The 142894-nt window shown below is 41.2% G+C and overlaps 7 protein-coding genes across 16 annotated transcripts in view; 5 read left to right on the forward strand and 2 right to left on the reverse strand.

Moving 5' to 3' along the window:
- Positions 1 to 24593: 24593 nt before the first annotated feature.
- Positions 24594 to 53593, forward strand: cmss1 (cms1 ribosomal small subunit homolog). 3 transcript variants are annotated; one of them, XM_029530370.1, is made up of 10 exons: positions 24594 to 24676; positions 50918 to 51054; positions 51650 to 51721; positions 51797 to 51929; positions 52014 to 52073; positions 52159 to 52261; positions 52338 to 52398; positions 52486 to 52573; positions 52662 to 52750; positions 53292 to 53593. In XM_029530370.1, the coding sequence occupies exons 1-10, from the start codon at positions 24637 to 24639 to the stop codon at positions 53373 to 53375; spliced, it is 867 nt and encodes a 288-aa protein (XP_029386230.1). In that variant the 5' UTR covers positions 24594 to 24636; the 3' UTR covers positions 53376 to 53593. The 3 variants fall into 3 exon arrangements, with proteins under 3 accessions (XP_029386230.1, XP_029386231.1, XP_029386232.1); XM_029530371.1 differs by having other exon boundaries at positions 51800 to 51929; XM_029530372.1 differs by having other exon boundaries at positions 51656 to 51730; positions 51800 to 51929.
- A 208-nt stretch (positions 53594 to 53801) lies between these two features.
- tmem30c (transmembrane protein 30C) lies at positions 53802 to 56386 on the forward strand. The gene is made up of 8 exons (XM_029530238.1): positions 53802 to 53901; positions 54079 to 54325; positions 54547 to 54663; positions 54909 to 55016; positions 55384 to 55474; positions 55555 to 55701; positions 55784 to 55996; positions 56151 to 56386. The coding sequence occupies exons 2-8, from the start codon at positions 54128 to 54130 to the stop codon at positions 56336 to 56338; spliced, it is 1062 nt and encodes a 353-aa protein (XP_029386098.1). The 5' UTR covers positions 53802 to 53901; positions 54079 to 54127; the 3' UTR covers positions 56339 to 56386.
- An 859-nt stretch (positions 56387 to 57245) lies between these two features.
- Positions 57246 to 72544, reverse strand: dcbld2 (discoidin, CUB and LCCL domain containing 2). 2 transcript variants are annotated; one of them, XM_029530236.1, is made up of 15 exons: positions 72197 to 72544; positions 69966 to 70190; positions 69191 to 69328; positions 65524 to 65575; positions 65366 to 65438; positions 63031 to 63164; positions 62817 to 62857; positions 62407 to 62619; positions 61748 to 61872; positions 61025 to 61209; positions 60830 to 60981; positions 60651 to 60744; positions 60517 to 60566; positions 60304 to 60438; positions 57246 to 59219 (listed from the first exon to the last, which is right to left on the reverse strand). In XM_029530236.1, exons 1-15 carry the CDS (start codon positions 72297 to 72299, stop codon positions 58801 to 58803), a joined length of 2139 nt encoding a protein of 712 aa, XP_029386096.1. In that variant the 5' UTR covers positions 72300 to 72544; the 3' UTR covers positions 57246 to 58800. The 2 variants fall into 2 exon arrangements, with proteins under 2 accessions (XP_029386096.1, XP_029386097.1); XM_029530237.1 differs by having other exon boundaries at positions 60830 to 60985; positions 61062 to 61209; positions 72197 to 72543.
- Positions 72545 to 96882: 24338 nt separating this feature from the next.
- Positions 96883 to 99296, forward strand: col8a1a (collagen, type VIII, alpha 1a). Its single transcript, XM_029530785.1, has 2 exons — positions 96883 to 97177; positions 97351 to 99296. Exons 1-2 carry the CDS (start codon positions 96883 to 96885, stop codon positions 99294 to 99296), a joined length of 2241 nt encoding a protein of 746 aa, XP_029386645.1.
- A 3152-nt stretch (positions 99297 to 102448) lies between these two features.
- On the forward strand, positions 102449 to 103113 carry jagn1a (jagunal homolog 1a). Its single transcript, XM_029531015.1, has 2 exons — positions 102449 to 102537; positions 102651 to 103113. Exons 1-2 carry the CDS (start codon positions 102449 to 102451, stop codon positions 103111 to 103113), a joined length of 552 nt encoding a protein of 183 aa, XP_029386875.1.
- A 637-nt stretch (positions 103114 to 103750) lies between these two features.
- Positions 103751 to 117556, forward strand: tfg (trafficking from ER to golgi regulator). Of its 2 annotated transcripts, none has more exons than XM_029529804.1 (8): positions 103751 to 103874; positions 105810 to 106023; positions 106279 to 106362; positions 108972 to 109118; positions 109878 to 110045; positions 111102 to 111248; positions 116141 to 116233; positions 116323 to 117556. In XM_029529804.1, exons 2-8 carry the CDS (start codon positions 105840 to 105842, stop codon positions 116745 to 116747), a joined length of 1248 nt encoding a protein of 415 aa, XP_029385664.1. In that variant the 5' UTR covers positions 103751 to 103874; positions 105810 to 105839; the 3' UTR covers positions 116748 to 117556. The 2 variants fall into 2 exon arrangements, with proteins under 2 accessions (XP_029385664.1, XP_029385665.1); XM_029529805.1 differs by having other exon boundaries at positions 103775 to 103874; positions 105785 to 106023.
- An 854-nt stretch (positions 117557 to 118410) lies between these two features.
- abi3bpa (ABI family, member 3 (NESH) binding protein a) overlaps positions 118411 to 142894 on the reverse strand; it is a 27098-nt gene continuing 2614 nt past the window's right edge. The window contains exons 2-23 of one of the 6 annotated variants that reach the window (XM_029529799.1): positions 137646 to 137825; positions 137454 to 137522; positions 137240 to 137372; positions 136549 to 136739; positions 135382 to 135416; positions 134604 to 134652; positions 133764 to 133829; positions 133482 to 133559; positions 128644 to 131886; positions 128171 to 128248; positions 127549 to 127734; positions 126762 to 126830; positions 124664 to 124726; positions 123285 to 123407; positions 122919 to 123008; positions 122586 to 122795; positions 122036 to 122141; positions 121291 to 121370; positions 120906 to 120935; positions 120655 to 120813; positions 120219 to 120341; positions 118411 to 119560 (exon numbers count right to left, since the gene is read on the reverse strand). In XM_029529799.1, coding sequence (XP_029385659.1) covers positions 119445 to 119560; positions 120219 to 120341; positions 120655 to 120813; positions 120906 to 120935; positions 121291 to 121370; positions 122036 to 122141; positions 122586 to 122795; positions 122919 to 123008; positions 123285 to 123407; positions 124664 to 124726; positions 126762 to 126830; positions 127549 to 127734; positions 128171 to 128248; positions 128644 to 131886; positions 133482 to 133559; positions 133764 to 133829; positions 134604 to 134652; positions 135382 to 135416; positions 136549 to 136739; positions 137240 to 137372; positions 137454 to 137522; positions 137646 to 137825 — 5477 coding nt within the window. In that variant the 3' untranslated portion in view covers positions 118411 to 119444. Of the gene's footprint in view, positions 119561 to 120218; positions 120342 to 120654; positions 120814 to 120905; positions 120936 to 121290; positions 121371 to 122035; positions 122142 to 122585; positions 122796 to 122918; positions 123009 to 123284; positions 123408 to 124663; positions 124727 to 126761; positions 126831 to 127548; positions 127735 to 128170; positions 128249 to 128643; positions 131887 to 133481; positions 133560 to 133763; positions 133830 to 134603; positions 134656 to 135381; positions 135417 to 136548; positions 136740 to 137239; positions 137373 to 137453; positions 137523 to 137645; positions 137826 to 142894 lie in introns of all 6 variants that reach the window. The other 5 variants (XM_029529801.1, XM_029529800.1, XM_029529798.1 and 2 more) reach the window with 5 other exon arrangements.

A 142894-nucleotide genomic window follows, 5' to 3' on the forward strand; every position in this document is an offset into this window, starting at 1 on the left:
TTTTGACAACAGCAGGCAAGCAGGGTATATCTGATGGAAGTAATTGAAAGTAATTGATTGAAAATGTTACCAAGGCCCTCTGCTCGCCAATCTCATAATACCGTCAAAAAAAAAAAAAAAGGGTAGCGTTATAGGCCAGGAAGGGGTTCAATGAATCACCACCACAGAGAGCAAGGATCTTTGTTTTCTTGTTTTGTTTAGAACTCAACCCATTTCATCATCCATCCCACTCATTTAATCTTTCCAACTGCCCAGATTATATTTAAGGGAAGTGGAGTAAAAATCCATATCGGACATAATATAATCTTAATGAATATGCATGTAATCGGCCATGGAAAATGGCCCATGGCAGTAGAACTCACAGTTATCACAGTTGAAGTTTTTTGAGGGCGAAATAGTCTGTCAGCAACATTCAGTTTTGATGATTCACCATTGAGTCCTGCATTAAATGTGTGTGTGTGTGAGCGGCATACCTTTCCTCACATGGCTGACACGGGGATTGCCCTACTTGAGGAGAGTTGATCTTTATGAGCTCTGCATGATAAGACACGGAGACATTAAGGTGACGGGTGTTCAAAGCCGTCCTTCTCATGGTCATTGTGCGGAAGAGAAATGTTAAAAGATGACAGCAGAGAGAGCAAGCAGAATATAATCATCCGTTACCTCAACATGGCCTCCATCCAGCAGAATGGCTCCACGGCCTCCACGGACATCCATGGTCTGTCTGAAATGACAGCACAAGAGGCCATGACTGACTTTGATTTGTTATAGGGCTCATTGCCTGTACAGGCTCAGCTCATATAAAGAGAGTGCAGAGAATTCACCAGTGAACATGCCACTTAGATATGTTCCAGTAATTTGGATTTGTGGGCACAAATTTGCATCCAAGTTTTGAAAGTGATGTACCTGAATGCCACCAAAGTTTGAAGCTGTAAAAAAAAAAAGCTGAAAATGATTCAATTGTAATTGAATTCTTTCAGTGGTTTGGTTACACAGAAGCAAAACAGTTATGGGAATAACAGTTTACAGATAAAAAGCAAAGCACTGCATTAAAAACAAGTATGAACTCTCATTCTGAAAATGATTGGACAGTCCAATTACAAAGCAAGTCCAGTCAAAGGTAATGGTACTTTAATCTGTACGGCAGGTGAAGAAAGGTGTTATAGATTTCCACATTTTTAGTCGATGCAACTTTAATGTGGAGGAAATATCTACTTACTTTAATTCTAAACCGAGCACATTTTCTCCAAGCTGCCATTAGGTGCTGGACAAGGAGCATGCAGTCATCATTTTCACCAAAAGCATGCTTGCTTTCTCTGCCTCCTGCAGCCTGAAACAGATGTTGAGTAGACCAAAACAGTAAAGATGACTCTTGAAACCAGAATAATGAGCTAAAGGTGGCTGAAATGCTCCAAGGAGCAGAGGGGTGGTGGCACATGTGTCAGTTTCTCACGACCAAAGACCCCAAAATATTCCTCATACAAACTTCTACTAACCTCTATTCCAGCTCTGTAACAAATAAAACCGGTATCGGCAGCACGGATATGTCTGTTTCCACCTAAGACATGAAGGTGTAAACACAACTAAACCAGTACTCTACCAAGAAAAGGTGAGCGAACATGACAATCTCAGGTTGAATGAATGAAACAACGTGGGAAGTGTGATTTTCCTGATAAAGACGTATTCAGCTAAACCCGGACATCGATGAGTGATGAGTGTGTTTCCTGCTCATGCCATTATAAACTTGATTTTTGCGAAATGAAACACACCTCAGCTCTCTCAAACAGCTGAAGGTGAGAACGGGAAACCTTCATGTTTTATTGTTGAGCTCAGGTCTTCATCAAATCTTAAAGTGGCTGAAAATCTTGCAGCAGGATCAAAAAAAAAAAAAAAAGGTGAACGCAGCGTGGTGGATGTTGGTAACCTTGTACCTGGAGGGAAGGAGTCATAGGAAGGCTGGTTTCTGCCTCAGGGTGGACACCTGTGGTTGAAAGGTCTGAGCTCTGATGAAAAAGTGGAGTTCAACAGATACACGTTTGATACATCGTGTTCAATGATGTTACACTGAACTTGGCTTTCTCATTTAAGCCTCATATTATAAAAATATGAGTCTGTCGTTCTGAATATATCGAATATATATGTGTGGAACAACGTCCCCACTGCTCCTGTCTTGCCGGTTTCCATTTCAGTCATGACTTGGTTTGATTTCATCCATGAACTTTGTAACTCTTTCACTCGAAATACGTCGCCGCACTTCATCCTCAGCTCCTGTCGCAATTACTGGGGCCATTAGAAAGTGGCCAAAAACAAAACACAAGTAGTGGAAATAACCTGCTGCACAAATGATCTATGGGCTTGTTTGTTCCTTAAAGGAAGGCCAACTCTTCCTGCAATAACGCCTTTCCAGAGCTGGAAAACTTTGATGAGCCTCATTGCTTGTGAGTTGCGATCTGTGCGTATCTCAATTAGTCCAACAACAACACAACCGTTCAAGTTTCTGTGACAACTGCTCAGTTTTATTTTCCCCTTTTGTAAAGTATCAATGTTTGAATCCTGTATAACTGCTGACAATCAAGGTAGATCCATGAATTGTCAAGAAAATAAACTATTAATTGCCGAACTGAATTAAGTTTTAATTCCACTCTGTGCTGAGTGAATAATTTGGGCTCCGAATCTTGACACACCAGGTGCTGCAAGCTGTCATCAGCAACACGGAGTCACGATGCAACTTGGGGTTCAGTCTCTCGACAGACACTGGCATTAGTGCTGCAGTGAGTGGGCGACCTGCTCTGTCTCCTGAGCCAGCGCTCTGTGGTTTTGTTTTTTCGCTCCCAAACACCAGTGATAATGTGCATCATGTTCAGTGTGGTTTGGTTGGCCACCACCTTTTTGTTCTCCGTGTCCAGGGTCACTGTGGCCACAAGGAGTCCCACGAGTGCGTCGGCTGGCAATGAACCATAAACCTTTGCTTTGGCCCTGTCTCACTGTGGTCACTCTCCGGGCCTCACAGCTACAGGCCTGGCTGATCTCAGCTTGTGTTCCTTCTCTCCTCTGTGACTAAGTCTCTTCCACCCAAAGTTAATTTTTAATGACACACTTTGTTATGTGGGTCCGTAGGGGGCCCTTAGTGACTGTGCTTTAATAAAGAGAGTCTCACTGCCTGCTCCCTGCGGAATATGCTTCATTAAAACCGGTGACAGAAAAAAAAAAGGTCTTTGAAGTCCCAGATTTGAGTCTATCCAAACTTTATATTTCTCTGTCCATCTGTCTGTCTGGTGTTTTATGAGTTTATTTTCATTTTTATGTCAAGGTGCAATAAACAAACAAGATATTCGGAAGGACAGATGAAGTGACCCCCTATGGACCACTTCACAACCATAGCGCAGTCAGTGAGAGATTGTGTTGCAAAGGGAAAGCTTTGGGGCTGTAGAGACGGTGCAAGTGAACCATCAGTCTTCAACAGTAATTGTTCATCGCCACCCTCATAATCTCCTCATCCCAAAACCCAGACGTGCACGAAAAAGGATAGCATTTTTGAAGCTGAGCACCTTGGTTGAATTGCAGAGATGAAAATACAATAAATTATTTAGCAATATGAACTGCAAAAATGTATGTAATTAAACTTCTCAACCTCTCAACTACTTGAAATTATCTGCATACACTAAAGAGGCTGCGATATTTGTCACAAGAAAACATTGGATAGTCTATATAGGAGAGCTTGTCTAAGTGAATGATTTCAGACAGAGGCTGCCATGGAAACAAGTAGGCTTCATATTGGCCAGTGGAGGTGACGCATTCTTGCTTTTTTAAATGAAGTGGAAGGGAAAAGTGAAACTGAAAGACAAACTAGCCTCAATATCTCAGCCACAGCCAACCAGTATGATTGTGTTTATCTGTGTAAATCCTTACTTGACACTCATTTCATGCTAATTAGTCTAATCTACTATTAAACCACCAGGGCTGAGCGGAGTTGGTTAATGTAATCTGTAGATAAAATGAGGCTCGTCAGCTACGTAGCTCACAATATTAGGTACAGGTTACACTACCTGTTTTCATGATGAAGAGAATTGTTTGAGCGGAGCTACTGGTAATTGTTCTCTGTTGCTATGAAGACTTGTGCTTGTGTTTCCTGCCCGAACAAACACCTGGCTGTTGGCTTGTTGCTATAATAATCAAGGGTAAAAAAAAAAAATCAATGCAGCTGTGCCATGGTTGTATTTAGCCAGTATATTAATGAAAATCTTACACAAGCTACAACTGCCTTTAATTGCTGAAATTGATTAGACAGTTTATCAGATGTGCCTTCCTCTTCTTCCATCTGTGAAAAGATGTAATTTTCTTTTCCCACACTTCTCTATCAGGAAAAATAATTACAGTACAGAGTGATGAAAAAACGAAATGAATGCTATCAGTAAGCTGGAAGAGAAAAGGTCATTATTCAAGGATGTGATTGGTCTAACTGGGGTAGCCTACGCGGGACTAGTCATTGGTGGTAAGGTGGCAATAACAGCATGTTAGAGCAACGTGCATGATTCTTCACTTTAACTAAGCCCTTTGGTAGAATCTGTATAACTTCATTTAAATCTCCCCACATGACCAACAACATAATTACACTATAATCATTATTGGTAGCAATTATAGGGCCATTCCATATTGCAGATTTTATTTGGAGAGAAAATTAGGGGATAAAATCTAAGAAAAAAAAAAATATTATTCTAATTTCTGTAGAAATGAATGCAGGATACAATATTTGCAAAAATATTATTTGCGTGTCATGAATGTACACTTTTTGTGCCCAAAGGAAATGGAAAAAAAAAAAAAAAAAAATCATGCTTTTGGTTTTTCCTCGTACAACCAGATCACATAAACACACAATTCCACTGGTAGGAAGCTGCTGGACATCAAAAGGGAAAATATGAAATATGCAAATTCAAGACAACACAAGGAGCAAACGATCTCGCTCTACATGCTTACACTACTGTCATGCTTCAAGAAAGGAAGAATTCACTGCATCTTACAGAAGCTGATAGTTTTTATCTATTTCATAAGAGACAAGATTATAAGTAAGTAATGATTTTATGACTAAAGGAAGCACGTAAAAGGCACGCAGGCTGCGCTGTGTGTACTTTTCATTTATTCCATGTGATTTTGCACTGCCTCCTCACAGGAGGAGAAGAGCTGATTGCAGTCTTCTCCCTGTCTTTTTCAATAAGCCCAGCACTGTCGCCTCCTCTTTCAGTCAAACTCATGTGTGGAGTGACTGTCAACCAGCCAGGGCCCATTCACTCCAGCGCACACACCAAATCCACTGCAACTCCCTGTGCTCTGTCTGCATCACAGCTCCTCCACAGCTCTCTCTCAGATCACAGTCACATTCTGCAGCTTTGAGCTGGAATTTAGCTCACCTCCAGCCTCTACCCGCTTCCCCTTTCCACTTCCCCATGCATCACCACTCTCCTCCCAATCTTACAACCCCCCTTCCTCCCTCCAGCGCCACTTGGGGCTACATGATAACACACTTTGGAGGGAGCCGCTTTCCCCCAGAGCAGCCCAAACTGTGAGCATATTCATTCCATCATAACAGCACTGTAGCAAAACTGCTGTCACGCCGAGTTTGCCATGCTAATGTGGCTCTAGGCGCAGCTACCCTGCCCTTAAAATACTGTGATGGAGGTGTGTGGAGTGTTTTGAGCGTGCTGAGGGGGGAGGAGTTTTTGTTCGGATAGGTTAAGTCGCACAATGCTGGGGTTCTGGGCCGTGGGAGTGAATGTATGGAGGATGGGATGGAGAGCGGCCGTGAGGAAAGTTCACATCGAGGGAACAGCTGCTCTCGTAGCTAAAAGCAGTCGAATTCCCAGTATGGCAAACAGCGCTTGATGCATGGCAAAGTGTGGAACCACTGGGTGTAGCTCCTCCTCTTCTCCCTCCTCCAGCCTTTGAGGTGAGAGAAGGGGCTTCAAAGGCTTTGACTGACACCTGGTATTGCTTTGAACTATGTCCTTGAACTGTTATATGAAAAGACAGACACTCCCTTTAATCACCCACTTACTTATTAAACACCACGTATCAAGACGTATGTACTGAGATAGCAGCAGCATCTCTTTGCCTCGGTCTCAGCTGATCCTAGCCTAGAAGATGCACACACCCAGTATTTTTTTTTTTTTTTTTTTTTTAATCACCGCTGCCGCTACACTGATGATCTGATGGTGTGACCAAGTCCTACCTTCCTCCAAATGAACAATTAGCTCCTACTGGCAACGTGATGCATTTGTCTACAAATCATTGCAACACCAAAGAGGGCAATTTGCCAACTGACATTTCAGCAGTTTTCCAAGTTATGTGCTCTCGTTTACTCTGAAGCATATGTGGGATGCATGAATCAGATCCCTCCTGCTCAGTTTGCCTCACCTTTGATGTTTCGTAACACTCAGTGTCTCCTCTGCATGTTCCGAAGAAATGGAAGCAGCTTTGTTTCTTCTATATGCAGCTCAGTGATGTATCACTTTATAATCTGCACGTGTTCTTAATCTAATTTGTATTTTACAGGTGAAGAAGATTATTGTTATTAGTATCTTATTTTTCAGGAATAGTGGAGGATTGTGGGTGGAGTTTTTCTTGGCTGGACCCAGTTATTTACTGCACCCATAGGCAAGAAATAATCTACATTTGTAAAAGCCGCATGAAATTTTTCACTTTGGTATTTCAGTGTCTCAAACATAAGCAATATCACGCGTTCATAATTGAGATTCAGAGCTGCTGGTAAGAGAAACTCTGAAAAAGACAAACTATTCATCTTATCTCAAACGGGGCTAAAATGCTCTACAACCAGTCCTTACACAAATCCTATTTCAGCTACTGTTTTATTCAGTCTGTTGATCGGTCCTTTGTTCCTAATGTAGTTCTCATTTCAACCCTCTGATCCCTCCATTCCATTTCGCGTCCTTTTCTTTTTTGTTGTTAATCTCAACCAATCAGTTAATTTTCTTCTTTCTGAACTGTACCCCCATCAATCACATAACTCTGTCCAAAATGTTTTAGTCAGGACAGACTAATAGAAAAGAGTGCTTTGAATGTAATTAAATGAAATTATATAGCAGTGGGTACAAGAGAAAAATATGTGAAGAGCCTTTTGGGGGCAATTAGATCCCATTGGGAAATCATATTTTACAGAAGTACTCTTGCCTTGACCTTCTAAGAAGTGTGAACGAAAGAAAGAAGAATGATGGATGACTATTTAGATGGAGATGGATTTTTGACGACCTCACTAGAAGTACCTTTTGGACTGTTGCTACTTATATCACCAGCAGGGACTGTACACAGGCTCAGCATCAACCCATCTTCAGTTTCACCTGCATCAACATCAACTTTTCTGCATCATCGCTCACCCTGTGAGACTTCTGAGTCAGTCAGAGAGTCTCTTTACTGCAAATAATTCAATTTTAATCTTCAGTTGCTCTGCTCCAGTTGCGCAACAGTAGTGCAACAGTATAAAGACTGTGCTCTTACATTTTCCAGTCTGAGATTCCGAGGTCATTGTGTCCGCGTACTCTTTCTGTTTGCACTTGGAGACAATGAGGTTCCTCCTAACGCGCCATTTTAGTGTTTGCGTGATGCACAAGTAAAACCAGAAGCAGGTCAGGAGTGAAATCAACCATCAGGTTGTTGGTGTGATGGAAAATAGATGATTGTTAATTCATGTTGCTGATGAATAAGTGATTGCCTCCAGCGTTGGGGGCCAGGCTTAGAGGCATGGGGCATATGGGGAACGAGGAGGGGCACAGATGCTCCTCAGGGCCAGAGGGCTCATAGGCAAACTTAAGAGGGACAGAGAAAATGGAGAGAGAGGGAGAGAGAGACACTCTGCTCCCACTGTGCAGAACTAACCCTCTAACTTAGCTCCTGAACCCAACGAGCGAGGTGCCAGTTCACAGCAGCGGCCCGGACAGACCCTGCTTTAAGGGATTTGCCTCTGAGAACGGGTCCTGTCCTACTCTGACCTCCAACAAAAGCAAACAAGTCAAAGAGGAAAACTTATGCACCCATGTAAGTGGAAAGACTGACCACATGGGCGTGAAACTGAGATATCTCCGCAAATGTACTGTCAGGACGACACAAATACTGCTATCAGGACTTCCATCTATCACTTTAAAATGTGTTACATTTTAGTGTTACACACAAGCCACAGACATGCACACACACGCTCACACACAAATATACACATTCTGCAGAGCTACCCCTGGAGCACTGAGAGGATCTCGGCTCCATCTACTGGTGGCATTATGAATAAGCTGCTAGACTTTGGCTGAGGGGAAATAAACACCAACTCAGTTCCCTGAAATCATTTTCTCTACAGTCTTTGCCAAGTCTCTCTCTTTCCATTTACACCTCCTTCAAGCCAAGAAACTGATCTGACATGGTTAGTCACAGTTTGCCAGTGCAGCACTATGGTATCTTTTTTCATCCACAAGACCTATTATATCACAGGAGGATGAAGGTAGTCTTAAATTAGATTAGATCCAAAATCTGATATCAAATATTGCACACAGTAAAGTGTGTTTATCAAAGATGATTAAAAACACAAAATCGCTGGCCCTATTTACATTTTCTGACAAAAGTTTCCTATATTGTGGAGCTATGAGGTGCTGATCACGTCCATATATATATATATATATATTTGTATCGGGCGAGTAGTTCAGCCTGTGCCAGCCTTTGTGCCTGGTTAGCTCCAGGCAGACATGATGCTTAGATTTGTGACCAAACTTTTCAGTCTTGCTTTCATTTGACAAGAGACTGTGGTGTTTTGTTTTTTTTTTTTTGGTTTGTTGTTTTTTGTAACCTCCAAGCAGCCTTTATGTTTCTTTCGATGAGGAGACGCTTCCATCTGGCTACTGTGCCATAAAGTCTAAATCAGCGGAGTGTGGCAGTGATGCTGTCTCTCTGACCGCTCATTTCTTGCTCACCTCTCATACTGAAGCCCAGATGGCTCTGGTTGGTTGTCTCATTGTTCCTGACTTGTTGGATTGAAGAAAAATGGAGGCCACTGCGCTCCTGGGAACATTCGACGGAGCACTTTTTTTTTTTTTTTGCAGCTATCCCCAGATCGGTGCACTGAGCTCTGCAGGCAGTTTGTCCTACCTACATCTAAGTCAGGTAAATGTATTTTGTATTTTTACAACTTTATTATTTATTTAAAATATAACACACCCTCTACAACAATCTTTACACATGGGTCTGCACTTCCGTGCAAATACATCATTGAAATCTGACAAAACACAAAATGCATGTGGACAATGGTTTACTGTAATACTGAGGTAGATGGACGTTGCACTGAGAGTGCCTCAGGGTAGAAATACCCTTCAATCTCCTCGGATCAAAAGCTTCACCCAAAAACCAGGATATTTGTTCAGGACAGAGCCGCTTTTGCCTCGCTCAGCATAAACCACTACCACTTTTGGTCTGTTTTGGAAGTCATCTATGGACACACTTCTGCTCCCACTTTCTAACCCACAGTTCAACACTCAGCCTAAAAATTTAATACTGATAACAGTTATTTCATCCATCAAGGTTGGCTGTGCAACTCTTATAATAAGACCTAACAAATATTGGTCTCTATTTATTCATGAAGCTCTAAACAGGAACATGTTATCATTCATCACTGAAAATCTTAAAGTTGTACCAAACAAAACCTCTTTTTTTTTCTTTTTTCTTTTTTTTTTAAGCACAATTTCAAACTGAACACAGTTTTAGTAGTCGGTCATTTCAAACCATGATCACAAACTACTCCAGTCTTTCAAATGTCTTCCTACTCATCCAATCACATCCTTAATCCCACCGGGCCATCACTTCTCTTTTATCCCTGGCTGTACTTTTTATTACTTTTTCAGCAGCACTTATTATGGGATCGATAACTTTCATACACTTTATCTATATTCTCATCAATTTGACTGTCATCTAATCCAAGTTTAAGTATCTTTAAAAGCACAGCGCTGCACTTTATCACTCACCTTTCCTCCCCCCCCCCCCCCCCCCCTTTTTTTCCCAATTCATTAACCATCTATTCCGCAAATGTTGTTTCCTGACATACTGACCCACTGAGGATATCAGCTAAATGTTTTGATTCTCCTGTTAAATCAAAGACAGACTCTTGCACTGACACAATGGCTGCTTTTCAGTGTTCACATCTTCATGGCTTTACATATTACTAGTTTCTTGTGATCGTGACCTTCTGGCAAAATATATTTTTAATTGCATACGTGGATAATAAAAGTAAAGCATGGTGAGCCTCTTCAACTGTTCGCATTTCCACTGCTATTTTCCAATTGTTCTCCTTTGCCTGATTCTGAGTATATTCTGGTTTATTTAATGAAAGTTGCACACCCGCCTGCTGTGTGTTTGTCATATCTTACTACTTTATGTTCATGTGTAATAAAATCTAACTCTGGCTTCAGCAGAATAACATCCCGTTTTTCTCTTGCAATCCTCTGAAAATTAAAAATACCACCATCACTGCAGACCTGGTTTGACACAATTGCTCGGCATTTGTAATAAGATCATCTCTAATTTCTTTGCATGTCAGATTTGTCGTTCCAAGATGGATGGTTCCTGCTTTCACTATCATCTGGATTCGCTCTGTTTTGTGTTTCAGTTTTCACATCCCATTTATCACTCTGGCTCTGAAGATTGGTTGCTTTTTCAGCATCTATCTATATCATGCTGGCTTCCATTGTTCTCATCAGATTTCTTATTTTTCAGATTTTTCTTTGTATTTATCCCAGGTTTGTGTGTATGTGTGTATTTTAACCAGTTTCCAAGCCGTATTCTTTGTACTGGAGCCTGCCTCTCCATAATCACAACCACAATGTGCACCACTACTGTGTCCCCCACAGCTGCAGTATTTCAGATTGGACCTTCTCCACAATTTCCTGTACAAATGCTCTCTGCTATATCTGGAATATCTTTTCTTTTGTTTACAAACCATTGCTACATGTCCAAATTTCTGACAGTAACAGCATCTTAGCGGTTCTGGCATATACTGTCTCTCTAACTGGGTAGCTCTTGAATCCAACATATATGATCTCTGCCATGACTGTGCTGTCAAAATGAACTGTCTAGCTCACACCTTGTCATCCCTGATAAAAGAACAACAACAATTCATCAAAGTTTCCGATGATTTTGTCCAAACAATCGCCTTCCTTTCCTGATCAACTGCCCCGGTGTGGCTGTGTGGTGGTGTAGCTGGTGCGCATACCAATGTCACCTCTGCCAGCCGAGTCTCTTTCAACCCCTGTTGATAAGATTCTCTGCCACTCCCCTGTGAAAAAGGAGTGGCGGAGAAATTAGTGTCAGTGAAGATGACTTCAGTTTGACAGTGAAATACAAATGAATCGATGGGCCGTGTGGGGCGGGGAGCATATGAGGACTTTTGGAGTCCGTTTGGACTCGGAAGAAGCAGCTGTCATTGTGCCATCATCCTGATGACCAGCACTGGACAATAACAATTGTCTTTACTAATCCAATTATTAAAACCATAGCTAAGAAGAGCTTGGCTATGGCATACAGATATACAGGTATACAGCAGACTTCCTCATCAAATCCCCATATGGCTCCTTTTGATGGAGTAGGCATGACTGGGAAAAGATTTGGATCCACGGATCCACAATGTCCCTTTCAGGGAGCCATCAACTGCGCCCACCATGGTACTGCCCATCAGGGCTGATGCCAGCATTTCTGGGACTGCAGCCAGACCCCAGACTTCGGCTGATGTGGTCTCTGGAAAGCCAGCTCTTACCTTTGGGAAGATAAGCTTTGAGGCTTGGTTAAGGGCTCAACAACATCTTAACATGCCATCTCCCGTCATCCCTGTCAAAGTCGAATTTTGTTTGAGGAAACCGAATGCTGGTGATCCGCAAAGAACTATCACACGGGGAGATGGGGCAAAGTCTCCAACTAATGGGCGTTACCATCATGGAGCTCTTTCTCTCCACACTGTAGCTTGCCGACATGGGAAACACTCGTGTCCATTTAATGCACATCAACAATCACAAGACAATACACGTAACGCTTACAAAGAACAATAGATGCATCAATGTTTGAAAGGACCCTCAGATTTAGGATGTGCTCTGTCTCCATTCTTAGTGGCACAAATTACACTTTTAAACAAAGGATTACAGCCCCCCTCCCCCAAGACAAGAGTTTAATGCACCATTTCTTTTGTCATAAAACTTTCTCTTCAGGATCCCCTTCTGTTTGAAACAAAGATACATTATTAAGAGTAAAAGCTGAATTCTGGACAGAAAAGGGCCTCTGCAAAATAGAAGAGACAAGAGAGAGCATCTGCCTCTGCTGCAGCATCAGCAGGCGTATTATCCATACTGGTTCTGTATCAGAGACGGGGAGAGGACAGCAGCTCAGAGGTTAATGATAATAGTTCTTGGGGAAATTTGTCTGTGAAGGTAAGAAAACAACAGTTTTCATAAGTGTGGAAAATGATCACCCATAAAATACATTGTGAGAATGAGCGTAAACTGTGATATCCTGCTGCGTTTCTAAAATTAAAGCACATAATAACGCAAATAATTCAGCTGCAGACAGATCATCAGGACTTTCTACAACATTATAGTCAGTATTTGCGTCATGAGAGACAAAGGGGAACCATTATACCAGTCTCTTAAAAAAAAGAATGGTTTGACTGTATGTAATAACTGCTTGCCGCTGTCATGTGTCCAAATGTGCGTTGGCATTACTGTGTACCATTCTTCCTTGTCTCACTCTCTGATCAGAGACATTTAGGTTGTGTTTGATCTAAATTTTTTTGTTTGTTTGTTTGTTTGTCTGAAATCCAAGCCTTATTTCTTACAGTGTTGACGACATGTGTCTACTGGCAGCATTTCCGACCAACAGATCTAGCCTTGGCACAATTCGTAAGTCACTTCACGGAATCTATCTGTGGACCAGGTGGCAGGTTGAATCCAAGCCTAAAATACAGGAAGTACTCTGATTCCAACTCCTGGAAAGTTATATGTGGATTGTAAAATTTGTCTGGCTGCCATGTCCTGAACACAAACACTTGTGGATCCCTTCGGGCCTGCCTCTGTGTCTGCCCATACTTCACTCATTCTTGCATCCTCCAATGCTTGTTTCAACTCTAATCCTCCCACAGATTTTTCGCCCCTCGCTCTGCTCCTCTTGTCTTTCCAAATTGTGGCTAACTAGCTGATTCAGTACTCCGTGAGACTGTTCAGTCTGATTAAACATGCTCAGTTCACCTTTTGAAAAGCTCACAAAAAAGTCAGATGGGAGCACTCTGGGATATAAATAGTAATGCATAAAAGCCACCAATAAATGCTGCCTAGACATGTTGCAGCCAGTACATTCATCTAATGATTGCAGCATCATTTGTGCCCATAGATTTTATACAGCGATATAAAGCTGTATGATCAAATAGCTGCCACCTCTTATAGAATTAACAGCACAATGGAGCAGAAAAGGCAACGTCATGTAAACAAAAACCTCTGCAGTGGTTACCACTGATAAGCACACACAAAAGACCACGTTGCTAGGCACCTGTCTGATTGCAGCACTGTGAATCTGGTGCACAGCAAAGGCCTCGGCAATCTGGTCTAAATCTGCTCGTATCAAAGCAAACTGTAACCAGCCAACTCGGCCTCACTGTAATTCTTCGGGCAACACGGCAAAAAAGCGCACAGAGGCAAAGAGGGATCGAAAAAAAAAAAACAAAAAACCTTCTTGTTGGTCCATGGAGAAGTTGTGATCTGAAGTTGAACTTTAACTCTTTGGTTCCACTGTTCTGTCATTTAATATTGAAACCTTTAAATTTAAACAAATGTAACAGTAAAAAGGAAGTCAAGATAAGCACGTGAAGTTGTGGTAGAGTTATGTCAAATGACTAAATATGAATTTCTTTATTAATATTTTGCAATTCCGTATCTTTAAACATTACTGACAGAAATTCTAATCAACTGACATTACCTAGTTTCCCAACAAAAAGAAATAATTGTATAATGACAGAAAATTTATTTGGAAGTAAAAAATACTTCAGTGTTAGTAACATTGTAATTTAAAACAGGTGCACACAATCATAATCCTATTATAGATAACTATTCATAAGGGTTAGGGTTAGCAATTACAGTGAATTGTGTAGTCAGTTATAGTTGATTAATGCGTGTAAACGCTAACCTCTCTATAACCAAACTGTGCAAATTTTTTTATGTAAAACAGGCTAGCAGAAAAATTGGCAGTGTGCCTCTGAATAAGCAGTAAGTAAACGGTGGTGTCGGTGGGGTCAGTTCGGTCATTAACATCATTAAGCCCACACCAGAAGTACTGTCTTGGACATGAAGCTCTTCAGATGGTGTGTGAGGTTCAATAAAGTCATTTCTGACTTGTAGAAGGTTAATATTGTAAATGCACATCTGACAAAATGATCTTTCATTGCCACAGTCACCGGGGGGAGGCTTGAAGCTGGAATCTCAATTATTTTGACTGCTTTATGTAGATGTAGCACTATTTCTGGTTGGATTCTGCTGGCAGTGTGCTTTTCTTATTCTTATCACCACCGACAGCAGAAAAGCAGAATAATAAAATCTATTGTGTAAAACTCTCCTCCCAAAAGCAAGAGCTTGTGGGACATTTTCCCGAGATTAACTTTTTAGTTGACATGGAAAAAAACACTGCGTGACACTTAACATTTGAATGCAGAGGTGTCAGATAACATTCCTGGGCTATTTACACAGGTAAGGCGGGGACTAGATAACTGCTCCTCTGAATGAACATGGAAGGACAAGGACTGTGCACGTGTGTCCACCCATCTTCCTAAAATTACAGACAAATACATGAATTTGTTATCAATGGAAACAGCTGCTCAAGAGCTGATTGTAAAATGGTAATCGGATGCGAGGTCCTGCAGAGAATGGTGACAAGACAAATCTCCCTCTTAGGGGCATCTGCTTGGAAATCACAACCTTGTCCTCTCCCAATCCGTATCGCTACCTGGATCAGAAAATGTGTATAAAGGATTCCCTCCCATCACCAGCTGTCCTACAGACAGCTTTATGGAACAATGCATGCAGCGACTCAATGGTCCTCTTTATTCTACATGAGCTCAGGGCAACAACACAACAGGACCTAATAATGTTGTTCGTGTCAGTACTTTGTTTTTGTCTGAGAAGTTCATTTGTGTGCCCATGAGTCAGTGTTTTCCATGTCTGATGAGGAGAACATTATGCGCTGGTTAGGCAAAGCTTTCCCTGGTAAAAAAAAAAAAAAAAAAAATCACACTACACACTTACAGAGGGAGGCAGTGAAGGGATGATGGCTTCTCCAAGGATGAGATCCAGCCTAATTTTCACCACACTAACTGCGCCTGCAAGACAATTATACGAATCTTCAGTATGCGTCTGCGGTCTCATGGAAAAATGTGTGCTCAGACAGTGAAACAAAACCAAAAAAGAGAGGAGACGTGGAGAAAGATGTTATTCAATGCTACTTGTCTGTTTGATATCCACAGTGACTTTCCGTTCCCGACTGAGAAACGCCCAAATTATTCTTTTCGTCTTTTATTCATGACCTGCGGGACATCCTGACTTAGCCTTTTACCGCTTTGCTCCTTGTCAAACTCGATCCCCCAACTGCTCTCTCTGCTGCATGCCTGCAAACTCCTCATTCTTTAATTTCTCATCTTATCCTCCCCATGTGAGGTATCTCATTAGGGTTATGCATCCATGAGTCATGATGACTTATTTACATAGACTATGTATGCAGTATTGGTTGAGAGGTAAAGGAGGCAGCCCTGGAATGTATACTCTGAACAATTACTGCCAATTATGTCAGTAATTGTTCAACCATTGATGGAACTAATATACATTTTGCTGTTTATGACTACTAAATGGATTCATGTTGATACATTAGAGAAGGTTAATTCATTTAAAATGTACAAACTGCATCTTAGAATATATTAAAGTTACCAATTTAGCATTGAACTTACATTTCTATAAATCTAATTAGTCAGTGATGATAAAACATCTTTATCTTCTACTGCTGCTTATCTGTTTCTGGGTCAAGGGGGTGATGGAGCCAATCTCAGCTCACTCTGGGCGAGGGCGGGGTCACCCTGGACAGGTCGCCAGTCCATCACAGGGCCAACACACAGAGACACAGAGAGACCAACAACCACTCACAGCCAGTCAGACAGCTTAGAGTCACCAATGAACCTAAACATAACGTCTTTGGACGGTGGGAGGAAACACACACAGGCAAGGGGAGGACATGCAAACTCCACACAGGAAGGCCCCAGGCCAGGAACCGAACCCACAACCTTCTTGCTGTGGGGGAAGAGCGCTAACCACGATGCTGCCGTGCTGCCCGATGGCAAAACATGGGTTTAAAATATTCAATTTTTTGAGGTTTTTCCAAGCTGATTAAGCAAATGAAATTCTCAGCTCTACCATGTTGACAAATTCTGTCAAGTATTTCACATTTGCATGGATTAATTAGGGTGACGCAGCAATGGTTCGATTTATTTTGTATACAACAGCAATATTCGATTAGTTTATCTATTAATCTGCTGATTTTGAAACCGTGTTGTTGTCATCGAGTCTCCAGGCTAGTGAGGTGAAAGGTATTAAGCAGGTATTGAGCCGCAGCTTCTGGAGTAATAAATCATTTTGAAGCACAACAGTTACTGCAGGGTGGATGGTTTATCTTGAGGGTGAATATCTTTTGGCTGTGTGCCTACAGACACAAAAAGGTTATCAAGTGAACAGGTTCAATATTTAATATCTACATTTTTTTGCTCACAGACAGTTGCGTGAACATTATAATCTATTTTGTTTGTCCATCCCCTTAAGGTCTTGTAATCCAATAACCAACTATGTGGTGAACAGTACGATTTAGAAAAGGCTATATTTTTTTTTTTTTCCAAAATATAACTGCAGAAATTATTTAATAGAGTTGCTTCGTGATATTTTTGTTAACTCTCTAAACTCCTGCAGGGTGTTGTCATACTTAAATATAAAACTTATTCAAACTTTAATTGGCCTTTACACAGAAGCTTTTTTCTAACTAAAGCAAATACAAGCTCTAATCCTGTTTTTAATCATATTTAAAGGAACCAAAATTAAGCAATTATCGAACTAGAAATTGGAGCCAGTGGATTCCTTAGTCACCTAGAGATAAATATTTCAAATCTGTCGATACTGCGTATGTCGCCGTGATGACTGTTCAGAGGTGACCGGAGTGGTAAACAGAGTCTGTGTTTCAGTCTACCTCTGCTCGAAGAATGAGAAGAACGGCTGCAAGAGCTTTTACACTCAGGAACTTGTGCGTACACATGCACAAACACACATGCACATTCTTCTTCCTGCGTGGTGTATTTTTATCCATGACAATCTGTTTATTGAAAAATGTTCTTCTAATGTGTGTATAGAGTGCACTCAGTTGTCACAGTGTCTCTTGTTTATAGTCAGAGCATTTAGTGATGGCACATTATCTCTTAAATGAAAAATCTGCTGTGCAGAAATGACGCGACATGTTTTATATACATTCTAGTAGAAAATATTGTATTTTTTTCAGTGAACAAAACAATAATGATTTTTATGCATTTCATCTTGCATACAGAAATTCTAAGCTGTTAAATCACTTTTTCCCAGGATGGTATACCATCATGTGCTGGTGGCGATCAAATTTTCAAATGATCAAAAGTGATTTTCAACATAGTTGAAGTTACATATAAATCATTTTGTTGATGACAGTGAAACATTCAACTGTTCTGGAGCCTTCAATCATATCATATGATCTTGATGAGCAGATCACGTTTGGCCTTACTCAGTGGCAGAAAAAGTATCACAACCGTTCAATGCATCAATATAAAAATACGAAATATTGCTACAAAAGGTTGCAGTCCAAAGTAAACAAAGAAAAGTGTAAAAGTTTATGCAAGAGCTTCCCATCTTATGTCTTGAACCTTCTCCAAAGGGTTAAACAAAAATCTGCCGTGTCGTAAGATGATTAATGAGAGAAGAAAGACAAAAAGACAAAAAACAAAAGAAAAGTATTGCAACATAAATTTTGTATTGCAAGTGTTACATCACCTGGCTTCTTTGGACCTTGAAAAGTTAAAGTTTAAATGTAACTGAAGTTTAGAGGGGAAATTTCTCTTTACTGGAACAACAGCATAAAATGATTTCTAGCCACAATTTTAAGTTTGGTGGTACATTGTTTTTCATCAGTGTATCAAATTTCTAAAATATTGAAAGACTGGTGTAAAATCTCTATTTTGAATTGTAATTTAAACCTTTCCAGTAAAGGAAATTCAATAAAAAGGTATATTTTTCGTTCATTAAAGGCAAAACAAACCAATTGAATATTTAATTAGGGAAGGTTGCGTTAAAACCATATTCATTTTGATTACCCCTGAATTTATTAATTCTGTAGAAATACCATCAGGCTTCCATTAACAGAAACAGGAGGCCTCCTGCTGCAACGCAGGTAAACAGTCTCACAACAAAGAACATAAATTCAGAGGTCTGTAACAATGCAGAGAATCAAATAAGCGTAAATGTCAACTCTCTACTGTTGACCAACAATCGATGAAGGCAGACATTTGAGGCATTTGGTCTTTTCAGGCTCTTTTCAAGGTTTAATTCAATAATATTCACACTGAGTTCCTGAGCAATTGTTATTGATGGCTACTAAGAGCCTGACAATGAGCCTTCCTAAACTGTTTCTGCAGATTTGTTGTTTTCAAAGTGCATCAAGTAGCACTGTGTCTTTAGGGTTGTTTTTACATCTGGGCACCCAACTTTACTCAATACTTTGTCAGTGAAGGTGAGATTGCTACTTTGCGTATCAAGCTCTGTTGAGACAGGATATTTTGGCCACTTCCACTCTTCCACTTCAATTAATCTGAATCTTAATTACAGTTGTACAAAAAATTATTACAAATTGAAAAACTTTCAATTAAAAAAAAAAAAAAAAAAACCTCAAAGACTGAACAAATGCTATAACCCAGTTTGCAGAATGATTTTTAATATGAAACTGGAATTAGGAAAATGAAGATTATGAGGTTTTGTTTTGTTGTTCATCATTTCTATTCTTTTGCAGCAGATAATTCTGCTGTTTATCTCTTTGTATTTAAAGCAGGGTTAGCAAATAAACTTTTTATCAACATGTGAGATCCAAATAAGACGAAGTTGGACTTTACATGAGCTGTATCCGCCACTTTTTACAGTCTTTATTCTTCAATGCCTCATCTCATTTGACCAACAACACAGGTGTTCTTTCATTTTTCAACTGCCCTGGCCTTTTTCTATCAGGTCACATAACATCTCACAGGCAGTAATGTCCCAGATGACAGGTGCATTACCCAGAGGTCCCCTCTCACCTTGTTTTGTGCCTCAGTGTCCCCACTGTGATGTATGTGTTGAGGCAAAAATATGTATGTGGCTAAGATCCCAGCTGCGCGGACGGCCCTCAGCCCTTTAGCACGGTGACTTCTGCAACTAACAACAATCACCCTCTTCACATACCAATAATTAGAGGGTACACATCATCATGTCACTCTGCCCACACTGCAGAGTCTCTGCCGCAGCGTCAGCAGGCTGTGTCCAGACATTCAGGGGCCTCACACATGGGAGCTGATATTCTGTTCCATCTGCTGGAAACTAAAGGTGTGAATAAGATGACACATTTGGCATTAAAATGGATGATCTCTTAAGAACAAAGGTCAAATTTGATATCAACTGTACTGAACTGCAGAAAGTTTGGACAAGTTGCTTTTCATTGCCAATAAAGACAGATGCTTTAATACCCCGAATTTGCAAATATGCTTCAGCACTCTGGGATCACTCACGTCAGCTCGCTTAATGCTTGTAAATGGGGGTTGGAACAGTTGGAGGTTGTGCCCTCAGTAAAAAGTCTGGAAATCTAGACTATAGAAGAACAGCTAATTTAATAAATAAATGCTAAATTTCTCTCAATTAAGAAAAAAAAAAAACTAAAACCTTTTGAAGGCTCATTAGAAAATAATTCTGGGTAAATTTAGACTTAAAAGGAGCTTTTGTGAGGTGAATGGAGTTTGATGTTTGAAAAGGTGTAAAACTTGAAAACTTACTAAAACTTTCGTAAAAACATTAACTCTATGCCGGCGTGTAAATAGGGGATTCAGTTGCACTCCTCTCCAGCACACTGCGGTGCAGTCTGACCCATTTGGTTAGACAGTTTATGAGAGTGACAGTAAAGGAGACTAATGCCACAGTTATCTCTGCTCTAATATAACGTCTGTCTCACCTTTGCCCCCCCGAACGCAGCTCCAGGATGGCATTCACTTGTTAATCCCATCGTTCGCCACAAATGCATGAAGCTATGACTGAGAACTGACGTTCGCCGACAGAGCTTTTCCTTCATAAAGAAATTAAGTATGACACAAGAGCCGACAGCACATTGTGCAGATTTACATATGTTGAACATTTGTGTTTCTTCATCATTCAGTATTATTCATGATAAATATGTATTTGTACTGTCTTCTACAGATACCTCAAAAAGACACAAAAAGCTATGAAAACAAACAAACATGACAGAAACCAAACAGCAATAAAAGAATATTTGCATTTGTGTTTAGAATGCAGCACATCTCCATGTAGGTCAGGATCAGCCAGATGCTCATGAATACAGTTGTAACTTGGACACTTGCACGGGAAGTTATGCATGGTGAAGTTTTGGAAAGCTCAAGGTCACTTCCTGTTTACTTGTGCTTGGTCCCATCCTGGCTGTCAAGCCACTGGCTCCCTTGCTGACCTCTCTGTTCTGCCTGTGGCATACTAACATGACAGCTATTGTATTTCATTTTATATTCATTTGAATCATCATTTTGTTCTTCAACTCTCTTGGATGTTGTTGTTAACCTCATACTTAACTCTCTTTGTATACTGATCACTAATCAGATGAGGGTGAAAGCACAAACAGTCACTAAAATAATAAAATCATTCAATCCCCAATAACCAATCATTTAATCTTATGGACTACAAAACAACAGTCTACCGACTCAGGTTTCCTCTTTGGCCCCTCAAACGACTCTAATTTGAGGGCTGCTTTGGGGAAAATCACATCAAATTAAGACAAAGGGAAATATGTTTTTTCAACGCCGCAGCTAAAACGAAAAAGACGAATACAAAAGAGAAAAGGTGGAGAAGAGAAGGTTTTCTTTCGTCACGGTCGAAATGCCAAGCACGGCAAGAGGTGGGAAATAGATGTCTTTGTGGATGTGTAGTAATTAGCACGGATATTTTTCAAGTCCATAATTAGTCTGTGTCCATTCTCACTTGCCTGTCCTCCCTTTCTTTCTTCATGTTCAGCAGAAGAAAAAAAAAAAAAAAAAACTAAACAACACCCAGTAAAAGAGAGGATGGGAAACAAAAAAAACAACTTCTTTTGATCATTAAAATGAGACAGTGGAGGAACAGCTGCTTACAACAAAATAAACACATTAACATCAATGATCCACAGTGTGCAATCACAGAGGCCTGAAAAGACAGCTGTCCGCCTGTAATTACAATGATTTCACTCTTTTTCAGCGTTCTCACAAGTTTCTGAACTTTTATTGTCATTGCTTAGAGCTTTTTGCATCCTGGGCCTAGGAGCAGTTTGCTCAGTGTAATAACCTGTCCCATGTTCAGGTGTAATGTCAGTGGAAAATAATTTAACGTTTTGGGAAAATCACTTTCTCGAATGTTTATGTGAGATGGTCAATAACATTCACATAGCTGATTTAGCACCACAGGCAGCTGCCAGTTAGTTTATCTTAATATGAGGACTAGAAATAATGGTGGAAACAGTCACTCTGACCGTGGCCAGAGGCAATAAAATCCACCAAGCAAGACACTGAAAGCTCAGTTATAGACTGGCTTTATCTTCTTGTTTGACCAAAAATGAAAGTGTAAAAACAACAACTTGAGAATTTACAAAGGGCTGTGTGTGTTGACTTCCTATTGTTGAGCAGAAAGGAAGTTGTGTATAGCATTATATTAATTGGATTGAGAGGGCTATTACCAAATATGAACATTTGCCAAATCATGGATATACTCTTCTAAATTATACCTGAAGTTTAAATTACACAATAATTAGTTGGGTCAGTTGGGTTTAAGTAAAGTCGGCTATGTATTAACTATATTTAATCAGCAAAGGCACACATGCGCAATTTTCTACCAATAACACTCAAAGGTTTGGCATAATTTCTGACGTATCTCTCTGACTTCTCATTTACACCAAAGGTTGCCTTGCCTAAGAATTTTTTTTTTTTGAAGAATTATTATATTGTGAACCATACTGTACACTTTTCTGTTTCGAAATACACTCTCTCCTCCATACAAGTTGGCTGGTAAGCAGAAAAAGCTGATTTAACAACAACAAGGTTTCCCTGGGGTCTCGAGGCAAACAACTGTGCTTTTCCATAGCATATTGTTCCTGGTCCAAATGCAGCCAAATGATGAACAGAAAAAAAATGACAAATGAGAAAGCGCCCGGTGTTTTGCAGAAATAATGCTTAATTACATTCAATGCTGCCATTTCGAGTCCATTGTCCTGTTTGAATGTTGGCAGGCCTCAGCACAATGTGTTGACTGCATCTTTCCTTTCTCATTCTTGATTTGTTTTTCTTTCCCCATTTTAGGGTTACACAGCTTAACCACTCTGAACTCTTTATAATTTCCTCAGTAATCAGTCTGTTCCTTTTTTTGTGGCAAAGCTTTAATCAAACATCTCACAGCCTCCGCCAACCAGAAATGTGTTATTCTGACTAAAACACAAAAAAGCATGCAATTACTCCCAGCGGACCTGTCCCTCCTCTCCGCTACAGCTGCAGTAAAGAGGGCACCACTCCAAACACATCCTCCTCCTTTCTCTCCTCTTCCCTTTCTTCTGCGTGTTGGAAAATAAGACCACCCAATCCAACCATCATGCCAGAGCACTTAAAGAAGTGATTTTTATGCTACAGGAACACTCGGTAGGACAGTAGGTTCCTCTCTTGTTCTTCAGTTCAAAACACCGCCTTCTGATACAGCATGAGGATTTTTCCTATAATTGCATTTTCTATTTGTAGAAAGGTTAAGATTTGTGGCTCATGAACTGAATCTTTCTTAAGGAGGTTTTCTGTTGGAAATATAATTAAATGCCAGAGAGAATAAAAGTAACATAAGCAAAGTGATGTTCCTTCATTTCCTTTTCATTTGCAGAAAATCTGTTTAGCAGAGTATTTTGTGCAGAGAAGAGAGAGAGAGAGAGCGCTGTATGCATGAAAAACTAATTATCTTGTAAACTGGGTTGTCATGTTTATTGCTCTGCCATCACTGCACCCCATTCAGTAGACATGAGCTATTAACTGGATAACCCTGACCACCTAAAGTGCATCTACAACACACCGTTTGAAAAACTGCTCTAAGGCAACTATGATAGTCCCTCACTTAAATTGCTCTCTCTTCTAAAACATGTTTCCATTTCTTCAAACATCAAAATGTAGTAAGGCTTTCAACAAGCTTAGACAGTAAAATAACAAAGATGGAAATCCCCCAGCCTGCAAAATGTGTAAAATTTATATTTTCTTCTATTCACTCACTGACTTGAAGACAACATTACATGAAGGCAGGCAAAATAATTTAGTGTAGATCATTGCTCTCAGTGGAAGACATGGAGCACTAAGCAATGGCAATCTCTGCCCATCTGCTGGATGTTTTACATTGGGTAAATATAAGTTTATTTTCTGTAACTCTGCACTCTTATTTGTGTACTTCTCACTTTTCACAATCATGTGGCTCTACCTCAGGCGCATAAACAAAATTATTAACTATTTTCTGTTAGATGCGTATTTTTTTCCATAGCATATTTTGAAAGAGCTGCCTTGGCACACAGCTTTCTTTTTGCTATAATAAGAGTGTTGAGCTTTTTTCCCAGGCAATCATACAGCAACTTTTGTATTGCAAGTCCAAAAGGAAGTTATTTTGGTTGTTTTTCTCACGGTGAGGACTATAAAAATATTTGCAGCATGAGAAGCATGTGTGCATGTCAGAGTCACAGCCACACCCTTTGCCTTAATTTACTTGGGAGGCAGACTTTTTTTAAGCATCCTGGGGAATTTGGCACAGTTTTTTTGTAGATTTAGACTGACCCAGTGTGTCCATGCTCCTCTGTAATCTCAGAGTTGCCCCATGATGTTGAGATCAGGACTCCATTCAGGCCCAGCTGTTCTTCAGTCTGATGGATCATGTGACCCTGCATACAGAATCTAAATTATTTGGGACAAAACTTTATTTTAATGCCATCTAGCCATTAAAAAAAAAAATCGAGCGAGATGCTTTGAATGTAATCACGAAAAAAAAAAGACGCAAACGTAAAATTGTGTTAACACACACACACACAAACATACGCACTAACGTTTACCATTTTATACAGTTAATGTGATACCATAGTCTCCTCATTTATTTTTATCTATTTATTTATTTATTTGGGGGGGGGGTATCTGGGTAATGTTTTCATTCACACGCCTTGTTTTAAACATGCTGCTCCTGAACGCACCGCCGCCATGCTCGCTCAGCGGCAGATTTAGATTGGACAAACAGCCGGCTCGAGAAAATGGGAGACGACTTGGGCGACGAGTGGTGGCAGCAGGATGGTAATTCATTCATTCGTTGTTAATTAGCTCCCATCACCTTTTAATATTTAAGTGTTTCTGACACTCGTTGTCCGGGAGGTTTGTGCTTTGCTCCCCGAAAAGCGCGTTTTTAACGTTAGCTTTGGGCTAGCTGGCGCTAGCTTAGCAGTGAGCTAAAGTTTGTTAGCCGGCGAGTTTCTGCACATTTTACTTTAAAATAACTTTCAAAGGGGGGGGGGGGGCGTGGAAACACAAAACAGCAGTACGTGTGTGAATGGCTTACCTGCGGCTCCATGCCGGGGGAAGTTGGCGTTTGTGGCACATGTTGTCATGAACACACGTGTGTTTGTGTGTGAGGGGGCGGAGTGACGTCATTGTTAACCTTTTCTCTGACACCTCCAGTGCAGGACTGGACTCTTCCACATCAGAGCTCTCTGCATTTATCCCCCCATACCCGTCTGTCAACGCAGAAAGCCCCCCCCACACCCTGTATGTCTCCATTTTGTCATGTAAACCAATAGAGGGCACTCATGTGCTGTCAGGACGACTGATCCGATTCTGTTGTCCAGCAAAGTTTGAACAAGTGTATTTATCACCAGGTATTGAAGTTTCTTTTACTTTGACCTCCTCCCATCAGGGAAAGTAGACAAAAGCCCTCTGTATAATGTAGTAAAGTTCAGTACCACACACTGCATTTTCCAACACATTACCGTCTACACTTGTGATTCATTTGGTAGAAAAATTCAATGTTACCACTCTCATGAGGTTGCATATATTTTATTCGTCCAAGGCTTTATTATTGTTCATTCATTTTTTCTTGCTGCAGCTTCCCGCTTCTACATTCTCTACATAAAAGTTCTTCCATATACTCAGTTTTGTTTCTTGTTTTTTTGCAATGAAAGCATTTAAATTGGAACATCAGAGAGTAAGCATGGTGTGGTTTTAGTTGCGTATTGGGCATTCTCAGGTCATTTTTCTGTTTTTCTGTCCTGAGTTGAGATTTACACTGCTTCGTATCCTTCAGTCCTGGGAATCCTTGTTGAATGAGGCTTCTGCAGCGACCCCAGAGGAATCTGATTAGAGAAAAGAGGCATAACTATCTGTCAGGCTTAGTTCAACAGATGTTCACCTCTGGCGATTTATTTTTATTTTCCTTCGTCGAAGGGGTTTGCTGTTTGTGTAAAGCTGTGGTAGCGCTGCACAAAATACATGGCTTACTTTTTAGAACCTGGTACAGCATACTTTAGCCATTGGATAGCGTTGTAAGCCATGGTCATGTGGATTTACATTGATGATATCATGGTCCATCTTGGCAGGAGGGCTGGTTTGTTGTTTTTGCTCCCTGCATTGGGCTTTCTAGCCTTATGTAGCCATGGCTTTTTGGGATTAATGCTGGAAAAAAAAAATCTGAATAATCATGATTATTACTATCTACTATCAATTCTTAGAATCAATCAAATCAGTTTGCATCATATCAGTACTCCATTTTGGGCTGCAGAAGGTATTATTTGTCTACTTTGTGTAAATTGAGTTGCACAAGCCTGTTTTGACTCCAATATTGAATCTAAAGATCACACTTAAAAGCACATCATGCATTGATCTGAGTTCTGTTTGTGTTTGTTGCATAGCTAAAATTTGTGAGGCCCTGCAAGTTGAGTACAATGTGTGTGCCAACAGGAGAGCTAACGCTAGCTAACAGCTGTCTGCAGTAATCAGGCTGATGTCTCATCAGCACAAACAGTGCAGATGACTTACTGAGGAGACTCTTACTTTCTCCCCTGTCTGTGATTATTAAAGTTGATTTGCTGTACTCCATTGAAACATCTGCTACTGACAGTCCACACATTGCTTCCTGGGAAAGCATTTGTTTTTCAAAATTTCCTTAATGTGGGGTTAGGGTTGGTGGGTTTATTTTTTCATACTTGCGCAACTGAATGTAGAGGCCAAAAGAATGTTCATTTGTGATGAATATGTGTCATTTAGTCATCTTGCATTTGCCAAGGAAAATAAATCCCTGGTCCACAATTTTATGATGAGGAAAATGTGTTTACAATTTAGTCTGTAATGCGTATTTTTTATAATATTATTAATGAAACGCCAGCGTTGTTCACTTGATAAGAAAAAATTTCCTGGTAGCAGCTCTTGGTGCAAAAGAATAATCAAAAAAGAAAATATCTGATTTGCAACTTATGGGACATCGGTTTTGATATCTTGTGGCCACAGATGACCAGCTAGTGTAAACTTATAGTTAGTTGTGGAACCTGAATACATTATAAAATTATACTATGATAATATGAATCAATACCTTGATTGTTGTATATCATTTGAATGTTTTGACTGCAACATTTGAGACTCAGGCTTATATCCGATTACTTATATCAACCCATTTTCTTTTCCTATCAGGTGATTTGTGTGATTTGTGTTTCTTTTTCTGGGTTGGCCTCTTTAACCTCACTGACAACCCATCTTTGCCTCGCATTTGTATCACAGAAATGCTTGACAGAAATGGCTTTGAGGCTGACTGAATATTGACAAGACGGAAAAGGAGAGCTGAAGTCGGTTAGGTAGAGCATGGGATTGGGTTTGAAGTTTCAAGAATGAAGCAGATATTTGTGAGAAGCAGTATGCCGTTCATGGTGATTGGTCTTGCGGCTCAATGCTCACACGGATGAGAGATTCTCATGAGGGCCTCATTCAGGCTTGGGCCTGGGCCAAAGAGTAATCAAATGCATCCTCTGCCTTTCACCTTGCCAACTGATGATGTCAGGGTGTTTAATGTTTCTCTGTTTTTCATATTTCATCATATACCTGCTATGTTGTCTTTCTCAGCCTCTCCTACCATAGCAGACATTATGATATCCCCAAATACTGTCTGCTGGTTTGTTATTCAGATGGCAACACACCAGTTTTGGCAGTGAGATAGATTTTCTTTTGTAAAACTATTTACGAGTCAAATGTTTGTGGGCATGTATTTTTGACACACTAAGTAACTGTATATTTTGTTGTGCTGACCTTTTAAAAAGTTGATATGATGGTTACTGTTTTTTTTGTTTTGTTTTTTTTTTTCTGAGGGGGGGCGAGGGTGGCTTAAATATATGAATGCCCTCATACTTGTCCTAATTTTATTTAAACAATGGACTTACATAAATGAAGATGCATTCATTTTAATATATATGTTTTTGTTATCTTAGATGGTGGACACAGAGACTACATTTTCACATATAGAATTTGTTCTTCGTGTTGCTCATGAGTGTGCTCACCTTCAGGGATGGTCACATTCTTGTTTCAGCTATAATTTGTTCAATCTATTAATTTTCCATTACCTTTGGCAGCTGTGTCAATCTTACCTTTTAATATTCTGGATTCTGGACTGCATGACTCACAGAGCAGTTTTAAGAAGTGAAGGTTGGGCAGAATGTTTTCCAACAAGTCATGTATATGGTTTAAGACTGAGGTATATTTTACAGGATCATTTTAAATGAAATGTTCATAAAGCTAACAAATCAGCCCAAACATTTGTGGCTTTACCTCCTATAAAATTATGCATCAACAATTTGTATTCTTTATATCTGCATTGAGAAGTATGGTAGGGAGGAGGTGCTGGGCCCACAGTGGATGTATAAGTGACTAAGAGAGTACATTACCTTGAAGGTTTGCTTAAATATTAGGGAAAAATCTGATGTTAAAGTTGAAAATGGATATAATGTTTTCTTGACTCACAAGATTTTTGGCTGTGCATTCACCATCAAACCGAAGGAGTTCGCTAAGTGGACTGTGGCAGCATAACACCACGAGACTGCATTTGATTTGGGTTATTCACACACACAGAGTGTGAATTTGTGGGACAGTAGACCACTACATTTGTGTATCAATAATCTTCCTTAATTCAAACACTTTTCTAGCAACTATAGCTTGATACCATGATATTATAAAAACAAAAGTAATAGCAGGACATTTGATCTTTTAATGAACAGAAAAATGAACAAAAATGAAACAGAAAGGCATGAAAATCATAACACATGTGGTTGTGGTGATATCTCACTTAGCTGTTGAACAGGCCCTAGACATACACAAAGGACTGTTAAGGTCATTGAGTCTATGTACACACTCATTAGACTGGGTTTAACAAATGCTCTTGTAGAACAATATAAAGCATTTAAATGGTCATCGTTGCCAAATATAACAAATTCTGTCTAGTCCAGGACTCCCACTGGAAACTGTGTGTTCAGAATATACATATTTAGCCACCTAATCACAAAGGCCACTTACTGTAATATTTGAGGAGTGTGAGGCTGGAGAGGTAGCGGGGGATATAGTAATGCTACTTGTTATCTTGCCAGCGCCTTTGACATGACAGCCATTGGCGAGTACTTGAGTCCTTTGCTCGTGTCGAAGATAGTACGGTCCTACGGGCTGTGGGAGGCTGTTAGTCAGACCATTCAGAGACTGGATATACGGGCTCCCCAGATGGATATGGATCTTATTATCATCCGTGGTGATGACACTGGGACTTGTGTCTGTATTATTGGACTTCTGATGCTGCCAGCTGTTCTGCCACTCTGGTGTCTTGCTGAAGACCGCCTGGTTTGAAGCCTCAGTTGGCTCTGGAGAGCAGGTCCTGACTGTTACTATCTGAATGGGGGAGCTGCTGTGGTCAGGTGTGACAGAGCGTGATGAATTGGGGCTTAACAGCCGAGTGATGGTTGTGCCCTGAAGTGGGGAGATGGTGTGATCGGGGCTCGAAGGGGGGGTCTTTGTGTTAACTGCTGGCAGACCTGAATTTTGAATGATGGTAATTCTCTGCTTGGGTGAGGCTGAGGTTGTTGGAATAACAGCTGTGCTGGTGTAGGATGTCCCTGTGTCTCCAGTGGGGCTGCTAATTTCGAGTGTGGCTGTGTTGAGTATATGATGTGGCGTTACCTTGATGTGCAAGGGCTGCCCTGGTGTGTGTGTTAGCATCATCACTTCTCCATTAACCGTTTGGTGCATATCTATGCCATTGGCTGGGTGGCTGCTGTACTGGCTTACGTTGTTGTTTGCACTGTTCAAACTGTTAAGGTTGTTGACAAGAGAGCTTCTTCTGTTTATCACTTGGGCATTGTGGTTTGGGTCCTTGTCATCATTTTCTTCATCGAATTTTTCACTGGGCTCACTGTAGTCGGTGGGCAGGCCGTCTGCTGGCTCAGTTTGAACCTCTTTTGTGGTGTGAAGGGGCTCTGGAAAGAGTTTTCTGTTAGCACCAGGTGTCTGATTCTTGATTCGTCTGTATCTGTCTAGCTCACTACTCAGCTCTTTCATCTCTCTGGCCAGCTCTCTGTTCCTCGCTTCTTGTTGTTTGAGTTTATTCTGCAGCGAGGAGTGATCAGTCTGCACTCTGCAGATGGACTCGTCCGTCACCATCAGCTTCTGGAGCTTCTCCTTTAGGATATCAACTTCTCTGGACAACAGTCTGGACTTAACTTGCTCCTTCTGGAGACGGCAAAGGAGAAGGTGTTCCTGGTTGACCTCCTGCTTCTCAGCCTGTTCATACCTGGAAAGCTCTCTCTTTGCCACCTCTAGCTCTTCTGTCAGAGCCTGGGCCCTCCTCTGTTCATCTTTGAACCTTTTCTCCAGGGACTCAAAGTCCTCTTCCACCTTAAACAGTTCTCCCTCCAAGACCTCCTTGTCCCGGAGTCTCTTTCTCAGCCTGTCTAGTTCCTGTGTCAGGTCTTTGACCTTGTTGTCCTCTGTTTGGCAGTGATGGTTTGTGTTGTTTTGAACAGAGCAGTGTGAGTGCTTCTCCTCTTTTTCTTTCCTATTTTCCAAGATCTGCAACCTTTTCTTCATGATGGTTATTTTATTCTGCAGCTCGATGTTCCTCCCCTCCTCCATTTGTAGTCTCTGTTGGACTTCATCTTTTTCTTCCGCTATGCTTTTAAATCTTTCCTCTAAATCCGCTTGAGACCTCAGTGCCTGCTGCCTCTCCTCCCTCAGTCTTTCAGTCATTGTTGCCAAATTGGTTTGCTCATTTCTTTTGCCCTCTTTCCTGTTGAGTTTTTCCTCAGCCTGCCGCAGCCTCTCTGCCATGGTTTTTCTTTCCTCCACCAAAGCTACGGTCAGTGACCTGAGCTTGGCTAGGTCCTGTTTAATTGTCATTTCACTCTTTTCCATTTGGCCTTCAACAGCCTCTAGCTCTCTCACCCTGGTTTTCATAGTGTCAAGCTCAGCCGACAGCATCTTGCTCACCTCTTTCTCTCTTTCTAAGCTGCACTTCAGAGTGCTGCAGTCCTGTTTGCTCAGAAGTAAAGCTTCCTCTATCCGGTCCAATTCACTGATTCTTTTACTAAGGTTATCCACCTCAGCCTTCACGCTGCGGCAGTAGCTGATCTCTCTCGCTAATCTGCGGTCCAGGTCTCGACACTGGTCCCCGATGCGTATCAGCTCTTCATCTTTCCCTTCCATTTCCACCACCCTTCTCCTCAGTACCTCCACCTCTGACAGCAGACTTGGTGCTGTCATGTTGTTCTGGCTTTGGTTGAGGATGGAAACTTGGTTTTGGTGCTCCACCTCCAGATGCAGAGATTTGAGCTCCTCCTTTTTTGCCCTGGCATAAGCAGCCCCGACGTCCTGCTTGATGTGGTCAGTGATGGCGGTCAGTTGTTCAACACGACGCCTCTGTTCTTCCAGCAGCTCAGTCAGACTCTGTTGCTCATTTACAAGAAGCAGTGCAAAAGCCTTCAGTTTGGTCAGCTCCCCTTTTAGAACAGATACTTCTCTTTCATTTATCTTCTCTTTTATTTCCTGGTATTCTCTTTCCTTTATAATCAGAAGCTTGAGTCTGTAAAGAAAAACAAATGACGTTGATGTCAAACATCTTGTGGCCTGGTTTTATTGCGTAATTTACTCCTTTTCAGCCTCTAAGGACTCTTTGAAGTGTTTATGCTTAACCTTTTGGTTGCAAGTTTTAAACGCAAATAACTTGAAGTAATCTATTTCCAGCATAAACATTTATTTTCATTTGCAGAGGAATTTTAATGATAATGCCCTACCCAGTTAAATTTAGCAAAGGGAAAAGATGCTTTCTTTTCCCTTTTGTAGATATATCTGTGTACACACAATCATTTGTTTCTCTGGCTACCTGTTAACCCTAACACATGTAGAGTACTCCATGTATTTTCATGTTCTCTCTAGTCAGGGTTCTGTAGGTTGTGTTGACTAGAATGGCAGATGGTCCCTTGGCAGGGAGTGTTTGTTAATTAAGAAGTTCCTCTACTCTTGAGTACCCTCAACATCGCATCCAATCACCCTCCCTCCGCGCGCCTCAGATGCTTCCCCGTTTCCAGCTACGAGTCAAGAATCCCCCTCGTGTTCCATAAGTAATTACAGATTGGCAACATTTACCAAGTGCTGTCACTCCTCACGTTCCCACAGACACGTACCAGCACTGTACAAATGCAGTTCATCGTATTATTGCAAGAGAGGGACACTTGAGCGTGATCTCTCTCCTGTGGATTTTTTTTCCCTATTGAAATAATATTTTTTAGTTTCTCACAAGTGATACATAGTGAGTGTATTCACAGTACTGACCTGATGTCTTGGAGATGCATATTTATATGTTAATGCTTCTTGCATGATTACATTTTTTCCCCTAAAGTGAGATATTCACATGTGCTTCAGGTTTTTAAATTAACAATGAGAAATTTAAAATTTGGGGCATGTAGTTTTTTACACTAAAATACAGTTTTAGTGTAATTACAAAGGTTTGATGTTCTGAATGTACTGGAGAAGTCTGGAAAATTATAGTCTATTGCTGCAATGTATAGATGAATAGCCTGCACTACATAACCTCAATGTTTTTATATATAATCCTGTTGTTTCTTTTAGAAAGCAAGCACTGCAAAGAGTTGCCAATCAAAGGCCGTAGATTTTCAGTTTTTAAGTCCTTAGAGAAATTTAGATTAATGCCCTTTAAATATAGAGCTACCTTTTCGAAATGTCTTTTTGGGTTTCCAAAAGACATTACAAGACAGTCCATCAATGCAGAATTACCCAGTAGTTTTTAATTTAATCCATAAAGGCTCATCTTGCAGTCACAAAGCAAAGTTTCCATAGTGACATATATTTCTAAATGCACATTTTTCTTTCTGATGTTCCTACCTTTGCTGTGCTGTTGGCCTCCTGTTCTTTAAAATCCTCAGAGAATAAATTGTCTCTACTCTTTCACTTCTGTCTTTCCCGGAGATCCCAGTGATGTGGACATTCCATCCGGAAAACCAAACATTATGAGAAGTGCTCTGCACACGGAGTCTCACTTGCAGTCAGTGGCGCCCATTACATCATCAGCAAGTCCTTATATGGGACGGTACAGCTATACTTTGTGTGTGTGTGTGTGTGTGTGTGTGTGTGTGTGTGTGTACTGGAGTCCAGCCCATTCCAGATGAGGTCATCGTGTAGCCATGCCAAAGAGGCTAATGGGAAGGACAGAGTGTGTGTGTATGCACACACAAAGAAAACTAAAGCTTCACATCACAGTTCAAACTTGAAAGGCCAACACTCTCAGTTTGTAGGATTAGCCTGAGCAAACACGTTAACTTTGCTTCATAAGCACCAGGCCTAACTTAGACTGCCCTGCACATCTTGAAGCATGCAAACTTGGGGTGTGAGAGAGTGTGTGTGCGTGCGTGTGTGCGTGTGAGAGATGTTCTCAGATGTTTTTGTAAGACATGTTTTGTGAGTCGTAGCTGCTTTGCCTGGGGCCTGATAACCTGACTGGGGGATGACATCATCAGTTCAGTGGTCCTCAATTACATCCATATGTCTCTTTCACTCTCGCTCTTACTGTCACCCCTTCTCGATCTTGTTCTCTTCATGTCATTTTGTTTCTCACCCTACCTTTTCACTTCAAAACATAGATTTATGGATTTTTTTTCTCTTGCTAGTGACTTTTCTTGTGGCACCATCAATTTCTTTAGTATCCCTGTGCTCCTCTGTGGTATTACTCAGATAAATCTATGTGTTCAGTGGAGCAAGCAGAGATGACAGACGCTCTTATTATTCTTACTGATTGTCTTGTGTGTCACAACAAGAATGACAAAAGTTATAATGGAAAAATAAATGATATTTTGGTTTGTTAGACGAAAGTAATACCATTGCTGCAGTACAAAACTCACAGACAGGTCTGCATATTTCCCCTCGGGGATCACTTACTAGCACCGTGGCTCATAGGTCCAGCTTTAACTGTGAAATATGCGGCTGGTGGTATTTCTTTCTGTCAAGCAATCCCATCTAGCCCTCAATTAAAAGGAGAACTGTTTCCCCTGTGTCCTGTTGTCACTGCACAAGAATTTGTAAAGCAGCTTACAAGACACACTGAAACTTAACTTTTTAGAAATTTATGTTCACAAGCACAGACATTGCTGTTAGAAAACATTTCATTTAAATGTTTTTAAGCTTTGTAATGACGTTCATTTAATTTTGAATAATCTTCTTAGTTATGGTAGGGCTCTTAAAAGTTCTGTGGAAAGTTATATTTTGTTGATATTCTCATTCAACCTTTACAGGCCGTAAGTTATGTTGCTATTGAATTTTATTGCGTTATAGCACCTCAGTTCCATCGCATCACTAAACAAAACTTCTAGTTAAAACTGAAGCTGTCTCAAACAATAATAGGGGCTACTTTAGGATAGTCTGTGATATTGGCATTGGAAAAAAAAGTGATTCAAGCATTGTTAGTCCACATTGTTTTATTTATAGAGCGAAAGACAATGTTCATACACCTTTAACTTTCAGAAATTGGTCTTGCCACTTTTTACCCAAACCACTAGCAAATTGAATATCAACAATGGGTTCCAGCATGCGAGAGTGTGGGAAATAAATGAAGTTGCATGATTATTCTGACTTGATCCTAAAGACTCTACTTTTTAGGGAAAAGTCTCAGTAAAATAAGATGTTCTGCTTGTTTGGGATGTGAGAGAAAATTCCTCCTCATTCCTTGTAATTCCTATCTATGGGACCAACTCCCAAACCAGAGTTCATGAAGTCCTTTAGAGGAGGGGCTGGCATCTGAACCATTTGTCCTCAATTACAAGCAACATCAAATTCCTCGAGGCATTTCCAAGAAAACCCTCAAACATTGCCGATATGTAATATTCCCCTTTATGTGAAAGGAGCAATCTTCCCTCTTGTTGTCGTGGCTCTTATTTTCAACCAAGGGTATAATTTAGAGATACTGCCCTTTTTTGTTTGTTCTTTTCCTTTTTTCTTTTTTTTTTAAGCTGCTACTCAGGACAAGTCCTCTAGTTGTATAAGACAGTGCAGCTACCCAACAGCTTGTAGTCACCACTGTTCTGAGGTGATGCACTGCCAAACTCCTATGGTAAATTAAAGGAGATCTTCCTCTGACAACTTTTTGGCTGAACGGGCAGATGGTAGATACGTTTGAGAGTAAGGGATGGCCAGAACAGCTGTAGGTTTCCACTACTGCAAAGCCAAGTTTACCTCGTCCTTTTTCATTGAGCAAAGTCTACAAAATCTTTTCTCGTACAATGGTTATCCAAGCCAGAGAGGGTTTTTTTTGCGTCTTAGCCATGATCTCTCAACCAATACCCAATCAGTTGCCATGAATTGCTATACATTCACAGTCAGCAGAGCATGAATGTGAATTATGTTGGTGATTAAGATCCCCTTAATTTTTTGTTTAGTCCCTCTATGAGGTTAGTGTTTGTGGTTTTAAGGGAAATATCTGGAGGACTATTTCATGGTTTGCCACTAAATTTGTTACAGATATTCATCTCCTCCTTTACTTTAAATTTAGCATTTTCATCAGGTTAGAATTGAAATGTCTCCAATAATACAGTAGACCAGATACCCGCAGCTCTAATGACATTCCTACCGGCTGCTTTAGTGATGATTACCAATGTTGTGTAAACATTGAATGTGTTTAGAATAAGTGTTTTATCATTGTCACAGTGTCACATACTGACTTTAGCAATCACTGTAGATGTACAGCCAGACAGAATTGTTAGCATGGTTATCTTAGTCATTTGAAGATCATGTATATTCCTTTCCTACATCTGTAGCACTGATTGATGATGCACTTTGGAAAGGGCCACATCAGTTGGGAAGTGAAGACATGATGGGATTAAAAGTGGTTTGTGGGTGTAGCCTAAGAGTCTGTGAAGTGTGTGATTTAAGAGCTCAAAAGGACAAATGAAAGCATGGATGTCTTTTGTAGGTTGAACATGTGTGTGTGGTTAATGCTAAGATGCTGTCAGATCAATGACAGACCATAGGAAACACATGCAGGTATAGAGCATGTTCGGAAAGCTGAGGTCGGAGCAATCAGATTGCTGCATTGTTATGTGCAGATGTAATCATCCTCTGACACGCAACAGGGATCATATTATGGCATAAAATGATTATATGCCGTGACTGGAATTCACAGAACACTTCACAGCTTAAACGGGTCATCTGCTCTGCACATGACACCTTGTGGAGTATCTTTTTCAGGGAAATGTGTTGATTTTAAGTGGCTCTCTTGACTCGGAGCATACGCTTTGAAAAGTAGCGGTGAGGGAGGTTGAAAGATAGTTGAAGAGGATTTGGAGTAGGAGTGGAAATTCTTTCAGTTAAATATTTAGGCTACTGCAGAGCAAGATGTAAGAAAGAGAGGATGGCAAGGGGGATGAAAGGGACAGGCGTATCACCATGTGCAGGGTGTTGTTTACCCTGTGGATAAATGCAAGCATTGACTCAGCTTAAACCTATTTTCACCAAGCTCAAGGAAGGGCAGTTGGGAATGCAATGAAGGGAAATATGAAATATTTTTCATCTGTGTCTCAGAGCAAATATAAATATGTAATGCAAAGGGAGACTGAGATTGATTTCGCGTGTGCAGTGAGGAGCCGACCAGTTTACTCTGTGATGAAGTTAACACTATTTGTTGGCCAAATACTGGACTTTACGTGGCTGTTGATTTTATTTGAACATACATTTTGTACAATGTCATCAGGGGTCATTTACAAATTTTCCTTTTTTTTAAGACCGTTTTAGTAACTTTTTTTTAAAAAAAAAAAACAGCAACTTTCTGGACAAATGTTTGCTACGTTCCAAGAAAGTTGCCAGTGCTGCTCTGTAAGTGAAACGCAAACCCCTTTCTGTTTCTCTGTTCAGAGAGTGGCATGGAGGAGAAACAGCAGTTTGTTACCCACATGAAAGCCAAACACAGTCATTAACTTTTGTTTGTGATTTTTGTCAGAAGCCTTCAGGGTTACAGAATCAGGATTTTGGCAGTGCAGTCGAACAACTGTGGGAATAGTTTGGATGTAAATGCAGTTTAACATATACTCTTAACTGGGCAGACTTCACTCATCTTTTCCATTTTCTGACAAGCACAGAAAAGTGTGTAAATGAGAACAGCGGTAATGGGAATTCAGCTGTGCTAAATAAATATCCATCCATTATCTACTTTACATTGCCTGAGGGCAGGGTACACCCTGGACAGGTCGCCAGTCTATCACAGGGCCAACATACAGAAGCAAACAACCATCCATTCTCATGCCTGCTAGCAATGTAGAGTCACTTATTAACATAAACCTGGATGCTTGTCGAAAAAGTTAAAGGTCTGAAATCAGCTCACACGAGGCAAAATGTGAAAATTATATGAAACTTTGAAGGTAGTTGTTTTCCTCTAGTTTCAACTACACCCTCAATTTTGCTCATTGACCACAGTTCAGACATTACAGAGCTAGGTTAGTTTAAAGCATAAAAGTTTAAAATATTTTAATTATTCTCAAGATTTTTAACCCTAACCCTAACCCAGAATATTTGGTCAATGGTTAGGCCTTTAAAATGCTCAGAGAGAGAATAGCTTAAATTGGCTGATCATAAACATGAAGACATCAGTTTACTGCCGTATAAGGAAGTGAAAAGCAGTAAATCCCTTAAACTTGATATGAATAATTTCTTGGCAATAAATAAAAAAGACTTACTAATAATCAAAAAGGCTGTTTTCTTCCAATCAACTAATAAATGACTTGACTAATTGCTTAAATTAAGTGTTTCAGCCCTGTTACATTTTACTGCATGAAATACAGTCAAGCGTGATATTTGGGAAACGTGTTCTGAAAGGGAATTCATGAAGGAGGCCAGGCAGGGAAATGGAAATCCTTTGTGTTTTAACAGTCAGGAATGTTTGAGCCACACAAGTTTCACACGGCACCACAGACATGCTGTCTACTCATGTATTAATCATCATTAGGCCAAGATGAACCACTGAGCCTTCATGTGTGCATGTTTAGGGTTTTCACGTTGTATTTGAATAGACAGAACTCTAGTAAACTTAATCACTCTGCTGGCGTAACTATTTTTGGTCTTTAATTGTGTGTGTGCGCCTGCGGTGGATCAGTAAAGCGTTTTCACTTTGGCACACAGATGCAGACAACTAGTCTCCTCCCAAGGCTGCAAGCCCAGTATGGGTCCAGTCTGTGTACCGCTAGATTACAGAGTGGACTGATGGTACATGAGCCAAGACAGCCCAGGACTTCAGCGCAGCAGCCCTGTTGTGGGCCTCAAATTGCATAGGAGAACCAGGGGCCACCTTCATGTTAGACCTAGCTATACCCACAGGCCACATCTAAATGTGCTCTCTATTTGGGAACCACCAGCAAACCCTCAGCCCATTTACTTAGTTTAGAAGAAAGCTTCAGTCTTTGCTGTGTGGTATTGTTGAAGGGTGCCAATTTAGACCGTACATGTAATTCCATGTGAGTACATGTTTCTGTGTTTACAAGGGAGAGTGAACAGAGCCAGGGTGGCCACAAGGTCTAACCAAGTCCAGGATGTAATGGACTGTGTCTGAGTGGAGTAAGTTTAAGAGTCTTGAGGTCACATACACTGTCTCATAGAAATGCCGCAGCCGACAGTGCCTATGCTTATCACTCAGCCATGAAGAGCATTACCGACAAACATAGTACGAAAGAATCTAAGCCTGCACAAGTGTACGTCACAGCGCTCAGATTGGGCTTGTTGCAGTGCTGAAATACTTTAATCCCAAAGCCTCTCCTGCACTAGCCATAAATCCCCATCTCTTTTACATGGGGAAGGATTTTGAAAGACATAAGCGGGCATTTCCACAAGCCTAGTTTCAAATTAGGCTAGAAATTTAGCACTGACTATAAAAAAATCTGTTTGTTTTTTTTTTCTTTTGGATAGATAATAATCTCTAGAACTGGTTCACCAACCTTTCTCTGTCCTGCTCCTGTAGCGTAATAAGGCAATTGCTCCTGTGCGCAAAAGCCTTGTGGCTCCTCTCTTGATCTTCAAGCCTGAGTAGAATGCCACTGTGAAAATGGGACACCTTTACAAGCTGTTCCAGCATCATTTTGGATGAACGCCTTTGGGCTTCTACCACATCGTTAAGCTGAGGGGAAAAAGGGAAACAATTCAGTGGAGTGTGAAGAAGATGGCAGGGTACCTCGACCAGGGGAAGTTTTACTCAGAGTGAGGACAAAGTGTCATCGTAGTCTGAAAATCTGGCAAGTGAAGCTGACAGTACCAATACAATACTGATACATGGTGCAAAAAGCAAAAACAAGAGAAATTGGACATTTGCCCCACAGTGGCACAGCTTGTTGACGATATACAACAAGTTTAACCTAAATAATGGGGTTTAAATGTCAGATTTTAAATATGAAAATCAATCCAAAATCAGACACATTAAGGTTTATGGATTAAGCTGTACACCATTATCTTTTGAGCTGCCAATGTGTAAACTGCAGCTGGAGATCAGTTTTCATTTAAATGTTTCATTCATTATGATCACCAAACTGAGGTTTGGAAATTAGTAGAAAATAAGAAAATGTTGCATCAGTTCACCAATGCATTAACAACGCAAAAGAATAGATCTAAGACATGTTAACACCTGTAGTCTAATACAACAAATGTGTGCAATGATGCAAGAGTATTAGATGCTCTCTTCATCAGACAGTAATGCATTCATCTCATTAAATTTGATCTTCTCTCCATATGGTGTCTGACACGCAACAGGGATGTCTTTTTTTTTTTTTTGGTTTAGGTACCTTAGCAATTGGTTTTTCATACACATCCTGCAGGTGGTCCTGCTGGGCCTGGAGGGAGTCTCTCTGGAGCGCTCGAAGCACCGTCTTTGGTCTTCTGAAACCGTAGTGGGCCCCCAGTAGAGCCAAGTTTGTAGATTCTGATTTCATCACAGTGATTACCTCATCTCTGGCCTAGCATGCATGACAAACATTGCATTGTGAATATTAAGGTAAAGCTGTTTCAATCACAATGTCAATTTATGCTTTTTAAGATTCACATGAGTGTTTGGGGAAAAATTCATCCTACTTGTAGTTCTCCCTCCAGGATACTGAGCAGAAACAGCAGGTCGTCATGGGACAGTTTATCTCTTGTGTACCTGTCCCTCCAACTCTCCCTCTTATTTTGCATGGTGTCCCAGCAGGTGGTATTTTTAGGGTTCTGGTCGAGGTGCAGGAAAGCCTCTGTGTTTCAGTTCTCTGGAGCACCTTTATTCCAAGGAAATGACAGGAGATGATATTAGAACCTCAGGTCAAACAAGGTCATGTATCATGTCCTTACAATACAAATGGTTATGTGGCTTTAATAAGCAATGGTTGATGCAGATTATGTAAACCTTCCTGGCGTAATCCAAAATCAGAAGGCCTCTTGGCAAAACACTTGGTGTTACTGAAAGAGATAAGTCTGCGCCTGGCATTACTTTGTATGAGGCTTATGTCATCTCACAGTCTTAGCGCAGTTACAGCAATCACTGTCAGGTTGGCAGACAAAAGGACCAAAGGTTGCCAAAAAGTAGGATGTTGATTACTGACCGCATAAGGTCTAAATACAAATGGGTGGGGGGGGTGGGGGGTGTGGCAAATCACATCAGCTGGACAGTGTTAGCTAACCAGCTCTCTCTGACTTAATGTTTGCATCCCAGATTTAGAGAAGGGCAGCAAGCGGGTTCTTATTAGTGAAAGATGATGTCATCTCTTTTCTTCAGTGCTGCTTTTCAAGTCCAAACACTCATGGAAGCCAGGAACCACCTCTTATTCCCTGGTTGTTCAAGTTCCTTTGGATAAATTACTGAACATCCTTGTGTTTTCTTGTCTTGTGAAAATTAAGTAAAGCAATGAGATAATTATTTTTAAACATCCAGAGGTTTTGTTTTTACTGAAATGATTTTTAGATTGTGATTAAGGTCTCTGACTTTTTACTGCTTCTTGTTAGAAATCCTGTATCTCAACAGGAAAGCAGAGACCTTGTGTATCTCTCATGATCATTGAGGCCTGAGAACAGCCTTGAAACTCTGTAAACAAGGCGAACACTGGTACATCAAGGATAAACATTGTGCAAGAAAAACAGACCAAACAGACAGTGAGCCCTTTAGCTGATTGTAGCCAGTAACATCTTAGGGATATTGAATCCTTCTGAGAGAGAGAGAGAGTGTTGGTTTACTTACTGGAAAGCGTCTGTGTCGAAGTATTTTTTTTTTCTTGGCTTGTGTGTGTAAAGAAAGAGTGTGATGTTCTCAAACGCTCTCCATTCCTCTATATACGCTTACATTATCAATCAGGAAGACAGATGACGCTGTCTTGGCTGCCCTTGCGTTCCTTTGACCCACTTGTTTGCAGCAACAGGAACGAATGATAGAAGCTCTCAACACAATTGTGAAAGAGTTTTCATTAGGTCCCTTTTAAACTTTCAAACTTTCTGTAAGCAGGACTTGTATTTTTAAACTGAGTACCCACAACACACCAGGCACACTTTTACACTACATAAACTGAAGCTGTTGCACTGTGTTTATGTTCTTTGTCAACAGGCCCAGATTCCAAGAAAGGAAATGTTTGAGCATTATCAGTCAGCTGGAGTAGGTTTAGCCCAAGGTTAATACGGATCAAAATGAAGACATGTAGGAGAGATGTAAGTTGGTGATATCTGGCGTATATTTGCGGTAGTAGCCTGGGGTCTCTCTTCCTTGGCCACAGATGTGTATACATTTCTTTACTCTACCCGTTTGACAGTGCTGTTAATGTGAGCAGTGGAGCCAGGACACGCGCCGCCGTTTCTTTGCCCTTAGCCTTCAGTTGACTAATGTTGATGGGGTCTGACTCCCCCGAAACACACAACACACACACACACACACACACACACACACACAGCTGACATGACTCAGACTGTTCTGTCTTTGGTGTGCTTAAATTGTCTAGACAAACACATGCAAATGCATACTGATGTCTAAGCCCACTCCCACACAATGCCAAGCATGTGAAAATACCTTTTTAAATTCTGGCTCTGAGCCAGTCATTCTTATAGTGTTTGCCAGGGTTGTCCCACAGAGGATGGTCAGCTGGCTGGCTGGAACACATGTTGTAGGTCTCCTCTGTTTGTTTACCTAAACGCCACCCAGGGCAGTGTCCCTTTTTCTTGCGTGTCCACAGAAAAGGGCACTGGCTGTTCTCCAAGTAAACTTTGAAATAATTGGGTCTCTTTCCCAAACCAATACCTCTACACATACAGACAGGCGAGATTCAATTAGAATTCAACAGTAAAGTTAAAAATGGTAGAGGGAGATGTTACAGCTGTTTCTGCACACTGTCAAACTGGTTCTGTGATCAGTTGAGCTTTGTAACCTGTATATGCAGTTTTTATTAGCCATGTCTGTAAACTTTTCAGATTGTCTTGCTTGATGGTCTAAAGAAATACACTGGACCTCATGAGGCTCCCTATATGAGATTTTATTGCTTTAAGTTTACTGTAGAGGGTATACTCTTTTTTTCTGAATTAATATATATATATTTTTTTTTTTTTTTAGTTCGATGATTTATTTTATTTAGTCAATTAAAGGTACATTGTTGCTAACTATAGAAGAGGACTTTTTCAATAAATTTTCTTCAGCATCAATAACTGATCTCAAGAGTCACATAAGTGATGTGTCTGGCAAACTTACTTGTCACTCGTAAGTGCTTTTGCTGTTTGATACTTCAAGAAAAAGAGTACGATTCACCTTCAGCTATTCTAAAAATGTCTCTTTTAATGCCATGTAATCTGTTCTGAATTAAGGCTTCTAGGAGAGTGTTTTTAGGTAGTGAGTGACATCCAGGCTTTGCAATCACAGTGAACAACCAGTCATAATCCTTCTTGAACAGTCAGAACAGGCTTGGCCCCTGCTAGCTGCTGATCACTACCTGAAGGTGAGAATTTAACTGCAGAACTAAAAGCAATGTCCGGTTAATTTGATGAAAAGAGTGGAATCTAGTCTATTAGTATCACACATGCACAAGTGTGAAAACAGGTGACATGATTAGGTTCTTGTCAGTGGTTTCATGCTGTTGCGCTGAAAGATGGTTTGTGTTACTAACACAAAATAAGAGCAGACAATGACTACTAGCTGTTTGTTTTTTTTTTTTTTTCTTTCTTTTTTCTTTTAGATTTAGTTCAGTATCACTGTTTACTGCCTCAGCAGCAACCAAACATCCTCTCTTCTCAAGTTGTATTATTTATTAGTTATTTATTGAAACGGTTAAACTGATCATATCTCTGCCATTAACTTAATTGGAAAATCAGGTGATGCATGTTTTAAGGAGCTGATCTGAGAGACCTAAGTTCAGGGAGCCATATAGGAGGCACAGAGGAGAGTAGGGGCAAAGGATTATTGCTAATCTTTGACTGAGTTCAATGGTTTCAGAAAAAAATGCTCTCTCTTTTTTTTTTTTTTTTTTTTACCCTGAACACTGCAACCACACAACCTGGCTCCTGGCCCCCAGGTAATTTATGTTAGAGCCCCCCTAGCACAGCTATTTATTCCCAGCTGGCAGGTCATATCTACTTTATATCCACCTGTCACGGGAGGCTGGCTCCGTCTGTGCCCTGGAGTCATCTCCAGCCTCCAGTTTCCGGGGTCAAGTTGGCACAGCACTCTGTAATTCACATTCTGTATGGCTGATGTATGTATTGGCAGGAGCACAGTACTGCAGGCATGATTGCTAAGCGCATTCTAACAGAGAAATTATACACTTAGCAAGCCAGCCAGAGAGAGCGGGAATGTTGACCTGCCTATAAATTTTATTTTATTTTTTTTGTCACCAGCAATGCCGCTGTTGTACTTTATGATTATGAGCGCGGTCAAACTGCACATTGCTAAGGGATTGATGACTTTACCATAAAAAGAGGGAACGTTAGATGAAACAACCGCCTTCATTCCAAGTGTTATAATCACTATCCCTAATGACTCCCTGTTCTCCGCTTCAACTGTTAGACAATTGAATTTTCATGGCTTGGGATTTTACCCTAGTTTAGACTAGCTCCTCAACTTGGCTTGGTTTTGGCTCAGCCCTTTTACTTTTTTGAGGCAGTAGAAATCATATTGCTCCAGTCCAACTTTTCTCCCCTAAAATAAACTGTTTAGTTTAACCATTATTATTGAATTCTCAAAAGATATGTTGGATATATTTAATTCCACATGCCTTGTCTTGGACTTTAAACTGCTCTTTTCCCCTTAAATCTCTTTGCTTTTCATTATTGTGGTGTGTTTTTTTTTTTTGATGAATGAGTTTGGTTTCCATTACCCTTTTTATTGCCAATGATAAGTTTCAAGCATCTTAAGTGACAGTGCTCCTGCCATCTGTGCTGCTGGAAGTGCCCAAGGCTTTCAGGACTGCTGAATGTTGGGTTTAGGGTTGATGAAAGAGTGGAAATGTTTTCTTATGATATGAACCTTTGATTCCACTTGGAATTAAATATTTTCCCAGTCGTATGATCTGTTAGGCAACAGCACACATTGGTGCCATCACATGCCGCAACACAACTGTGAGGCCGTAAGTTTGTCTTTGAAGTCTAGATAATGGCGTTGTTGGATGGACTGGATCGGGCGTCGGCAACCTTCAAGATGAAAAGAGCCTTTTGGGTGTGGCTCCCCCCAAATAAAACCCACCTGGAGCCACAAAGCCCACCTTAGTTTACAGGGGGCTGAGATATTTTGATCAACAAAATATTTAAAAAACCTTTTTATTTTGATGTTAAAAGATCACCTAAATCTCTAGAATCATAACTATTACACTGAAAAAGATAACTAAATAGAATAAAATTTGTTTGAATTAAAAGGCTATTATTTATTCACATTATTTTCTCAAAGCCCCAGGGAGCCAGAGCAGAGGGATGAAAGAGCTGCGGGTTGTCGACCCCTGGATTAGATAGTAAAATGAGATGGCAAGTGCAAGCTAAAAGGTTTTATTAGGATGAGGTAAGACTGCTGTGCTGTGGTTTTATATAACTGACATTAATTAAAACTAAAATAATTAAATTTTAATCATGACTGAGCTGAAATTAGCCTTAACATTTTAATTACTGTTTTCTTTTCATTTATTTTCCAAATTAATGTAGTCGGTTATTTGTGTTGTATGGCCTTCTCTTCTAAATGGATCCAAAGGTAACCATAGTTATGGAAGGCAAAACAACAACCAACAAAGTAGTCTGTGATGTAATGAAATATGGTTTACATTGTTGTGCTCTGACGTAAACTGTGTCCTTGAGGGGTTATTTCTGTTCACCAGGACTCTGTGGCAGGAGATGCCTTGCTGAGTAATGAAGATGTGAAATTCTGCCATTTGCTGTTGATTTTGTGTGCGCTGGTGTCTGTGGATGCACTCACACTTTTCACATAAACACATCAGGCACTAGATTCCATGTGTATTGCATCAGTCTTGTTTTGATGATTGATAGAGAAAGAAAGAGGAGAGTAGTTTCACTAATATTATCCATGTGATAATTAACACTGGGGGATTTAGAAAAGAGCATGGGATAGAGGGATAGATGAAAGTTAAGGGTTGGGTCTTTACATGAAAAGGAAAACATGCAGGAGACAGAGCCGTAATGCCAAAATGGTGCCATAACCTAATCATTTAAGCTAAATTTTGGCAGCCCTAATTAGTATTGCACTACAAAAATATCTACATTACTAAGTTATGACATGCCAACAAGGTGAGAAAAAAGGTTTCCTTGTTTTGTCTTTGTTCAAGCTTAAAAGCTTTGAGATCTGTTAGTAACCTTGTTAGTGCCTCCTGTGCAACATCATCAGGAGTTTCTATCACACATGAACGTCAATGTGCCTCTGTGTAAACTGGATGATCATACCACACAGATCAGTCAAAAGACCAAAAAATTAACTGAGATGAGGAAACATTTCTTTTTTTTTATAAAAAATTTTTGATGATAACATGCAGTTGTTACTAACATTAATAATTCTCTAAAGGAGATGAATACAGCTAAAGTTCTTCACGTTTTTTTTTTTTTTTTTTTTTTTTAAATTATTATTATTTTATTTTATTTTTTATTTTTTTTTTTATGTCCAGCAATGCACAGCTGTGAGAATCATCATAGGGACAAAATAGAAATATAGAGAATAAACTATTTGTGGCCATAGAGGATTTTCAATTGTATAATAAATGGGAAGATAGTGCACAGAAAATGAAACTGAGTGAAGAACTGAGCTGCAACATGAGCTGCAGCATTTGAACTCATTGATTCCTGAGGGACGCAGGTACTGTATGTAAGGAATTACTTTTTGGGGGGGCTCTCCCAGGTCTATGCCTGAAATAAGAGATTTAACCTTGGCTATATTTCTCAAATGTTAAAAACATGAAGAAACATGACCAACTTTCTTTACCTGGGGGGAAAGAACACAAATCTTGTTCAGGAATTACATTGCCATCTCACCTGAGGTCTTAACATGATCTCCTAGTTCTTGTGAGACTAAATTCCTTGGAGAATGATATTAGAGGTCAGGTCATAGATAATTTCATAAACCAGACACACAGTGGAGGATCACCTGAGACATGACAATGCTCACACATTTTGGATATGCATGCACAGATTCAAAGTCTCGTTAACATTCAGCCAAGGCTTTCAGTCATGCAAAACAATTAATGGGAGAATTCAAATAGGGGCTGTCCTTGAATCAGTCTTGGTTCAACTAAGATGAACTAGAAGTTTCTGGCTTACAACCAGGATGCTGTAAAACACCTGCTGTTTGAAGGTAATAAATGTCAGATTTTGTTTCATAAAGGTACTAATTAGTATCTGTAGCGTTTTCCATCCATTGTTTCGGAGCAATTAAAAGTATTTGGATTTAGCATTCAGATTTAATGAGTTAAAAGGGATTGAGTCTCACGGTGTGTCCTGGTTTGTGTATCCAAAATATGATTGTCTCCAGCAGGTCATCAGTGATGGTCACACTGTATCTTACTGTGAATCCAATACTCCTCCTGCTGGTGATAGTCAGTCCGTGCATTTTGTAATGTCTAAACTATGAGCAGTATTGCCCGAAGGTGAAATATCCTAACCAAGACTAACAAGAGCAAGAAGGGCCAAAAGCCAACTACCAAAAGTAAAAAAGTTAGGGCAGTGGTCTGTATCAGTGAGTGCTGTAAGCCAGCTGGATTTGTAGCCAGACACTGATACTCTGCACCCCCTTTCCTCCGGTCATTCCACTTTAGCCCACTTGTTAATTTTGTGCATGCAGCCTAAGGTCCCCATTGATTTAACAATAACACATGCTCAAATTGTGGTTTAAAAGGAGCTGCAGGCCTCCAAAGCCAGTAACTGCTACACCCACTCACTTACCCACCCAGACTCTCCCCAGGATCAGCCAATAGTTCGTGTCATCAGATGACTTATTGATTGTGCAAACAAGCAAACAGCATATTGTTTTGTTATAGAAACACCAACATAACACTGCATATAGCAGGAGGATAAAGGATGTAGTTATTTTTTCTGATTCCACTGTACATCCCAAAATGACATCTAGAATCAGATTAACAGTCTCAACTGCTGTGTTGATTTAAAACTTTCCTGAGGTCACAGTCAACAACGCTTTTAGCAGATATGTGGGCAAGTTGCCAGTTTACATGAGCGAGCGCATCAACCCTAAAAACGAAGTCTCTAATTGGGGTGTCTTTTGTTTGAAACTGAAAACATTCATCCGTTTCCTGGCATCAGTCGCAAAACCCTCATTACATCCAGTCTCCACTATTGACCATCCATTTAAAAGCAATCACCTCTATTGATCAGCCATTTCGGATGAGCAGACAGCTCCAATTTTCTGCATTTGATCCCCTTCCACAGATTTTGAGTTTCATTGATCTCTGGATATCTGAGCTGTAAGACCACTGCCTTTTCCTCCGCCAGCCTCCCCCATCTGCATCAACTGTCGGATGGACGTTATGTAGGATAAAGGTCAAGGGGCGCTGAAGAGACTGACTGTCTTGTGGCTATTCTATAAACCATGTGGAGGTATTGATCTGGTGTTGTGTGGGTTAACTTAGAAAACAGGCTGCTGCAGATACACAAATGACACTATTTGTATAATGTGGTACCTGTAGACACGTGCGCAGTGGCCTTTACCGTACACCAAGCTCATTGTCTAATCTAATAACCCGTAACACTTAACCAAACGTTTGTCACCTGTCACCTGTCATATGTAAGATACGTTGGGATATTTTACTCCATCAGTGATGCACTGACCCCTCAGATCCACAAGCCCGTAAACACTTCAAATCTAATTTATTTATATTGTGTTGAGTTGTATCAAGGCACTTTACGTAGAGCAGGTCTCGACCAAACTGTTTATTGTGTTATTGCTATCAATCAAACGTAGACACATCATCCTTGGCTCCATCACTAAACATCAGATATTCAATCTCTGTGTTTCTCACTGCGCATTTTTGAGCCTTTAATAAGTCAGGTGCTAATTACAAACAGATTGCTTATGCAGATTGCTGCAATTTACATAAATAATGCCCCCAAGCCTCTGTAAATGTAGGGCTTCCTTAATAAACATTGTTTTGACAGCTCTGACAATGATGAAGGAAATTACAGGTAATTATTTGTCCATTACTCGTGATCTGAGTGACCCCATTGTAACTGTTCTTTTATCCAGGTTTAAGTGAACCACACCCCCCTAAAGTAAATACATTCTTACAATAAAATGATCAGATAGAAATTATGTGTCAGATAAACCTGGAATATTTCTTTTGGTGTTGGAGACAACACATCAGTGGCCAGTCACATTTTTTTCCAGCACAAACAACCGTTGTGCTACCTTAACGTACTTAGTGATATTAATTTAGTAGACATCTTCATTACTTCTTGTGTGGATGTTTTGTTTTTTTTTGTATTGATCTATTTAAAATATTTGCTTCCACTCTGTGACATTGTTTAGAGCAGCTATAAATTAACATAACAATCAATGTTAAGGCTGTGTGGTATCGAATGTTGGGGGGGGAGCATTCTGATTCTGTACACCCTTTGAACCTTTGTCTGTCTAAAGTGTTGGCACATCTATGTGAACATATGTCCTTTCAATGTTCAAGTGTATTGGCAGACTGAATGAATTATCCAGATGGTTGACTCCACCCCAAAAAAAAAAAAAAGAAGAACATGAAATTGGCAACTTGTCACCATCAGAGTGATGCTGAGAGGTTCCTTGACCACTGCGTTGGGGCTTTTGTGCCACGTGTGACCCTGGAAATGTGTTTTGAAGCCTAATGTCAGAGTGGTTGCCCTGTCAGCACCTTCTGAAGGTCCTCCGAAGGTTTTGGTATTTCACAGCTTATTGAACACAGAACAGCAGAGGCAGGTGATTCCATTTTTCTGTTGTCAATTCAAGCACATACACATTATGACTGTGGATGAGGCAGTCCACATTGAAGGATCTTTATCCCTTTGTACTTATATACTTAAATACATAAAGATCAGTACCAGGCCATTTTAAAGCTACAGTTTTGTTTTGTTTTAGGAAATACATCCAAAGACAGATTCAGGTGGCCAATACTGGTACTTAGAAGTATCTTACCAGGTTTGGGTGGTGGGCTGCTGGATTCCTCTTTTATTACAGTCCAAACATGAAATCTTCCTCTCCTGTAATTTGTCTTCCTTTTGTCCTCTACTCCTTGATCCTTGACACCAGTTTATCTTTACTCCCCTCCTAAAAGTCCATAATAATAAAAAAAAAAAAAAAAAGAAGAAGAGAGAAAGGAACAGGAAGCAGAGGAAAGAGAGAGAGAGAGAGAGAGAGAGAGAGGGGGGATGGTTGGCTTGGCCCATCAATTTTGAGGCTGGTCTTCCGGCAGAGGAGGTGTACGCCTGGACAGATGGCTGGAACAAATAAGAGAGAAGGTCTTTCAGTGAAGGATGAAGCTGAAAAGGGGAGTGGTCATGAAGTGATTGAGCAGAAAAGACTTCTGAGTGAGAATGAATCGACTCAGATCCGACCCATCCATCTGTCTCAATGTCTTCTCTCTTGTAGGGTTCTTGAGTCTAATGGCTTGGATGAAGAAAGAAAGGTTTGATGATGAAAAACGAATGAAATGAGGAACCAGAGCAAAAAATCTGAGATCAGATGGAAATTTTCAAATGTTGTTGATCACTGACAGAGTTCATAGCTAAACAGACGGACTGCTGCATTAATGTATGGATTGAAGCATGGGAAACTACATCTAAGACAGCTGATATTGGTAATTAATATTGACATGTATCTACAGTTATCCCGATGTTGGGGCAGCTAATAACAAATATCTTAATTACTTGTTATTTTCTCAGTTAATTGACTAATATTATTTTCTATAAATGAAAAGAAATCTGTAAAAAACTGTCCCACAGTCTAAGATTGGAAAACTCACAGGAAGAACTATAAATTAAAAGTACCAACAATTTGAAAGTGCATATCCAGAACTCCAATAAAAACTGCAGATTTATTGAGCTGTTTCTGGCATCTGGTTTTAAAGATAAAATATTTTGGACAACCATGCTTATATACTAAAGAGTCTGAGCATGACATCATAGCATTAGGAGAGGCACACAGTGAGAAGTGGTAGCAACAGAGAGGCTAAATATAACCAGATGCTTTGTTCGAGGTCTGCTGCATTGTTGTCGTCTCAAGTAGCGTTTGTGTATTTCTGCTGTTCTGTGGTGACTAAAATGTGTACTGGAGACACAGACACATAATGTACACATGTCTAACCTCTGTTGCAGCAGTGAAATGGGGGAAACTGATTCTCACGCCAGAAGTTTATACTTTAGGTTGAGTGTCTGTTCCCAAGATGGCATGATGTTCGTTGGAAAATCTGATTGTTAGGTCATGCTAAATTATTATCTTTTGCCCTTGCACTCAACCTAGTTGCAACTTAGCCCCATAAGTCCCAATAGATAATTGGCATTTATTTCTTTTCTTTTCTTTTTTTTTTTTTTCAGATGCATCCGAGTCAGAGAAGGAAGACCAAGAGAAACAACCAACAGAAAAACCAAATGCAAAGACGAAATCAGAGAGGAAGAGGAAGGCGATAACAGAGAGAACAGTTAAAACCAAGAAGAAGAAAAAGAGTTTGCAGGTATTTTAAAGCTGTGCCATTTTTTGATGTGCCTGTTTATCCTGTAGGTTTCTTTAGTTTATTTACAGCATATCAGCTTCACAACAACACTTGTATCATCTGCCAAGACGATACAGTTAAAAAAAGAAAGTCATAAAATTGCTTTCAGAATAGTTTTCCCAACACTGGTCACAACAGATGATTGACAAAGTAAGACGTTAATTTACTTCGAGTTTGAAACCTTTTGCTTCTAATATATTTCATATCAATTGGTAAAAGGTTCTGCTATGTACTCAAATCTGTCAACGTATTTCTTAAAAATCACAACACATAGCTAGGTCAGACACATTTCAGAAAATGCATCAAATTAAGATCAAACATGAGAAACAGTAAAAGCTCATGCAGGACTTCCGTTTTTGTAGTGAATTATTTGTTGTGACATTTTGATTTCACCTGTTGTGTAATACAATTCATTGTAGAGTGGAGTTGAAATGCGTCTAATTTCTCATACAGAAATAGAATTTTTACCTCTGACGCAGGAATGCTCCAAACACTGATTTACATGTCTAATATAGAAATGCTTTGCCTGAATGGTGTGTTCTGCCTGTACTGACAGACGGAGTGCGTCGTTCCCAAAAAGAAAGAGACGGAGGATGAACAGTCAGCTAAACCCAAAAAACGGAGGAAGGTGAGCGAGGTGACACCCAAAGAGAGACAGGAAATATTGTCTGTGAATGTTACATCCATATATATTGTTTTCCAGAAGAAGACGATTACAGATGTCTTGGCCACCTCGGAGCCAAAACCAGGCTGCCCGGCTGACCTGCAGAACCTGATCACGCAGTATTTCTCAGACAAACGCTCTGTGATCGAGCAGGAGGAGCTAAAATTGCAGGGTGAGTCACGGCCCGTCCTCTTTCACCTGGAAGTTCAATCAAAATCTGCTGATTTGTTGATTTACCAAGGTCGGCATCTTCCAGATTCCTGTTTCCTGTCCAGTAATGACCTGACACACAGCCTGTCTTCTTATCTGAAGCAGGGTGAGTAATGTCTCGAGTCGTAGTTCGGATGAATCTTATCACCTGTTACTCCTGAACACCTGTTTCTTTTTCCTGTTGCCCTCAGTTTGTCCCAAGTGGGTAAAGATTCACAAGCAGCATACAGGAAAGAGCTCAGTGGTTCTGCTCATCGTCTGTAGCTCAGCTCTCCGTGCCATCGAGCTCATCAAGTAAGGGACGCAGCTCGAATGTTTGTTTTCTGCATTAAAAATTTCAATCAGGCTCAATTTTTTTTTCTCTTCCCAGGCAATTGACCACTTTCAAGGGCGAAGCCAAAGCAGTAAAGCTATTTGCAAAACACATCAAGGTACGGTGGAGGGCAGTTTATCATTATGATGCAAGTGGATTATATGGAATGTAGTAGTTTGACCAGAACAGTCCTGTTTGTGTGCAGATAGAGGAGCAGGTGAAGCTGCTCCAGAAAAGCATCACCCACATCGGAGTGGGGACCCCGGGCAGGATTAGTGCTCTGATTGAGAAAGGTGCAACCTCACATCTTTTAAAGTTGAATAGATCTGTTGGAATTATGGCTTTGTATTGTTTTTTTCTTTTTCTTTTCTTTCTCTCTAGACGGTTTGAGTTTGCAGGGGCTGAGATACGTAGTTCTGGACTGGAACTGGAGGGACAAGAAGCTCAGAAGGATGGTAGACATTCCTGAGGTGAGCTACTGCCCCCTGCTGGACTGAAAAGATCATTGGTTTTGGCCAAACACGCCACATCAAGATATTTAAAGTTCTTCTGCATTTCATTAATGTTACTCTATAGAAATGATTTTTCTGATTGATTTCAAGTTAACCTTCCTCTAGCTCCAGCTTCTGAATCATGAAGACCTGATCATACATGATCTATCTTTGGCTTGTGTATCGTCAGTTAAACAAAATGAATAACAGGAAGACGTAGCCCAGACTGACATTATTATGACTGACATCTTACTGATTGAATGGGTAATTGAGAATGAAATGCTGATTAGTTATGTTATATTCAGGCAAGATTCCGTAGCATTGTAACTACTTTGGATGCTGTTTTGCAGAAACTTGAACCTTCCAGGGAACCACTGTGCAAAATTAATATTCATATACGCTGAAGATTTCAATTACTGAAAATAAGTGTTGTTTAACAAGATAATTGAACCTTATTTACCAACTATTATTTGCAGCAGAGTGCTTTATATTCTTGGGGATCTCTGTCTGTCTCTTTCAGATCAAACTGGACTTCATGAAGTTGCTGGAGAGTGGCATCCTGAATGGGTGCAAAGAAGACAGCGTCAAAATTGGACTTTTTTAGAGTGTATGTCGTAAACTAGCTGATAAAACAAGTGACAACGTGGCGTTTACGCCGACGTCCTGACAGCATGAGTGGCCTCATCCTGTTTTCCCCTTTTGTGTCGGAGTGAAACTTGTGCTGTGTTTTTACTATTTTCAGAGACTGTGCTGAATGTGCTTTGCTGTTTGTTGACTGTTATTGTCCAGCACAATGTCTCGCTGTGATGGATTGAATAAATGGTCTCCGAATGAAACTGCCTTCTTCTGGTTGTTCACTCTTGACCTTGGGAAGCCCCTCCTACTGACAATGTGTGAGATCATGTGTTTACTTGCCCACTAGGAAGCCCCATTTATCATAATATCCTTTGATAAAACGTTTTAAAGCAGCACAAAAGTGCCCAAGAAGCCAGCAACTCATCTGCAAACTAAAATGAAGACGTGAGAAAGAGTCCACTGTCTCATTTGGATGTAAACGAACGGAGGTCTGTGAGTTTGTGGGGAGAGACAAAGCATCATCACGATAACAAAAACGAAAACATAAAGAGGTTGTAAGTAAGAGATTGTGGTTAATAAGTAACAGGCCACAGCGGTGTTCCCTGCCCTGCAAAGCCTGCTGGGAAAATTTCTTGGCAAGCAGAATTACGTGTGTGTGTGTGTGTGCGCAGCCAGATATTGCTGAAATAAAGAACAGGAAGAGAAGATAAGACTGCCTTTTTCTTTTTCAGTCTCGTTGCTCTTCCGCTTTGCAGCAGTCACCAACCGAAGGTCCCTCTCATGGGCAGAGAGAAGGACAAGTCTGGGCCTTTAGCCCGGAGGCCAGACAACTCGGCGTTCAAACAACAGAGGCTACCTGCCTGGTCTCCCATGCTGACAGCTCACACTGTGCTGCCTTTCTTCTACTTGATGTCTCTGATATGTATGCTGCTGGGAGTGTGGCTGCTTCTTACAGTACAGAGAACACAGGAAATAAAGGTGAGCGCTTTTGTGCTTTCTTCTTTTGGTGGTTTTTCTCTTTATTTTTGTATTAAAGTGCACGTATGTATGTAAGAGAAACAGAGAGAGGAAGAGACTGAAGGCCCTTGGGTGCAATAAAAAAAGGGAGTGACAAAGAGAGGAAAGGTGCAGCGTTGAGTAATGAATGAGGTAAACAGGAACAATTTGCCCACGTTCACAATCGACTTCTGTCTGTTCAGCTGGACTACACTGAGGCCGGGACGTGTGACAAATGTTTTGAGAAGCGCAAAAACGTCAGCAACGCAGGAGAGGAATGCAGTTGCACAGTGATATTTTCCATCGAGAAAGCTTTCAAGGTAAACAGATGTTTTTGGCTTTGAGAAATATACCCCGTCTTACTCATGATCCATTGACAAGCTTTATCCAGAGCTTTACTCCACTTCATCAGGCCCTCAGATTTACTCAGCTGCTGAAGTGTGTGAATGAATGCTATCAAAAAGCCTGCAAACAGACCTTCAGTTAAAATTGTCTTTTCAGACTTCCACATCAACCTACACTCAGTATAGTAATGACAAAAGTTAATAAGAATCTGCTGTTCCAGGGGGACGTCTTCTTCTACTACGGCCTGAAAAACTTTCATCAGAACCTCCGCAGATACATGGACTCCAGAGATGATGGACAGATGGTTGGCAGGAAGGCAAACCTGAAGGTAGAGCCACAGTATCGTGTGTGAAGTCCCCAACATTGTTCTTCATATAATTTTCTTCAGCTTTAATTTAAATATTTCTTCAATGCAGTCTTGAAGGCTCTACTCGAAACCTAAATGTGCACAATTATAAATAAAAACTAGAGGCGAAGGGGACATTTTTTCATTTTATATCAGAATGTGTTGCACATTCAGATTTTATTCTAATTTTTGTGATGAGATGTGTTTTCATGTTGCAGAAGTTGAGCTAACTTCATCTCATCATATACTGTTTATGTGTTACAATGTTTTACACTGAAAACCTGAATCTAAAAAGCAACTGCAGCTTTTGTTTTGCATAGTTTCTTCATGAACTTCCGTCCTTCTACAGAATCCCAGTTCGTACTGCGAACCTTTTGACAGAGACCAGAATGGACTCCCCATCGCTCCCTGTGGTGCCGTGGCCAACAGCATCTTCAATGGTGAAGGCCTCTGCTCACGCATCCGTTTCAGTCCTGCTCACCGCTTCACCACTTCACCGCTAACTCTTCTGTTTTCTCAGACTCCTTCAAACTGACCTATTATGGATCCAGCGGCGATCCATTTCCGGTTCCTCTGCTACGGAGAGGCATCACTTGGTACACCGACAAAAACATCAAGTTCCGCAACCCCAGCCTGGGCAACATGACACTGGCTCAAGTGTTTGACGGTGAATAGAGAGCCAACTCTGGTCCACCACGGTCGTCCAGTATTTCACATATCCTTCACCATCTGATCTGATTACTCCTCAGGCACAGCAAAGCCGCTGTACTGGAAGATGCCGGTGTACGAGCTCGATCACTTCAACCCGACCAACAACGGCTTCATCAACGATGACCTCATCATATGGATGAGAGAGGCAGCCTTCCCCAACTTCAAGAAGCTGCACGGGGTTTTACACCAAGCCAGTGAGCCCTTCACTGAGGGGCTCCCAGCAGGCAACTATGGCATCGAGATAAACTACAGTATCCTTTCACTGCTGTCAGGACGGCTTCCTGTGAGAACTTCAGCGTAACCTAAAGTGTGTTATTCCAGCCCCTTTGTCTTAGGGACTGTTTTTAAACTACTGCGCTTCTTTTTGTGAGCACCTATTTTGGACCTTGACCTTTGCCTCTCCAGACTTCCCTGTGCAATATTTTCGAGGCAGGAAGGAGGTGGTGCTGACCACGCTGACCTGGTTTGGAGGTCAGAATCACTTCCTGCCCATTGCTTACCTCGTAACCAGCAGCCTGACCCTCCTGATATCTATCACTCTCACGGTGGTCTGGTATAAATTTGGAAAGGATGGTAAGAACATGGAGGAATAAGAGTGGGAAAAGGCACAGCGGGCTGCTGAGGAGTGAAATGGAGAAGAAGTGCTGCTTTTCAAAACAACAAATCCTCGATGGCAGTAGCTCGGATGTGAGTAAACGAAGGATGAATGGTTTACAAAAACGTTAATCTGGTACAAACTGTGAAGGAATCAGCAGCAAGTCAATGAAGAATTTAGCACTTGTCAGAATTTAGTTTGACATCTGGAAAAGACTTTCCCAATCAACTAAATGATCCGTGTACGATGGCTCAGGTTGTGATGATGTTGTTCAAAACAATCACTGGGCATATTTTAACTTTGACATTTTCATTTTTAAATACACACCATTTTGTTCAAGTACTTTCAATATTTATTAAGATAACAATACTATGTTCATTATGTTGATTTCATTAATAACTCGTAAGGTCCAGTTTTTAGTGTTGAGGCTGTATTTCATGTGGCATGAATGCAAAATGGAAAAACCATTTAAGAGATGTGATGTGGACACTGTGATGTTAATCCTTTATACTGAACAGTGTGAAGGTTAACCTGTGCAGCTAATATTGCGTCTGTTGTCAGTGTATGATGGCCGTTAAGTGCTTAAAGAACTTTTATTAAATACTGCAGTCGTGTAGGCAGCTTTGAGCTGAATGCATAATTAGCTGGATTTAATGTTCAGGATTAGCATGTTAGCATAGCATTTGCTAATTAGTGCTGAGCACAAAATGCCACTGAAGCTGATAGAAAAGTTAAAGTAAATGTTCAACTGTGGCAGAACAATGCTTTTATAAACCAAGCAATGATGCGAGATTGTTTATGTAGTGTATGTTGTGGATCAAGGGGGAGAAAAAACATTGAGTTGTTGTGTAATTGTGAGGTTTGTTTTAAGGATGGCAGAAAAACGTAATTAAAAACGATTTCTTCTAAAAACTCTTTATTTCTCTATATACAATCAGTGAGAGCCACATAAACTCGAATCCCTCTGTGACCAGGGAGCACCAAAACTCTGTACATCGATCACCTCTGTTATGGAGCGTAATCAAAGCTCAACTGGTGGCACAGCTGTGTGAACAACTCCTGCCCTGGAGGAGTAAAGTCATAAAGCAGCTCGTTCTACACTCCCAGCACGTTGTGTTTGGTCAGGTCGGTACCACAGGTGGACGGGCGAGGAGTGCGGCCTACTGGTGCTACAGACGGTGACTGAACACAGCTGTGAGCCACGACGTCACCAGCCCATAAAACTAAAACACACAGGACTGGAATATGGATTCATCTCAGCACACATACAGCTGTCGATGCACATAGTTACAAAGAGGGAACACGTCACACCCAAAATGCAATAGGACAGATCAAACACCCATTTCAAGACAAGACAGTCACCACGATGCACAAACAAACAAACAAACAAACAAGGGAGAATTATCAGCTGTAACAGATTTACCCATCTACCTCCTCTGTACCTTTTCTCTAAAACATCCTCTAACTAGGCCTTTAAAATGTTTTTCCCCTATGTTAAGACTGCTTTAATGTTTATTTGGCTAAACATGTGATCTTGGCACAGTTGTGAAAGTTGAATCTGTTGTGAATCAACATTGCATAAACCCAGAAAAGGCAACATTTGGTCTCTGATACTATAAAAAAAAAAGGATTATCTCTTTGGGGAGTATATTGGACTTGGTTCTCCCAATCAGCTTCTTCAAGTTTACACAAAAGAAAAAACAACTGACGCGCAGTGTAACCATAAATTTGATCTGTAGTTATTAAGAGTAGTGGGGGGTATTTTTCTAATACGAGTCTCTCTGTTTCAGCAGGATGTGAAGTAAAAATAAATATCAGTAAATCACTTGAGAGTTTTAACAGGTCTGCATTATTGGAATTACTAGATTTATACACAATTTCAAGTCATGCTTAAAAAAAAAAGGATAAGAAAACGTACCACGACAACTAGAGTTTCTCTAGAAAGGAACAATTCTTTGACGATGAATGTTGGAGACTTAATGCAACATGCAATTCATTAAGTAAGAGAACCATTAGATCTGATGAAAGTAAATTCTGAGGCACATTTCAGTGGAACCTGGCTTCTCATGTAACAGAATAAAAAGGGAATAATTGAAATCACAGTTTCACAGAATGCAGGAACTACTAAGAATCACAGAACAGGGACAAAGTCTCAAATAGTAGTCAGCTTTCTCCTCCTCATCCCTCCGACGTTCAGACCTGGCACGAACACATTCATCTTTGTGGTTTCAGTGATAGGACTGTAATGGCACTACACAAGCAGATTGTGGCCATGCAGAGACAATTAGGCAATACAGACATCTCCAGATGAATCTAAAGCAAAAGGTAGTGTTCATTCAAGACTGGAGCCCAGGCTCCGGGCTCACAGGTTCACGCCTCCTCCTCGAACAACCCTCTCCACCTCTGACCGGCGGGCTGTGCTGAGCAGTGAGCGGCAGGTTAAGGCCATGCGTTTACTCTTCAACTCTGTCCTGATGGCTTCTGAGTGCAGCTCTGAGGCACCTGATAGGTCAGATCCTCTGTGGGCGTGACCTGTCCAGTGGCGTTCTTCGGTGTATCGTACGCCAGCCTCCCCGACTGGCTGTTGTCTGTCCGTGCGAGCAGGGAGGCGGGCCCTGCGCCCATGAAACTGCACACAGCGGCGGGCTGGTTCATAGAGGAGCCCCCCGATGGGTGGCACCCCATATCGACCACGATGGGTGTAGCGTATTCAGAGCCCGAAGCTGGCAGGGGTTCTGCGTAGGCGTGGTAAACGTCTGGAGAGATCGGAGCATCGTACAGGTCTGGATCAGAGTATCCGGGGTCAGGCCCCTCGTCCGGTTTAAAGGTTGAACGTGCACCTAATGTTGTGACGCCACTCACCAGCGGCTGGGCATATTCTGAAAACACAGCATGGTATATTTTAACAACCAAAGATATCTCAGCTGATAGAGCACCTGAATCCACAGAGTCAGAAATTTACAACAATATTCTCCAGAGTCAGCGTTTCTGTAAACTGAGCATCCAAAGAAATCGAATCAGATTTCAGTATAGGTCAAACTGCAATGCTGAGTGCAGTCTTCTGCAACTTATTTGTCTACACACAAATGAATTTTTAATGATAATTGATTTAATTACAGAAGGAAACAGGAAATATCACGGCAAAAAGCCATAATTTCACTATTAAAAAGGCTCTTCAGGAAGAGTCGCTGCAGACTAATGTGCAATGTTTGCATCACATGGAATAAAAGATGGCAACTCAACCATCTACGTTCTGAGGTTTGTGTTCATATTTACACAACAACATTCATGTTCACTGAGTCTAAAAATGTTAAGTGTATTTTTTCAGGTGGGTTCCTGTTGTGCTGTATTGTGCATGGGCTCGAGGAGAAACATGGTGACATGATGAATATTCCAGCTCCCAGTTTGCTCCTGTTCCACTCATCAACAGTGTGAGAGAGAGAGAGAGGCTCCAACAAATCCAGCAAAAAGGTGATGACTACGAGATGCGACTGTATGACGCCACCGCTCTTGCATATGCTGATGGATGTTGTGAGGAAATGCATTCAACACATCGTACACACACTGTGCTTCGGCAAGAAATGCTGAGTGTAAACACATTTTCCTTGTTTACCAGAAAACTCCACAGTGCATCTTTAAGTCATCTGATGTCTTGTCCAATATTCCTGGTGTTTAGCTCAGAAGAGTAGCCACATCAAACATAAACAATCCGGCATTCCTCATCCACGATGTATACACCGGTTGTTGGCTGTGATTTCTTTTTAACGATAAAATTGCTGATATAGACCTTTTACAGCATTCAAAATAAAATGGTTTTGTGATGCGTGCCGTCACGACGCACACTGAATGTCTGCAACACGCAGTGGATGACATTAATACTCCACGTGGAGCCTTTAATAGCTGTCAGCAGGCTGCCCTGCACAGACAGAAAAACAAGCAGTCATAACGTTGAACAGCATTCACCTGCAGGTTCAGCGTGCAGTCTGGGTACAGAACCTCTCCCAGTTATCCGGCCCACCTCGCTGCTGCTGTACCGAACTGAGTCCTCGCTCTCCACCATCTTGGACGGCAACAGCTGCTTCATGCTCTTCCACCAGTCTACAGCAGAGGCACAGTGAGATGCAGCAGCAAGGCCTCACACACACTAAGAGGATGTGATGCGGGGGGGTGACGTACCTGTGCGATCCCAGTGAGGAAGGTCGTATGTTCCTTCAGAGCTTTTTTTCCTGGAAGGGGAAAATAAAGTCAATGGAAGCAAAAACAGACAAGGACAAAAAAACAAAACAAACAATAATGAGACTGATACGTGCCTGTTCCTCCAGTGCCAGGCACAAACCACAGTCAGGACGAGTGCAGTCAGAACCATGACCAACACGGGGACCAGAACCGCTGCCAGCGCCACATCTGAGAGCGAGATACTCCGATAAACACCAGGTGACAAGTGCTTCCATTAAGGATCAGGAGGACTTTTACTCAAAGCCTGACGCACCTTTATTGGTGTGGGGAGGCATAGTGGTGTTTCTTATGTCCGGGGTGTGCGTGGTTTGGCCGAGGTGAGGCGGCCGCTTTGTTCCCGCAGGAGGTGGAGTACGGCGAGAAGTTGGTATCATCCTCGGGCTGGGTCGTGAATCTTGCTTCACCCTCGCTGTCCAAAAAACTAAAATCTTAGACTCTTGGAACACACTTATTTGTTTGCCTGCTGATCAATAGCCTTTGCTTACCTGCAGGAATTTGGCAGCCAAGCAGCTCCAGCTTGAGTGCGATTCTTTGGTGCCATAAGATTGGATTAATCCTCACAAACCGGGCTTCAATCGGAGGAATGAAGTTATTCCTCACCTCATGCAGGTAGTTGATATTGCCTTGGAAAATCTACCATAAAATGAGAACAAACAACCTTATCTGACCCAGAGATTAAAACCCAACTGTGGGCCATTAGTAGTATTTTGGAAGAAAAATAATCAGAGTAATTCTTGCTGCAGACTGGACTGTGAACAAAGACATTAAAGCCATAAGCTGATTATATTCCAACTTGGTGAGCTATTAACTTCTTTCCTCGACACAATAAGAGTCTGTGAGAATCCCAGCAGAGAGCAGCTTGTAGACAGCAGTTCCAGTCTTACAGCCCGGCCACTGAATCCATATCCATTCATTATTAATGCCTAAGTGCCCCCAACTTGTCTACCACAGCACTTAACACAAACCACTGACTGCTCTTATTTCCTGCCATAAACAACTTTTAGTCAATACCAGTTGCTATGGACACAATCCAACTACGTGTCCCTGCAGTCTTATAAAGTGACATTTTTGTCCATTTGTACTAATTTGAAGAAGAAAAAAAAATAAAGGATAAAAGCCAATGATGTAACTGCTGAGGAAGCACGGTTTATTGATTTTGTGATTGTGTTACCTTGTCTTGTGTAGAGTTTGTTTCCCTGTAGGTGTACCACTGGTGACCATCGTTGCTATAAAGGACCCGGTACGCTGAAACATAGTACTGGTACTCTCTCAGAGTCGAGCCTGTGGTAGCGATGCCTGGCAGGACACACACAAGACCAGAATTTTATTTTATTTATTTATTTATTTATTTATTTTACATTTAATCAAGAATGGGATTGTTTAAAATGGAAGTTTTATCACCCTTTGTGTGTCACTTAAGATGTATGTTTTTAGCCACTTCTCAGGGCAGGTTTGTGTATGAGGCATGTCCACAGACCACATCATCACTGTGGACCGTACAGCACTAATCAAATTTAACAGTGAAGGCACATTTACTGTTGAGCGACCACGTCAGTGACGAGACAACGGAGATCTCATTTCTCACTACTGAGTGGATGATAGAAAAGGATCACCATAGTGAGTGGGACTCCTCTGGGGATGATGAATGTTTGCACAAAATGTCGTAGCTATCCATCCATTCACCACAGAGGTTTCTGCAGTCACGCTGAATCGCTCACTTTCGCTCCAGAATGGAGCATTGCTTTCCAGTCTGCCTGTTTTTAGAGATAATATGTGTGCTGATATCAGTGAGTGCGTAGTTTCACATAGAAGCGTCTTTGAGTTGTGTACCTGTGACTCTCTTCTCCCTCTTCAGATCGATCTGCAGCCACTGCTGCTGGTCACTCTGAGACGGCGCCCAGGGCAGCCCTTCCTTTTTAAGGCGAGCCCCTGATGGCACCCACTCCCTGTGCTGACCAGAGATGTTCCACTCCCACACCGACGACGCTGAGAGCTGAGTGTCTGCAACACCACCAGACTCTAATCCCAGAGTCCCGTAGCAGCCTGCGACAATTAATAACAATGCTAAATGTTAGCACGTCGTTGTGTAACTCATTTTTGAGTGTTTGCATGATCTGGATGAAGGAGGAGTGGTCCCTCTTCATGGTCCTGACACAGAAGTCAATATTTACAGGACATCTAGCAGCAGAACTATTATACCCAAATCTGCTCCTTTTTTGGAGCAAAAAACAAACACTCACCATTGGTCCTGAAGGTGAAGAGGCTGTTTGACAAAGTTCCTCTGAGGAGAAAGTATAGGAGGAAAAGATCAGATTTTAAGAATATTAAAAAAAACAAACATTATTTTCAGTCAGTTATTTTGACTGTTGTGCTCGATTAATCAATCAAGGAAATATCAGACCACATTCTGGTGAGTCAGATCACAGAGGGAGATTGAGAGGTGGTTTTCTTTACCCAGTGGAAGTGACGTTGTTGGCCAGTGTGCCTTCATAATGAGGGATGCCTTTGCTGCTGACCACACTGATCCTCCCTCCCACAGCGTTGGACACCACACCTGCATGGACGGCTGCCAGGCACAGAGGAGAGGACTGCGGCACAAGAGATTACACAAACATCCTTGTCACTTCCTCCAGTGAACGGTTTTCCACCAGCATCTGATGCCCTCTAAAGGTTTGGCAAATCAAACTCAGTTGCTCTGTAAAGTGTGTGGCCAAGGTTGAAATTGGGATTTAAAAAAAGAATCGTTAAAGTTAAAGACGTCTCCTTCCTACCGCTGTCACCACTTTGACTTAACATTATAAAGCTTGTCAGACTCTAAGCTGCTAAATCAAATTCCACTCATTAAAAACTGATATTGATCTTTGATGTCAGCATTTTTAGAGCCCCGAGAAGTCCTGAACATGATATCACAGGCTCAGTGCCCTTGGGGGCTATAGCAGATTTTATATATACACGTTTTTTACACTTTAAATGTAGCGCCGCGGTTTATGTTTTAAAAGCTGAATTTGATCAAAAATAGCCAACTCCCTTATCGACAGATAAATGGGCCCATACTGACTTATTGCAGATTTATTGGCATCTGCGTGTCAGATGATAAGACAAGAAACAACAAAATACAAACTAGCTTCACGGTTATTTACTTACAGTATCTATTACATGATTTGTCTTCTCAGCAAGACTCCTTTTGCCAGAAGAAGAACTTTCTATACATAAATGCTGCATCTGATTACAACATGCAAAAACTCAACAACACTGTCGAGTCTGTCCGACAAGTGTGTCCTTTAATTAAATGGCACCGTACCCTTTGGTACCATACCAAACTTGGACTGCAGATAAGTGAGAGAGAGAGCAGCACTGCCAGCTCTTAGCCTTCAGGCAGATAAAGGCCGATGAGTCAGCATGAAGTCACTGCTTCTGTAGAGAGAACATCAAGTGGCACTGGTAATGATTCACTGCCGGCTGAATTCCTGTCGGAACCTGCTGCCACATCACTGGGAAAAGGACAAAATCTGAGTCTTCTCTGGCCACAACCTCCTTCACACGAACAGCTGCTGGAGTGAGGTGGAATTTTATTACTGGAAAAGGCCCCCACTGGAATTCACAGCCGACAAAATTGTGGGGAAAGCATATGTACACATGTACGCATATAATCTCGTGCGCACGCGCACACACACACACACACACACACACACACACACACTCTCCCGCACAAATGCATGGCAGTCAAACGCTGCCACAAGCAATCAACACTTGCCCGGTGACTCTTAAATTTCCCAAAAACACACACCACATCCTAAAGCGAGCCATACCAAACCACTAACACAAACACAAAGCAGTGCTCCAAACCGCCGCACCCTGGCCCCAACAGAGGAAACCACATTAACACACACAGACACACATGTGATAAGTGGGATGTGGGAAAATAAAGACTAGCTCATGGATCACAGTAAAAGATACGGAGTCGGAATTAAGAAAGAAAATTTGAGCTGGAGAGTCTGTTCTGGGTGTGGCAGCTGATCCCAAAGTGATACAGACTCAAATATGTACAATATTCAATCAGACTTTCATAATCACTGTAATATTACAGTTTACAGACACAAGCATGAATGAATCACAAGTTTACATACACAAAGTGTGGGGGGGGGGGGGGGGGGGGGGGGGGCTCTGTGGCATGCACAAAGGTTTTCTCCAACTTCTCAATCACACTCCCTCCTCAGCTCCTTGCGTCCACAGAAACACACTCTGCTCTGCACCCTCATGCAGCTGGACTGGATTAGTGGCTTATTATTTTGGGCCAAACTATTATCTCACCTCCCTTTCACCCGCTGACCCTGCCCCTCCCCTGTTCCTGTGGGGCTCCTCACTCCCTGAAGCACACCCCGAGACTCCACTCCACACACCCCCACACCCCACCCCTGTCCTCCATCAGCCAGCAACATGAACATGAGGTCATCAGCCAGAGACTCGGCACCCATGACCTCACACGCAGCGGGGGTGCTGTGAGGTCATCAGCCCAGGACTCACATACCACAGAGCGGGGGCCCGTTTGTAAAGAACTAAATCAAACTGGAGAAAAAACACGCAGCATAGTAACGACAAAAGATAAAATAACATGAGTAAGTAAGCGCTGATGATGTGGTGGGTTGTGTGGGGGTTCGCTGGCGGCTGTGACCAAACAGCAGGAGGTCTGTGGGAACCATGAATCAGCTGGAAATGCGATGCTAAAGATGGTGACTACCAACAGAAAGAAAATGCTTGCAGTGCGCGCTCTCATGCCACACACACTCACCTCTCTGTATCCATTTGGTATAGTTCCTGAAATCTCCCCGGTAGACGTCAGACAGCCTGCTGGACAGTATTTACTGGGCAGAAAGAGAGAACGCTCACAGTGAATATCTGACATTTTGATCCATGCTCGTATTTTCGTGCAAAGCGAACGTTATTTACCTGAACTCGGCCTGGGGGAAATCAGTCCCTTTGTCCTGGCAGGTGATTAGATCTGCAAAGGCAAACAAATCAACGTCAAAACCGGTTTCTCTGCTCGTGCCTGCTAACCCATCACTCATCACTGCTGCTTCTTCCTGGTTTTTTCACTGGAACAAAAAAAAAAAACAACCCTGCACAAAAAGAGGGTGAAAAACTACCAAGTTTAACTTCCCAAGGTCAAAGGTGACATCTTCAAAATATCTTAAACAGCCCAAATGATTTACAAAAATTAGAAACCTGTGCCATTTGAGAGGCGCAAACCTACAATTTCTATTTTCTTAAATCAAATATCTGCAAAACCAAATTTCTGTCAATTAAGTAATAGACTCATTCAATAATGTTATCTTCTAAAGTTACAATTATTCCAAATTAATCATGATCAAACTTGATGGTAACAATATTCATATATCTTTAATCACACTAGTCACTCATTAATTACTAGCTGCATGGGTTTCCTCCCACCGTTAACTGGTGACTCTAAATTATCTGTAGGTCTGAGTGTGTGTACCCCGCCCTCACCCAGTGTCAGCTGGGGTTGGCAGATGGATGCATGAATGAATGAATGCATGCATCTTGGTTTAACTTTTATTTTATTTTTATTTTTTTTTGGTGGATGGCTTCAACTCCAAACACACAAACTTTGTGTAAAACGTTGGAGGTTCCTCAGCGTTTAGGTGAGATGCACATCCAACAAGATGATGCATGCTGCTGGGAATTCTATGATAGCCCCGTGGTCGTGGTCAGTCCCTGCGAGTCTTGATAATAATGAGTTATATCTGGTAAACTATCATGTGAGTCAAACTGACAAATACCCCCAACTGGCTCAAGTCGCCATGCTGATGGTGTTACTTAGCAATATCAACTGTCTACCCATCAATTACATGACAAATACAAAACATGCAGTCGTACTTGTGTGGAAAAATGAAATGGGACTTATTGATGGACTTGTTTGCCTCCCAGTGTGATTCAGTTACACCAAAAGACCACAAGACACAGTTATTTTCCTCCTGCTCACACGTCATTGCTTTCCTCTTCTTGTGGCTTCAATTATCCCATTTATCTGAAGTCACACAGATCTTTCCACAAAACAAAGCTCAGCCTTCAAAAACAGCAACAATATTCTTATTGAAAGGGATAATCCAGCATTCTTAAAACATCCAGATCTGTTTCAGTGTCCTATGCACTATCATACAATACAATAGCCAGGAGTAGATATTTTTAGCCCAATTACATCTATACCATTAATTATCAAAATGTAATATTGCAATAACTGTTTTTTTTTTTTTTTTACAGTTTCTTTACTTTGACTCACTGTGTGACACTGATCCACTTTGCTATATTAGTTAAAACCTTTAGTCAGTTAAAACACTTTATTTTCAGAACAGTAATTTATAAATAATAAAAATTCCCCACTTCCTTAATTGGGAGTATTGCCACCATTGGGTGGCATTACAGCATGAAACGACTGACTTCAATCACAAAATGTGATTTAATTGGCTGATAGAGGTGGTGTTGGAAAAACTGCTATGTCCGTGCAATCAATGCCCACTTTATGAAGTACTGTACATACTTGTGTATGTGTATATATACACACACACACACCTGCTGCCATTTTGTCTTTAATGATCCTTAAAATGGCTCCTTCTCCCTTCATACATGTAAATAGCGAGGACATAAGATTAGAAGCCCCTTTCAATATAAACAGGGCAACTAGGACCTTGGTAGTTGAATTTAAAAAAAGTTAACAGTATGAACTTTTTAGGGGGAACATATTAGCTCAGGGCTGTTGTATTGCCTGGCTTTATATTGTGCTTGTGTACCTGAGAAGTGTAATTACAAACCATATAGACATTTCAATCCATAAACCAGTGTTGGGATCAAGTGACAGACTCTTTTCTTACATAATAATCTGTTTATCACATACACATGTTAATTATCTCACTTCTACGGGACTGTGATATCACATCAGCACACCTCACACTTCTCACACATGTGAAGCTCTATAAGGAAGCCAAAACGTATTACCAATCCATACTGAATTACTCTCACTTCCTCTGGCCCCCTTGGTCTTATCCTTTGCTGGCTTTGTGATGTCACTGACTCTTATCACTTCCTGAAATATTTGTCCGTCCTCTCTACTCAGCTGTGGCACCTTTTAACAGCCACACTTCACTGAAACGACCAACAAGCGTTCGAGAGCAAACACGTTCAGAATAAACCGGATCTTTAATCACATTTTGAACTTACAGCCATGGAGGGGAATTAAAGCTCTAAGATGGCCAAACCCAGACATACTCACAGGGACTGAGAAGCTTTTTTAGCAGCTATAAGCCCGTCTGTCGGCGCCACCTTTCACTGAGGGAAAATAAAACAATCATTTCAGACATTGCCCATCTACACACTGCAGCTTGATGTGTGGCTCATCAGGATAGACCATTCACCACTGAGCAGCCCCTTATCTGCTCTGTGTGTTTATATGTGTTTTTCAGCGCTGAGCTAACACTGTATTGTAAACGCAGCACTCATTTGTCCCCTGAGTGTCATCACGGCCACCAAACTACAGACACTGTCTTCCATTGAACTCAAGTCATCCCTGGCTGTTACTCTCCCTTTCATCTTATGAACAGAGGAAACTGGCTCGCAGGATGGTGGGAAATGTAATTTAACTGCTTTGATTCAAAAATACGTGTTGGCCTTGACAACAAAAAACATAAGCAAATTGACACGCAACAATAGCTTGTAAAACGCGCTCCGGTGGTTCCCTGAAATGTAGTCTGAAGGTGAAAAACTATGAAACCAATTCAAAGTTGCATTGATAGGAAACCAAGCCAAACATGCATGAAGTAGTTTTTAAAGGGGCAGCAGACCCAAAAAGAGACCAGAAGATAGTCAGGTCTGATCCGAATTTACCTACAAATATATCAGATGAGATCCATAATGTAGTCAACCCCAATAGGAGAGAAAACACTTCCAATCTCACTTTAGAGAGAAAAAATGTGGCCCTGAGAACAACAATGTTGCACAATCACTAAGCCACCATGCTGCTTCTGTCAAACCGGAATGATCTATCTAAAATCTAACATTTGGATAATTTAGCTTTTTCCTCTAACAACACAACCAGCACAGATTAAATTACACTTAGCCCAAGACTTTTATTTTATGACCAACATGGTTGAAAGACCAATCCCAAAACATTCCTTAACTCCATTCATGATTTCATATTTCACCTTGGTAAAATACATACACACATATAATTCAAAAAAGACGAACCTTCTGAAAAGCCAAGGTTGCACAGTGATCAATCAGCAGACAAGTCTGTTTTTCTTTAAAGCTTGCATAAGAAGAATCATCAAGTTTTCACACAACAACAGCGATTAGGCTGCCAGGTTGTAGACACACACAGCAGATCTGATTACAGGTCTTTCCAGGACAATCCAATTACATCAGAACTGATAAAAACGTGAGAATGTGGTGCAGAATGAAACAGCTGTGACTGATACAGCCACACACAATCTCCAAAGCAACTTTTACACCCGAGGCCAAAACACACTGAAAATAACGGCCGTGTTGCCGCTGCAGGATGGGACATACGGATGATGAACAGATGAGGCACAGACAGGCGAGTTACCTGCATGTTCGGTGCTGGAGTAAGACAGGTAGAATCCACGGCCTGTGTGGTGGGTCCCACTCATGAACTGGACAGTGACTTCATTTCCGGTGGACTCAATCAGTTCTGTCACCTTGAGACCTAAACCGCAGTACTTCACTGTCAAAGGGGAAAGGACACAAGAGAGACAGGCTTTGGTTAGTTACATGGATATTCATTTCAAGGGATAAGACAAATGCATGATCGGGCATGCATTATATTAGATAATAGTAATAAGACAGCCAGAGTCCTTGTATCATGTTTTTGTAACCAACTGGGTGACACTTCTAAACAGCCAAACAGCAGGATCACGCAGTAGAAATTTTAGTAATTTCAGCCCTTGATCATAAAAATCATTGTGCTAATTGATGATTTCTCACAATCCAGTGAAAGATAAAGTTTCTGTAGTCTCACCAAATTACAGACTTCTGAATGACTTTTCAGAGAGAGATTTTGAAACTGGTATTCAAAGGTTGGACGGCGGGTAGTGAGCTGTACTCAAGGTATGGCAGAGAGTGGGGAACGATTTGTTGTGACATCAAAGTTAAGGACTTCCTGACAACTTATTTCAAGACTCATTTTCTGAATAAGTAATGTGTGGACTGAACACTTTGATGCTTTCCCAAAACAGAATAATAAAAAAAGAACACAGAAATTTATATAAATGTATAAGTTTAAGATATAGCTGATTGCGAGAAAGGTTTCTCTCCCCAAATAAGGTCAAATTAAGTCCAGTTCAGTGTCTACTCAGTCTCACCGATTTCAATCCTCTCAGGTCCGATGCCATTGTAGAGGCGGAGGTAGTTGACCTGGCAGTCGCTGTTTTCTATGTCCAGCTCAGCAAAGCGAAAGTGGATCCTGTCGCCGCGGGGCACACTGATCTCCCACTCACATACCGTGTTGTTGGGGTATGTCCCCGGGTAACCCAGGGAAGACAGAGTCCCACTGCTGGGGCCAAGCACACTGGGGCCACAGCCATCACCTGCAGGGCAAACAAACACACAGTTTCAGCAAAAGGAGGCAGGAAGAGCGAGTCCAAACCAAGAGCTTTGTTAATTTCGGACTTTCAAAATCAAAAATCTTCAAACAAATCATGAAAAATGACTTTTATGTAAACTCATAAATAAATAACATAACTCTGCTGCTCTTCTATATTATTGTATAGTAAATATCTTCCATTGCTATTGCTCAGACAAAATGAGACATGTCAGGACATTTCCCAGCTCTCAGGAAATTCAGGTTTTGTATTTTTGCTTAATTAACCGGAAAAACAGCCAAAGCAGATTAATCTATGATGAAACTAGTAGTTAGTAGCAGCTGAAATATTACACATTACAAGACTTTTTACATTTGTGAATTTGTTTAGGTGTGTTTCTGCCGGTCAGGACTTCAGGTGAGTGTAAAGGCAGTCATCTGAAACAGCAACTACAGAATAATAGAAGTGTCACATGTCAGATATCTGGGATGACTGTAGTTTTAACCACAGGATTGCAGGTGTGACTCTGGTCCACATGATGAGGTGTCTTTGAGGAAGACACTAAAACCTAGATTGAGTGTGAGTGTGCTTGGCCTTGGGGGAGGGAATTACAAAAAAACAAAACATCTGCCAAATAAATGTCACGCAACAATTGGACTCAACAGACTGGTTGGCTTTGGGTTTCAAAAGCAATCAAACCTTTTGGCTGTAATGACGGATTCTGACCAAAATATAAAATTTAAGAAACAGCTATCTGATTTTATTTGTTTTTGGCAGCTGAAGACCGCATTGTTAAAATTTAAAGACAGTTTAATCACTCTAAAATTTAATTTTACAGCTATCACCCTCAAATATTTCAAGAAGTCACACTTTTGTGTATTCTAAAGCTGTCATGCTGTGTGTACGGATGCTTCGGGCTCACGGCTCCAAGATAACACTCAGCAGTAATGCTTCATGGTGCTAAGTGTATGTTCTGTGGGCTCGGAGTTATGTAAGAGCCCCTCAGTGGACACTATCCAGATGAACAGGACAAAAACAAAACTGCCTCCCTCACTTTGACTCACAAATGTTTCTGAACAACTGCATGGAGTTCCTGAAGTTACACCTCATGCTCGCACACAAACCGAGACTGAAAAAGTAACCTCAACAAAACATTTTAGGAATTCACCAATAAAGTTCCACCTATATAAAAGAGAGATTTAATGTGTTTGTGTGTGTGTGTGTGTGTGTGTCTGTGTGTTTGTGTGTGAGAGGTTGGGGGGGGACATGTGAGATTTAAAGTTATGATAAACTGAGTCCACGTGTTTACAGTCATACCCCCACTCAGGCTGCTCCCCTGCCCCCAGTCTGACCACCTGAGGCTGGCCCCGGGCTCCAAAAGCCCCCTAAATATTACCATTTAGGTCTAATACAGCGGAAAGGAAATCCTCAGCGATCAAAATATAACAAGTTTAAGGTGCTTGTTGAGAAACGTTCACAGTGAAAATCCACACTGGGCTACCTGGAAGGAAAAACAAGGCCACAAGCTACCAAGTGTGCTGTTGTCTCGTTCACAGAGCTCTTCAAGCCAGACTCCATTGAAAAATCTCACAATTTAAAGGTAACTTGCTCACCGAAGGGACGTAAATGTAAAACCAGACGGAGACTTTTAACGTTTTACAATCACTTAAGATCCGAACGTCAATTCAGCGACTAACTGGCCCACAAAGAAATGGCTTTCGCTACAGTGTCGGCTTTTTTCTCAGAACCGGTTTGCCTGGTTTAAAAAACAGCACGACGGGCGGCGGCGAGCGGTGCAAACCGATCGGATCTCCACGTACACACGGCCGTGTAAGGTGTGTTTAGGCCGGTCGGACACTAACAGCACATCGTTGGTTAAGCTGCTCTCCTAACGCACATAATAATGATAATAATGATAATAAAAAAACAACAACAACAACAACAACATCATCTGTAACAGCCAAGCATGGCCGCATGTGTCTTTGGCCGTACTCGGTTCCGATGGCACCAACCTTTCTGAGCTCGGCAGCCTTCCGTGGTGAGGATGATGAGGACGGACAGGACGAGACCTCCGGCCCCTGCCGGTCCCCTGCCCACCATTACCGCTCTGCCCATAGCAGCCTGCAGTCTGAATGCATACTGCTCCGGCTGCACCGCTTCAACCTGTACCGAGGAAAATAATAATAATGATAATAAAAAAAAAATTATTAAAAAAAAAAAAAAAAAACTAAAGAATAATCAGCTGATCTTCCGTCTCTCCAGGGTGAGGTCCTGCTCTGGGTGTCCTCGTAGTTTTTAGGTTTCACAGTCCAGTGGTTTGCGACACTCTCACTATGGAGCGATCTACTCTATACACACATGCATACACACACATTCACACACATCCAATCCGAGGAACTCCACTTCCTCCACCGAGACTCCTCCTCCTCCCGATCTGGATCTGGATCTGGGAGACCCGAGTCCCCCAAGTGGTCTGAATGATCCCAGATTTACAAACCGCGGAAACCGGCTCACTAAAGTCATTAATTATTTATGTATTTATTTATTTATTTATCCACATTGAAAAGTCTCATTCCATCGTAGCATTTTGTGGCTGCAGCTTTATGTTACTGGCCTAATAAGAATTACTCATACAGCTAATGTCTAATATAACTAAACATGCCGTCATACCTACAGGGTCAATTCTAAACACTCGCCTTTGCAAAGTCAGCAGCAGAGGATTTTGGACAAGTTTTGTAAAAATAAATAAATAAATAAACAAATTTGCTGTCTACTCCCCCGCGACCCAGAAACGGATAAGCGTTTGAAGATGAATGAATGAATGAATGAATGAATGAATACTGTTTACAGTTCGTATGTTACAACAGCCAGCAACCAGCTGTCCAATTACTAACATTCACTTGAGCATCAATTGAGTATTAGCGATCTTTACACACTTTAAATCAAGAATACAGAAACAGTCGTTGTGAAATACATTTTTAATCAAAATATTTAGTTTTGGATCGCTTGTTTTTAAGGAACATCGGTTTTCTCTTTTATCTTCCGCCGCTGTTGCTCCCTTTGGGCTCCCGTAGTTCAGAGTGGCCTGAACATATGAACCGCACATGCGCAGTAAGCAGACCTAATCCACCATCTTGGACAGGTATTTACGGCAAGTCCACCTGGACAAAAAAGATGCCCGACTCAATCGCAATTAGATAGACGATACACTTTATGTTTGTTTTTAAGGGGGACCAAAAATCGATTACAATCTCAAATCAATGATGATCATTTATGTGAAAGAATCAAATGTTATTTTTAAGCCACAAGTTACCTGCTAGGTAAAAGTTAGCCCTTAGCATTATAGCTACGCTCTTCAAACTGTCGATAAATAACTACTGTTCTTCCCAACTGCACATCCGAGCATGGTCCAGAAAAAAATGAGTCTGGACTCAAATCTATGTCTGCCATATCCCCCGAGACATCCACGAAGCTTTGGTTGTCGTTTGTTTTTAGTTTTTAGCCTCCAGCAGTGTTAGCTCTGTCAGTCGCAAAGACTGCCATTTCTTCTGCAGGTTAGGATGAAGAGCCCCGGCTTTGCTTTCCTTCATGGTATGTGAGAAATCCAATAATAATGCCCAATATATGTTGTAATTACTCCAAAACTCGGAAAGCAGGAAATGCTAGCTGACTTGTTGCCAGTATCGCAAACGTGTGATGCTAACATTGCTAACGTAACATTGGTTAAACATTGGCTAAAGATTGAGGCTGGGCTGTTTTTACCGTTTGTTAGTTTGTTCTTGTTTTTTTTTTTTTTTTTTTTTTTTTTTGGGGGGGGGGGGAGTAGTATTAATCCTTCAGGACTCTTGCTGGCGTGGTTGGCGGTATTTAGTAGGTTTGTAACACCGCGCTAATGAGCTGCGAAAGGCGGCGGGCAGAGGAAGAGGAGGTCGGTATCGTTTGGCTAAAGATGCTAATGTGCCAGTGCGTCATCTAGCGGCACTTGTGACCTGCAAGCCAATAAATCAAATTTTAAAAGCGACAGATTTTACAAAAATAGAAAAGTGCAAGAATTGGGTTCATGCACACTGCAATTTTCCCCGTCTGGTGAATAACAGCAGTAAAATCAGCCTCAACGTTGTGTTGTTGGACTGAATGAACCACACACTCGTTGTTGCTCCATTTATATTTTGTGTCTGTTCACCCAAATCTGGCACGAGACAAAGATTTTTGCTGGGATGTTGGAAAGGCGGCTGGATATGGTGTTATTAAAGTGAGACTGTACAGAAACTGGGTGGCACACACATCATATGTCCAGGCCTTGGCTGGACACTTGAGACCGACCAAGCTACGTGGAGAGACTTAAGAAAATATCCACTAGTTATATTCTACAATACACCCTAATTTGGCAAAGATCGTGTATGTGATGCAACTGTCAAGAGTTACCAATAGTAACATGTAGCAACAAACACTCTTTTCGTACCCAATGACTAATGAGTCCAGTGATTCAGATTTTCAGTTTTGGATGGACGGACGTTTGTGTGTGTGTGCGCGTGCATACAGTATCTGTGTGCAGACTTTAGCACATTTACAAAAGGGTGTCAGATTGTGTAATGTTAAGACAGCCAGAGAGTCATTCATGCCAAAATTGTCAACCTCTGCACACCCCTAACCTCCCTGTCTTATGTTTTACATTATGTCTATTTTAATCTGAAATTTGTCCAAGGGTGCTTCCAATATATTCAAAGTGGCAGGCATATCAAGATGGGACATCATCACAAATTTCCCTAAAATCCAACAAAGCCAGCATACTATGAACAGGTTTCAAGAAAATATCTAAATACATGTTCAGTTTAATTCATCATAGTGAAACGCCCTTGCACAAAAAGTTTAGTTTAATTTATCAAGCTTATTCAAGATAGTGACTTTATTTATGCCTTAAATCAGTCACTATGATTGTAAAACCTGTTACAAGAGAAAACCAGATGGATTAGAAACCTCCCATATGAATTTCTTCTGTATTTAACCATGTTACACATGCTGAGGTAAACTTGTATTTATAAGCAATTCTCATAAATGTAGTCAGGCACCACAGTGATAAAACAATATTATAGATGTCTTTGCTTCATCAAAAGTTGATAAACTTTTATATAAGCTCATGTCGGTGGCCATATCTTATAAAGTGGTATAAGCATTCTGATTGCAAAAACAGTTTGTTTGTTTTTTTTTTTGGTTTTTTTTTTTTCAGCACCAGTTATTAGCATTCGAAACACCCAAGAAGTACAAAAGGTACTAATACAAAGTTTGAGTATAAAGTATAAATACATTTTAGGGTTAATCAACGATATTGTGGTAAGTTATTGATGACACTACGTCCAACTCTTGGAATAACAGACTACAGACATATGTCCAGTTTTTATATGCATAAAACAGGCATAATTTTTCAGCCCCCAAGGCTTTGCTTTCACAAAGACTATCTTTGTATCGATAAGATGTTGCTTTGAGACTGGTAGCATGTGATTTATTTCACAGGGAGAAAAATTCTTATGTCAACTAAATACTGCCTTGCTAAGAGCATCCATTTATGCATCATTCTATACCTTCTTCTGTCTTGGGTTCACGCTAGTTAACTTCAGAACTGGTTGATTTTACAATAATGGCTTCTACTGTACATACTATACCACGACTAAACTTGTACTATACTAAACTCTAATATATGTGTGCTAAACTTCAGGCAGCTGTTGTCATAAAGATGAGTAAACTGTTACAGTGAGGACCCCTGCTGGAAAGCTGAGCACAAGGGCTGGCCAGATTTAAACCTCTGTGGTCACAAAGTGTTGACAGTCTGTTGACTATTATTGGATCTTTCCATTTAGTTCCCATGACAGATTATCTCTTGGCACTGCCTTTTGGGAAAGAAGACAGGGTAGATGGTTAGTCATCACAGTCATGTCTGTACCTGCTGCTCCAGGTGTGGGTAACAATAATCTCAGGAACAAATACAAAAAACAATAAGTACAACCAGACTTACTTCCATTTCAAGTAATAACCCCCTAAAAAAGCATCAAGTCCTGGATATCCTACATAAGTATGGAAATATTATCATAATGCCCAAAGTAAAACCATTTGTAAAAGTGTTTTACTTTGGATATCATGATTTTAAAGTGGGTAAATAAAAGAAAAAATTTGGCCTCAACTGTGTAATTAACTTTAACACAATTTATGATTAAATATATCTTCATGTAAAATCAAAAGAAACCACTACCTTCATCTATTAATTTTTAAGGCTTAGAGAACTGAGATATTTTTGCTCTGAAAAGTAGTGGAGCAGATGTGGGAAGCAGAAATTCTAAAGAAAATACAAGCACCTTGAAATCTTTCAAGGTGTATCTCATCACCGACCTCAGGTATAGATGTGCTTAACCACACTGCACTGCTCTACCTTCAAAGTTGTGATCACAGATATCAGAGAGAGTCTGTCATCAGCACTCAGTCTTGAACTTCCATTTGAACTTCTTGATCATGTCGTTGTTGGACTAAACAATATTCCCATTTGATGTATCCACATCATTTAATAAAAATCTGCCCACCCATGGACAGGATTAGATAATACTTCAATAGAAGAATTATGCTCACAGCAGATAAAGACAGTGCATCTTGCATGAAAATATGGCACATATGGCCTTTGAATGGCATAACTCGGGGTTATAAATTTGATGCCCTGTTGTTGTGGGAAATTAATTGAATTTCCTGCAAACGTTTGAAGTCTTAGCATGTAGCTGTTTTTGACCGGTCAGCTCGAGAAGGTCAACAGATGTAGCAGAAACCCGATTGGTATTCTAACACACTCGGCTGCAAAGTGGAGATTGGACAAAGAATTCATCTAAGGTTCTGCCGGTGACCACAGGGTCAAGCGTTTCCCTGGCAACTCCAAATGGCTGGTGCTGCAAGGACAGGACACTCACTGGTTTACATGGGACCTTCACGTTGAATATATCTAAGTGCCTTCTAGCCTGGATTGTGTGGATATACAGGATTTCACACAACCAGCAAATAAGTATAAGATTACTGTCTTAAATGTGTCACAGTGACTTTCAATTTGAATATCAACTTTTCATGGCCTTTGTATTGCTGGGAGTAAAATCCCTGCACTTCATAATAATCTCCACTGGGAGTCAGTATAGGGTTCAAACAAATGCAAAGCCATCACTGTGTTTATACTTTGCCTTCTCTTCTGAAAGAAAAGCAGAGATTTGTGTCTTTTGAGTTGTCTGCCTAATTTAAATTAGGAGTGAAAACTTCATTATGCTGAGCTGGGATTGGCTCCAGCAACCCCTGCAACTCGGAAACAGAAAGCGGTAGAATATGGATGGGACTTTGCTGTGCTTATGTTATATACAGTAACATTGCACTGTCAAAGTGAGTATAAAGTGGCTTCATAATTTCTTGTTTTTTTCCCTTTGGTCAATTTAGCAAGATTGTGAGTCTGGGTTTGTGTCTGTTCTGAATTTGTGTTAATATTGGAGATTTTTTTTGGTACTTTTAGAGTAGTTGGGTTACAGATGGGGATAGAAGCAACAATTTAGGGTTGCCTGCCTGTGCAGGTTTATTAAAAGCACATATGTTGTGTATGATTTTGTGTCCTCCAGAGGCGAGGATGCAGATTGATTCAAACTACATGCACTTTCATTTCCAAGTGAGGAGGAGATACTATCATGGCCTTAAAGTGACAAGACATACACATGAAAGGTCAGTATTTAGTACCTCCCTTAAAAAAAACAGGGCAGATGTAACTTGACATTTGATACCTGGACTTGCTTCACAGATTTTAGCCTATCACAGTGTTCTGTACTCATGATCCTTTTTGATATACCATGCACAGTGAAAATAGGCCACCCCTTGACTGTGGTACAACTTGATATCACTTGTTTTCAACCTATTTATGTGTTTGTTCTAAAGATTATTGCTGCTCAGTGTAGTTTTGGTCATTCTAACAATTGAGTCAGTGTGTATGTCTGTATGTTTGTTTGTGTCAGTGACTGAATCAGCGAGTGTTTTTTGTACCTTTTTGTTTGTATGTAAGTGTCTGAGTGTATACATGAGTGCATATGAGTTATGTGTCATCCTCCATCCATCATCATAAACACTGGGCAGGAAAACAGTAGAGTTTAAGTGTCTCAGGGTCTGTGGTTGTCTGCGGTCTGACAAATGTGGAGGGAAGTTTGGTTTTCTGGCTGCCGGTTTCTAACATATTTTTGGTTTCATCCAAATAAACCAAAATGACTTGATGAGTCGGTCTCAGTGTCCTCCCGGTGGACTTATGGGCGATCATGGCTGGTGGTCCACCACTTTATAACCATTAACCACATTGTCTGTTCACACCACAGCACCCTCCAGTGGGACAGCCAACATACATCATATATTCAGCTGCCTATACACCTCCTCACACAAATAGACAGTTTTTGGGAGACATCCACGGTTGTAATCAGAGCTGGTGCACATATGTGGTCTATTAATCTGGAGAATTAGCTGTCATTTTTCTAAATAAGGAGAAAACCACACCGTTCATCCAACCAGAGGTGAATATAAATGATGGGTGTTATTTTGCCTCAACTATGATCCCATCTTCACTGGGAATACATATTAATAAACAGCAGAACAAGGCGCTCATTCAAGGTTTTGTGCATGCATGAATACATGTATAGTGGGTTGTAAATCACTTGTGGGTTTTTTTTTTTTATGGATCAGTTTGATTGTTGCTAACACCGTTGAAGTGAGGTGCTGAAGTGGAGTTTGAAGTGTCATAATAACAATGTTATAATGTGCAAATGTTTTTTTTGTTATTATTATTTTGGTGCACAGATGTGATTCAGGCATTTTAATGTTAGAGTTTTACAAGCTATGGTTCTGGTTTGGATCGGGGGCAATGTTTCAGCTTGAATGTTGTAGAAGTGGGACAGATATTTAACTCTGGTTTTTCTGCCTTGAAAAGTGTTTGGCAGTATCTAGCCCTGGTTCAAGGCCCAGAACTTTTCTTGTGGCTGAAATATTTGGACCTGAGCTGCACGGACCAGCTCCCTCTGACTGCCCAGGATCCATTCTTGGCTTTCTGAACACATTCCTTGTCCAGGTGCTGTGTATTTTCTTTTTCATTCTGCATGAGCACCTCGTGTAAACTTTTCCAGGCCAAATTCATTTATTATTGAAGCACACAATAAAAGGTTTCATCTCTCTGGCAGCCAGCCCAAGACAGATATTCGGGTCTCATCATCTACACTGTCTGTTGAACCAATCTGACTGGAAGGATTGGGGACAGTTTAAGGAGAAATCAATTCATTAGTTAAAATAATGAATACAAGTTTTCCAGTTGCAATTTCTTATACTTCACTTTCAAATACAGCTAACATTTTCAGGCAGTGCTATTTGCTATGGTATCAGTTTTAATGCAAGAGAAGAGAAATATTTTATTATAATATATATCCATCGTTGCTCATAACTCAGCCTTCATGTGTCTTTAAAATGAAGGTGCTACTCGACTTTTCAATAGCAGTAAAATAAAAGGACTTATTTGGTTAATGCTGATGTGTGAGCTCTACACATAGATAGGCAAACTAATTGACCAACTGCAAACGAGTCTTGAACTCCTATTTGTGATTTATAAGTGGTGTTATTGCAGACAAACCCAGTAAGGATGTGACGTAGCACAAAAGAACATACTTGAGTGCAGTTGTTCTTTTTAAAATAATACACCACCTGGTTTATTTAATACTGTTCAAATACCAGATTCAACAGACCTCTACACACCAGCCGCTTTAAATGTTCAGAGATACTTTTGTATCAACTGCTCTGTCAAACCTGTCCCATTATGAATGGCTTTCTCTCTCTCTTGACAGATTAATTTATGAGGTGGTAAAAGCGCCAAATCTTAAAATGACACTGAAAACAATGCTTCTTTCTGTTTGGTTATTACCCACGTTTGTATTTGCCCATTCATTCTGTGGAACATAAAAGAGCTCTGGTCATAAAAGAGATTTGTCCAGTTTGATCTCTGATCCTTTTCTGCTTTCAACTTGGGGAATATTTGTCTGAATGCAATGCAGAGGTGGTTTGGCTTTGTAGGGGAGCTTTCACTCCAGCTAAGAGAACATTTACAGCAGTTTAAAAAACCTGAGAACTAGAGAGGCTTTTTGGCAGAGACACCAACATAGTTTGATTTGTTTGGGTTCTCAAAGGCTCTTTTATTCAGTGTGTTGTTTCAGTACAATAACTAGCTCTGGCAAAAGATTTCAGTAACTCTTCAACTGATTTAATTTCCTTCCTGTCTTGACATGCACCTTGTCAAAAACAAAGAGTGTGTCAACAGTTTGATAAAGATAGAGGAGCTGTTGGTAGAAGTGAGCTTTGACATTAAATACAGGCTCTTTAATGAGCCCTAATCTTCAGTCATTGTCTTTTTCAACAACTTTAAACAAAAAATTGTAGGAACACACAAAGTTAAATTCAAACAAAATGTTAAGCATTGTCAATTAAATCTCATTCAATTTTGGTTTGGTTCTTAATCTTCCTATATTACAGGCCTTCTTGTTATTGGTTCCAACAAGGCTCGATCAACCGCAGTCACTGGGTAACTGGGCCCCAAAAGGCTTTGGTGAACTCCATATCCTCTGGTTCCGCATAATTTGATGCAGATAAAATACGCAAATAACATAAAGGAATAAGTGTGACTGTAACGAGTCCTCCAAATCTCGCATATGCAGCCCCAGTCTTGCGGGAACCTGTAACAGAATCTAGTTTTAATATCAATTTTTTGTTATTTTTAATTTTTAGCTCATTTGTTCTAATGATGGGTTAGGGTTAGGGTCTCTAACCAATCTGCTGATTATTCTTCCTGAAGTCCAGTGTCTGTCTATTCTAATTACATTATTATACTATTCATATTCTAATTTTCTGATGCTGAGTTTAAATTCACTCTGGAGAAGTTGGTACAGTAAAAAAAAAATTAACTATCATGGAAGAATGAACAATACGTTTTTAACCTAAGGCCTCTTAGTGGGATAATATATCCACAGCCATACTATTACTGTTACTGCTACTAATGCAATACCATTTTGTATTAAAGTAATTTTTTTTTGTACTAATTTGTTTTCCTATGAGATAAATATAACGTGTCCATTTGGATTTAATAAAGTACAACACTCTCTACTTCTGCTTCCATTAAAACTGAAAACATTTACAGTAAAAACATACAAATGCCAACTTTCACTCTTTAGGTCTGTGACAGAAGTATAATTAATCAGAGATATTTCGTAATGGACCCCCTGGATACAAGAACAGACCTATGTCATAAAATGCATGTCATGTCAAATTTGCTAGAATAAAAAAACAGAATTTTGCATCTGCATATCTTTGAAGTTTATTAAATGTGGCGTGCTTGCCTGCCATGCCAGAGCCATTGGTCTGACATTTAATGATGGCAACAGTCTGTATAGTGTTGAATAACACAAGGTTGTGCAGTGGGCTGCCTAATATATGGGCCATTTGGGACTACGGACTGTACATTAGCTGTTCTCCCCAGCTACAAGGACTGCCAACATTTGTGGTCATTATACAGACTATTTCAATGTGCTTTCAGTCACAAGATAGACATTAAATAGTGCTTTTGTGTAAAGTGAGCAGGGGTTGACACAAACCGTGACGGGCGGATTGGTTTCAGAGCATAAAATGCGTGAAATAAAGTGAAACAGGCTGTGAATTCACCTACTCTTTACAACTTGGATGTATTGTGCGATCACACACTTTGTTGGGGGGGATTTATCTTGTTTTCCTTGATCAGTCAATCAGTCACTGACATCAAATTTTCCTGAGTGACCAAAATAGAGTAATATTTATTTGTTTTTCTTACTGATCCCACGCTCTCACAGAGGTACTCTTCTGGTTTGATTTTGCCAAGGATTACCACTTGTAAACTGTAGAGGCCGCGCAGAGCTGTCTTCTCCACATATGCTGCATCCCAGCATGCTTTCTGTTTGTCCCAAGTCAACACCGACTCCCATGAGCATTCCACACATACTAACACCTCTCCGCAGAATACTCTACCCACAATGCCTTTCAGCAAGCACCTGTGTTTATAGCCCAATACCTTACTCTTTTCCGTAGTGAGGAACACATTTAAAAAAAATTTTTCTACTTAAAAACAGCAGGTAACGCTGATGGAAGGCACTACGAGAGGAGCCGTAGAATCATACGAAATACCTCTATGTTAGGATTAACATCACTGTATGCACACGTGTGCTTACTTCACAAGGCTCTAAAGTGGATATGGAAATGCCAGATTTTTGTGTAGCTCCATCCCTGATATCTGTTATACAGCAAACTGGAATTGTCATTTAACCCCTGACCTTGCTGCACTTAAATTCTGAAGTGCTTCTGTGTGATCACGTCCTGCTGTTTGCCCTGTGCTGTAACAGCATCCTGCTTGTCCTTAAGATCACCACCGTGATCACTGTGAAGCACGGGAGTTAGACAAAACTCATGATGCACAGAAAGAAGCATCAATCAACAGTTTTCACACAGCTCTTTAGGCTACTGAGGACTGTCATTGGTTAAAGGTCTGAGTTAAAAAAAAAAATCTGAGATTTTAACTTTTTAAATATATTTATTTTAGCTGAGAGTTTGATTGGAAAAGTGATCACTGTATTATTTGTTCAATATGTATGAAACTGGAACTCTCTTTAAGACTGAACATATCAGTAATCACCATTGCTGTTGTCCTTGTGGAATATAAATGGGTTTTGGCAGCTCTGCTTTTCTCGCTGTGTTTGGTCTGGCTTTGTCAGTGACCACCAAACCAGGGAGTCTGGTTTGGGTTAGAGAGAATCTGCTAATCCTTGCAGTGTAGGTGGGATTTATACACAGCATGACAGGAAGTGTTTCCTGGGAGTCTCATATCAGAGATGGGCCATCCTCTTGCCTTGAAATTGTCCTTAGACAAGGTGAGAGACATACTTGGCAAACAGTAATAAATCAGCGTCATTTGGAGGAGCTGAAATTCACCCTCACCTGTACACAGTGTGAAAGTATTGGCACAAAGCTATGAAGAGAATTTATCACGTCAAGGCAAACACGAGACTTGTTGACTTGTGTGTTGTGTGTGAGTGCATGTTAAGGTCTGATTAGCAGTTGGAGAAGATTTACTTTACTTTGCATTACTTAAAGCGTAATTTTAAAGTGAGTGAGTAAATTATTCTGTATTTCATGCAGGACGAAACAGAATGTAACTTAAAAGTATTAAATGATGCACTAAATCAATTTTTTATAAACAAAGATGATGGAGGGACGAATCCAACTAACATTAAAACAAGAGGTATAAGGTTGATTCACCTTCAACTATGAAACTTAATGCCACAAACCCTCCTGTAAATATGTTTATCTGTCACTGACTTGTTTCTCCCACCCACTTAAAATTTGACCAGACTGACTGTCTGCCACCAATACGTGTCAGTTTCCCACTTATATCATTCAATCTGTTTGCCAAGTTGTGAATGCAGGTGTCTCAGGACAAGGCAGTCGTACCAGAGTGCGATGAGGGAGTACGGGGGGTTCTGTACATATGTGTGACTGAAGGCTGTTTTGGATTATCTCGTAGGTGTGACTTTTCGTTCACATAAGTATTCTCTCCACTAAAAAAACCTGTGGACAAAACCAAACATCACAACAGCAGAAACACACTAAAGGAAGGGTTCAACAGTTAGAAAATACTCATTTCATTTTTTTGGTTGATTGGAGCATCTGAAGTTACTCATGCGATTTAAAAAAATGGTTAAAAAACGTTTTCATGGCCAATATAACTTTAACATTTTAATTAAAATAAATAATCTAAAATACAAATATACTAAAAATTCAACATTTGGAGGCTGAAGATTTAGAGTTTTTCAAAGGCAAAAGTAACAGTATAACAATAATTCTTAATAATTTCGGCACTGAGCATTTAGAAAAGTAAGTTAACCACTTCCATTACATTATGTGTTGCGTGTTCGTCATTTTGAGATACTAAATGGACGTGGTAACATCTCGTGTGTGATACATGGGTTAGGGCTAGGGCTAGCTGCTCCAGGATGTGAATATATAGAATTCTGGACTGTGATTTTCCACAAAATATTTCCATTGCCCTTCTTACATTTCTGTCACTTACGACATCCATAAGTTGGCATAAAACTGCTCATCTCATTCCTATAGTGAAACATTAATTTCAAAATGTACAGATCACAGACATCACTCATGCTCACATTTCCATCAGACAAACGTAAATCTTTTTGATGCGCTGTAAAATATCCCATTCATAAATTGCTGCTTTTATAAGAGACCATGAAAAATAGAGTCTTTTGAATGAGACTCAACCCACCAAGACACCTTGTACCTTGTAAACCTCGCACCCATCTCTCTCTGTGCCATGATGTCATCGTCGGACCTCCCCGGGTGAGAGACAGGAATGTTACAGCCTATTGATTGAGGCGAAGCATTTTGGGCTGGGACTATGTGTGTGTGTTTTTTAACATGTGGAATGAGAGAGGCTGCTCATGTGTTTGTGCACGTGTGCGTCCATGGTATCTGCATGCATGGCGGCTTTGCCGTGACACTGCTGTGTGAAGACTTGTCTAGGTACAGCCAACTGTGAGCGGGGGAGTGTGCGGACTGCCTGTACATTCACAGCAAACTCACAAAGCTAAATATGCCCACCACTCACTTAGACACACAGGTGGATGTACAGTAGGATGAATATGGGACTGCAGCCAGAGGGCTTGTTCCTGGTTCCCTCTGTAGACACAGTGGAGACTGTGGTGTTTAGGGTCATATTGTCCGGTTAAGGTGGGTGAGCACTGACCATACAGGGCCGCCAGTCAACACTGAACGTTTAGTTCGATAAAGGCGGATAATTAGCTTAAACGCACAATTAGGTAATTTCTGAACAAATATTTGTACATATGACAAAGCGGGGACCCATTAGCTTTAAAGTTTCTGGGATTTTACCTTGGTGGAATGCCTCTTTTTTAATCGCCACAGTCTGCATCTGTTTCATAGGGTGGAGGTCTGTGAGAGAGGGAGGTGGCAGGACAAGTCCTGGGAGCTCTCACTGCATGAGCAATGGTGTTGTTTTCTTAAAAAACTGAGTAACAAACCTCTTCCCTTGTTGGTGGTGAGAGGGGCATTTTTGAATTGACACAGGGGACTTTTAAACCCAATGATTTATGACTAGACCTGCGAGTGGTTGGGTGGGGGAACAAAAAGTACCCACCCTGAGTGAAGCAGGTGTGGGGAGAAAGCTGATGAAGCCAGTGATGAAGAGGGCAGGGCTGAACTAACTTCAAGTCAACTGTAGACCAACAATAAATCTGTGAAAAGCAGCTGTGTAAGAAAGAAAACATGAACGTTTATCCTTTGAGATAATTTCAGAGAAAATGAACGAGAAAAAAGAGAAAGTGACACGTAGTTAAAAAAAAAAAAAAATCTACTGATATGATACTGACCGAGGTGATCACCTCTGGAAAATCTTCATCCTATCATGACTTATTTTTGTTTAGACACTGTTCCTGAAGCCATGGTGCTAGAGTGGAGCTAGAGGAAATTACAATGTATTGATGTATTATTGTGGCAGCGTCCATGTACAATTTTTTGTGTAGTATAGTGATTACTCCTGACATAAGCTTTTTTGGTTTACACCTCCATTGTCCACATGTAGGGTTAGTTCAGTGTGATCTACAGGGTCAGGGAAGGAAGGTCAAGGTTCACTGTTCTGGGCACCGGGGCAAAAGTTCAAAATAGTAAAAGTCTAAAAAGAAAGAAGCTGATCACACACTTGTTGAAAAGCATTGTAGATATAACCCTGATTTACTTGTTGTCTTCTGAAAGACTCCCCCAGCAGTTGGATGCCCCTGAGTGACATCATGAAGAAGTAAATATTTACTCAGTGTGAGATCAGAATCTGGCAACAGGGACATAAATATTTTCACACTATAATTGGAACATTACCTACAATGCAGATGCTCTTTTTTTTTTGGTTGCAGCGGTTTCGTTGCTGACAAGGTTGGTGTTATCAAGACTCATTCTGATGTTGATGGTACTGATTGATTAACAAATCGTCAGTATTTTTGGGTGTCTTGCAGCAGAGCTAAATTCCACAGCTCTCTGTCCCTATGGGTGAGGTGACATGGACGCTTTCAGATGTTTACTTTTGTTTGCACTGCAAATTCCAACATTGCCTCATGGTGAAGCGGGATGGAGTAAGGAATGCGGACGACTTACAAACTCAGATGTCGTAAACTTATCTGAAAATGTGACAGGGCTGTGGGACCGCGACTCAAACTCAACTTACACTGTTAAAAACAGATTCTTAACAGGGTGTTCCTCTGGTGATGGGCCAAATGTCTCTGCTTTATGACTGTAAAATATAAACTCAAAGCTGTGCAAATATTAAGAAATACATCTCTAGTTGTCTATCTGCACTGCAGCATCAACATTGGGTTGTGGGGACCCTGCAGGCCTGTACATCATGTACATTAATTCCCAAAACACAAGCATGCACAGTTCAGGGTGCCGAAGAAAATTGAATGTGAAAGTTGGAGACCTTGAGCTGTAGATAGACACTTAGAGATTGCTCTGTAAATTGCAAATGCTTCTAACACTTGGCAAATTATATTAAATCGTCTGTCCACATGCCACTCTCTCTGTCATCTACTTGTTTGGATTAGTAATACCCAGTATTTACAGTATGACCAAACAAGTGTTTTGCTCAGCGTCAATGTGGTGCTCCACAGGAACGCCAAGTCTAAAACACAAATGCCTCGTGTAACACTCATCAGGGGCTCTGGACAGTCTCATGCATCAACTTTGTGGAGGCACAGAGGAGTTGTGTAAACTGGTGGGAAAACAACAGAGCTTATATACCTGATACGTGCATCTGTATGTGGTTGATTGTGTATGTCTGTAGCCACCAGGTTCTTTACACTCACCAAGTATCTACCCAAAGAGGTGAGAGCTTCGTGCTTTTTCTGCTTTTCATGAAGATTTCAGAACATGCAGCCATGTAGGGTACTTTGGGGCAGAGTAGCGAGCTGTTAACAATATAAAATGTCACCCAATATGGCAAATACTCACTTTTCACACATCCAGAAAACATGTTGCAACATTTGTTTTCAACTCTGTGTGGTTGCTGGTGAAGAACACATTGTGTCAGCTAATAAAAACACTGAGTATGAAGCAGAACAAAAATTCAAAAAAAGCTATCCTAAGATGCTAAAGAAAAATTAAGCAGAGTTGAAGGGAACTAGAGAATAGGTTGACTACTACAGCAAAAGTCCTCTCCCATTACACATGGTAGCTGCTTCTATTTTTAGTATTAATGCTAATACTAATTACAGAAATTTGAAGTTAACCTTTAGTTGCTGAGTCTTGCGATGTCATCAGCCCTGCTTTCACGTGCCGTGGCATACAGTACAACAGGTGCACGCCGGATGGTGAGAGGCAGTTGTGAGGCCCATTGAGGCTTCATTAATGGAACAGGAAGAGATTTGAAGCACAAGGGCAAACACACACAACTCATTACCCCCTGGCTCTCGTGTACCTTTCACACCGCAACTCAAAGTGTGTATGTGTGTGTGTGTGTGTGTGTGGTGCATTTATATGAGTTTTGTGTTTGACTGGGCAGGAGGAGAACAATTACAAGCTATGGTCCTCATGAAAAGAGCATTGCAGAATTTGGACTTAATGCTGTAGATTACATTACACATACAAATAGCATATCATTGGTACTAATGTGATTATTTCAGCTATTTCATGAAGCATGATTTCATTCAGAGCATTTTCACACAAACAGAAGAAAATACTGTTCTATGTTGTGTTAAATACATTTATTGTAGTGGCAAAACGTTGAAAACTGAAAACATCAGCAAAAGCAATTGTCCTCACCTTCCGAATCACGCCAAAGACTGGTAAGCTGACTAAGATGACACCTGGCTGTTGGAGATACAGCAGAGCATCCACCCTTTTACGCCACTATGTCACTTCGGAGCCGCACGCAACCACTATCCTTCATACACACGCACATTTACCCACCTTCCACCAGGACTCCAGGACACACTGCGGGCCTCTGTTTGGTCTATACAGTCACTATAGTGAGAGTGCAGTGATTTACGTAAAGGGAAAGGGAAATAGTTTGGTGGTTGGGCACATCAGGCTACAAAGTTGTTTTGCACAGGTGTCAAAACTGCCTTGGAAAGTGTCTGTCGTCACATCTCAACAAAGGAGCTCAGAAAGAATGATTATTTTTAGTCTGTAGCTGGGACCAAACGCCCTGTCCAAGTGCTCATCAGACAGCTTTTCACCAACTTTAATGCTGACTCACACTTTTCACCCTGTTGCTATGACAGGTGTAAAAGCAAGGATGTTATTTTTCCTTCTGCTTTATGAGAAACGCAGATGTTAAATTTTACACCGCTCGAGGATGATCCTCACATGATTGAGATAATATCAACAATGTTATGGTGATGGAAAAAATGTATTACCTTTAAAAAAAAAAAAAACTAAATTAAAAGCAGTCATTATACTTTTAGATATGTTCATCTACAGGGCAAAGGATTATGCTGCCATAATTATTCTTCAAAATGTTTATCCATAATATCATTTAACCCCTTTTAAAACTAAACCTTTAAAACAACTCAAATATACAGTCCTACAGTCAGCCATAATATGTCCATCTCTTTTTCTTTCCATAACTACTGACTTACTATGAGACTTTAGCTTTCAGCCAAATGCTAAAATATGGTAGATCAAAAGTTACACTTCAAAAAAGGGACACTTTAGTGTCACTTCCATAAATATGTTGTCGTTATTTCTACCCCCTTTTCTTGTGCTGTAATGTAATTGTTAACATGCAGTGTTTATGATACTTCCAAATTCTTAATTATGATCTCGAATGTGTGTGTATATGCATCCTTGGCTGTAGAGATTTTTCTCGGGTGTGTGCCAGGACAGGTGATCTTAAACAACCAGTCTGGTTTTTATTGCATTTATTGGCGAGTAGATCACACCTTTAATGAGGGAAGCATTCCTCTTTATCATTGTCATTCACTGTGGGTGCTCTGCAGGGGGATGTGAGCAGGTTTTGCCACTATAAATTATGGCACAACAGTTTGGGAAGTTATTTTTATTCTCATTCAAATCCCCTCCATCCCTCGCCTTTCTCTCTCTCTTTCCTCTCTCTCTCCCACCCACCACAGTGGCTCCACCTTCGAGCCGATATAAGCTGTCCACAAGGTGTGCATCTGTTATGAGCACATATCCCAGGGTTCCCTCTGTGTGGTTGTCTGTCTGCTGGTCTGACTGCAGTGATTATTTCCCCATAAACAGCCACTCACAAAGGTAAGTGCTGCCCTCATTCATACACAGTATTTAACATGTATTTGTTTTTAATTTCTATTAACGACTGGTAGAAGTGTTTTTTTGTTGTTGTTGTTGTTTTTTATTTGCATGAAAGTTGTTTTTCTCCCTTTGACAAATTGTTTGCATTCTCTGATTCACTTGCCAGTGTTGCTTCACTGTGTGCTACCCATCCAATTGATGTTCGAACAAGTGAACTTTAGTCTGCCTCCGTGGTAACTGTAATTTTGCTAAAATCATTCAGTATGACTAGTTAATCACAGAGCGAACAGTTACAGAGGTCAAATTTGCCTTGCCCCTTTAACATGTCCAACTTCAGATTTGATTACATTTTTAAACAGAAGTGCTCATATACGCACATACAGCCAAATATGAAATATAATACAGCAAATGAATATGAATGTATATCATCATTATTTTTTAGTTCAAAACCAGGTGTTCTTTGTAACAGAAATTAAGTGTCAGGGATAGTCTGCACATCATCATCCATTTTATCAAACCGCTGCATGCACAGCATCCCTATAGTTCAGCTGTTTCTGCAGAGCTCTGGTGAGCTGAGGTGTGCCTGCTGTCCTCTGCTGAAGACAAATATACATTCAGATGTTTTGTGTGTATGAGTGTCTGCATGTGGAAAGCTGAAACCAAACTGTCAGAAGGAGGTGATGGGAAAAAGAGCAGCAGTTTGGTGAGAAGAGACTGCAGAGCAAACGCCGTCTTTGGCTCTGAGCAGCTCTGTCTCTCTGGCCGGATACGCTTTGTAGCACTCTGTCAAATAATGTTCATCAGTCTGTCAGTCACAGCAACTTTTAAATGAGTGACTTGCTACAGGATAGCGCATGGCTTAATTATATAATTATATTCAGTAACATACATTTCGCGTATACACTGACGAAAAGACCTGACGAGTCAGAAGCCTGAGCAGTGATACATTATTGTTTGTACTTTGTTCAAATTAGTAAAATATAAATGTTTATTAGGCATTGTGGGTTTTTCTGGTGGCAGTTTAATGCAGTTCTTCCACATCTATGAAAAGGAACTGTTAGGAGTGAGACCACACTCCTTCAGTATGGAATAATGAAAATGTTTAGATAGATTAATGTGGTTTGACTGTCAGCGTGTGGCCTCAAATTTGACTGTATCTGCAGGTTTTCTAATAAAATGCTTTCTGGCTGTTTGACTTTTTGTTTGTATGGAGATGTGGCCTTCTTTTGTTTGACTATTGATCAGTAGTTTTGTCCCCGCGCTGCTCTCCTGATCTGATGTGTGTGTATGACAACCAGTAAAATGCACATTACGCTGCATGCAGACAAAATCTATTGATTGGATCCCATTTTATGTTGATGACAAATCAATATCTTTTTTCTCCAGTACCTTTATCCTTAAATATGCACGCTGGAGTGTGTGCTTGTATGTGAAACACCCCCCTATGCATGTCATTCAACAAACTTTAGGAATGTGTGGGACAAAAGGGACAAAAAGGCCCAATGAAAACCAAGAATGATGGTAGGGCGAAGCAGGGGCAAAGAAGTAAACACCTTGGCCATTTAGCTGCACAGCTGTGTACGTGTGTGTACGAGGCTTGTTTGAATGGAGACGTTTGTAGCGTGACTTGAAGAGGTGTTAATTTTACGAGGTGTGCTTTGTGATAAAAGTTGCATTTAGGGAGCTGAGGAGCTGCAAATGTTTTTCCCTTTCTCTGAGAAACCACGTTAGGGCACTTACCAAGACTGAGTGCAGGGGCACTGGTTTAAGTATAAATTTGTAAATGGTTTGCATCAGAGGGAGGAAGACAGAGTGGCTTGCCAAATATGTTCTGTGGGATTTAAAAACTAGCTTTCACTCAAGATTCCTGTTTCATGGATGCAGAAGGAGAAACTTAAAATAACACCTAGTGTGGTTAAATGATTGACCGACTCTGCTTTTGCAAGGCTGTCATTCTATAAACCCAAACATTCATATAAAAGGCTCAAACAGATCCAACCTCGAATGCCCAAAAAGTAATCAATACCTCCCACATCTGTTCCCCACCAGAATTTTTCCTGTTTCCCCCCCCCTCTTTGTAACCATGGTGGTTAAAGAGATTCGCTGTTTTGCCCTCTGACCTCCACCACAATCTGCAAGGTCGCTGAGTGGCTCTGGGTCACTGAACCGGGATGTTTCCAAAGGGAGAAAAGGGCCACCGAGGGCAAACAGACAGATGAAGGCAGAGAGCAGAGAAATGAGGCAGAGGGCAAAGATGGTTAAGAACAGACATGTCACTGTTCACACAGAGACACAGGAAGAAAGGGGGACTGTGAGAAGAGAGCCGTCTGCATCTGACTGAGGAGGAAGGACAAACAAATGTTTCCTGAGACATGAGGACAGCAGACAGCCAATATTTTCACCGTGGCAGGAGAGATTAAAAAGTACTTTTGAGGCAGAGTTGATGTGCTGCTTAGCTATGTTCCCTTGGTAGTCCTGTCCCCTCAGCTAATCTCTGTCTCTGTGTGCGCATCAGTTTATGGAAGCTTGTGTGTCTGTGTGCATGAACAGCACACAGCAGCAGATTCAGATGTGAGTGTAGAATCAGCCTGAAGTAACTCTCACCCATTACCTGTAGCTCCTCTCGTCTTTATAGAGCATTACTTACATTTACCTTATTTATAACGACACAGACCCACATAACGCGCAGTTAGTTATGCCTCAACGCTATAATTAGCACATAAATGTGATGTTCAGCACTAGCTGTGACACCACAAGCTTTGAAAGGTAATTCCAAAGCAAATAAACATACGTAATTTTCTTTCTTGAATGCTAATGGGGTTGTTTCTTCTCTTTATGTCATGCGCTAAATGCCGTGTTGATGTTGCAGTGATGACGCTGCCTAATGGAAATGTCTCTTTTCAATGTTCTTTTATTACCTGCCTGCAGTGGTAAATCACGAGAACTCCAACCAGTATCCATTGCAACCCAGAGTTTTGATTGCCTTAATTTTTCTACCCAGATTTGTTCAGAGGGTGGCACAGCTGCTGTGCTTTTAATGACATGGATATTAAAGCTTGTGTAAACTGCAGTGCTACTTCAGCTTCCGCCGGCTGAAAGTTGACTCAGCAAAAAGAAGCAAAACAGCTCACAGACATATGATGTCAATGAATCTTGTCCCGTCGCACACCTGAAGGACAGTTGGTCATGTTTCGTTTATGTGAAATGTCAAAAAGATGGACATCTGGAAGTAGTCGAGGAAACAGAGGCACACGAGTACACATTCATACGTACATGACACATAGCCATATGATGTTGGCTGCTTTCAGCTTTGCTTATTTTTGAGTCTGTCTGGGCCAGGCAGGACATGCTGAGAGCTCAGTGGTGTATGACCTGCCACACATGATTCTGGCAACAGATGTTGAAAATTGAGGGTGTGAAACACAGATACATGTACCTCTGTGGCCCTCTGGGCTGTTGTGAATGGTAAACATGTTGAAATTGAACGATGGGATGGGACTAACTACTTTATCCAGACAGAAGTACCTTCACAAATATTGGACGGATTGGTACGAAAGTCCCTAGAGGATGAAACGTGGCGACTGGTGGGGCAGACTCTCATCTAGAATCATGTTCACCACATCACCTTTGCATTTAATCAAGGCCATCATCGGGTTGAAATTTCAGTTTGTCCAATACTTTGTAGTTTTTAAGGTGTTTGGTCATAAATCAGACATCCCTGTCACACTCAGATGAACATTGTGTTTATGTATTAACAGGCCAACACCCAAAATCAAAATGATGAACATAGTCTATGTTCATAGTCTATATATATAAATATAAATATATATATATATATATATATATATATATATATATATATATATATATATATATATATATAGTCAATAGAACGATAATATTTCTCTCTCTCTCTCTCTATATATATATATATACACACACACACACATCTTTGACAATAATATTATTTATAAATGTATAACAAGAGATTGTATAAAACAGTTTCGACTTATCTTTAAAATGTTTCCTGTTGTGGTCTGTTTTTGCAAAAATGCACATCAGTTGTGCAGGATGATGTGTGTGTTCGTGCATTTGTCTACAGTTTTCTCAGTATGTGTGTACGAGTGTCTTTTCCAGCCTCATAAACAACCCAGTATAGAAAGTGTGTGAACTGAATGACACACATGTGAAATCTACCTGGCATGAAGATGTAGAACATGGTTGCTGTTCGTGTTTAGTCACTGTACCAATGACTGCTTGTCAGAGTCCTCATCGAGGGAGACATATTGCTTTACACCAGTGTGTGAAAAATTAGACTGTAAATCTAAGAAATGTGAGAAACCGCTAACAACACGTTACTCACGCCATGGCCTCTCACAGCCGTCACCCATTTCTGTGACTTCATGTCTGCCATAGGCATGAATGTAAATGGAGGGATGATAATGACTCCTGAAAATGAATTCAGTGGACACAACTACTTCTTTTATAGCCGATTTGTTGCACCATTTTCTCTCTCTGTTTTCTATAACAACACGTTAAAACATGGAAATTACTGGTAAATGTTTATGTCAGAGTCTGAAAGTGGCTCCACTGTACGAACTAGTCACTTGGGAGGCAACGCTTATGTGAATTATGTGTTAGAGAAAAGCACACCAGGTAAAGATGCGAGGTGTTTCCATCACTTTACTGTCGCCACGACAATGTTATGGTGTTGCTATGTGACACTGAACAGACCCTCATTGTAAAGCCCCCCTCTGATCTCTAGTTGTAAGTTTTGTTAGAATATTTCCAGCCCTTTAAAAATACTTATACACACATATATACCAAAACACTGTTTTCTGTTTTCTCTGTCATATTTCTGCAAAAACACATTAGACATCAAATATAAGAATTATCATATCACCAAGAAAGTCGTCATCTTTCTGACAAGTTATTTTTGTCATTGCATGACGTTTGAGGCTAGGGCTAGTAAGACATAAAATATGTTTAAAAAGTGTTTATAAGTCAGATGCTTCAGTATTTCATTCATTTTTAGACACAACAGCTTCTTCATCATGCTGGGGAAAATAGAAGAGTGAGTTTTTCTGGTATGCCATCAAATGATGAATGAAAAATTTCCTTTTTCTCAAAACACTCTGTGATTTTAATCAGATCTGATTGATTTATTGCCTCCAATAAAAAGTGTGAAGTGTGTAATTAAATTCAACTCAGGATGTGTTGGGATCAGTGCCCGTCTTTGTCCTGACCCCGACATCCAGCTTTTAACTCTTACATTTCTTTAATGTACAGTACACTATGGTATACAGGGCATGAAAGTGAATAATGCCGCCTTTATAAGGAACTATCAATGCTGTTTGTTCACAGATACCAATTCTAAAAAGGTACAGAACTCCTCCTCCTCTAAGTATTTATGTAAATTATCTTTATTATTCATTGTCCTATAATTTCCAGCTTGGGTATCTTACTGCAGCCTCACGTGCAGTGAAAAACATGTAATTCAAGGCCTGCATTACACTCATAGATCAACTTGGCTGGTCGGTCCTGTTGTCTGCAGATTTCACAGATGAGCAGAGCTGATCGGGGGACAGGGAACAGGCCGCAGCTTCCGCTCATTGGTCAAAAATAGGTTCCAGGTCTTGTTGGGAAAAATCTGTAGCATTCTTCTGGACTCTTTGGCATGTCTGGCCTCTGTCGTCGTGGAAACTAGGTGGGCTTTCCTTCAAAGCCACCTCTCATTTGGGGAGACAGTGGCATGGCCATGTCAAAATCAGCAGTCGGCTGAGAAAAGGTGAAAAGGGGGGGGGGGGGTCCAAAGAGCCAGTGATGGAGACTATAGGGATGTGGTTTAGGATGTGAATTGAAAAAGCTGGCTGTTATAAAACTGTGACTATCCTCACAGTTTAACCTGGGCAGGAAGAATGATGCAATAACGTGAGTAGACATCCAGAGGAGCAGCTGAGAGTGTGATTTGTGGACTGTAAAGACGAGGAAAACGCCTTTTCCTCGGTCTGTTACTGACCATTTAAAGTGAAGCGCAGAGGTTAAATAATGTAAACGAATGAATGGCTCATCTGAACTGACCAGCGGGATGGCGGCTCTCGTTTCTCAGAAATGTGCTGGGTCTATTTGTAACATATAGCACTTGCTAAAAGCAGAGAAGGGATAATAGGCTGATACAGTGACATGATTGGGTTTTTCCTCATCAGTTTTGTGTTGAGAGAAAAAGTTGTGTTTTGAGGCTGGATATCTGTTCTGACTGGCAACTCCTATAGATGTTTTTAACAAGCACTTATTACTGCTGTGCACTTTCTTATTTTATCTTTTAACTCTATTCATCGTTGAGGGTTTTCATTGTCTTTGTATTTATTTGTCAAAATCATTAGAGTAATGCAAGAATACTGTCCCAACAAGAGCATTATTTAAAGACTGCATGTTGATACAAACATTTTTATTTTAATGCCACCGCACATTTAGTTCATTTACATAGAAAAATGTGTGTGTAAAGATGTATATTACAGCCGCAGGACACCTCACCTGACCTTTGGATTGGGGCAATGCATTTTTGGTGACTGATATTTCAGTGGGGAAAAAACTGGAATTTAGTGTAGCACTGTCTTGTGGACACCTAAAGAAGGTGCATTATTCCTCAGCCCAGGGAAAATAACACATGACAAAGTTCCGTGTAATAGTGTAACTTGAACACATTTGTACTGTAAAATTGTGTAAAAACACAAAATTGGAGTTAGAGTATGTCAGATTAGGAAAAAGATGAAAAAGGAAAAGTTATTCTTGAAATCAAGCCTTCAAAAATGCTCAGTAACTTCCTGAAGGGCATATTCATTCTTGTCACTGTGATTGCTCAGTTTTTCTTTTGTGGAGATACACATGGTTCAGCAAGAAATACATACAAATTAGTGATATTATTTATGGTGGTTTTTTAGAACAAGTATCACATGTTCAAAGTTCAAGAACTGTTTCAGTCAATTGCAAATTACATACACTAAACCAGATCAATTATTAATTTTGAATTTGTATTTACAAAGGCTAAGCATACCTGGAAAAAAAGAGATGAACAAGTATTTGATTCTTGTGTGCCTGTGATTAGCATCTCCAATGTATAGCCGTCAGATAGACAAAGTGTAGTCTGCAACTGTCTGCTCTGTGCAAACCAGGTTGTAATCTTGTAATCTTCCAAGGAAATGTAAATTTAAATTTAATTGAGCTGTTTTCACTGTAATGTCAATGTGCTTAATAACAGGCTTTAAAGTAGCATGATTTTTCTACCCTCTTCACTCAGGCCTTGGCCATGCCTCCGCTCTCTGCCCCCCTCTACCTGACACTGCTACAGCTTGTAGTCCTAACTTGTGTTAGTGGTGGGGCATACTACCCACACAAGCAACACCCTCAGCCATACCAACCAGTGCAGCACCTGCCACACATGGGGATAACCAAAGACGGATTTCCACAGCAGCAGTACCTTGGCAAAGAGGTGCCCTATATGCAGTATCCCCATTATAGGAAGGAGCTGCCCCAGATGCCCATGCACAAGGGCAAAGAAATAGCACGTAAAGGAGGTGGATATAAAGGTGGACAAGACAAAGGTGAGAAAACTCAAAACCAAAAGCCTTTCAAGAACATTTACGTTCATATGTTGAAAAAATGTAGGGAGACCTGCTTTCTTTATTTTTTCAGTGTCTGTGGTATATAATAAATAATTTTTTTCTGGCATTGGATAACTCAAACTATGTGTTTTAAATTTTATGATTTCTCACAGGTCAGACAATCCCCAGTGGTGCTGAGGGAATTCCTCAAGGAGAACCAGGTCCAGTTGGGCCCCCTGGTCCAGAGGGACCTCAAGGGCCTGCGGGACCTCCCGGACCTCCAGGAAATGGACAGCCAGGACCCATGGGACAACCTGGCCCTCCTGGTCCACCAGGAGTGCCTGGAGTGGGGAGACCAGGTTCGCCAGGACTGCCAGGCAAGCCAGGACAAAATGGTGAGGCAGGGCCACATGGTGAAATGGGCCCAAGGGGAGAGGAAGGACCATCTGGACAGCCAGGGCTCCAGGGTCCCCCAGGACCACCTGGGCTACCAGGAATAGGCAAACCAGGGGTGCAGGGATTACCAGGACAACCAGGGCCAAAAGGAGAGCCAGGTCACAAAGGTCTGCCAGGACTACCAGGATTACCAGGACCCAAGGGAGATAAAGGAATGGGCCAGCCAGGACAACCTGGTCACAAAGGGCTCCCAGGACCTCCTGGACCAGCTGGCCCAAGAGGACTTCCTGGTTTCGGAAAACCTGGCCTAAATGGAGCACAAGGTCCGCAAGGACCACCGGGAGTGAAAGGGCATCCTGGAGAGCCAGGACCAGCTGGGCCACCTGGTGAAGGAGGACAGCCTGGCCCACCAGGACTACCCGGTCAAGGAAAGCCAGGTCAAAACGGTCTGCCTGGACAGCCAGGTATTCCAGGTGCAAAAGGACATCCGGGGCCACCAGGTTTGCCAGGAAAGCCAGGACTGCCTGGATTTGGTAAACCAGGACTCTCTGGACCAAAGGGTGATAAAGGAATGGGTGGATCACCTGGCTCACCAGGACCAAAAGGAGATAAGGGTCATGGAGGACTTCCTGGTATGCTTGGACCTCCTGGACCAAATGGTCCACCAGGTCCTCCAGGCCCAACAGGACCCCCAGGAGGTCTAGGTGCACCTGGACCCAAAGGAGACTGTGGTGAAGGAGGACCTAAAGGGCTTGATGGAGCCCAGGGTGATCCTGGACCTCCTGGGATACCTGGTAAGGATGGCCTACCTGGAGACCATGGAGAGCCAGGACCAAGGGGTCCTCCAGGGCCTGGTGGTGCTAAAGGAGATGGTGGGCATAAAGGTCTACCTGGTACCTCTGGTCCTCCAGGAGCTCCAGGGCTAAAGGGGCAAGATGGAATACCTGGTGAGGTGGGACCTCAAGGTCCGAAAGGAATCCCAGGAATGGATGGTCGAGCAGGACCAATTGGGCCTCCTGGTCTTCCTGGGCCCAAGGGAGAAACTGGGTCTCCTGGTCTACCAGGGCTAGCAGGTGAGGGCAATCCAGGTCTTCCAGGTCCCATAGGACCGCCAGGAAAAGAGGGTCCATCAGGACCCCTTGGTCAACCAGGTCAGCCTGGCCCCCCTGGGCCCCCGGGCCCACCTGGAGTGCCCGGTCTTTCTCCTGACATGGCTGGAGTACTGTCTGAGATGGGCCCTGGACTGGATGGTGTTAAGGCTGGCGGTTATGGTAAGAAGGGCAAGTATGGAGGCAATGGTGCAGAGGTGATGGGAGCCAATGGTTTGGAAATGCCGGCCTTCACAGCTGTGACAACAACTCCCTTTCCACCTGTGGGCACTCCAGTTGTCTTTGACAAGCTCTTGTACAATGGTCGCCAAAACTACAACCCCCAGACAGGAATCTTCACCTGTGACATTCCTGGAATTTATTACTTTGCCTACCACATCCATTGTAAAGGAGCTAATGTTTGGGTGGCTTTGATGAGGAACAATGAGCCAGTGATGTACACATATGATGAATACAAGAAGGGTTTCCTAGACCAAGCATCGGGGAGTGCGGTGTTACCTCTACAACCTGGAGACACTGTGTACATTCATTTGCCCTCAGATCAGGCTTCAGGACTTTATGCTGGACAGTACGTGCACTCCTCCTTTTCTGGGTACTTGTTGTATCCAATGTAAAACCACAAACCGTAGGGAGAGAGCGAGAGAGAGGCTTCAAAGATAACAAAGCAGGAGCAGATTTTTTTGCATATGATAAAATATGATCATAAATTACCTTAGACTGAGCAGTCTCGTAACATTAAATCAACAAACTGTGATCATCAACATAAGAGCATGTGAGAAAAGATATTTCAAGGAAAATATTAAGTACAATGGTCGGTTTTTTTTATACTGAAACCCTTATAGCTGTTTAATTGGGAGAGTAAAGATTTATTATTTTACAGCATGAAGAATAATACATTGAAAAAAATCACCTAAAGAGGCACCAGATGTATTTTCACACATAAGAGTGAAAAAGTGCAAGAGAGCATTTACTAATAAGTGCTAACACATGAAGGGACTGTGCAAAGTGTATCCATTGGAAGATAAAACAGAGCGCACAGATCCAGTTAGTGTTGCAGCAGTGTCAGATTTTGTCCCTGCACCTCTTCAAAACTGGCAGCTACCCCGTGTGTCAAGAATGTGAAATGCAGTAGAAATCATGAATTCATTTAAGTAGGAAATTTGTATTTTTGCATGCATACTTTTGTATAAATATAGTCTTTGTCTCTCACTATAAAGCAGCAAATATGTAAAATGATGAAAAAGAATGACGTCACAGATCATTGATAGGTTTACACTGCAGCAGTTTGTGTGTGATTTAGAGGTGCATATATTTCTGCAGATGACTGAATTTGGGGGAGAGGTTGTTTACTTTCCAGTAATGGTTTTCAAGAAATCCATCCTCTCAAGATTGGATTTCTGTGAAATAATTCCATTTGCCAAATAAGAAAGTGGAGCAACCTGAATTAATTTCACTTTAGTTGTGTGAAAGCATCACATCCAGTAGGGACACTTGTTATTGGTGATTGACTGGTAATGATAACTAATATGTTCACCTTGGGGACCACACAAAATGTGATGGTCAAAATTTAATAACCTTACAGTCTGTTGCCGACTCCCGTGAGTGGAAATCAAAGAGTAAGAATGTAATAAATGTTATTTTTCATTGCTTGCATGTAGATTTATGGGTGTAGTGCTGTAAAAATGTTTGTGCTAAAACTCAAAGGTCCAGCAAACACAACACTGAAATATGAACCACTCCTTTCATTAAGTTTAACACCACAACAAAGACAAGATACAATACCATACAGTTTTTGGTGTCACTAACTAACCCATAGTATTTTACAGATGTAGGTGACAGATGCGAAATATGAGAAAGCCTTGATGTGAACTTTGTTTGTACAGTTATTACTGCGATCTTATACTCCAGAGGGATTAAGCAGTGTTCCTCTCAGTCCTGCTTTAAAAGAAAGATCAAGCCAATGAGGATTCATCTGATGACTCTGACTAGTTACAGGATAATTTTAGAAATAAATTGTCATCTGGATTATGTAATTCAGAATTCAACTGTTAACATTCTGTAATAGATTTGTAAACGATGATTTATAATTGGAAAAATTTTCTAGTTGTAATGGCAGTATCATTTACAAAAGTGTGTCATATGTGGAAAACATAGCATTGGAATTTGGTATTTAACCAGTTCCTGGTGTGATTTCTCTAGAAGATAAAATTTGTTTCCAGTGTCATTGGTGCACTTCACTCAATATGTCTAGCTGCCAGAAGGGAGAATACACATAAATTTGTATTATGGCTAATGAGTTCAAAGAAAGTATTCAATGTTGCAGCAAATCTTTATAACCGTGATTTCAGTAATTTATTGTTTTATCTGTTGTTCACCTATATGTTTTGAAATAGGCATGAAGCACGCAAAGTTTTAAAGAAAGAATGAATATTTCTCTTTTCAACTGTGGTGCTAATATTTTCAGTTTAACCAATGAATTTATGTCTTATTGTTTATTGTTTGTTATTATTGTCAAATTTGTTTTTTCTAAATAAAAATTGTTTGATTTAAAAAAAATGTAGATGTTTCTATTTCTAAACTCTTAAAAGGCAGTCCCTTTCAAATGAGGCTGGCATATGAACATTAATAATGAGCCTCCATTATTAATAAACATGGGAGAAAGTCCAATTAGTTAAACATTCAAGGTAAAATTAAAGAAACTTTTAAATTAAAATGGGAATAATAAATGCAATCAAAGTATGGAGGTACTATTGTGAAGACAGAAAGAAGAGCATTTGAATGTTGCACACCAGCATCATTAAAAAGATAAGACAACATAACAATCAAGTTGACAAGATGCAGTCACCTTTACTGTAAAAGCCACACATTGTGGATAAGTAGATCCAAGGTTCAAATAAAGTTACAGTTTCAAGCTTCTGCCTTGATTACTAGTTTAAATGTCATTAAAAGCAACATTTTGTTTGGAGGTGATTATAATAATGCTTATAGAGTAAGAACACATTTGTTTTTGCTTTAATGTTATGACTTATGATCGTTCCCTTGAAATGTGCTTTCATTCATTCAATGAATGAAATGATTTTCTGCTCTTTGAATGGAGACGCTCACGCTGCGGAGCGATGACTTCCTGTTTGAGGTTGTGCGCATGCGCAGAGCTGTTCTTCCATCCATTTATCAGGTCTTTTGTCAGTAGAGATTTAAACAACGAAAGGAAAAACAAAACAAAAGCAGGTACGTTTTCGTTGTTGTCTTTAACAAACTCCATCTGAAAGTGTCGTGTTTAATGTCGTGCTCCGTTATCACTGACCGTCACATCCGTCCGAAGATGCTGCTGAATGGGGTTTGTTAGCTACTACAGCTATGGCTTTCCTCTGATAGCGTTTTGTTTATGTTCGCCCACTGTGAGAAGATTAAAAACGTTAAATCACAGTTATTCATTCAACGATGACGACCCTAAGCCTAACCCAGACGAAGAACTGGCAAATATTTTTCTTAAATTGTGTTTATCTGAGTCTTTCTCAGGTAAAAATGACCAGAGTTGTTAATGTTTCATCCCTTTTATGTGATGACAAATGAAACATCACTATTTTAAAATCTTGTGATTTTGGGGTACTGAAAAAAACAATTTGAAGACATCAATCTGCACTTTTCACCATTTATTTATATTCCACTGAATTTATGTTTAGATCATTAAAATAATTGTTATAAGCAGCTCTAGCTCTGTCAGGTGTACAATTTGTATTGTGTGTGTCTGCAGGTTTCGTTCAACATGACATCACGTGTAGGTCCAAGAATTGAGAGTACCAATGGAAGTGGCTTTAAACACAGAGAAAAGGTGACCCTACACTACCAAATGAGGCAAGTTAATGTGGTCTATTTTTATTTTTTAACTTTAAATTGACATGTTATCTCCAAAGAGCAGCAATAAGTATTTTTAACACAGCCTGATACGAAGCCCTTCTGTTTTGCAGTGCTGCCCTGAAGTCAGAGGTGCGTAAGTTAAACTTGGTCCACCTTCTGATCTGGCTGCTGGTTGCTGCACAGGTGACCGTGAGCCACTTCGACCTGGTGTCGCATGACACAGTGTGCATGCCATACCAGTGGGAATACCCCTACCTGCTCAGCCTCCTTCCTCTGCTCTGCAGCAGCCTGTCACTTCCAAAGAACAATATCAGTTACCTGGTCATATCCATGATCAGTGCAGGGCTGTTCACAGTAGCACCTCTTATTTATGGTGGCATGGAGATGTTTCCTGTAGCGCAGCAGCTCTACCGCCATGGAAAGGCCTACCGCTTCATTTTCGGTTTTTCCGCAGTGACAGTTATGTACCTTGTCATGGTGGTCGCTGTTCAAGTGCATGCCTGGCAGTTATATTACATGAAAAAGCTGTTAGACTCATGGTTCAGCGCCGTGGAGGAGAAGAAGAAGAAATAATGGAGTGAAGCTGTGACTGAGTAAAACCCTGTTTTATTTAAATGTATTTAGGAGTTTTATTCATGACTATTTATTCTCTCATAATATATCTTACCAGATCATCCATGCAATCATGTTTTCATCCCATGATTTGAACAAAAATGTACCATCAGGGGTGTGTCTACAAGGTGTTGTGCAACAGATGCTATGACTTCAACGTCATCTAATCAGTCAGTGTTTGAAAGAATTCCCACTTTTGTTTTAATGCCGAAACCTCTTGCACAGTTCTGTTCTGTACTTTTGCTTATGTGTTGCAAGTGTCATGGCAGTTTTTCTCCATCATTAAGTCTACCTCTTACATAATTTTTCTTCCCCAAAAAATTGCATCAAAGCCATAAAAAAAATACAAAACAAAACACAAAGGTAAACACAGTACCTATACTCTTATGTTTTCAGGCATTATCATTCAGCAAGAGGAAGCCAATGCTTTTAGCCAGTGCAGATGAATGAAGTATGCATTGTAAACCAAATAAAAATGGAAGAATGTAATTTCACCAAAGATGGGATGCTGTGTTGTGTTTATTTAGGTGCGTCAGTCATTCCGCACCTTTTTCAGACGGAGTGCGCCTGCGCACAGTGAATGCCACGTACTGGCTGACGTTGACAGTCTGGAAGTCACTTCCTCATGCAGGCCCGGCTCTGGCTAGGCTAGCTAACAGATTTGATTTTCACGGTTTGGGGAGATCCGTGAAATACAGCGTGGTCAAGTCGTCTAGTGACAGGTAAAAGACTCTCTTTGGTTTGGGCTACAGTCGTAATATCATTTAGTTTTTTTTGTTTGTTTGTTTTACTACACAGCAGATTCTGTGCTGTCATGACCAGTATGACGCTAACTAGCAAGCGAAGTAGCTAGCGTTACACGGCTAATGTAATGAGCTAACGCTAAGCTAGCTCGTCCAAGCAGATGTGGGGGACTGATTTCTGGGGAGTTGACTACAAAACTGCTAAAACCCTACCACCTTATTATTATTATTATTATTATTATTATTTAAAGAACTGTTGAGTTAAAGCGCTTCTTAGTTTAGAATATGCCGCCTTACCTTAGTTATGTACATAAACTGTAAGCCACTATTTTAAGTTGAAATCGCTTTTTGCCGACACATCACTATAAAGTGAAACTAAGACTTATTTAATTCCACAGCTGCAAACTCAACATCGATGCCTTTTAATTATCAAACCTGGTTATAGTGAATAGTGACAGCGTAGTTGTGATACGGCCTGTAAATGTTAGCAGATAGTAGATGGGCCACTGACAGATGACTCTGCGATTGAGCCTTACTCACAATCAGCGTTAGCTAAATTGTGGAAAAGCCAGTTTTGGCAGATGCTGGTTTGTCGTTGTCCTCATTTTCATTTAAGAGTATGCTAAACGCTAGCGACCACACAATCCCTAGCATCCAGGCAATTATTCATCTGGCAAGGGCAGACGAAGCCGAAGCATTTGTGGAATTAAATTCACTGTAGTAAATGGTCCGACCTAGATCATGAGCAGGTAATGTCGTAGTTAATCCAGCTGGTGACCACACACTGTCGGTATTAAACCATGTGAAATTACCACAGATTAAAACATGTAGGTCACAGGTTGCATACCAAGCAAAAGCTGTGCGTTTCATCTACCTGTCATAGACATGATTACATTACATTATTCTTTAAAAAAAAAAAAAAAAAGCATCATCTTGATTTTAAAAAGCTCTGGCTCTTTTCATCCATGTGTTTGCATACGGGTCAAAGTCTGTAACAAGCTCTGCAATTTCTCTGAACCGTCTTTGCCACCTCACAGGGTGATTTTTGACCCTTAGACTCTAAAGTGTTAGTTCTTACTGAAGGAGCCTATTTGATTAAATCTATAGAGACAGGGGTAGCTTGCCTGTTTGCATTGTAATTGTCTTGAGGCACCTCTAAGCAAATGTTCTTGTTAGAAAAACACAATGTAATCATGAATGATGACCCTTGCAGCAACCACGTCCCCTGAAACGTTAACGTTAAACGACTAACAGAGGCCTGTTCACTATCTTGACACATGCATGTTGTCTGCATTAATTTATCTTTTTATGTGACAATTTAGTCCACCATCCATTTAGATGGATTACTCAAGCTCTTGAAGTGTCATGTACTGTTTGTCTAGTTACATTTAGTTCTTGAAAATATAACACACCAGGTTAACCACATATTTACTCATTAGGGGCTACAGTTAAGCTAATGTTATCACAGCAGTTACATTTCCTTTGGCTAAGTACTGACATTTCTCTTTCCCAAGTGCACTAACAATAATAAAAAAAAAAAAAAAAAAAAAAAACAGAAATTGAACTCCTCCGCCTTATCAGAAATTCTGCAAATTAATTAAATTAGACTGAAAACCGGTGTAACATAGCATTTTACTGTACCATATTCTTCAGTGTGTTAAAGTTTATAACTTGAATATGTCCCATAACATGCAATGTTTTCATTTGTTTGACAATACTAGTGTCCTACAGTGACAATATATTTAATTTTCCAAAGGTGCCTGTACATTTAATGAAAATTGTGGATATCTTTAAGTACTGTGCAAAGAAATTGTTGTTGCAGGACTAAAACTAAATTGGCCTTGAGCTGACATCATATTGTCATATTGTTTGGTTTGCTCCTTTTAAAGCTTCCTCTCCTCCAACTCTGTTTAGTGGTGGAGGCAGAATAGGTCGGACGGCACCATGAACGGCCAGTTGGACCTGAGTGGGAAACTGATCATTAAAGCCCAGTTAGGAGATGACATCAGACGCATCCCTATCCATAATGAAGACATCACTTACGACGAGCTGGTGCTTATGATGCAGCGTGTCTTCAGGGGCAAGCTGCAGAGTAATGATGAGGTTACCATAAAATACAAGGATGAAGGTAAGCCAAGTTACAGGTACTTTATTCTAATAGGTCTCAAGAGTTAAAATGTAAACAGTAACAAAAGGTTTTTCTCAGGCCAGTTAATTTACTAGTGTATAGTGAATTATACTGATACTAGTTACTTGACCAGGTAACTTATAAACAGGTTAACATCCTAACAAGATGATGCACTACTGTGAATCAGCTCATCCGTTATCGCCGTTGTTTTGTTTTTTTCTATTTATTTATTTATTTACTTACTTACTTTTCTAGATGACGACCTCATCACCATTTTCGACAGCTCTGACCTCTCCTTCGCCATCCAATGCAGTAGAATTCTCAAACTGACTTTGTTCGGTAAGATTTTAAAACCTTTCATAAACAGAAGTGAATTCTGCCTTTAGAGAAACATACAATCTGAACTTCAAATCTGTGACTGTTGAAGCTCTTTAATCATATGTTTTTGTTCTCACAGTAAACTGTAAACCGACATGTACCACATTAGTTGATACACAAACCAGTCACTGGAGGGCACTCCAGTGACTGGTTTCACACACCAAACCTCAGCTCCTTATTGTCGCAGTGAAAGTTGTATGCACTCCCTTCTGACTAATTTTGGGGGGATTTTCTGTGTCTCTTAGCACTGATTCAGCAAACAAACAATACAACTGTATACATTTTCACAACAAAACCTCTGTGCTAGTTACACCAGTTTTTAGATTGTTATTAAATGTGCGCCATCCCAGTCCACAGTGATTCAATAGGACGTCAGTAGTGCGGTTTAAGGCTTATGTCATTGAAAAATTAATTATATAACCCACACAGCCAGCAAGCCTCACCCAAACAAGTCAGGTTGAGATCGGTTTTTGAAGAACATGCTGAATAAAACAGTTGAAGGTGTGTTTGTTTCTGTTTTTGAGTTTGGTTTTGTTTTTTTTAAGGACTCAGTGCATTGCTTGCATTGCTTGCATTAAGTGCATTCAGGACTCAGTGCATTGCTTGATCTAGATTTTAGTGTCCAGAAACTATATGCCATCCAACTCAAAATGTGGATAGAAAACTTTTTTTTTTTTTTACCTTGATTTAAATATAAACTGTTAGTGAATTAGTCTGTTTAGGCAAAAAAAGTTATTTGAGTTGACATTATAGCAAATGTGTGCATAAAAGTAAATCATACTGATAAGGCTCATTTAGACAAATATTGCTTGTAATTAACTGAAATCTTCTTATCCGATATGCTATGTGAGAATTTTTTCCCATATTATCCACATAATTTGCATCTTTAAATGTCAAATACATTAAATTGTTTCACTGATGTCTCATGGCAGGCTACTTCTACGTTATACATGTTTTTGTTAATGTCCATCAACTATTAAAGTTCCTGTAAATGTTATTTATCTAAAGGCAGCGTTGTGTCCCAGTTTTAGTGCTCAGGGAGAGGCAAAATGGTGTCACAGGGTTTTGTCCTTTCTTCTAAGAAATAAGGTTTTGCTAGAGTTTTACCTGTATGGGTGCACATCTATGAACAAACAAACTTTAAGTCCTGGAAAAAAACAACAAACATGGCAACATGATGTTGTTTCCTGTCTTCTGCTCTGAGTCGGGCTGTGAGATATTTTTATTAAATATTTATTATTATTACCGTTTTACTCCCTGTGTCATCATTAGATGTCATTGTTCCACGTGGAAATGATATCATCAGAAATGTAACGCGATTAAAAGAAAGCAAGTGTAACTGGAAACTCATGACAGCTAATGTTTAAGCTCAGTACCTTGTGACCCCATGGATCTCCATTCAAAAAAGATAAACTTTTCTGAGAAAGGACTCTCTGGGCATCTCAAACATCACACTGATTTTATTTTATTTATTTTTTTTTAGCAATAGAAAAACATGCATTATTTTGAGCAGTCCATATTCTGTAGGTCAATTATGTCTCAAGATTTTCAATAACTTTCACAATGATTTTACTTTATTTCATAAAGTAAGATCAGATATGCACTAAAGTATGTCATGTTGCTAAGTAAGACAAATTTAGTCAAATGACCACTTGTGGGATGAAAAGGTAAGCTGGACAATGAACCAGTGCTCTTGTGTCCAGTGTTTCCACCCCAGTTTTTAGTTAATGTCTAGCTGACAGGGTGTGGTGGTGATGATGAAGCTCTCAGGGCCTCTGTCAGACTAGCTGCTGTTGTGAATGGCTTTGTGAAGTCAGCCATGTGATGGATGATCCCTGTAATCCCTTTTTTTTTTTTTTTTTTTTCCGGAATGTGAAGCTAACAGAATTTGGACAGATCATCATTCATAATGTGCAAATACTTAGTGTTGAATTAACAGCTTTTCCAGATCAATGAACTGCAGAGGATTTTTACATCATACAGATGTTGCTGTATGTAACAGTGCTGTTTTCCCGTAAAGAGTAATGAGCTTCTCAAAGACTGCACATTAATCATTATTTACAAGAAACATATTTCCAGCAGCTGATGTGCAGTTTAGCTGTATATTGTCATATTGTTAGGCTCCCTGAAGCGCTTACTTATGATCAGTCTTTGTGCAGAAATACTCCCTGGGTGTGGTTTTGCTGGGTTGTATTCCTACAATATTTATCATGTGCTAGACTGTTGACACGTTTTGTTGACAAATTTTTGTATCACCCAGATTCCATTGTCCTTGTGTGTAAGTCAGCTGTCAACAAGCAGTTTAGATTGAAGACAAAAATGTCTCAGTTAGGAAATAAGATCCAGATTGAAAGACAAATTCCCATTAATAAATGCATGGACCAAAGGAGTCTTATATTCAGCAAAAGCAATCAAGACTCTTCTGTCCATCATCCTCCTTGAGGTCTGCCATATAAATTGTTGGCTGTGCTGGGCTTGAGAAATGTTTGACTCTGCTCAACTTTATTCTCTAAATAAATATGGTGATTCTGTTTGATTTGCTCACTTGGTTCCCCTCCACATATCTGCAGTGAATGGTCAGCCGCGGCCTTTGGAGTCCAGTCAGGTGAAGTACCTGCGCAGGGAGCTCATTGAGCTGAGGAATAAAGTCAACAACCTCCTGGATAGCCTGGAGCCTCCCACAGAGCCTGGCCTGGCTGCTACAGCACCAGACAATGGTAAAAACTCTGATACACATGCGCTTGCTAATGTTTGAGCAATTACTGCCACACCAATGGACACTAGATTATTGCATGTAGATGTACATAAATGCATATGTTGGCAGATATTGAAGTAGTGCAGTGCACAGTAGTTTCAGCAATACAGAAATGCCTTACTAGGTTTCAAATGTAGTTCCAAAGACAGTTTTTCATCAGAGGACTGACATGTAGATTTTGTTTGTATCATGGTCAAAATACTTATATTTCATGTATATTTCACATGCTTACTGCCTTACTCATAAAATCGGGACGTTGGCACCAGACTGAGACAGTTTATAAGACTCAGCTATTGTTAGCCAACTTTTAATGTAAAGATTTGTACGTTATAAACTACAGCTGTATCTAGAATCGTTTACTTCATAATTGCTGGTTTGCTCCAGTTTGTTTGTGGCCACTCACCCACACACACGCTTACACAAAAATACACCCTTCTCTTGTCATCATACTTGTCCTAAGCATTTATGTGATGAATGTACAGTATGACTGCCACCATCGATGCTTCTGTATTAAACTGTTCTCTTTGCTTGCCACAGTCTGAACTGCAGATTCAACAAAATTTTATTCAGAAACATTCAATTAGATTTAATGCCCCCTGTCTTACATATTTTTGTCCGTGGTGTAATGACAAGTCTGTTTGTAATTGACAGAAAAAGGTTCGTACTTTTGTAAGTACACGTTGAATTGTTGCAACATTTACATATTTTTGTCTGTTTCTAGAATCAGTGGACGTACGTGAAGGCAAGGTTATGGCAACGGACCCCACAGTGAAACAGGCCACGCCAGTCAGTGCAGCCAGTATGTCAGCCTTCGACCCATTAAAAAACCAGGACGAAGTCAACAAGAATGTCATATCAGCCTTCGGCCTGAGCGAGGACCAGGTCCCAGGTATTGCAAGCTGTCTAACTGCACAAATTGAAGATGCTATATTTAAGTATAGTTAAATTATTATATATTATTAAATTATAAATTATGTTCACCTCATGGAATTTTTGCTTTCTGTTAAGTGTCTTCACGCCAAGATCTGCAGAGCTCTATAAGGCCTTCAGAAAAAAGCTTGTGGGTGTGCGTGAATCCTAGCATAGATTTTAAACACTTGCCATTTTGTGTAGGACTTGTCCTTTCAGTCCAAGCGCCAAGTTTCCACCTCAACCACCAACCCTTATGTTTCATCACAGGATCCAGAGGTGGAGTTATTGCTTTCCAAAAAGTACATTAGAGCAACACTACAGTTTGCCAAAGGAACTTGAAGCTAAAGATGAAGCCAGACCTTTTGAAATAATGTGCTGTGAACGGAAGAATGAAAGAATGTGGTTATTTGACCACGAATAAGCAGTTCCTTCCTCAGAGACTGAGAAAGTTGCAGTCACTGATTCAATTGTGAATTTTGTGTCATAACAAGGACTGCTTGAAGATAATGTGAGACTATCTGTGTAACAGTTGAACTTATGCAGAGACCATTTTGCCAGGCCAATAACCCTTTACACACAAATAAATCCACCCAAGATTTGCTCAAAAAGATGAAATGAGGGATTATGTAATGGCCCAAAGTCAGATTTAAATCCCAATTATATGCTCTGTGGGTGTTTGAAATTGGTAATAAATCCAGTAATATATTCAAACATAAGTTACTGAGGGAATTATGTCAAGATGTATGATCATTAATGTCATCAAGTTAAAGTTCTGCTGTGTTGATATTTTTGTTTCATCACTGTGAGAAGTGGGGAAAAAAAGTGTAATTTCCTTGTGGTTTTGGCGTAGTCCAGTAGCTTTATCTGCAGGCAATGTGTTAAGTTCAAATGTTTTCTTGTTCATATGCTGTAATCAACATTTTCTACAGGATGTCATTATTTTTTCATGACTGTTTGTTTAATTTATATGTATTGCTGTGACTTAAGGTATTGATGGCCACATTGTTCGTGTCCCTCTGTTTTATCTGAGTAGCTCCCCCAGCAGTCGCCCCAGAGGAGCGCTCAGGAACCCCTGACAGCATCACCTCCTCCTCATCTGCAGCCCCTCAGCCAGGAGTTCCCCCTCAACCACAAGCTCCTTATCCTGGAGTACAGCAGGGACCCCCGGCTGGAATGGATGGTGAGACACATGAGCACACAGATTACCCCAAATAAAGATCACGTGTGTACACATTATTTAACACAACATAGTTGTTCATGAAACCCATCGCAGCAGATGTGTCTGTGTGTAAGAATGTAGAAAAAAGGCGTAATACCCTTATGGCCACAGGCAGTAGGAGACCCTGCCATGCAGGCGGTTAAGCAGTTTCATATGTTTTACAGTTTTGTTGTAATATTGGATGTTTATCTGACACTACCACCAAAGTAGCCTCATTAAATATGACCTCCTGTTGAGCAAGACAGTTTGAACATGTTGCCCTACATTTTTCTGGCCTAAGATTATTTGTTTTCCAGAGTTTTTCCTGCCTTGCAAATCTAAGATAGGAAGTGTAGGAATATATCTCGTGGGAATGTTTAGCTGGTCTTACTAGGTTTGCAGACCTTTTCTTTTTCTTTCAGTTTTGTTGATGGGTAGTTTAGTTCTATGATAGATGGAGGTCCATGTATAACAGATCAAACCATGCTCCCATTGTTTAGTGAGCTGCGTTGATTACCTTCAATTTACTTGCTTTTTATTTGCCATCAAAATTCCTTCCACCAGTAATCCCTAGCTGATTAGAGTAGGCAGAATGTACAAATGAGAATGAGAAATGCTCCATATAACTTTAATCGGAAGATCGAATTGAGGTTAAATCATTCATGGGAAGAAAACTGAGGTTCTTTGTTATCCATTTTACATCGACAAATGTTTACAGCTTATAGATGAATTTTTACATATTTTGTAAGCGAATTACCTTTTTTGGTAATCAAATCCATTCTTGTTGAAGCAGAAAAGTTCATTAAATGAGAAATTATCCTTTAGTCTCAACATGGAGTCTTAATCAACATTCTGTAAACAAGCATGGAATTATCATTTCTCTTCCTCAGAGCTGACCTTATCACAGCTCTCCCCCATGTGTGATATTTAACACTTGGAATTGTTGAATCCAAACCAAATCCGTAGATAAAGATAAACGAGCAAAGGATCGGGCCGTATTGGCAAAAACAAGCATGACTTATCTTTCTGAATTTTCTCAGCACGATGCCACTCCCGGACGCAGGTCATGGTCAGTCTGCAGTGCTGAGGTGCCTAAGTTCTCACTTTAGGGAATTCCCTGGATTGTTTTCCCCTTTGTTGTGAAGAAAGGCCCGAGCAGGTGCCGCCATAAAGGTGGAACCTTTGTATTGTTTACCACTTCTTAATAAGCAGATTGGGTTGTTTTCAGTTTGTCGTTTGGCCGAGAGGAACGTATTAGGCTATAGAGCAATAAAAGCTGCTTTGTGTCTTTGGAAAGCTCAAAATACTCTTAAGAGTCACGCCTGCAACACTGGAAATCTGCAAACATGCAAACATGTGCTACGACTGCTTCAATTTCACTGGTGGTTTGTGGTTTGGCCTTGTTAGTTTTGGGTCTTTCCGTAGGGTTAAATAAAGTTTAGTTGTTCCAGAAGGAAGACTTACTCTGTGGCAGGGTGAGCCAGCGACACAACATGTTGCACACAAACATCCAGTGCAACAGAAAGCTGGTTGCTCTCTCTTTTGCTCTCTTTCCTTTCACTGCTTTGATGTATAATGCAACCAGCTTTCTGATGAGGTGATGTGACCGTTTCATCGTGGAGGTCTGACGAACAGCCCAGGCTCTGCATGGGTAAAATACTGGCCGTCTGCCTTGATTTACTGCAAGGAATGACAGGACATTATTATTGAGTAACAGTTTCAAGTTGCTCATTACGCTGCATCTCTCTTGCTCTGTGGTTGTGTGCCAATTCTTAGTATTAGAAATTTAAATAAACATGATTACAGCAAAAGCTGCTAATAACGCAAACTTTCAACCAGGACCTTCAGTGTTCAGACCAAGTTGGTCTTGACAAATAAAAGTTAACGACGGCAGCTGCTGCTGCTGCTGCTGCTGCTGGTGTCCCATGACAGATATGAAATGAACAGTATATGTCATTATCAGTATCAGCAGATATCCAGTAATCAAGATCAATTAAGGCATGTAGGAAGAAGCTCAGCGAGTGTTAAATTGGCAACCCCCCCCAGTGAGTGAAACATACATATCTGACTGAAGTCTATGTTGTCAAGTGTCAACCCTGAAGAAGTTCAGCAAGTTACCACACACACACACACACACACACACACACCCCCCTACGTCTACAACTCTTTTCTCAGTCCCAAGGCTGCAGATGGTTGGCATAAACAGACATTAAACTAGAGCCTGCTCTACCTTCTCTCCCTCTCAGGCCTTTCCTCAGGCTTTGTCCTTAAACCTGTCTCTGATGGCAGACTTTCTCAAGGCGAAATCAGCAGCCAGTCAATACATGAGAATTTATAAAATGCAATGCCAGTACGTAGATTAGACACCGATCTGAGCATTTTTGGCCCTTCCATGTAGCGTTAAGGTCATTTTTTGTTATCCAGACTTAGATTACTTGTTACTATAAGAATGTTGCTAACAAGATCCATAAGCAGATGGTAAAGATTTCAAAATGTTGCCTCTCAGATGCTGATGCAGCCTTGACCATAATTTACATCTGTGCAGGAAGAAAACAATAAATGTGTATATGAAGCAGCATATGTGTGAGGGTCGTTATCAGATGGGCAGATGTTTGTTTGGCGTGAATTGTTTATGTAAGAACAGGACCATATTCTCATGACTCCTTCCTAAGGCATGCATAGAGTTCCTACGGCCAAACGATTCTTTGTTTCAATGAACAACAGTCTCCTAACTTGGGGTTTTATTTCCTGGAGGAACGTCTTCAGCCCCATTTCCCAGTCTTTGTCCCTGATAGCTGACCTCCTGGCTACGCTGGAAGGAATTGAACTCCCAGGGCAAAAAGCTCTAACAGCCACATCCTTACTCACTCTTACATAATACTTATGATGGTTTACAGACTGGGGAGATCAGGAGAAGAAGCCAGTTTCACACGTGTGCCTTTTCACACAGTAATGAGCATGTTAAAGGTTCTGTCAGTGAGATAAATGATGGTTGCCACATCATTCCAGTGCTTATAAAAAAGACACCAGAGAGATAGACTGTTTCTAGCTAAATATTTAGTTGTCAAGTGTCTCCCCTGACCAATGCAGTGATCTTGGGCTGCATGGACTGTGCAGCAAACATACTTATGGGCCAAAACCTTATGGCCAGCACTGCCTAATAAGCTGCTGGTCCTCTGCTTCTTTCTTAAACGGCTCTAACCGTTTAACCCGGTAAAGCATTGATGCTCTGTGAAGAGGGTTTTCTTATGTTATCTGGTGCCAAGGTGCAGATCCTTAAAGCTCTTAAAGCCACCCTGGATTTGGCTTGTTGCAGCACATCCTTCAACACCCTGCTGCTGATTCATTGTTAGTCCCCTCCTTGGATCCATGTTGGCACCACTGACCAGGAACAGCTCACAAGCCTTGTTGTTTTGGAAATTCTCTAACTCACTCAGCAAACTGACCTTTGATGAAGTCACTTTGGTCCGGCTAGTTTGACATGTGCAATTCCTATGAAGTAATCAGTGTAATTTGCCGATTTGTGATGTTTGTACTCGTTGTATATTTAAATGGGCCAACATTAGTTATTGAATATTGTTGCATTGTTCATGCTACATTGCCTGGGTTCAATTACGAAGCTCTGGATATGAACCAAAGTTTGTTTTTCCATCTGTCGGTGGACTGAAATTCCCTGAAAGGAGAGAAATTGGAGTTCAGTCTCCTCAGCTTTGCTCTATTTTAGACTGAATGTTGCCACAATATCACCTCAGTGTCTGGAAAATCAGGGCTAGTTTTAGCAGTGATTGAAAAATCAGTGGACCTTGGGGCATCCCTCTTTCATTATGGCTTCTCTCTTTATGCCAGGCAGGAGATCTGGGAGTACTGCGGAGGCCTCTTTAAGGGAGAACACTAGTTTGCCAGGTCTTTTGCTGAACATGTAGGCATTCCATGGAAAACTTGATGAGCAAATTAAAATAACAAGGAAAATAAGTTTAAATGTTTTTGAAGCAAAAAATAAAACTCAAATGGCATCACTGTCAAGCACAAAGGTCTGATCGCAGTCAGCTTTAGGCCTTTCAAAGAAAAACAGTTTCAGGTGGATGACGGAGGTGATGACAACTATTCTCCACACATAGCCACTGTAGCTGAGTAATAGATTATAGAAGTGACAGAGGACATCACTGTCTGGGACCACAGAGGAGAGGCTCTTCTCCTGACGCAGTAAACTGTGGCTCTGCTGAATGGTTTTTGCTGCTTACATCACCTGTGGATATATATGTCAGCCACAATGAAAGGAGAGTCTGTATGTTTACATCTGCTCAGGCACCTGGATGCTTCCCTCAGCTCAGAGCCCGTTCTTTCTGTAATGGGCCATTAAAGGTTCAGCGGGCACAGGCCTCCTGGCATCAAGCACTTATATTAAAGTGGTTGCAGCTGGTTTCATTGAAGCAGTTATATGTGATACGTTCCAGAGGCACAGGTGTTAATCTGAAGTTGCAAGTACAGCTTGACACTCTTGGGTGGACTGGATAGCTACCTGATCTCCAAAAAGCAAAGTGCAAAATGAAATAATAAATAAAAAAAATCAAGGGGAATTACTTACTGACCCTTACTAGTGAAATTCCAGAATCTGCTTCAGATTTTAACAAAATAAAGTAATGGAGAAGAAACACTGAGCTGCCACGTTCATCTGATCCCTGAGTCCCTGTGAAGACGGCAGGCAGTCCATTAATGTGTGTTGAACTATAAATTAATTTCAAACTGATCATTGTAACGAGCTGAAATTTGCTGTTTTCGGTCAGTACGAAACTTAGTTGCGTGTAATGTATAACGAAAATGATTTTTCTTTATTTGTTGTTGTGTACTACTGATCCATCTCCTTTTCTCTTCAGGTCAGGTGTACCCACAGTACCAGGCCCCAGGTGGATACCCGCCTCAGCAGCCAGGTGCCCCACCGCAGCAGCAGTACGGTATGCAGTACCCTGGTAAGGAAAAAAGTAGCTGCTGTGTTTTGAAGTCAGGTGTATGTCCTCAGAGTGAATTGAAGAGATTTTCTTTTTGCCCCCTCTCTTAGCTGGCTACAGCCCCCAGCCCGGAGCCCCTCAGCCTGGCCCCCCACAGCCGCCGCAGCAGCAGCAGCAGCAGTTTCAGAACTACGCGCCTCCCTCCTCCCAGGCTCCTGCTCCAGCCCCTGGCCCCGGTCCTTCCCCGGCCCCAGGCTTCCAGGGTGGCCAGCAGCAGTCCCACCCACCTCAGGGAGCCCAGCAGTATCCACCAGGAGCCTTCCCTCCGCAAAACTATACCTCCCAGGCCTCCCAGCCAGCTAACTACAGCCTGCCGCCCAGCTCCCAGCCTGGCTCAGGGTACCAGCCCCGCCAGGCATACACCGCACCTCCAGGTAGCACCGTCACCCCTCCACCAGGAGCTGCTAACCCTTATGCCCGCAACCGCCCCCCCTATGGCCAGGGCTACACTCAGCCAGGGCCCGGATACCGGTAAAAGAGGACAGACCATGTTACTGATCCTCATGCATCCCCAAACCCCCGCCCTCTATGTGGCTCCGCCTGTTTGGATTGGGTGCAGGAAACATGGTTTACTGCTCAACACCCCTCCATTCTCTCTTTCTCATACAAATATCCAGTCCAATTAAGAAACAAGCAACCCCCCCCCACCCCAGTCTGATGGTTAGTGTTTGTATGTTGTATCTTCTACACACCACTCTGTTCTGGTCCTGCTGTTCTTTCCTTCTTGTTTTCCCCTTTCCTCTTGTCGCCACCACTCATCTGTGCTGCCCTTTTGTACCTGTCACTGTAAACACACCTGGGAGACCAAATCAGGCCGTTGCAGTTTATTGTTCTTTCCGAGGTAACACTTCATTTTGCAAGTGAGATCAACATCTGCATTCTGCGTTTGAGACGAGTATCTCAGCTGGTTGTGTGCTGTGCATAGAAGCATTTATAAGACACTAAATGAAAAGTTACCTCTTTGTCTTTTTTCTTTCTTTCTTTATTTCTTTGATCAATTTTACCACCATGTCGGTATTAATGATGTGTCAACAAATTGCCCCGTGTTGGGAACACTAGCTAAGTGATGGCTTGTGGGAGGTGTAGATCTCAGTGTAATGAAGGCGTCTTTTCTTTAGCTCGTTATATCACCTCCAGTAAAGCTTGCTATTCCTCTTCTTCTCTTATCACTGGTTTTTACTAATATATCAAATTAAATTCCACCTTCAAGTGAGATTAGTTGTTTATGTATAAACTGTAACATTTTTTTTCTCGAACCTAATAAATGATTGAGACCCTGCTGGAGCTCCCTTTGGTAAGTCTTTTTGTTTTCTGTTGTATTTTGTGTTACTCTTGGCACTGTTGTCTTACTGTCTTTTCTCTTAACACCCTCTCTGTCTCTCTTTGTGGTTTCTTAGTTCATGTCTCAGTTAAGTTTGGCCTCTCCCTTCTCCTCCACACGAATTTGGAAAAGTGCGGTAATGCTGCTATTCCTATTCTGTTTTCCTGCCTGTGGGTTGTGGTTGGCTGGGACATGTGGCAAGGGAACTTGTGGTTGGTCTTTTCGTGTCAAACTGTCTCCGAGTGTGAGAAATTACTCACACGGGGTTTATTAATGATAATTCAGAGAAGCGTGCAGTTACTCTCCACCTAGTATGTGCCAAGGTACCTGAAGGTACCATAAGTTTATTCTGAGAAGGTCTGCAATATCGATACAGTTCATCTGCCCAGTGTTTGGGATAATGTCTACCTGTGGAGTTAAATTCCACATTACATCTTTCTTCATGTGGTGCTTCCATTTGGGCTCATAGTTTAAGAACAAAAACCCCAATTAGCTGAAACAATGAGCTGTTAGATGCAAAAAGTTAAATCATTCAGGCAATTTTTAAGCAGCGGAAACAATTTGCTTCTAGCAGGTATTGGAATATTTTCTGAATTTCCCAGTTTTATATTAAAGTGAAATCAAAAGTATTGGTCCAACAAAAGCAAAGAACTTTAAAATTTTTTACTTCAGGTATTAACCCAAACAAATGTGAGTGTACATAAATCATTTAATCTAACTGGGCAAGAAAGCGAGTGAGTGAGCGTATTTCCCAAAAATGTCAAAAGTTTCATTTGCGATCAAGGGTATTGAAATCAAATGGAAATGGAAATCAAAATCAGTAAATAGAAAAACAAGATTTATTGCTGGAAACACACGTGGTGCATCAAAAACAACTGCAGTCATGACAGATGTGGAAAAACCCTTCGCAAGTTTTCTCAGTTGATTTAAAGCTTTATGTACACTTCTGAAGTAAGTTTGAACACAAAACATAAATTATGTCATACGCTTGCATCATTCCCACATTGAAGCTCAGTTTATTTCTATCTTTACATACTATATATATATATATATATATACTTAATATATTTTATAAAATATGACTGCATGGGCATGAAAAATACAAAATACAAAATTCTTTCTTTTTTTTCCTTTTTTTTTTGACCCTAAAAGATCAGCAATTTGGATAAAACTTTTTTTTACCTGTACTGTATCAAAGTAGCTATGACCACTGGTGCGCATACTGTATTTCACACCATATACAAATATGAACAAAGGCTTAATACTGTGCAAACTGCAATGGTGAACTTTCCCTTCGGGCCAACAGAAGGTAGATTCTGCATGTACATGTTTAGTTAAGTTTTATATATTCCAAATGTACAATCAAAGTATGATTGGCGCCTTTTGTGGATACAAATGAGCACAGTGTGTGCTCACTGACACAAGTCCAGGGAGCAATTTTTACTTTCATATCTCAAAAGCCAGAGCACGCAGAATATTCAATAACAAACCTTTGATAAATAATATACACATCGTTAGACTTTGGGAGCCAGCTTCCCAACGTTTTCTCTGTTGACATTGATTATTGAATATTCATCATTTCGATTCATTTCAACAACTTTCTTTTCTCTGTTGACATTTTTGATAAATAGAGAAATTGGCCAATGCTACAAATGTACTCAGAGTTTTGTGACACCCAATAGTCCTATAGAGGTTCACACCTGGGAGAGTAGACGGGGTTCAGACAGACACACCCGTCTACGGTGTCCATGGTAACATAAAAGAAAGGCACACCTCCATTCAGGCCCAGACTGGCGTCTCCTTCTTCCTCACCACCTCGGAAGTCATCCTCCTGGACAGCTTTGTGGGTTCTTACCACTTCCCAGGTATGGGGGTGCCGCACTCATACCAGCCTACGTAGGTCACATGTGACGTTCCTCCAATCTCTCCAAAGCTGACGGGTTCTTGTCTCATTGCTCTGTAGAATCCTGGTACAAAGACAGAGAAAGGATGAGACTCTTGTTTATTTATTATTTCATCAGTTACATAACTAGCTCACTGAGATTGTTGTGACTTATTTTGGAGAGATCTGTGTGAATGAATAAACAATTTGTTAAACCTGGACAGAAAGGACCTGAAGTGGATACTTTGGCGTGTCAGAATTCAAAACAAGTCTATTTAATAAAGGAGATCTGAGAAGAATGAATATTTAGAATAGCTGCAACGGCAGGTAAATTTAGAGAACAGCCTGTGTCCCATAAAACGGTATCATAAACATAAAAGTCAATGTTAACATTTGGAATAGCAGGAATGATGTTGTGCACATAACAAATAAAAGGACCAAGAATAGATCCTTGTGGAGCACCTTTAGTGATGTTAAGAGCTACAGCCCTGCTTTACTCAGGGATAGTCATGAAACATTTTAGAGGCTGCTTATGTCCTTTCAAATAAAATTTTATGTTTGATTGACTGACATCAGTCTTTTGAATATGGACTGTACGACAAAACAAATCACACAGCTGTTGCTTTAATCTATTTTACTACATATGCACTGCTGAGGCTTAATGGCGTGCTTTTGACTCACACTTATAGTGAAAGACATTGAATGAACATGTTGTTAGTCATTGCAGAGCAAAGGCTAAGTACCTGACCGGCTGGGGAGCTCATCAGCAAACATCTGGGTGCCAGTCCGCCCATCCAGGAAGGAGTCCACAAACTGGCAATGGTCCTCACCGTGTCCTGTCTGATCTCCAATGTTGTAGAACTTCCCTACAGAGATGGAAGGTTTAAATAATCTTCAAGTGTAGCATCCATCATACCATCATAACAACTTAACTGCAAACTGATTTATCACCAGAGGTTTACTGGGAGAAAAATGGAACTACAATGTTCCTAATGGGTTTTGCGAACCCTTCAAGCTCATAAAACCTTCTCAACATTGATGCCAAAAATGTTCTGTTATGCAAATAAAACAAGAAATGTGCACGTCATCTGACACTGACGTAATGTGTTGATTTAGTATTTGGTGGCCCGTGATGACCCTGAGCAGCTGCTTGCTGCGCTCTCGTTTCAGTGTGATTACCATTCAGCGAGTCACTCAGGTAGATCTTGTATCTCAGAGAGTTGCAGAGTTGGATTCCCACAAACTTTCTGTACCAAGTTCTCTTCACGTACATCTTTCCGTTGCATTCAGAATAGGCGTCGGCTTTAAATGGGAACTGAGTCCAGATGGCATCTTTGCCTGTGATGAAATCATGAGAAACAAACTGCTGAGCTACAACCCAAAACATTTTGGACAACGCAATAATATTGATTTAAAAATATAATAGTTACCTGAAACGTGCTCGCTCACTCGAGGATCAGCTACAGATGTAAGAGAAGGTCACAATGAAAAGTATCAGAACTGAGCAGACATTTTCACCCTAAGCTACTTCATTAGTGCAAATTAACCTCGCAGCACAGCGTTCTGATTACCAGCTCAGTGATTTATGTCTGCTTGATGTGAGCCCCGGAGAACATCTGAGGAGCTGACGAGACCCCAGAGTCTCAGAGTGTTAATCAGTCACACCTCAGTAGCATGTTGAAATCATTAGACTAACAGCCCACCCTCTGAGATTCAGAGCAAAGCTAATCACTGCCTCATAAAGAGCATCGCGTACGGTGGCATTCTCCGCTGCCAGAGCAAACACTCCACACTTGGATTAGCGTGTAAACTTGCCTGATTCTGTGTTAAAAGACACAGGATCACTGGTGGGTCCAGCTCCCAGCTCATTCTTGGGCATTACTTTGAATTCATAACTGAAATAGAATACAAATGTAACACATTTTAATGCGTGTGCACAACAAAAGTCCAATAAGCAAAACATTTCTATCTGAATTCTTCTCATCTCCAGACCTGCGGTGCATATTTTCATTTCTCTGGCTGAGGGTCAAACACTCTCTCTCGCTCTCTCTCACACACTCACAAACACACACACACCGCAGAGCTGATGGTTATTCCACGTGCTGCATTCAGATGTCCTGGCAAAACCTGGGACAGCAAACCAAGCCCAGGGGTGTGTTCTGGTAAATCTTAGACTCCAGATGCTGAGATCTAATTAAAAACTCACTGACCCTCTCCACCCAGATTTTCTCAGCCTTCGTGTCACTTATTTGCACAAAACCAAAAGCAATTCACCGGATGAGGTGCAAGAGAACCAACCTTTAAAAGTAGCTCACTAATAGCTCTTGAGAAGAATTTATTATCTGTCGCTCTCTTGCTGTAGTGACGCTTACTAATGTAATCATCCAGTAGTTCAAGTATACAGTTTTCATTAAGTGAAGCGTTTATTTGGACAAGCTTACAGTAATGTAAACCTGGCAGCTGCTCCCAAAGTGTATCTGACTGACTACAGGACAGAAGGAAGATACTTCTCGCCTATTTTTACAGGGCGTGATTTGTCAAACATCAGGATGTCACACACCTGCTCTCCGGTTTGAGATTCTCCACAGCTGTGTGTGTCTGGTTGGTGGTCAGTATGGACACCTCCTCCCCATTAGGTCCCTTCGTGGTGGATACGACTTCATACTCTGACGGAAGAGGCAGAAAAATCCTTGTAATGCAATTTTACATTATAGTTTCTTCATTTATTGTTTGTTTTTCACATTAATGTCATTTTTGAAAAGTGTGAGATATTTTGATGAAAGAAACAGTATTTGGAGTTGGGGAATTAAGGTCTGATAGTGTTCTGATGAGATCACTAATATGAATTAAATTTAGGATCTTTTCATAAAATTGCAAGTTGGAGGGGTCTTTTTGAATGATTAAGAGGACAAAAATTGACTCAAACGCTTGATATAGTTGCATTAAGTATCAATCATAACCAATTTACAAGTATGTCTCTGTGTAAATTGCATGAATTTTCAGTCAGAGGATGTCCTGGACAGAATTAACTGATGAGTTCGACGAGCTCCGAACATCCCAACGTTAGGAGATTAAGAGACAAATCCTAGTTTTGTTTATGTGTACTGTACCTCTGGTCTCATTGTCGGTTTTCTGCCAGTCCAGAATGACAAAAGATGGGCAGCCCTCCACTGTAAACACAGTGAGGTTGGAGGGCGGTACGCGGGGAGGGGCCGTCACATTCTGGTCAGTGTAATCCTCATCGGGGAAATAACTGAGGGAGGAGGTGATGGAACACGGCTCATCTGGCTTCTTATCCGTCTTATAGATCACATGAGGAGCTGCAGGCAGGTACAATAAAAGCTGCAGTTATTCATTTATACTATTTTGTTTATTCTGTTGCTACAGCTCCGATGGCTTTAAACCATTAGTGGAGATGTAAAGCAGTCCGGATGATTTCTTACCTACAAAGCGCTTTTTGCCCATGATGTCTACCTCTGACGCAGGCAGCGGCCTAAATATGGACGAGTTTTCATATATGTCAAAACGGCTGCCTGAAAAAGAAACAGGAGAGAAGAGTTAGGGCTAGGCTGATGTGCCAACACGTCCCTGGCATCTCTGTCTGTCCTCATTTTTACAGCTCTGGTCCTGAGGAGCAGCCAGCCCGCCCAGCACCTGCTGTGGCCTGCACTCCAGCTTTTTGTCTGCCGATATTGAAATATTATGAATATAAACCAATTAAATTGTGAGTACTGTCACTGTGCCCGTGGAAGTGTTCAGTGAAAGTGTAAACGACGTTCTTCTGAGGAGCCATAAAAGTTGTTGCTCACTGTTTAGTGTCGGGGCAGAGGTGGTTGTCTGCTGTCTGCGCTCTTGCTTGGGCTTGGCTGTGACCAGGGGGAATGGCTTCAAGATGGCCTCCTTCTCTCCTTGTTTCAGGTCCATGGGTTTATCTGAGGACAGAGAGGAGAAGGAGGAGAAGAGATTAGTTCTTCAACCTCCTGATCATCTGACTCACAGTCTCTCTCACAGTTGTGGTCCATCTGCTCTGGCCATCTTCACTGAGCAACCCAGTGGCCTTTTTCCTGGCTGCTGAAAGATCAGAGATTGTTTGTTGAGTAATATCTCTTGTGTTCTTTAAAGGGGAAAAGGGTGTGCCAGAATTCATCTGCTGAGACCGAGGATGCCCAAATGCTCAGAACCAAGCACATATTCATACACAGACAATCACACACAGGCTAAAAAGCCTGATAAATAGATAAGATAAGATAAATGTTGTGTGCGTTAACACACATTATATAATTCACTGCAAGCTGCTTTTATTTACAAATCTGTGAAGGATGTAGGAGCATTGCAGCCAAGAGTTATTTGACCTTTTGTGTGGTGGAAATAAAGTCAAGTAAATCATGTGGAACGAATAAACAAAAAAAGATATCAGAAAATTTTATCTCCACAACAAAACATGTACAGCGCAAAATGGAGTAATATTTGAAAGAAAAGGGAAAATAAGTGACGTTCATCCAGAGGTCACATAAAGGATTTCAAGAAAATACAAAAGAGCTTGTGACTGTGAGTGTTGTGCCCTGTGATCTTTGGAAGTCCAGAAATTTGTGGAAAGTTTAAAGAGCCAGTTTGTCATTTGTGTGGCACTGCAACAGCTGTTCTCTTTGTTTAGTTTAGCTGACAGAACAGGAGAACGTTGCCACAATAAAAATTATACACATCATTTGTTTAATCTGTACAGGAAGAAAAAAGGCCGGAGCTAGGGAGCACTACTTCTTTGTTGGGTCCAGTGACTTCAGGGTGTCCCTGCTTGTTTTGTTATCTTCAGACAGCGTCAGTCGAGATGTCTCCTTCTGCTTCCAATCTTTGTGCTAAGCTAGGCTAAGCTAACTTATTCCTGTGTGTAGCTTCATTTTGAATGGAGGGAATTTTTCCAAAATGCCAAGCTAATCCAATTCAGTCTTACATTTTTCTCAGATCTACTAAGTACTAAGTTAACCTGATTTGTTACTTACATGTCCAATGTGGTAAATGATGTCAAAAATTGAATCAGTTTCCAGAAGGAGAGAGAACATATTTCTCTCAGCTTGAGGAGTTTGAAAAGTTTTGAGAAGCAACTTAAGTCTGACCTGAAGTTGATGTTGTGTGTATAATTAGTATACAGGACATGGTACAGCGCGACTACATCCATCACTGTTGCCCTCACCGTGGTCGCTGGGCTTCCCCACCAGGTTGGTTTGCTTGTTGACAGGAATAGCGGGACGCAGCACTGCAAGGAATCATGGGAAATAAGAGTCCATTTCAGATTAAAATCCCAACTGAAACAGAGCAGCAGGTGGTTGGAACTGAAGGAGAGAGATAAAACTGTGAACAAGTGCTGTGGTAAGTTGAACAGTGCAATAATGATAAAAGAATGTGAAGTTTGAAGATTCATAATGAGACATTTGTGTGTGGAGTAAAAGCAACAAACACAAGCATACAACAAAAGCAACAATAAAGCACATGAAGCCAGGCACATTGCATGTGAAATGTTGAATAGTCACTTTGTGCTGCTACAAAAACTGCCATGATCTTGAACTAATGAAAAGCAGTCAGTGCTCGATAACCTTGGAACAATAAACCGCTGCCGTAGCCACTCATCCTGAAATCCCCAGAAGAATAACAGGAATTTAAAAATCCTCCGTGGCTCTTACACAGGAAACCAAAGTACCAGGTCCAGTAATTTTTTTCTATGATTTAAACTTCCTTCTATCAAGATTCTTTTGGATCAGATTCAGTTTGACCAGAAAATCCCTAGACCACAAAAATAATATTAATAATCAAATAAAGATCGGGCCACGTGATGGGATAAAGACCAGATCCCTTTCAGCATAATCTGCTTTAATAAACACACAGATTGAATTGGCTCATGTGACCTGGATGAGTAATGACAAGCGTGAAAACACCTCAGCTACAACGCTCAGATTTCTCAATGCGAAGTCTCTTTAATGTCACAATCATAAGTGCCTTAAATCATCGTTGTGATATCTAAGAGGCGGTGGAGAATCTCTGGAAGGTCTGACTCATTTAAGTTTCTGCTGCGTTTCATCGCTTGGAGATATGACATTTTAAAAGAAAGTTCATTTCCAGAGCGTCCACTCCCTTCACCATTTGTCATTCTCTTATCTCAGAAATTCATTAATGGTCATTCTGTTGACAAGATTCTGTAATTGTCCGGCCGATGATGTCAAAACACCCCAAAAACATTTCTGTTGGATACATTTTCTCCTCCTAGAATTGAACTCCCCCTTTTTGGGAAGTCAGAGATCTCTGGCAACTCCTCCAGGAAGAAAAGAGCTGAGGCTAACTGAAACGTCTGCGTTCATACCCTCCAGCATAAAATCTGCTCAGGACTCTCCGGCCTTTCTACGGATGATGCGTTTGGTTCGCCGTCTTGCAGGAAACGGATGTTTTCTGTGATGTAAAAACAGCAGCACTGGTGTGATCAGTACAATGAAATGCCACGTGGTGCCGGACACAGTTCATAGATGGACACTGTCCTTTACACACCGAAGTCCACTACAAGCAGAGCCTCAAAACAGCTTCAAGTTGAAATGCCATGTGAAGCAGAGCCCCGTAAACCTGTCGGGGACACGCTCTGATTCGTGTCGCATTACGTACCCGCTTTGTGCAAAAGTTCCAGAGAACCTTTTGGTAAGTAAAGTAAAATTATAGTTGTATGTCACTGACCTGATGGAAGCAGGAAAGCAAACTAAGTGAAGGTTTGTTAAAAATGTAACACTCACGCTGAGCTTTGTGCCTGTGTGTGCAATGTGGCTGCAGAACAACTATTCTTTTCTGTAGAGTTACTTCCAGAGAGCCTTGCGACTCCTTGAAGACCTCTGAAACTGTCCAAGTTTCCAGAAATAACACACACCAGCTGTGACATGGGACTGAAGCTTCACAACCACCAGCCGCAGTGAGCGGAGTGTCAGAATTAATAAGATGTGGTGGTTTGCATCGTTACTTGAGATGGATTTGATTACTCTAATTGGATTGTGTGGAGAGGACAGGTAATTACCAAACTGATACAGAGCTTCAGTCACAGTCAAGTGTAAGCTATCAGGACTGGACAACACAGACTGCAACAGACAGGAAACATCACACTGACAGACAGGTTGAAAAAAAAAAAGAAAGAAAAAAAAAATCACACAGCATGAGAGGATTGTGGCAAAAGCACAGATGGATGTGACTTGTGTGGGACGGGACATAACAGCGCTTGAATGAGGAACACTGAACAGGTGATCATCTTGGTTTGTCTTTACCAGGATTGGCTTTGGACCACACCACAGGTTTAGGAAGAGCATTGCCCTTATGATGCATCCCATCGGCTGCTGGAGGGAGAAAGATGTCTGTTATAAAATGCTTTGTGTCAGAGGGAAGTCAGAAAAAAAGCCTTTTGTCTTTCCTTCTCGCTGTCTATTGTCAGTGACAGTAAAGCTTGGCTGTATTTTCGACCTGTTTTTACAGATGTTCTGGATTTCAAAATGGAAATGACTTTATCTCTTGACATTACTGACTTTCTGTTCTCCTGTCACTCCTCGGGGAGCTTTGCGAGACTGTTTGTGAGAGGAAAGAGAAAGAGAAAGAGAAAGGAGAAGGGAAAGGGAGAGACTGGCTGTGGCTGTGCTGTCTGCACAGTGCTTAGCTTGGCATGGCTGGTGTAAAATGTGGTGTGTCCTGGCCACTGCTGCGGCTAAACATCCCACCCGGCCAGCGTAAAGGACTGTAAATCATCTGAACGATCCTAAGCCCAGGGTTAGGTAAAGGTGTGAGAGCCACACCAAGTATATGTGGCACAACGGAGAGAGCGTGTGCACTCAGAGGCGGTGAAGCAGAAGAGAGAGCTGAGGAGGGAAAAAGGCAAAAAGCTTTCAAATGTCTGTAAAACAAAGCTTGTGTGCTAAATCAAAACCCATGAGTTTGTTTGTCTTCTCCTGTGAATGCACAGCTGCAGACGAGAGCATGAGAAAGTGCTGACAGGAAAGGGATGACCTGAGGTAGCTGTTGGGGAAAAGGGAATACGAGGAAAGGAAGTGAGTGCTCCATTACCCCCAGGTGTGCTGGAGCTGTGGGAGGAGCTGAATGTCTTGGATGGAGAGATTGGTCTGACTATACGAGAGGAGTGAGTCGGAGGCCGGGCGCGAAACAGTGTGGCGTTCCTCCCTCCTGCAGGAACTGATGAGCTACTAGTAGAACGGGGCGCTTCAGCAACGGGTGGCCTGAGGGAACCGGCACCTACGTGTGTAAAAAAGCAATTTGGAGGGTTAGATCGGGGATTATCCTCTTCAGAGCTGGACAGCTTTTCCTGAATGGAACAAGTAACAGAGCAAATTAGTGAGAAAGAATGTAGAGAAGTTGGACAATGAATGAAATGAGATCAAAAGTTAGCCAGACTGCTCTGGTTGTGAGAGGGCAGTGGTGAAGTGACTGTGCCGGACTGAAAATGGAGGTACATATGGATGCAGGGACGATGATTGGGTGGGGGGGGGGTAGGGGGGTTGGTGGTGGTGGTGGTGGGGGGTGGGGGGTTGTAGGGTGGTAGGATGGAGATGGAAATGGGGAAGCAGTGGTATCAACCAGTGGTTTGAAGTACAACTGAAAGCACTGGGCTTCCACGTGGCTTGACGAAAAAGCAGAGATGGTGATGCGACACACATGTCATGGCGTTTACCATGATTGTAACTACCGGCTTTCTCTGTAGCCAGGGCAGGTCTGGGCAGAGGCTTGCCCTCTTCTGGCGGACTAGGAGCTGCATGAAAGAGAACTCACTTTTTAATCTAAGATAAAATGTATATGCAAATAATTTGGACTTTTAAAGGGGGCATATCCTAAAACACGAGGTGATTGTTTTCTGCTGTGATAACGATTTCCATGAAACTCTGATCGTGCTACAGTCTATCAAGTGTCTTCTGCCAATTAAGAGCATTTTAGATGTGGATTTCATTTGACTAACTCATTGAGATCACTTGAAGCTTATTAGTCAGATAACTGAGTTAACTATTAGATTTTTTTGTTTTATGAAAATTTGCATTTAACCAAAATATCTATCAATATGCCCCATTTAAAATGCATTTTGAGATATGGTCTTAATACTTGATTATATGCTTAATTTGCTGAATTAAAATGGAGGGTAATTGTCTTTACCCGTAGGAACATTCTGCCTTGGGGTGACCTTGGTTGGATCAGAGTAGGTCCTGGTCTGAGGCTGATATGGAAGCCCAGGCTGAGGTTGTGGCTGGGGTCTAGATGCTGGGTGTGAATCGGGTGGAGGTTCAAGTTGGGAATGGGTTTTTGAGAGAGGATGTGGAACAGGACTGGGTTGAGAATGAGGTATTAGCTGGGTCTGAGTCCTTGTTACAGGATGTGACTGGGGCTGTGTCTGTGCTTTGGGCTCAGTTTGTTGTTGGTCTCTGGTTTGGGCTTTGACTTGAGGTTTTGGTTGCCTTTTTGGTTGAGGCTTTTGCTCCTTTTCTGGTTGAGGTTGTGGGTGCTTTTCTGGTTGAGGTTGTGGCTGATTTTCAGGTTGAGGTTGTGAGTGCTTTTCTGATTGAGTCCTTGGCTGCTTTTCTGATTGAGGCCTTGGCTGCTTTTCTGATTGAGGCCTTGACTGTTTTTTTGATTGAGGCCTTGGCTGCTTTTCTGATTGAGGTTGCGGTTGGGGTTTTGGTTGCTTTTTTGGCTGAAGTGGTGATTGAGGTTTGGGTTTGTTCTTTGGTTGAGGGGTTGTTTTGGGTTCAGGTTGCATCTCAGGTTTGGGTTGGAGAGAATGTATCATTGGTTTAGAATTTGGTTTGGCCTTGGGCTGCAGTTTGATGGTTATCTGAGAGTGAAGGTTGGCTTTTGGCTGAGGCTGTGTTTGGGTTTGTGGCTGAGCTGTTGATTGGGATTGTGATTCAGGTTTAGGCTGGATATGAATCTTTGGTAGAGCTTGTTGGGTATGAGGTATATTCTGGGGTGTTACATGACGTGTGTTAGGCTGTACCAGTAGCATAGACTGGGGAGTTGGTTGAATTTTTGGTTGCAGATGAACTTGGCTCTTTCGTTGGGGTTCTGTTGGATCGTAGGCCTTGTGTTTGGGGTATGGTGATGTTTTAGGTTGTGGATTTTCTTGGAGCTTGGGTGTAGTTTGAGGACGGGATTTGAGATGTGGCCTTCGATGAGCTTGTGTCGGAGGCTGGGGTAGGAGTTTGGGCTGGGGTGGTGCTTGAGGTTGTGTTTGACTTATGGTGTGGGGTATGGGTTGAGCTGTTGGTGTGGGTCGAAATTCAGCCTGGATTATCGGTTCAGACTTTTGTCGGGGTTGTGGCTGAGGTTTGGTCTGAGGTATTAGCTGTGATGTTGGTTGAAGTCGAGTCTGGTATATGATCTTGGATTGGGTCTGGGGTACAGGTCTAGATTGTGGTTTGTGTGGTGGCTTGGCCTGGGGCACAGGGTGGGATGTTGGTTGTGGTTTGGCCTGGGGCACAGGGTGGGATGTTGGTTGTGGTGTGGCCTGGGGCACAGGGTGGGGTGTTGGTTGTGGTGTGGCCTGGGGCACGGGGTGGGATGTTGGATGTGGTGTGGCCTGGGGCACGGGGTGGGATGTTGGATGTGGTTTGGCCTTGGGCACATTGTGGGATGTTCGATGTGGTTTGGCCTGGGGCACGGGGTGGGATGTTCGATGTGGTTTGGCCTGGGGCACGGGGTGGGATGTTCGATGTGGTTTGGCCTGGGGCACGGGGTGGGATGTTCGATGTGGTTTGGCCTGGGGCACATTGTGGGATGTTCGATGTGGTTTGGCCTTGGGCACATTGTGGGATGTTGGATGTGGTTTGGCCTGGGGCACAGGGTGGGATGTTCGATGTGGCTTGGCCTGGGGCACAGGGTGGGATGTTGGTTGTGGCTTGGCCTGGGGCACAGGGTGGGATGTTGGATGTGGTTTGGCCTGGGGCACAGGGTGGGATGTTGGATGTGGTTTGGCCTGGGGCACAGGGTGGGATGTTGGATGTGGTTTGGCCTGGGGCACAGGGTGGGATGTTCGATGTGGCTTGGCCTGGGGCACAGGGTGGGATGTTGGTTCTGGTGTGGCCTTGGGCACAGGGTGGGATGTTGGTTGTGGTTTGGCCTGGGGCACAGGGTGGGATGTTGGTTGTGGTTTGGCCTGGGGCACAGGGTGGGATGTTGGTTCTGGTTTGGCCTGGAGCACAGGGTGGGATGTTCGATGTGGTTTGGCCTGGGGCACAGGGTGGAATGTTCGATGTGGTTTGGCCTGGGGCACAGGGTGGAATGTTCGATGTGGTTTGGCCTGGGGCACAGGGTGGGATGTTGGATGTGGTTTGGCCTGGGGCACAGGGTGGGATGTTGGATGTGGTTTGGCCTGGGGCACAGGGTGGGATGTTGGATGTGGTTTGGCCTGGGGCACAGGGTGGGATGTTGGATGTGGTTTGGCCGGGGGCACAGGGTGGGATGTTGGATGTGGTTTGGCCTGGGGCACAGGGTGGGATGTTGGTTCTGGTTTGGCCTGGGGCACAGGGTGGGATGTTGGTTCTGGTTTGGCCTGGGGTACTGGCTGAGTACGCAGTTGGGGTTGTGGTTCAGACCGAGTGCGGGGTATGAATTGTGATCTTGGTAGGGCAGGAGATTGAGTCAGAGGTATGAAATTAAATGTTGATTTGGGTTCTGATTGGGTCTTATGTTTGGGTTGAGATTTCGGATGTGACTGGGTCTTGGGTTTGGGTTGAGATTTCGGATGTGACTGGGTCTTGGGTTTGGGTTGAGATTTCGGATGTGACTGGGTTTGTGGTATGAGCTTGGATGCTGGTTCAGGCTCTGGTTGAGTCTTGGGTATTGGCTGGGAGTTGTGTTGGGCTTGAACCCTGGTTGTGAGTGTGGAAGTTGGTTGTGGTTTAGGTTTAGTCTTGAAGTGGGATGGTGGTTGTGTTTGGGTCTGGGCCACAGGCTCAGATGGTGGTACGGGATGTGGTTGGGCCTTGAGTGTTGGCTCCGATATTGGTTCGGGCTGTGGTTGAGCCCTGAGTATGGACTGAGGTTTTGTTCCAGGTTGTGGCTGTGTTTGGGGTGGGGGCTGGGATGTTGATTGGGGATATGATTGTGGTTTAGTTCGGGAATAGGGTTTTGTCCCTGTCTGAGTCTGAACCGTTCCATGGGGCTTTAGATGAGGTGGCTGGTACTTTGGGTGTGGTGGTTGATAGTGTGTCTGGAGTTGCAGCTTTGGTAAAGGCTCTGGAAGGGGTTTTTGATGTGGTTGCCCTCCATGTTTATCCACATTTGTCTGGGGGGGTAGTACAGTGGGTGTAATGTGTGCTGGAAGATGGAGCTTGGGAGCTAATGGGACTCCCAGGAAAGGAGGCAAGACAGATCTGGAGGGGTCTCCTCCTCCTGGATTGTCTAAGAGAGAAAAAATATGGCCATGAAGCCACAATATTGTGCGGTTAAATCTATTATTCTGCAAGAAAGGATCTTTTACAAAATGAATTAAAACAAAATATGATTTAGTTATCTAGAAAATTATGGAAGCAAGACATGAAGACAGTTTGAGAACAGCTGGAATTTAGATCAGAAGAAGGGCAAACAGCTACTGGCCCAAGAACGCTCAGAGCTGCTCTTGGACTAAGCACAGTTTAAACAATAACGTACGACTGGCAAGAGTCTGATAGAAGGCGTCCAATTTCAAAGGAAGACAGACCATATGGAGGTATTTGAAATGTAACAGGCGTGTTACTACCGACAGACCCAGCTACTGTGGTCAGGGTGCCTGTGAGTGACAGCCGCACTAATCCATTGGCTGTGCCTCTAAGAAACTAAGACAGATGAGGTTTTAATAGTTTCTCATTGATCGCTCGCTGTGAATCTAATGGACCGTTCTGAATTGTTGATTTACTGTTTCGGTCTGATCAGGTAGTCACCTCAGCGAAAGAATGACAGAAATAGAAAGGAAGAAAATGAGACGAAACAAAGAAAGAGTAATAAATACAGCAAGGCTACCCACAGGCTAGCATCTAGCTAGCTTGTGGGTAGCCACATCTGAATTCAGGGACTAGATACTCAAAACACTGCAACTTATCAAAGCAGGTCCGTCAGAAAGCCTGACGGGGAGACTCAGCCATGGCCCTTCCCCACATGTAAACACCAAAACTATTGTACTTTGAGGCATTCTTTGTTCATTTACAAGTCTGGAACTTGTGCAGCGAAAATCAGCTTCAGCACATGATAGGTTATTGGAATATGTTTGTCTAGTAACGTGGTAATATTTGTTGACACTATGGGTTACAAAGAATACAGCAGCTGCATCCGTCAAAGTCAGATTGCATTTAAAGGAGCCTTTGAAATCCAGCAGGTCCTTTTCATTGTAATCAGCTGTATACAGACCCTGAAGCAGGACGTAGCACTTGTAGGGTAAAACTCTTGCTTTCTTTAGTAAGAATCATGTTTTTTGTTGTTGCTGTTGTTTTTGTACTTAAATACAATAGCAAAAAAATCTTTGGGAAAGGGGGACACAAAATAACAGGTGAATGCAAGTTCAAGAGAAGAGGATGGGATACTCTTCTCAGGTTCCAGCTGGAGAGAGAGAGAGAGCGAGGGAAATGGGCAATTGGTGCATGCAGTCCTCCACAGATTGAAGTCATTTCCTGTGATTAAAAGGTGGAGGTTATATCGTGCAAATCAACCATCGTAAAAAGAAAAGAAAAAACAGAAGCTCAACACCATCATTAAGAACCCTTTCAAGCTTTGTTGTTTTGCTAAAATGCCATGCAGCCAAGCTCACCTCTCTCAAACTGATCGCAATCCAAATAGCTGACACGCTTTCCTCAAGGAGGGATGAGCTACTGTACTTACTCATAACATGCCACTCTTGCTCATGCAGCAAATCACAAATGACACTATAAAGCACTGGAAGCCTCACAATTACAGTCCACCATTCCTACGACTGCAGCCACAACGAGAGAGTTTTTTTCTGAAGAGAACTATGATTTACTGTTTACCGATTGGCTGTTTGGTGACCACAGGCCGTTTGGATCCAGGTGTCGACAGAGATTCCTGTTTAGTAGTTGTGGTGGGAGCTGAGAAATATAGTGTATGTTAATAGACCTTGGAGAGATGCTATTAAGCCTGTATAAGATAAATAAATGAATGTGTACAAAGTAAACAATGAGCTGGAATTTCAAACAGGGTAGTGATAGAAAATGCAAATAGGGTGGTTAGGCATAAAGTCAAAAGTTTCTTTCTGACCACTGAACTCTGTTTTAGGTCAGAACAGTCATTACCCAGAGTTGTCTTTGGGGCTAAGTTCCGGGAGACTGGCTGTCTGCCCTGGGTCTTGTTATGGAGAACTGACAAGGACAAAGGAGGACAGATTAAAGTCAAGGCGTCAACGTTTACGATGCTTTCAGAATCCTTAAAAAAAAGAAAAAGTAAGAAAAATAGTTATGTTAATGCATTTATTTCACAGTGACAAAATATGTCAACCAATAATGTTCACATCAACATGATCGCATCCAGTGTCCACGCAGTGTTTACTCCAACAACAGTCACGGCAGGCACCTAAAGAATACTGTGGGTTAGTTAGTTAGAAGAAAATCTGCCACAAGGGTGCAGCAGAAACAACCTGTGATCATAACTGTAGAAACTATTTAGATTTTACAGCAATATTGACTTTGTTTGAAAACAGTTGCATATTCACACATGCAGCAGTGATGCAATGGTTCTTCAATCCATCTTGTGAAAGTAGTGAGGGGTCAAAATGTCTGAGATCACTTTCCCCAGAAGGAGAAACCCCCCCCAAAAAAGAAAGAAATCTTTAGCTTTAGCGACATAATTTGGGGCATCACTAACTCCTGGCTGCTAACTTTGCCAGATAGGCAGGTAGTTTACTGTGGAGTTAAAAGACCAGCATCTTGTGTTATCAACATGTTAAACAACAGTAGACTGACTCACTCACACAAAAACACTTAATTTGTCATTTCGTATGGACCTGTTTATCTTTGCTGAAAATGAGTGGCGGAGATAACAAAAATGAATTAAATGAAATAAATGAAATGAAAGAAGAAAAATATTCTACATAAAAATTGTGCTGCTGTATTAAAAGTTGTTCGGTCTTTGCTTACCATGGCGAGGAGCGAAGGGATAGGAGCGTGGACCTGGTGTTAACGGTTTCTGCTGGGTGACAGACAAGAAGACAAAAGGAAGAACTGGATGATGCAACACATCCAAATATTAGCCAATTCCCCTCAGCGTCATCTTCTTTTCTTTTTTTTTTGTACCTAACTCTTTTGCACTCCACTCCATGTCAAATTGGTAAAGTCACCAGTGGGAAGCTTGTTATTCAAAGTTTCCCTCCCTGGAAGGCCAGTGTTGCAGCTGATTCTCAACAGCTGTGATATTTTATGGGTTTGGAGCCAGGAGCGTGAGACACAGCAGCCATGCACTGTCAGAAAATCGATGCCACCTTTCCCCTTTCAACTCCTTTCCATGTTGGTATCCTTCCTGCTCTGTCCCTCCATCTAACCTCCCGTTTCTCCCATTCTTTTATTCTACTCCAGAAGTTAGCTAGCTACAGACTGTTCTCTTGGCTTGGCCAGCCCTGGCTGCACTCATGCCGTTTCCATTGAGCAGTTGGATGGAAAAATAATGAGCAAACAAGCCTGAGAATAGCTCACTAAAGTGCACAACACAGATGCCAAAGTATACCATCTGCTCCAAATACACACCCAGTTCCCAAAAAATATTTCTTTTGAATAGGAAGTGTACCTGTGCAGTCTCATTTCTCTCTGATTTTTACATGTACTTCATTTAGCAAGTTACCATCTGGATCCAAATCCACCATAACGGAAGACATTAGCTGTAATAATCTGATAAGACATTTTAAGTGTGTTCAGTACATACCACAGGAGCGACAGGCCGCTGGCTGATGGCTTTCCCTAGAAGCACAAGAGGAAGAACCAAATAAAAACCACTTTTCAAACATACTTTGCTCTTTAAGATGTGAAATGATTAAATAAGTTCCTTAGCAGCGACACAGTAAAAGTCGACTCTGCGATGGTTTTCATTCAGTTACACTGTCCAGCATCTCAGTGGCTCAGGCATCATACTGCACATACAGATGTGTCACTTGCACTAACGAAGCATCGGTGAACACTTAGTCAGCACTTTCCATTATGTAATCACATGAAAAAGAAAAACAAAACATGGAGAACACTTTGGAAAAAGGTTGTTCTTACATTACTTAACAAGTTTTACACAGACCAGTCATGCAGAACTGCTTAGTCTATCACAGCTGGACAGAAGAGAAACTATATGAAGTCATGGTCGGTAATGGTGAATCAGGGTTTTCTTCATGAAACATGGAATAAAATCGAAATACTTTTCTTGTACAGGAGGCCAAAGATCCTTCAGACCGTGCGATAAGTCTGGCCAAAATACAATGCACCGTTTGTGCTTCGTCCCAAAATTAACAGGAAGACTTTCAGGATTTTCCTGCACACATAGTTAACAATCTGTACTTTCATGTATGATGATTAAAAACCAAATGAAAGCAATGACAACTGAACTATCAGCAGTGTTCTGCTTTTAATCAGAACAGAGGGAAGTCTTCTTCTTGTGTTTTAAATCCACCTGTCCTCAATTACGTTTTGCTCTGAACTGAAAACAGTGTACTGCACCATCAGTGCATACCCTTCATTGGCCATAACATTACGACTGCCACTACTTATTCAGTTGTGGGTCCTTTACATGCTGCCAACACAGCTCCACCCGGCTAAGGCGTGGCCTCACTACGGGGCCATGTGTTATCTGACACCAGGTGTTAAAATACAAGGCACAGCCACATAAGAGCTAACTTGTTCCAGTCCAATCGTCCCCAACAGAATATATAAATGCCAATGACGATTTTTTTTTTTTTTGGCTTAATTCATGGGTAGTTTCTCCAAAAATCATGAACCACTTTTAAAATTTTTAGACCATTGTTGCTGTACAAACCCTTACGGATCCTCATGGCCTTACTGAGGCGGTGGCTTCGTTCTAATGGGGGTGGGGGACTCACAGGGCACATACCCTCATTGTTTTTCATTGTTAGATTGTGAAGGACCGGCTTGCTCCACGTTCCAGTGGTGTCCTTCGAGCTGGGCTGGACACCAAACTCATAGACTGTGTTGGGTTTTAGATTGTCAACAATGGTATCACTAGTTGGGCAGGTCTGGTAGTTCCACTTCCTGTTCCTCTCACGGTAACGCACTGTGTAGTGTCTGAGAAAGACAACAGACAAAGACAACAGAACGTAGTCATCTATTTAAAACTTATATCGTATGTCTGAGTAGAATCTCAGGCGCAAGAAGTGAGGGGGAAAAAAGGATTTTCCGTTTTCTCTTGAAGAAATTTTGTCAGTCTTTCAAAAGGCTTTATCTTGTGATCTAGCTTGTTTGTGTTCCCAGGGATTCAGTCTTATTGGGGAAAGTCATTCTGGCAGTTGAAGCTGTAACTTCAGGATTGAGATTTGATCATGAAGTGTTTAGTTACTATATATCACTACCACAAAAGCACTGTTATTTTACTACATACGAAACTAATTTATACACAAAGCCAATCCAATGCTTGCAAACTGCTTTGTTGCATGATGTTAAATAAGTGAACGATAATGTGGACGAACGTCTCCTTTTATTATCTGTTTCTATGCTGTGCAGCCTGGGGAAATAAAATATGAAGCATCCTTATTTTTGGCGTGACTTGTGTTAGCGTTAAAGCTCACCCATCCTCTAGACAGTCATTCATGACGTTGCCTTCATAAGGGGTTTTCAGCAGCGTCCCCCAGGAGAGCAGTACTGAAGTCGGCGTCACCGACCCGATCACTAAGTGTAGCGGCTTCTCCAGGTCGACTTTACCTGAGATCATATGGAAGCGTCTTGCCTTAGTATAGATGTCCATCTTAATGCAGGTCGCTACCATTTCACTTTTTTTTTTACCTGTGCACTGCTTTTTCACTTCATTAGTCGGGATGGGCTGGACTGCTATGAGGTACTTGGGCTCAGCATCTGAAATCATAGTATCAAACAAGAGGTTGGTAGCACTGTGGATTTCTCAGAGCGCCGATACTTTTGTCTCCATTTTAGCTGTGACTGAGGAGGTCAAAACACAGGTTGAACAGCGGTTCTCACCAAACTCCGTCTCGTAAGGCTGCCCATTTTCGGGCAGCTGAATGAACTGTTTGGAGAACATGCTGCTGCCGTAGCCTAGGATATACCCCTCGAGCTTGGTGTCGGCATTGGGACGCAAGAATTTCATCACAATGGTGTCTCCTGTGGCGCTGATACGAACTTTCATGTTCTGACGTCGCACTGAGGAGAAACAAACACGCAATTGTAACATTTGATATCCAAATATTTATATAGATTAAAGAACATGCGGAACTGGAGACTCTGCCTATTGAAGAGATGAAATGAAGTATTTAATATGACAAAAACAAGCTTTCAGGGCAAATTCTTGAAGTCTTCTTATGACATCAAATGCAGCCCGCTTTATATTTCAAGTACTTATGGGAAATGCTGTCCTATTGTTTTTCCCAAAGTGAGAGAAATCAGAAAAGAAAAGATCCACACTCCTCAAAGAAACTTTCCTTCTTCATCTTGCAAGAAAGAGTTCAGCATTACATAAATGTTTTTTGAGTTTGGTTAGTGGTTTGTTTAGTTTTTTTTTCTTAAACAACATGCAGCTTCTCAAATTCAACACCTCTCAGTCTGTTCTGCATCACTTCACAGGTACACTCTGAGGACGTTCAGTTAAAGTGCATTTGCTGCTCGTCTACGTTTTGCTGAGGTGTAAGCTTTATTGCGAGGTAATTGTATTCAGCGAGCACACAAAGAGAAGTACACTGCAACATCTGTCAGAGCTGTATGTGTCTGCGTGATGTCCCGTTACTGACAATCAGAATGTGAGTACGTGTTATTGAAGTCGGTACAGTCGCTGAGGTCAGTAAGCTAAAGTGGAGCCTTGAAAAAGCGGTGTGAGATAAGCCATGCACGTACAGGAAACAATTTTCTCACTTTCTCTTTCCAATACAGACACGCTGATGTCACTCTACAGGAAACTGCACATTTTCCGCCAGAGGTGACTTCCACAGACTACAGTCCCAATCAGCAGAGCCCTGGGACTGATATCAGATGAGGACATGCATGACAGGCAAGGAACCAAAGCCAGAGAGAAGATAAATGAGACTGTTTGTTCTGGTCTAGACCACAACAGAAGCCTACAGTCTGATCATCAACAGAGAAAAGGGAGAGTGGCAAAACTGCACATTTAAATCCATCCTTTAATACTGATCCTGATGCTGGCCGACAGCTTTGCTTCCTCCCAGTCAGAAGACGTGCACTTTAGTTTCATTGGTGACTAAATTCCCTGCAGCCATGAGTGTGAATGTGAATATTTTTCAGCTGGGATTGGCTCCATATGCCCCACAAACACCAAAAGAAAAAAATCTATAACAAAGATCAGAAAACAAATATTTCAATAATAGTTTTTTATGATCTTATGGGTTGTAAATCTTATTATATCTAGTTCTAATCACTTGTTGTTAGCATGTCTTTTGTTAGTTTATATGTGTGAGGGCTATCTGCATGAAAAAACAACAATCAAAAATATAAAACTGTTTTGAGCTGGCTTTGCTGTTTTTGATACTATATAGAATATATAGTAGTTATTAAAGTTAAATGGATTTTTCGGTTTTTGAGATCTGCTCAGTTTATTGACACTTCAAGGCTCAAAGAGAAAACAAGAGTTTATTTTTTATATTCCCTAAGTTGTCCTCGTGAATAGTTGCGAGTCAGAGTGTCACTTGGTGGGTCCTAAGATACATCATAATAAACCTTGGCTTTGGTTTAATTTATTTTTCACACTTTGCTGCTTCCAAGCTCATCTGAGTTCTGTTGTTGGTTGTGCTTTATAGATTTAATTGCAAACTACAACCGTTGAGTAAGTTAAAGATGTGTGGCTGATTACAGCTTGAAGTGGTGACGAGGTCTTGAAATATTTTGAAAAGGCTTTTAAAAAGTCTTTAAGAGGTATCAAAATGAACTTCAGGATTACTGCATGTGTGTGTGTACTGAAGGCAAACTGGCTCCCGCTGAGCAGCGATGCACTGTGTATTCCCCCACACTCAGTCTTAGAGGCACCGAGCCCAAAACAAATGGTAGCCTTGTGTTTTTTAGCTGGAACTGTACCAACCTGTGTCAGTTGTTTATTTCAGTTTTGTTGGCTGTTTGAAAAAAATGCAAATTGTTAATAAACATAAAAAAAAAAAAAACATGTATTTGTTTGTTGACAGCATTTCATACCTTTATTTTCAGTACTTTTGAAGTACATTTAATATCCAATTACTTTTGATACTCAAGTACAGTAAATATTAGCTAGCTTAAGACTTTGATTCGGGTAGTATTATAGGTGACTTTCACGTTTGATTGAGTCATTTTCCACTAAGGTAACTGTACTTTTACTCCAGACTAGTTGTCGGAAACCAAACAAACTCAAACAATCTTGTCTGCAATCAAACTGAATGAACCTTTTCCAGAAAAGCATGAAGTCAGTCCACGCCATAGAGAAGCACGCCATAGTTAGAGAACAGACCAGCAACTCTAAAATGCAAGAATTTGTTTATTTTTTTTCCTCTCATTACTTGCCTCTGCCATGTGGCCTTCAAACGGAGCCAAAGAACTGGGTATGCTAACAATTAGCCAGTTTGTAACAGGCATGCATGCATCAGACAACACAGATGAGTCCGGCTGGGCCAGAAGTGGTACTGACAGTTGGCTGGTGCACGTCAAAGAAGAAATAGAGTCAGTGCAGACTTGGATGATAAGTGGTGACTATTATTGATAGAAAGATGTACAGGTTAGTGAAATGAAAGCCATTTTATCAAATTATGTTCCTGCTTTTTAAAGGCTTTTTAAATGAAATCTAATGAATTTGATGATATTTCCATCTCCCCTGTTTCAATCATTTATTTTTTTTCCCCCCAGAGTGGAAATTACAATTGAGACCTCGGGATCCTAAACGTCTACCTTTAATAGTCTAGAAGGCTTAAGACATTGGACTTTCTGCAACGGTATGATTGTCCTATATATCTCCATAGCACATGTCCTTGGCTCAGATTAATGCCTCATAGCATTAAATGAAATAGTGGAACTTTTCATGGGGAAGGATGCCAGCAACCGCCAGATGCCAAAAAAGACACTGACAATAAAAAGGGGGGAAACCCTGGATTTGAAAAATACCCTCATGCGTTTCCAGCTATGTGTTTCCTATCAAAACTGCATTTGTTTTGATTCTCTCATCAATATTTCCGATAAAACATGAGAGAGACTGGCTCAGTGGGAGAGGAGCTCAGAGTATATGTAACATTAGGAAACTTTTGGCTGCGCGTTTTAAACTCCAGTACAAGCAAACACTGGCTCAGTCCCACAACAACCCAGCCATTTGGCCCACACACCACTTAGGGACTGTGAAGACTTATCAGTATTTCCAGGGTAAAATGAATAAAGCTTTGGGAACTGATCCAGTCACAGTCTCGGTAATCAATCAACTTCGGTATCAAGGAAAGAGACCAAACATTTTGCTAGTCAGAACGAAAAAGCTGAGCCTCAAAGTGGTGTTGTGTGCGTTTGAGACCACTGACGATTTACAACTTCACCAAAAAACATGCATCATGTATGACTGAGTCCTGTACAGTACTTATTAGGCATGAATGGATGACTTAACAGGGCATCTGTTTAAAGTGACTTTTACGATTTGGTGGAGGAAAGTTAATAGAGTTGGAGATGCCAGATGACTACATACAAACACAGCGAGGAAAGCAGAACACAGCAAAAAAAAAAAACAAATAAAAAACACTGAGACCAAAAGTTACACACAAAGCAAAATAAAACAACAAAAAAGGCCAGAGAAAGGTGCAAAACATATGCTGAGATGCAAATTGAGGACTAAGAAAATGTAAATTTCCCACAAATGAACCGAAAGAGTTACACAGATTTGCACACAGAGATAACAAATGTGCAGCGACAGCATTGTCTCCTAATCCAGAATTTAGGGAGCAATAATTCAGAGTTTTCAAAAAGTTTATCGATATTTGGGTGGGTGACTTGGTGACGGCTTCACAGAGACGAGATGATATATAATATAATATACTAAGACCCTGTTGTGAAAACTAATCCTTCAGTGGAAACTTCATGACACACAGTCTTGGCTCTTGCGCAGGCAAGTAAACTAAAGGACTACTGTAACGCATTAAGAATTAATGTATAAACCCATCCGTCATATTTCTGGAAGTTGGCCAATAAACACGGCAGATTACACAACAGAGAAATGCCAAATCATTCAATAAACATTTCACTTCTGTATTCATTCCATTTTGGACAAATTCACCAGACAACGTAATCTTGCAGGACTGCGGCAGAGAAACACGCTGAAACTGGAAACTCAACCTTGGCTTAGCTTCTTGGATCATCAGCAGTGATGGACGATGCTCTGTGAGAGGGAATAGGTTAACGGGGTTGTCAGGAAAGCACACGCGCTTCAGTTTCAACTGCGGTGTGACATATGATTTTTATGTTTGCTGTGTTTTAAAATAAATACCCATCTCATCTGTACAGAATGTGCACCATCGACAGCTCCCTCGCATGATGTTGCGCACTGTCTCTCTCTCCTCTGCTGGTTTGGAGGAGGAGGAGGAGGACTGCGGTAGAGTAAACACTTTTAGAAGAAATTCACTGAGATCATGTCAAGACTTTTCCGACGAGACTGTTGTGTAAACTAATGAACTATAAATATCTGAAGCGAAAACCACAAAAAGGGATAAAAAAAAAGGCTTGTTTTGTTTTCATGATATACAATGGAAAAAAAACAAAACAAAACAAAACGACTTCTCCACTCTGTTAAAATGAAATTTGGCCGTGCTGGTGGATGGAAGAGACGAAGAGTCATGAAATGATGTCAGTTTGTCTTCGTAGCTGAGCTGCCTCTGACAGAGTGAGGGAAAAAAGTGGAGAAATGATGTAGCTGAAAAACCCCGTGTACGACCTGCTTACACATCCAGAGTCTTAATTAAACTGACTGTGTATGAAATGCCTCCCACCTCACTTACACACACAGATATCATCATGCCTTTGCATTGACAGTGGCCTGAGTTTCTGAGTGATTTTATGCAGGTCTGGTGTACTGTACAGTGTGTCAGCCTATCAGGTTTCAGTCCTGGCAGGGGACGGAGTGAGAGGGTAACTTGGCTTCCAGCACTGCGGAGACAAAGACAGACGTTTCATGGCCTTTGGTAAAACAGTCACTTTCGTTTAAGGCAATGAAGTGTGAAAATCCCTCTGAGACTCATACCAGCCTGAGCAGCGATGGTTTGAAATTATTTAGC

Source organism: Echeneis naucrates, chromosome 21 (assembly GCF_900963305.1).
Source record: "Echeneis naucrates chromosome 21, fEcheNa1.1, whole genome shotgun sequence".
In the NCBI taxonomy this organism is placed as follows: Eukaryota; Metazoa; Chordata; class Actinopteri; order Carangiformes; family Echeneidae; genus Echeneis; species Echeneis naucrates.

Bases quoted from the DNA above. Each gene is read 5' to 3' on its own strand.
- cmss1 (XM_029530370.1), top strand. From the start codon at position 24,637: ATGGGAGACGACTTGGGCGACGAGTGGTGGCAGCAGGATG. The intron at 51,722-51,796 runs GTGAGCGAGGTG...ATTGTTTTCCAG, and splicing joins AACCCAAAAAACGGAGGAAG to AAGAAGACGATTACAGATGT. The intron at 52,574-52,661 runs GTGCAACCTCAC...CTTTCTCTCTAG, and splicing joins TAGTGCTCTGATTGAGAAAG to ACGGTTTGAGTTTGCAGGGG.
- tmem30c (XM_029530238.1), top strand. From the start codon at position 54,128: ATGGGCAGAGAGAAGGACAAGTCTGGGCCTTTAGCCCGGAGGCCAGAC. The intron at 55,017-55,383 runs GTAGAGCCACAG...GTCCTTCTACAG, and splicing joins GCAGGAAGGCAAACCTGAAG to AATCCCAGTTCGTACTGCGA. The intron at 55,475-55,554 runs GTGAAGGCCTCT...CTGTTTTCTCAG, and splicing joins GGCCAACAGCATCTTCAATG to ACTCCTTCAAACTGACCTAT.
- dcbld2 (XM_029530236.1), bottom strand. From the start codon at position 72,299: ATGGGCAGAGCGGTAATGGTGGGCAGGGGACCGGCAGGGGCCGGAGGT. The intron at 62,858-63,030 runs GTAAAGAAAACC...CTTTCTCCTCAG, and splicing joins AACAACGTCACTTCCACTGG to AGGAACTTTGTCAAACAGCC. The intron at 59,220-60,303 runs GTGAATGCTGTT...CTGTGTTTTCAG, and splicing joins ACTGCACGCTGAACCTGCAG to AATATGCCCAGCCGCTGGTG.
- col8a1a (XM_029530785.1), top strand. From the start codon at position 96,883: ATGCCTCCGCTCTCTGCCCCCCTCTACCTGACACTGCTACAGCTTGTA. The intron at 97,178-97,350 runs GTGAGAAAACTC...GATTTCTCACAG, and splicing joins TAAAGGTGGACAAGACAAAG to GTCAGACAATCCCCAGTGGT.
- jagn1a (XM_029531015.1), top strand. From the start codon at position 102,449: ATGACATCACGTGTAGGTCCAAGAATTGAGAGTACCAATGGAAGTGGC. The intron at 102,538-102,650 runs GCAAGTTAATGT...TCTGTTTTGCAG, and splicing joins ACCCTACACTACCAAATGAG to TGCTGCCCTGAAGTCAGAGG.
- tfg (XM_029529804.1), top strand. From the start codon at position 105,840: ATGAACGGCCAGTTGGACCTGAGTGGGAAACTGATCATTAAAGCCCAG. The intron at 106,363-108,971 runs GTAAGATTTTAA...ACATATCTGCAG, and splicing joins TCTCAAACTGACTTTGTTCG to TGAATGGTCAGCCGCGGCCT. The intron at 110,046-111,101 runs GTATTGCAAGCT...TTATCTGAGTAG, and splicing joins GAGCGAGGACCAGGTCCCAG to CTCCCCCAGCAGTCGCCCCA.